This window comes from Geotrypetes seraphini, chromosome 1, assembly GCF_902459505.1.
Source record: "Geotrypetes seraphini chromosome 1, aGeoSer1.1, whole genome shotgun sequence".
Classification (NCBI taxonomy): domain Eukaryota; kingdom Metazoa; phylum Chordata; class Amphibia; order Gymnophiona; family Dermophiidae; genus Geotrypetes; species Geotrypetes seraphini.
In genome coordinates this window covers 300,619,442-300,756,268 of record NC_047084.1, presented here as the reverse complement: position 1 = coordinate 300,756,268, position 136,827 = coordinate 300,619,442, and the positions used below count along the sequence as shown (strand labels likewise).

Below are 136,827 nucleotides of genomic sequence, written 5' to 3'. Positions count from 1 at the left end.
AGGACAGGATACCATAACAGCTGTATACTGTATTGTCTTGAAGAAAGATTTGGCCTCTTAAAGCTAATTGAAAAATGGATTAGTCCAATAAAATGGTATTTTCATATTTCTCATTATTTTATTTCTATTTGTTAATTTGTAAAGTGGTGACTGTTATGTAGAAGTTTTTTTTCAAATTTACATCTACTGTCTTCATATTTTGCACAGTATTAGGGGACATGTGTCACTGTTTCTGAGGTGATGCATTGTATGCAGAGTCTGGTTTCTTGGTTCAGTTTAACTTTTGACTACATATTTCTATTTTTAGTTTGTGATTATTCCATATTGGGCGAGGGTGTATCTGTGTTCTGTGTGTATGAAAAGGACATGGCTTTCTGTTAGCATCGACTACAGGATCAATTGACTGTGTAGGATCTGGTTTGTTTAGTTTTACAATGCGTGTGTTGGTCCTCGCTGCCTTTTCCTAGATGCACCCTTATTGTGTGACTCATGGATTATTACTAAAAATATATTTTTTTATATAGAGGAGGGGGTTGTTAAAAAAAATGATTAGCACTGGCTGTCATATATACTAGGTACACCACTGGATTTAATGACTCTATTCTAACTTTACTGTTGACGTAGGTGTTTTCCCCCCCAACACACAGACACATTACATTACATTACATTAGTGATTTCTATTCCGCTTGTGCCTTGCGGTTCTAAGCGGATTACATTAGAAGATGGCTGGACATTTCCAGGCGATGACAATACAATTATTTGTATAACTTTACAAACTTTGCAAACCTAACTTTACTTAACTTTTCGTACATAACTTTACATAACTTTACGTACATAACTTTACGTGGAGTTACTTTGTGTTACTTTACATTATCCTTACCGTGCTTGCATAACTTGCATTAAGTTTACATAATTTATCTTACATAATTTATCTTACATAACTTTACAAGACTTTACGTAGAGTTATTTTATGTTATTTTACCTTATTATTCCAGTACATTGCATAACTTACATTACATGATATTACAAAGCATAACCTTATGTTATATTACAACGCATAATCTTATGTTACTTTACATAATATTACAACGCATAATCTTATGTTACCAAAAAATCATCTGTTCCTAGGTTGCTATATCTGATTTTTTCGGTATTTGGGGAGACTGTGTTTCTAGATATGAATTGGCTTTACGCCCGATGCAGCTAGATTAGATGTTGCCTATGGGGACGAAGTTGCAGTTGGTTGTGAGTTGCAGTAGGTTATGAAGGGAGAGAAGATGATGGTAGATTATAATATTGGGATGTGTTTTTTGAATAGTATGGTTTTTATATCTTTTCGAAACGCTTTGTAGTCCGTAGTTGTGGTCAGCAGCTTGGATATGGTGGGGTCAATTTTCGCGGCCTGTGTAGCAAGTAGGTTGTCATATAGCTTTTTGCGTTTTGTGCCTTTGAGTGAGGGGTAGGTGAATGGAGTCTGGGTTCTCCTTACTCTAGTTGAGAGGTTTCGGGTTAGGCGGCTGTTTAGGTAGAGAGGTGCTGTTCCGTTTAGTGCTTTGAATAATAAACAGTATAGTTTGAATTGAGTTCTTGCTTGTATCGGTAGCCAGTGTGAGTCGAGATAGGCATTAGTGATGTGATCGTATTTTCCTAGCGAGTAGATAAGTCTGAGTGCTGTGTTCTGTACTGTCTGTAATTGTTTGGTCATGTAAGCGGGGCAGGGTAGATAAAGGCTGTTGCAGTAGTCTACAAGTCCTAGTACAAGTGATTGGACTAAGATCCTGTATTGAATTTTGTCAAAGAATTTTCTTATTTTTCGCAGGTTGCGCATGGTGTAGAAGGCTTTTTGGATGGTTTTGTTAGTATGAGTCTGCATTGTGCATCTCCTGTCTATTGTTACTCCCAGGATTTTGAGTGCTGGCTGTATTGGGTATGTGATTGCATTTGTCGTCAGATCAGTTAAGGTAGGTTCTTTGTCTTTTTCTAGCAGCAGGAATTTGGTTTTATCTGTGTTCAGTTTCAGTTTGTGGTTGGTCATCCATGTTTCTACCGTTTCCAGAGTTATTTTCAGTCGTCCTGATGAGTTGGGGTCTTGGGTATTGAAGGGGAGAAGGATTGTTATGTCGTCTGCGTAGCTGAATGAGACTATATTTAGGGAGTCTAGAGTGGTGCCCAGTGAGGATACGTAGAGGTTGAAAAGTATGGGTGATAATGGAGATCCTTGTGGTACTCCACAGGGGTTTGACCAAGGGTCAGATATGTGGTCTTTTGTCTTTACTTTATAAGTTCTAGTTTTTAGAAAGCCTTGGAACCAGTTGAGTACCAAACCTGTGATCCCTATGGCGTCTAGTGTCTGGAGTAGTATGTTGTGATCCACTAGGTCGAAAGCTGCTGAAAGATCTAGTTGGATAAGTAGTATCCTGTTCCCTTTGCTGAGGTGTTGGTGGGCTATATCCATTAGAGATACAAGTAGTGTCTCTGTGCTGTGTTTTTTTCTGAAACCTGATTGTGATGGGTGTAGTATGTTGTGGTCTTCTAAGTAGTTGGTGAGGTATTGTGCTACAAGACCTTCTTGTAGTTTGATATATAATGGGATTGAAGCGATGGGTCTGTGGTTGGCTGGATTATTGTTTGGAGCTTTGGGATCTTTCGGTATGGGGGTGATAATAATCTCGCCTAGTTCTGGTGGGAAGTGACCATCTGTGAGCGTGGATTGTAGCCAGTTCATGAGGTTAGCTTTGAACTTGATGGATGCGGTTGTTAGCAGGTACGATGGGCAGCTGTTTAGGTCACAAGAAGTTTTACTATATTTGTTGTATAGTCGAGTCATGTCGTTCCATTGTATTTTGGGGAAGTTAGTCCACGTTCTGTCAGCTACTAAGGCTTCATCTATTGTTGGTGTTGTTATAATCTCATCGAGGAGGGTTAATGAATTGTTGAATGTGGATCTGATATTGGTGATTTTGTGCTTGAAGTAGTCTGCTAATTGGTGAGCTGAAGGAGATTGGTTTCCTTGAGTAGCTAGGAAAGGTTTGGTGTCTGTGAGTTTTCTTACAATGTTGAAGAGTATTTTTGAGTCTGGGTTTTCAGTGCCTATTAGTTTGGAATAGTATGCTTTCCTTTTTTCCTTTAGTTTGATGTTATATTGTTTGATTTGGATTCTCCATGCTACTTTTGTTTGGTCTTGTTTCTGTTTTTTCCATATTCTTTCGAGGTGTCTGCATTGTCTTTTTAAATGGAGAAGTTCAGCGTCGAACCATTTGTCTGAAGGTCTACAGATTTTGTTTTTTGTTTTTATTGGTGCTAGCTCGTTCAAAGTAGCTTCGCTAATGGTACGCCAGTGAGTTACAAATTCTTTGGGGTTGATTTGGTCGAATGCTGGATCTACCTTCTCCCAAAATGTAGTAGGATTGATTTTCTGTCGTGTGTTGATGTGGATTTTTTGGGGTGCGGGTTTGTGGTTGTTTTGAGCCCAGTTTATGGTGAAAGTGTATTTGTAGTGGTCTGACCAGAGGGAGGGGTGCCATATACCGTTGGATGTGTGTATGTTTTGAGTGTCAAGATTATGGGTCGTGAATGCTGCAATGTCCAGTTGGTGGCCTTTTTCGTGTGTGTGTGTAAAGAATTAAATTAAAGTTGTATTATCATCAAGTAGCTTTCAAATGACATTATAATCAAATAAAAATAAAATATTTTTAATACATTGCTAATTATTACCTGCATCTTTACCTATACTGTTTTGCCTTAGCTCTTACTTTGCACTATAGCAAAATAAAAAAGAAGCAGATAAAGATCAATCATACAGTTGTCCTTCAAGGCTCAGTAACACCTCTCCATAAATTATGTGGAAGAGATCTGGAAGTGGGGATAGCATCTATTTCATATCCTCAGTGAAACCTCAGGAAGGAACCTAGTGATCAAAACATTATTAGAGGTGTTGTACAGCCATTTCTTGTATGACTGGATGAGCTATATTTATCTTTTTTTTTTAGTTGTTTAAATTCATGCAGAAATAAATGGTTAGATTGAACCTAATGACTTCATTAACGCATTTTCCTTTATTAAACATCTATACTATTTGAAAGAGGGTGAATATCTAATTATTCACTTCTAGAATTGGATACTTCTTAAATTTAGTAAAAATATTCTGGCACAAGTGTCAAACCTTAAAAAAGGAAGTCATATCGAGCACTGGAAAATAATAATAATTAACTAATAAAAATAGTATACATTTAATTTTCCCCACTATCAAATTTCCCCGCCCTGCCCCGCCCCACCCGGCTACTTTTTCATGCCACCCGGCTGGAAAAAATTTCTGGGGAGAACACTGCAATTCTACCACATGTGCACTGATAAATGTAAATTCTCTTTCTAGTTATTAATGACAATAATAAGAGTTATGAAAATAAAGAAGTCAAAAAGGGCTTGGTCTTCATCTGAACGATGTGTAGTATGAGCCAAAAACTAGTAGATTAGGGGGCTAATTTTCAACATAGATAGACATCCAAAAGACAATATAAACTAGCACTTGGATGACTTACTAGTCAAAACATCCAAGTAGGCATTCTCAAAAAATACTTTTTAGATGTCTTTCTGGTCACTTTCTCTCCAGTAGAGAATGACATGGTGACTGTTTCCCACGGCTGTAACCCGCAGGAAGGGGGAAAGAAATTGACTGGTTGCTGTGGGTACAGGGACAAGGCAATTCACCACCCCACAGAGCAGAGAATGGCCTTGTCCCCACAGTAAATGATCTGCTGTGAGTTGCCGCCCCACCTCTCCCAATCAGCAATCACTGGTGAATCAGCTCCCCGCCCCCCCCCCATGATGGGTTCAGCAGCCCTCGCACTCTCCCTCTCTGGCTCCCCGATCAACGGTGGCAAAAATTTTTTTAAAACCCACAAACCTGCAACTCTCCTGGGTTGGCCCCTTTGCGCCTCCCAAGGAAAGCCTACCAGCCAGTTGGAAACGTCCTGAACACAGTGCTGGTCCGGGAACCTTCTTGCTGTCAAGTCCCTCCTTCCAATGTAATTTCCAGCTAAAGACCAGAATCAATGTGAAAAAATTAGGACACCCCATTAAATATTCAATCTTTCTTAAGAAATGTTCAGATATCGATGTCAAATCTTTTTTTTTTTTTTATCTCTGGAAAAGAAAGTGATGTAATTGCAGGTAAACTAAAAAAAAAGTTCCTTGATTTACTCATGAAACAAAAGATATCCACAAAAATGTGTATTCCGAGGAATAAATTAGGATACTCCCACATATCCTCCCACTTAAAGTGGCTCAAATCACACAGGTGTATCACATCAGATGTACATGATTAGAGCATAGTTACTCAGCATTTTGAAGGAGGTTTGCCCTACTTAAACCTCAGACATTTAGTTTGGTGTGCTCATGGCTGCTGTGGTGAGAGTGAACACCATGGTGAGATTAAAAGAGCTGTTAAAGGCCTTCAGAAAAAAAGATTGTAGCAGCTTATAAGTCTGGTAAGGGATTTAAAAAGATCTCAAAAGAATTTGACATTAGCCATTCCATGGGCCGGAAACTAGTGTACAAGTGGTGGACTTTCCAAACAACTGCCAAAATGCCCAAGTCTGGCTGTCAAAGCAAATTACCCTCCCCAGAGCAGACTGCAAGATGATAAAAGAAGTTTCCAAAAACCCTAAAATGTCATCACGGGGGGGGGGCACGTGATGCCGGGAGAGTGAACGGACGTGCCTCTGAGTAGCTCCGGGTCGCGCGCATATATCTCGCTATATTTCGTAGCTTTACCCTGGCCGGCGGTCCCGTTTTAAAAGCAGCTTCGGTGCCCCTCGAGCGGCCGCGTCTTTTATCATCTTTCCAACCTCGGGACGTGTTGATGGCCGCTAAACCCGAAAGAACTGCGAGAGACAGACAGAGGGGAACGGACGCCAAAATGGCGGACAGTCACGAGGCGCCTATTTTTACTCTGGAGGCAGCGGCAGTTCAGGAGCTGACCCGATCCCTCACGCTGGTCATGGAGGATAAGTTGGCCACCATCCATGCCTTCATGGAGGGCATAAAGGAAAGCCTTGACTCTCAGACTGGGCGGCTGCAGAGGGCTGAGGACCGCATTGCTCAGCAGGAGGACACTGTGGCTAATCATGAGGAACGGCTGCGCACGCTGGAATCTATGAACAAGACCTTATTGGAACGCCTCGAAGATCAGGAGAACAGAGGCCGACGTAATAATCTCCGGTTTGTGGGGGTCCCTAACTCTGTCCGCGACGTGGACCTGCGACGCTGACTGGAGGAATGGCTTCCTACGGCTGTTGGCCTGCCTGACAAACCGGCGCCGCTCTTTATTGAGCGCGCCCATAGACTGGGATCCCGGCGAGATGACGAAGCCAGACCCCGTCCAGTCATTGCAAGGTTCCACAATTATGCTATGAAGGAGAGGGTGCTGGCTGCCTACAGACGTGACAAAAATCTGAACCTGCAATTTGAGGGGCACAAGATTCTTTTCTTCCAAGACTTCTCCCCTCAGGTCTCGTCTAGACGCCGGGCCATGGCGCCTAACTGTAGCGAGCTCTTCAAGTGCAACATCCGCTTTGCCCTCTTGTACCCAGCTAGGGTCCGAGTATCTTACAACAACACTACTACTTTTTATGATACTCCGGAGGCGTTGGAAGGCTTCATCAAATCTCTTCCTGCTGCCGCACGAGGGGACCGGGGGGGTCTCTTAACCTGTAGGGGATCTCTTTCTACACCGGTCTTCGACCTAGCCCCCCATATGCCTTGTTATCCTGTTACCCTTTGGGCACGTAGACTGGCGGGGGGCTGTGGCTGTTGATGCTGCTGTTGATGCTGTTATAATAATAATAATAATAATAACTTTATTCTTCTATACCGCCATAGTCAAATGACTTCTAGGCGGTTCACATCGAAGAAGTGCTGTTATGAAGATCCTTCACTCTGCTGTGTTGCGCCGGGGGCGGCCCTCTCGGGCGTCCTGTCCTGTGCGAGGTGGCTATACGCTGGAGCTGCCTGTTCCTGGCATATGGTGGTCTTGTGGTGGAGATTGGGCAGCAGTGCTCTGTCGGGGACTGCTCCTGTGCAATACTCGGCCCTTTTACTCCTGCTCAGGCGAGGCTGCCTGGTACACTGGACTCCCTGTTCTCCTGTTTTGGATGTACTGCTGTGCACAAGCTTTGGCTGACCTTATCCAGTAGTATCTGTGAGCCATGTTTGCCTTATAGACCTTATCAGCTACAGTTACTTCTCCTTGAACTGCATGTTCTCTGCTTCTGCAGGGTTCCTTTCTTTTGGGGGCTTGAGTGTTGCTAACTCGCTCCCTTCTGATTTTCATTTTCATTTTATTATTGTTTACACATGGGTCTGAGCCGCTTTCTCTGTGTAGGGGTCTTGGCCGTGTTGGAGTAGCCCAATTCACGCAGTGCTGCGGCCCGGGGCTACCTGTTGGTTTTGTTTTAAGAGTTGGGGTCTAGCGAGGATTTTCCTTGCTGTGCTGTCTATTGGGTGGGCTGGGAGGGGGGGCGAATGCGTGTTCGGGTGCCTGTGAACTGTGTGGTTGCTTGTATGGGTTTGTATGTTTGCTTTCTCTGGTGGATAGCCGTATGGAGCTTGCTTGAGGGTGTGTATGGGTGTATGGTTCGGGTGAGCATGAGGGGTATGCCTGAGGGGTGTCTGGATGCTTGTATGAGTCCTTCAATGATGAGTCACTGCTCTGGTTTGTGCAAGTTACTTAAATATTTCATGAGTGGATGGAGGCATAGGCTGGGACGGCCTCTACCGCTCCTCTTTTGGTTATTATATGTATGCTTCATATATATCTGTCGGTTAAATGGTACAATTGCATGTTAAATCCTTAAATGTAGATGGGATACATTCACCCATTAAGCGTACTAAAATCTTAGCATATCTTAAGCGTGATCACACTGACATAGCATTCCTACAGGAGACCCATCTGAGCTCTGTGGAACATGGGAAACTGCGTAGGGGATGGGTGGGACAGGTACACTTGCATCATTTACCTCTCGGAAATGCGGGGTAGCAATTCTCATACATAAGAATTTACCCTTCCACCTGCATAACCAAATTGATGACCCTAATGGGAGATTTCTTATCCTCGTGGGCGAACTATGGGGCAAACCTTTACTTTTGTGCAATATCTATGCACCTAATACATATTCTCAGGCCTTCTTTGCGTCAGTGGTGGGTCACTTGGCACCTCTCATGCCTCAACCGGTCATAATGGGAGGCGACTTTAACTTTGTTGCACATCCCCAATGGGATCGTAGGCCGGCTAAGACGGTGCCAAAGGGACACTTCGCTAGAGGGGTACACTTTCTTATTAAGGAGCTGGATTTGCTGGACTCTTGGCGCACGCTGCACCCCTCTGAACTTGATTTTTCTTTCTATTCTCACCCCCATCTGTCTCATTCGCGCATTGACTACTTTCTCATCTCAGCCTCTCTCTTCCCGCATCTATCGGCGGCGAGTCTCTCCCCACCTTTAGTGTCTGACCATGCTCTATTAAGCCTTGATTTACAATTCGGATCACAGACCGAGAGTCGTATTTGGCGGATGTCCCCATTCCTTTACAAAGACGCGGAATTTCGGGAATTTTTTCAAAAGAGGTGGGAGGAGTTTCATAGCACTAATTCAGTAACAGATGTAGGCCCCGTTGTATATTGGGAGGCGGCTAAAGCGGTTATGCGAGGCCATATATTGGCTTACAACGCGTCACAGAATAAGAAGCGGGACGGGGAACTCTTGGCCTTATCGCAGGACCTTGCCAGCTTTCGCTCTCTACATATCTCGCGTCTAGACGACACTTCCAAACAGGCCATGCACGACGTTAAGAAAAAACTTAACCTACTTTTAGATCAAAGGGCCACTCGCAATATATACTGTTACAAATACAAACTCTACCGATGGGGGGATAAAACGGGGAGACTATTGGCGAATTTGGTGCGCCCGCACAACACCCGTCACACCATTACTTCTATCAAAGATAATCATGGCGTCACGCATGTTACTCACTCGTCTATCACACAACAGTTTGTGCAATTCTATACAGACCTGTACGCCGAGCAACCCTATGATGAGACTGCCAGTGAGTGGTTTTTTCAGGGCCTCTGTCTACCCACCTTGACGGAATCTCAAAGTCTTGCTTTAAATAGCCCTATTCTGGGAGAAGAACTGCAGGCTGCCATCAAAAAGCTCAAGTTGGCTAAAACACCAGGCCCTGATGGCTTCGGCCCAGAATTTTATAAACTATTAGATCCTCCGGCACTGGCCTCCTTACAACAATACTTTATGGGACTCCGCAGCGTCACTCCTCCAGGGAACTCGCATAATAAAGCGCATGTCATTATCCTCCCTAAACCCGGGCATCCCCTTGACGCTTTAGGATCTTACCGCCCCATTTCTCTTCTCAATCAAGATGTAAAACTTTTGGCTAGCATCTTGGCGACGCGCCTCAATAAATTCTTACCCTTACTCATCCACGAAGATCAAGTCGGCTTTGTACCGGGCAGGCACGCCTCCATGAATCTCCTCCGAGTCCTAGCGGTGTTACAACACCCTCGCGCAGTTTCTGACTAGCCTGGATGTGGAAAAGGCGTTCGATATGGTCTCGTGGCCTCATTTATTTTGTACGCTGACTCGTTTTGGGATCCAGGGGGACTTTCTCGCTTGGTTGTTGGCTCTATACCATTGCCCCACGTCCCGACTCTTGGTGAACGGTAACCTCTTTGGGTCGAGGCACACGTCAAGGATGCCCCCTCTCGCCCCTCCTTTTTCTACTTTCGCTTGAACCTTTGGCAGCTCGCATCCGCCAGGATGTGGGGTTGGAGGGTATTCGGGTGGGCTCCAACGAATTTCATATAAGCATGTTTGCCGATGACATGCTCTTGTATGTAAACCACGCAGATCAGACAATGCCTGCCCTGATGTCACTCATTCGCGCGTACGGCGCCTTCTCTGGTCTGAAAATCAATTTTGAAAAAACGGAGGCCCTCTTGCTGGGGGGTTCACAAACGGACTCCTGGTGTAAGGATCTCGGGGTGAGTATTGCCCCGGGAAAGTTGAAATACCTCGGTATCATGCTTTTCACAGACCCGCATAAACTGTATGAGGCTAATATTTCAGCTACTATTGGACGGATCAAAACACTATGTCTTAAATGGCACTCGCTGCCACTATCGCTTCTGGGACGTGTGGCCATGGTAAAAATGGTGATGTTCCTGAAACTGCTCTACCCACTGCAAACCATACCTGTCTGGATCTCTCATGCGGACGAGCGCGCCTACCAGTCCATCATTAGCTCTTTCGTGTGGAGGGGGAGAAGGCCACGCATCAACGCGATTAAATTATCTCAAAGTCGGAAACGAGGGGGCTTGGGCCTGCCCTCCCTGCGCATCTATAACGTCGCTGCGCTCCTTAGATGGATTCATGAGCAACTGGTATCCTCTAGGCCAGGGGTGCCCAACGCGTCGATCGCGATCGACCAGTAGCTCAGGAAGGCAACTCGAGTCGATCGCACTCGTGTTGCCGTCCTGATCTACGGGCCGATCAGCCTTCCTCTCCAGTGTTCTCCCTAGGGCCTTTTAGCTGGGCGGTCCGCCCAGCTGTCATCTGCCGCTGCTGAACATTAAAAAAAACCCCAAAAAAACCGGCTTGGAGATTTCAGCCCCTAGCGAACTTATGCTCCGGGCTCTAACGTGTGCGTGCAGGCTTCTCTTCTCTTCCCTCCGAAACCGGAAGTTATGCCCGGGAAGGGGGAGGGGGGAGAAGGGAAGCCTGCACGCACATGTTGAGAGCCCTGAAGCAAGCGTTCGCTACGGGCTAAGGCGGGAGACATGTTAGTGAAGCATTTCCTCTTCTTGCTGCCGGGTCCTGCCTACTTTCTGTTTCCGCGAAGGCAGGACCCGGCAGCATTTCCCCCAACAGTTCCTCGCGATGCTGGTCGGCCGAAGCAGGGAGAGGTTGGGGCGGCGGCGGCTTTTGGGCGTGTTATTGGCGTCGGCTTTCGGGCCTGTTATTGGTGGCGGTTTGGGTCCTGGTCCCCGATGGCAGTTTGGGTCCCCGATGGCAGTGGCAGTGTCTTGGGGGAGGGCAGGGAGAAAGAAAGAAAGAAAAAGGGCAGGCAGGGAGACAGAAGGAAAGAAGAGAAACAGAAAAAAAGGAAAGGGAGGCAGAGAGAAAGAAAGGGCAGGGGAGAGGAAGGAAAAGTTGGGGGAGGGAATGAGGTGTGGAGGAGAGGAAGCATACAGGCTGAAAGAAGGGAAGAAAGACTGGATGCACAGTCAGAAGAAGAAAGTGCAACCAGAGACTCATGAAATCACCAGACAAGGTAGGAAAAATGATTTTATTTTAAATTTAGTGATCGAAATGTGTCTCAATTTATATCTGCTGTCTATATTTTACACTAAGGTCCCCTTTTACTAAACCGCAATAGAGTTTTTTAGCGCAGGGAGCCTATGAGCGTCGAGAGCAGCGCTGGGCATTCAGCGCAGCTCCCTGCGCTCTAAAAACTGCTATCGTGGTTTAGTAAAAAGGGAGGGGGGTATATTTGTCTATTTTTGTATGGTTGTTACTGAGGTGATAGTGCATAGAGTCATCTGCTTTGACCTCTTTGAAAAACCCTGGAATAGGAATGATAATTAACATTTTCTATGCGTACAGTGTGCGTTGTGTTTTTTTTAAATTTTATTGTTGGTAGATCATTTTGACTTGGTCATTTTAAAAGTAGCTCGCAAGCCCAAAAAGTGTGGGCACCCCTGCTCTAGGCGTTATTCACCTAAATCTTTAGTTGAGGACTGCTGCTTGCCCTGGTCCTTTTCCTCCTTTATCCATGGAGCGGGATGGGGGGCGCGCAGCCCTGCGCCGCTATTTCTCCTTTCCTCATTCCTTTCAGAAGGGCGTGGCATTGGTGGCGAAGCCTACAACATAAAACACCTACTGTATCACCGTTTCTCTCTCTCCTATGGAATCCTAACTTCGCTTCCGGAGTGGGGGGCTTGGCGGGACTGAGGGATCGTACTGCCCGCACCACGACTGTGGGTGATGTTCTGGCTCTGGGAGGGGGGAATTCCCTTCCTTTGCCCAAATGCGGTCGGAGTGGCACCTGCCTCCTGCACATATGTACACTTATTTGCAAATTCATCACTATTATCATTCATTAGTACAAGCTCACGGGGATAGTTGGAGATGTGGCCCTCTGGATTTGGTCTTTCTCACCACCCCCACTGAATCCAATAAGATTTCCACATGGTATAAGGCGGGAAGAGATCACTCAGGAGAGGGATGCCTCAGAGTCTTGGGGGGGGAATGGTCCACAGAGCTTGGCATGCAGGTCTCCGAGGATGACTTAGGGCTCTTATTTCAAACACTTTCTTGCATGTGAAGGCTGCAGGTCTACAAGAAACTCAATATAAAATACTGCATCGATCTTATATCACTAGAGCTAGAGGCTATCACATGGGACTATGGCGTGATGACACATGCTCTAAATGTAAAACCCACAAGAGTGACTTTATCCACTCTTTCTTTACTTGCTCCGCAATGCACTTCTGGGCTTCGGTGCAGCTCTTTCTGGCGGGGGTCCTGAACTGTACCGTGCCTTGGAACCCTCCCGCCTTGCTATTGGGCGATGTCACGGACTTCAATCAGCATGGTCTGGACTTCTCTGCTCAAAAGTACCTCCTCCACGCGCTCCTTGTGGGTAAGCAACTCATCCTAAAATATTGGGCTATTGAGGATACACCGACCTATGGTATGTGGCTGGAGCGCATGAAACTTCAGGCGAGGTTTGAGTTGGACACCTATGAGTCCCGACCCCAGCCTCATTGGAAACTTTATTGCTCGTTTTGGAAGAAATCCTTGGCCTAAGTTGCATAGCCACTGTGTGGACTGGACTCCTCCTGTGTCTGTGTATAGCTATGTCTATTCGGTACCCCATTTCCTACTAATGTACCCTTCTCTTTATTATAACGCTGTGACTTGCTCGCTAGTATACTTGCACATATAAATGGGACTTGAGTGACTCTTGCACATTGGAATAAAACAGCGTAGGCATGTGACAGTCGGAGTGTTCGTGGTGTGTGTGAAGGTTTGAATGTTCTGCATCCTGTTGTGCGGATGTGCTGGAACGTTTGGGGGACCTTATGGTTGCAGTTCTCTCTCATTTTAAAAATAAGGGCGAGGGATGCAGGACGGCATGCTGCTATATCTTGCCGCTAGATATGTTGAGCCTTTTTACTATACATAATCCTCTGCTCCTGCTTGTTTAGAATGTTGTTCACATTGATATGTTGTGGTTATGTAGATTGGACTTCATTGTTCATTACTATACTCTCATTGCCCCTGTACTGTTTTTGATACTGTTTATGATATTGCTTTGTATTGTAGAGGGCAGTGGTTGTCCTTGTGTTTCTTGTCTTAATAAACATGATATTTAAAAAAAAAAAAATGTCATCACGGGACTTACAGCAGGCTCTTGCTACTGTTGATGTGAAAGTGCATACCTCTACAATCAGAGAGACTGCACAAATTTAACTTGCATGGGAGGTGTGCAAGGAGGAAACCTTTGCTGTCTTAGAGAAATATCAAGGCCAGACTGGTTTGCCAGAGAGAATGTAGACAAACACCAGGACTTCTGGAATAGTGTTTTATAGACAGATGAATCTAAAATTGAATTATTTGTACACCAGAAAAGAGGACATGTTTGGCATACACCAAATACAGCATTCAAGGAAAAGAACCTCATACCAACTGTGAAGCATGGAGGTGGAAGTATCATGGTTTGGAGATGCTTTGCTACAGCAGGACCTGGCCAGCTCACCATCATAGAATCCACCATGAATTATACAGTGTATCAGAGGGTGCTTGAGGAACAAGTGAGACCATCTGTAAGAAAATTTAAGCTGAAACGGAACTGGACCCTGCAACATTACAATGACCCAAAACATACCAGTAAATCCACCAAGGACTGGCTGAAAACTAAGAAATGGAGAGTCCTGGAGTGGCCGAGTCAAAGCCCTGATCTTAATCCCATTGAGATGCTGTGGGGTGATTTGAAACGGGCTGTACATACAAGAAACCCCTCAAACATCTCACAGCTGAAATAATTCAGCATTGAGGAGTGGGCCAAACTTTCCTCAGACCGATGTCAGAGACTGGTAGATGGCTACAAGTGTCTCACTGCAGTTATTTCAGTTTAAGGAGGTAACACTAGCTATTAGAGTGTAGTGTCCTAATTTATTCCTCAGAATACACATTTTTGTGGATATCTTTTGTTTCATGAATAAATCAAGGAAAAATTTTGTTGTTTACCTGCAATTACATTATTTTCTTTTCCAGAGATAAATTTTAAAAAATCAATATGTGAACATTTCTTAAGAAAGAACTGAATATTTAATGGAGTATCCTATTTTTTTCACATGACTGTAGATATCATATTAAGAATTGCAATACCAACCATGATGTCACCTGTTGGACAACACTTTGGCGAGAATACTAAAAGGGAATTTTAAAACCATCCAAGAACATAAAACCTTTGGAATCAAAATGATATGGTATTTTGACACCTACAAGACAGGATTTAACAGAGATCTGGGCTTGCTTTCCCCACTATAAAGACATTTAAAACTGCTCTGTCACCTTTCTGTCTCCTGTTCACCCACCCACCCCCCTCCCACTTTCTATCCCCAAATGCTTTAGTTTTCCTTATATATACTGATATCTGTCAACATTTGCTTTTTTTCCGAGACGGTTGAAGTAATGATTTCACTTTTGACAGCAGAAGCTTCTTCTGTTGGTATAGAAAGAATATTATCTTCCTTTGGACTAATTTATTCCAAATTGAGAAATAATTTGGGATCCAATGAAGCAGAAAAGCTTGTTTTTCTTTTCCAGATTATGAACAAACAAGAAGCTGAAGATGAGTGAGCTATAGCAGACATTATTTTAATTTTTTAATGAGTGAACCTGGCTGATATTCTAACACTGGCTTTTACTAAGCTGCAGTAGAAGTATCTACTACAGGCCAGTGAGGCAAATGCTCCAGTGCCCATAGAATTCTTTTAAGCATTGGAGCATTTACCCTGCCAGCCCACAGTAGAAACCTCTACTGTGACTTTGTAAAAGGCGTCCAAAGTTTGTTTGCTTTTTTAAGATATTTTGTTTAACCACATCAGTTAACATGAACATTTAAGCAAATATAAGAATACATATGCTATAATGTTATTAAGATAATGCTATATTGTTATTAAGATAATGACTATTTTTCCAATGAATAGTTGTCCTATTAAACTGGAGATAGTTCACCTCACAATTTCATAATTATCTATATATTTCTAGTATAACCAAATCGTAATATTTTTATATAACTGTAAAGCTAATTTAAAAATTTATTTTTTAAAAAATGAAACCTTCATCTAGTTGTAAATATTAAGATTATAGCAGCAAGAATGAGTCTTTCTGAAGAAAACCATGATTTAAATCAAATCTTTCTGACTCATGATTTAAATTGATTTAATTTAAATCAAATCCACCCTACATTCCTTCTTTTATTATTTATGTTAAAGCTCAGTATTCATTATTTGCATTTGGCCAAATATTTTTAATTATTTGGATAAATAGTACATGCTAGTCAGTACTGCTCTGGTCTTGTTATCTGATTACATCAAGTTCATTTATAGATTATTTAACCACTAGTGAAAAGACTTAGGTCCTCTTTTACTAACCTGGAGCGCTATAAGCTCCAATGCTGCTCATAGAATTCCTATGAGCGTCAGAGCATATAGCACTCCAGGCCACGGTAGGAATCTCTACAGTGGCTTAGTAAAAGGGGGAGTTCTTATAATGTACTTCACCAAATCATAAAGACATCATCTACAAAGCATTTCCATAAGATGGATGTTCAGAAAATAATTTGTCCTCAAAGACTACAACAGTGGTCTCCAACATGCGGCCTCTGAAATCCATTTCTGCGGCTACATTACTGCAGGTTTTCCAGTGGAAGATGCACCGAGTCTGTACTGTAGCAGCAATGCTGGATGGCTTCATCTGGCTTCACTTCCAGTTTGCTCCACTGGATGTGAAAGCAGCCTGCAAGGCACATTTGGCATCAACCCATCCCCTCCTCCCAAGCCTCTGGATGCTGTGCTGACTCCAGCCTACTAGCACTGATAAGAAAGAGAGTGAACAGCACAGATATGAGGGGGAGGGGGGTCCAAAGGTAGCAATCCAGAGTTGCATCTCTCTAAGTTTCAAAGCCTGGCAGGTCAGGCAGATTGGTATGTGACATGCAGAAATTAATTTAGAAAACTTTAGAATAAAAATGCTTGTTACAGCTTTAATTAATTTTTGAACTTATTTCTAAAGGACAATTGGCTGGATTTCTGTCATATTTTCTTTTTTTTTGGGGGGGGGGGATTAAAGTTATGCACTCTGGTCAAAATAAAGTAAGTGAAAAAAAAAATCCTGCTATGCTGACCCCAGTGTATCAGGGTGAGAGACTGAACAGTGCAGGTGGGCTGTGGGAGAGCAAAGGAGTCACATTTATGGGTTTCACAACTATTAATAAGCCAAAATAAAATATTAAAAATTACATATACATCTAAAATTGTTTGGTGGCCACTGAAGCTGTCTCATGTCCACTTTGCAGCCCTTTACAGGAAAAGGTTTGGAGACCCCTGGTCTAAAACATATAGATTAGCTACCCAGGGTGTTAAAGTGTCACCCATGGCAGTGCCCTTGATTTGTGGATAAAATGTGTTCTGGTATGCAAAAGTTTTCAATCACAACCAAAGGTGCTATTTCAACAACAAATTCAGTTGAAACTCATATAGAACTGTCTTTTAATAAGTGTGTCTCTAATGATTTCTATTGCTTCTTTCTGTGGTACCTTTGTATAAAATGACTCAACATCTAGGAGGATTTCCCTTTCACATACAATGTTGTTCAGAGTGTTAATATCTGCTGAATCTCAAGTGTATAATAGTATCACCTTTTAATTTTTTATTTTTAACAAAATAATTAAAGACAATGTACAATAAAATTGCATAGTAGAAAAGAACTCCATTGGTACACAGGAAAGCAAATCATTCATATAAGAAAACAATCATACATCCTGGCAGTGAACAGCAGTGTCTCATTAATGCTCTAGCAAAACACACCTTCAATCAACTAAAAGCCTCTTTACCTGGGTTCGTTTTGAGGCTAGATTTAGTCTTTCAGAGATGATTCGGCTTGAATTGTGAGCAGCAAATTCTTCCAAAAGAACGGGGCCATAAAGTAAATTGCAATTCTTTATGTAGACTCTCAGTAGACCTGAGATGGACTAGGTAGAATAAATCTATGGTCACGGATAAAGCAGCGTAAACAGAAGGGAGTGTATGTAACTGTTACTTTACCCTCCTCCCCCTCTTTTTTGAAGCCATGGTAGAGGTTTCCACCTTGGCCCAGAGCTCTAAATGCTCCGACGCTCACAGAATTTCTATGAGCATCGGAGCAACGGAGCATTTAGCACTCTGGGCCACAGTAGAAACCTCTACTCCTCTACTGCGGCTTAGTAAAAGAGGGCCTTAGACAGATAGGTAATCCAGTACGGAATGCCTTGAATGTCTCTGTAAATATTTTAAACTGAATTCTATAGCTCGCTGGTAGCCAGTCTAATTTTTTAACTTTATTTTTAGAATTTTAAACTACGATATGCAGGAATAAATCTTTACAGAAGTTGTCACAATAACACAATATTAGCTGACAAAAGAAGTAGAATTATAGAAACATGAATATGCCAACAACAGTCAAGTCCTCAATAAGGAGATTCTAACAGCTCAAACAATCTGAGAAGAAAAAACTTCCTAGTAAAGAGAACTTACTAGATAATTCTAAAATAGGTTAAATCTAAGAACACCCTAAACATTCTTACCATCCTAGGTGTCCTAGACATTGATGCCACTCCATTAGGCCAGATTTTTCCTCATCTAATTTGGCGGTGCCTATGTTGGACACCTAACTCAACCAGGCCTATTCTCCATCCCTACCACCTTCTTTTTCAGATAGGCATCATTAAGGCATTTTTAAGTGTGGGAGGGCACCTCCACTTAGCCATTGCTAGGCATCCTAAGAGTTTGACACCAAACTCTTAAATTGTTTAATCTTTTTTTGATTGGCTGAAAACATGTGCAATTGGTTACTATGCTGATTAGGCCAATTATTTTTTTTTTTATTAGGCACGGATTCTGAACTTAATCATCACTGGGTGACTGCAATTTGAGCCCCTAGCAGCATCTAATATGGGCATCCTTTGTAGAATATGACCCAAAATATCTTGTCCTTCTTCCATAGTAGTCATCTTAAATTGAGGTAAATAATATACAAGAGTAATTGGAGGTACCAACTGAAGAGAAACTCCTAGTTTCCTGGGGAAATTAATCAGGCACAAATTCCTACATCTAACTGTACTTGCTAAATTCTCACATTTTATAAGTAAATTCAAGTTGTCCTTCACAACTGAATTACTCAGAGTATTAATTTTAGTTGAACTCTCTTCCAGTTTCTAAACATGAGTCTCCATTACAGCTGTGTGGGATTCACGATTTTCAACTTTAGCTTTCAAATTCAGGATCTGGGACCCACTTTGCGTTGTCTCGATAGATTTTGGCCCAGAACCAGTGTAATTTTTTAAAGAGTGGAATGACATGGTCACCTTTTTTGGCATGGCATAGAACTCAGGCTACACAGAATGAGAGAACACACTTCAACCTAGCAATTATATACAACTAGTATGTATTTTATTATTTTTCTTTCCTGCTGAGGGTGTAACATATATTTATAACAATATAGGAAAACAGCCTCAAAGACTCAACGAGCATAAAGAGCAGGACAACTGCCCAAATGAACTATGCTTCTGTGGAGCACATAAAACTATCATTGGCTGGTGTTGCCAGAAAAAAAGAGAACAACTAAAAACCCAATTTCTTGTAACCTGGCAGCACTATTTAAGCAGTTTATCAAAAGAAGTCACCCCCCGGCCAGGAAAGCAAAATTATATGAAAGAAAGGGATCTCTAAATTAGAAAATGAAGAGATATTTTTTAAAAAAACCCAAAAAGAAAAGACTTGTCTTTATAGAAAAACTAAGTAAAAGAATATAATTTATCTTAAATATATGGAGTCTTTCTGTTCCTGCTTCACAGAGCCTCTTCGTGCAGAGCACTAAAACAAAATGTTCCACAATGAAATATTTCTTCCTGCTTCAGAAAGTCTGTTTGTGACAAGCACTGAAGCAAGATGTGCCACACTAAAATTCTTCCATATTACATTTTTGTCCCAGCTGGATTTACTTTCAATTATAGTCTCCAATTATACAGTTTCCCATTTTACAAAGCCGCACAGCAACAGCCTCAAAGCCCTTTAAATCTCTATGGGTTTCGGGGCCGTTACCGCAGCAGCCAGCGCTAAACGGCTTCATAAAAGAGGCCCTAAATAAAGATAGAAAATAGAGAAAAGAGGAGACTAGGAGTCTTTTGTTCCTGACCCTCAGTGCCCAGCACTTAGGCAAACAATTTGTGTCACATTGAAATCTTTCCACACTGTAGCATTTCACTCTTGGCTCTCAGCTAAATTTAATCTCAACCTGCTTCAAAAAATCCTTCTGTTTGCTATAACAATAATCAGATGGTCTCTCATAAAGCCATTTTGTTAATACAAATCATACAGTCTTGACAGGAAATCCCACTGCTTCAGGAGATCCAAAATAGAGAGCTAGTTCTTGACAAAGATGTCAGTTTTTAAAGCAGAAGCAACCAATTCAAAAGAACCAATCAGAAATGTTTAAAAAAATGTTAAGGAGGTACAGCACTCTTTCTACCACTGAAAGTAAAGGAATTAAAGAAGTTATAAATTTTTAAAGCAATATTCCTCAAAAGGGCATTTCTTAATAAAATGCTTGCCATTCATTAGTTACATTTAAACCTGCTAATTCCATTGTATTAGCCCTAAATAAGTATTCACTGCTATTCTATCCTTCTCAGTTGTAATTTAATATTGCCACCTCTCACAAACAAGCAGATCTTCAAATGTATGGTGAAACTCCATACAGTGTTTAACCATTGGTGCTTCCTCTTTCTGAGTTACAATACATGAGCTATGCTCAATCATTCTAGTTTTAAACTGGTGAGAGGTTATAACCAATATATGTCAACCTACAGGGATATTGTCACACCCTCAGCAGGAAAGGAAAAGAAATACACACTAGTCGTTTTATATAATTGATAGAACTCAGGCTGCCATATTCAGTAAAGTTTGAAGATGATTTAGTTTTGGAAAACATACATAAACATTATAGTAGTCTAGCCATGATCCTATAAATATGTGATATAAAGTATGGAGTGAATTGATTTTGAAAGATCTGCATAGTGAATTGAAATCTAGGAAGCCTCAAACAGATCTAATTTTACAGAGGGCAAAACACCCAGCCCTCAACACCGAAGAAATTTGTGGAGAGAAGCTTAGCTTTGAGTCTATCTTAACTCCCAAATATCTGGACTGGCTCACTGGTGGGGCCAGATTACCACACAAAATGGGTGTAAATGAGGGGATGAGGCGCAACCTGTAATCCAACAAGCTGTAGTTTTTTGTGTATTCAGGATTAGCCAATGCTCCTGTAAACAATTTTAAATGTCTTTAAGAAACTCATACAAGATGTCAGTAAAAATCACATTGAAAAATACTAATTCAAAAAGTTACTCACAGCCTTGCAGCAAGTCTTCCAGAAGCTCTCTAGCAAATCAACCAAATGTAAGTACTACAAGGTTTATATGCATAGTGGGTAGTCAAAGGTCACCATCAGCTTAAAAGTCTTAAAACTTCAAATTACAAAAATATATCTAGCTCTAAAACATATAAAAGAGCCTAAAAACATCTTATAACATTTTAATGTTAGTTAATGTTATAAGGTGTTTAAAATGTGTATGTTTTTTTAGAATTCAAGTATTTTTACCTCTCTAAGTATGTATTTTTTTTAAATGAATACTAGCTTGTATCATTGCTACTAATTACTTTATTACGTTGACACTTTTAGAAAACACTGCCAATCTCTCAGTTGTAATACAAGATTATCCTTATGTGTATGTTTTAGAATTATTTGGGATACATATGAGTTTGATATGATTTTAATATAATTTGCATGTTATCTTTTACTCTTTGCATGTTGTCTATGAATGGTTTTCATTTAAATACTTATTGGTTTTATACTTTTGTCCTACAGTTTTGCTTCTGACGCAGCCTCCTGGTGAAATGTGGCCACATCAGGCATGTGTTTTTGTCTGAATTAAAATCCTTGCTTTAATTTTCATATTTGTTGATCTGCTGTTTGTTTTGTGATTACATCACAGATCTTGTCTCTATTGTATTCCCTGAACATTTAATCCAGCTTAAATTCAGGAATAGCAATAACCAATAGGAATAGTTTATGCTATAAAGACACCAGGTATATACTACCAGAACCCCACCTGTGTTTCACAACTAACAATTATCAGTATAAAATGAACTGGCAACCTTTTTTGACAAAAGACACTACAGTAAGCTCTAGTATTACAAACACATGAAATGAAGAGAAATACGGAGTATTTTAATATGAGAAACAGGGCCACAAGAAGAGCCTGCAAGCCAGAAGCAATGGTGAAAACAACGAGGGCTCACTGCATGCACATTTTATAAGGTTAGGCAGTAATCAACACAATTTTGGGTGATCAATAAAATTACTAGACATCTCAATTTATTTTGATAGTTAAAAATGGATGAAAAAACAAAAAAATTCCTCAAACATTTCAGTTTTAATGAGACTATCGTATGAAAGATAAACATCACTTATCAGTCTTGAAAGATTATATCAAAACTCTTTGAGTTTGGTATTGCTGCAGCAGTGGCATAAGGCTGCTTACTAAGAATGACATGGGGACAATTTTTTCCCTGTCCCCGCAGCAACTCAATTTCCACATCCCTGTCGCTGTCCCTGACCCATTCCCGTAAGCTCTGCTTTAACCACACAAGTCTCAAACACTTAGGATTTTAAAGTGTTTGAGGCGTGTGCAGCTGAGAACGGAGCTTGCAGGAATGGTGCAGGGACAGGAAAAGAACTCGTGGGGATGGGAAGGGAAAATGAGCTCCCGCGGGGACAGGGAAAAATTTGTCTCCGTGTCATTCTCTATTGCTTACTACAATCTTGACTGTAAATGAGCACTGAAAAAAATATTTCACTGTGTCAACCCAAGTATAGGAATTTCTCAGCATGGAACCCTAGGCCTTTCCTTCATATCTGCTAAGTCTCTAAACCTTCAGTGATCTAATCTAGTTCTAAAGAAAATCTCTAGCTGTGTTCCTTCATAGTCTTGACAAACCAGGCTTTAAAAGCCTGGGTGCAGGAATGTTATACCTGGCAATGTTAGGCACTTCTAAATTCCTATATATATATATATATATATATATTGCACATAAGTTTTTCTATGCTGTCCTGGCCCGTTCTAGAAAGAAACTGACATTTCAAGTTTCTGATGTTCTGTTCATGCAGGAAAAGCTAGGCACTTTCCATTGCCGGCCACTATGTAGACGCAGTGACAACCACTCCTGCTGGTTTATTGTCAGATAGCATTCAGGGTTGCTGCTGCTTTGAATTTTGCTCAGCAGGTCTGCAGTGGCAGAGGTCTGAGCTTCTAGGGAAGCTTCATTCCGAGATGCCTGAACCTCCAAGCTCTCCAAGCTGTTCAAGCTGCTACTGTTGAACTCTCGAGACTGGCTGCCTGTAGCATAAAGGACAAGAAGACCAGTAAGTTTAACATTAACAATTCCTGGAGGGAAATATCCTATTATAATCAAAATCCAACCCAAAAAATAAATGTATTACTCTTCACTGGGATACAAATATTCACAAAATATCAATAAATACAGATCCTAGTGTTTCAGAGATGTGTTCTTTTTCATGATTTTTTTTAAAGCTTTGCATGAAAAATACTTGCCACCAGGAGATATGCAACATGAAATGGTCTCCACATTTCAAGTATCCACTGTAATCCATGTTTTGAAGCTCCCATAGTCCTTGATAATTTTTTTACAGGTGCAAATATTTATAGCTCAGTAAGAATATTTATTTTTTGAGCAAGGGTTTTGTTTATATTTAATATTATAATATTAATATTATATTTTTCATCACCTATGATTTTTTTGTCTGAATTGAAGCAAAGTCCATAAACCACTGTAAGCCAGGTGGTGTTATGAAAGACTGGATCTATTGTTTAGAATCCTGTGATCTGGACTGAACAATGTCAGAAAAGTAGGGATAGCCCAAGGTATCTGACACTCTAGGCCAGGGATGCCCACACTTTCTTAACTTGCGAGCTACTTTTAAAATGACCAAGTCAAAATGATCTACCAACAATAAAATTTAAAAAACACAAAGCACACTGTACGCAGAGAAAATGTTAATAATCAATTATATTCAGGTTTTTTTAAAGAGGTCAAGGCAGATGACTTTAAAATATGCAATGTCACCTCAGTAACAACTATACAAAAATAGACAAATATACCCCCTTCTCTTTTACTAAACTGCAAGTGTTTTTTTTTAGCACAGGGAGCTGCGCTGAATGCCCCGCGCTGCTTCCGACACTCATAGATTCCCTGCGCTAAAAACTGCTATCGCGGTTTGGTAAAAGGGGACCATAGTGCAAAATATAGACAGCAGATATAAATTCGGACACATTTTGATAACTAAGGGCTCCTTTTATTAAGCCGTGCTAGCGGGGTTAACGCGTGCGACTTTTCATCACGCGCTAACCCCCGCACTGGCCTAAAAACTACCGCCTGCTCAAGAGGAAGCGGTAGTGGCTAGCGCGGCCAGCAGTTTAGCACATGTTAAACCGCTAGCGTGCCTTTGTAAAAGGAGCCCTAAATTTAAAATAAAATCATTTTTCCTATCTTTGCTGTCTGGTGATTTCATGAGTCTCTGGTTGTACTTCTTTCTTCTGACTGTAAATCCAATATTTATTTATTTATTTCTGCCTCCTGCATGCTTCCTCTCCTCCAGACCTCATTCCATTCCCAACCAACCTCCAGACCTCACTCCATTCCCCACCAACATCTCTCTCTGTTCCTCCATAAGTCCAACTTTTTCTTCCTCTCTCCCTGCCCCCTCTCCTTTCTTTCTTTCTCTCTCTGCCCCCTTTTTTCTGTATCTCCCCCTGCCCCCCCTTAATTTATTTCTCTCTCCCTGCCCCCTCCCCTTTCTTTTTTTAAATTTTATTTTAACAAGTTGTATTGAATTTTCACAATGGCAAATACACCAGATAGCCAAATCCCCACCCCAAAACATAAACAATCATACTGGTATTCTACAATATAAGGCAGGGTGTCAAAGTCCCTCCTCGAGGGCCGGAATCCAGTCGGGTTTTCTGGATTTCCCCAATGAATATGCATTGAAAGCAGTGCATGCAAATAGATCTCATGCAGATTCATTGGGGAAATCCTGAAAACCCGACTGGATTCTGGCCCTCGAGGACCGACTTTGACACCTGTGATATAAGGCAATACTATCCAACCCAAAATTTCTCCCTCCCTCTCTTTCTTTTCTCTCTCCCTACCTCCCAGAATGGGCTCTGTGATCGACTCACGTTGCCTTTGCAATCTACTGGTCGATCACGATTGATCTTTTGGACACCCCTGCTCTAGGCAAACTTTCTGTATGATGGGATCTGTTTATACCTACTCAGTGCTATGCTTTTTATATGTATATACAAGAGGTGCTTGGGATTTAAAATATGGCTTTTTTTTTGTTCAAATCAATAGTAATTCAGATCAACTAACAATCTTAAGTAAGGTCAGACTAAAGAAACATGTAGAAACTTACAGTCTCTGTGCCTCAGTAAAATATTATGTTTACTGCTTCCACACAGTCAATATTACATATTTACTCTAGCCTACCCCTTTGTTTAGTGAATGGGCTTGAAATTTGCTAGTTGCTATCAGGCTAGTACTGCTTCAAAAAGAGTGATTTAAAACATAATTTTACTGTAGCAGCACTTCTGATGTTAGCTCAATTTGAACAGAAATTTCTCACCTCTGCCCAGGAAGAGATTGTCATTCCCCCCTTCCTGGCACAGTATTTGTCTCCATGGCACATCTTTCCAGTCCCTCTGCAGAGCTGGAAGCCACCAATTCTCTCTCACATTCTGACTTTCACTCATACTCGGCTCTCTCACATTCTCATTCTCCCAATATCCAGGAAATCCATTGTTATATAGAATTTGTTTCCATAATCATTAATGGTGAATCCGGTCATTGGCTGTTGACAGGCTAACATGGAAGTAATAGAGCTTGGCAAGTCATAATTGGTTCAGCTTAATGAGGATTAAGTAATGGGAATTGGTCCTATGATGCAAAGGCCTAGTCATCATAAGCATACACAGCCCATTCTCTGATAGGCCCATTAAAGGGGAGTCCAACAGACTGTGACAGTTGAGACCTTGCAGTCAGTCCTGTCACTCAGAGGAAAAGAGCAGCAGTACTTCAGACAGTAAAAAAAGGCAGGCACACAATACAAATCAGGGGTCTCAAAGTCCCTCCTTGAGGGCCGCAATCCAGTCGGGTTTTCAGGATTTCCCCAATGAATATGCATTGAAAGCACTGCGTGCACATAGATCTCATGCATATTCATTGGGGAAATCCTGAAAACCCGACTGGATTGCGGCCCTCAAGGAGGGACTTTGAGATCCCTGATACAAATCAATCGAATGCAATCAGAGCTGCCTATCTCCAGCCTGTACTTAGATCCCTTCTGTGGAAAATCAGGACAATCTCAAGGGTGGCCACAAGGTGAGCCAGAGGAGCTGAAGCCTGCTTCTATCTCAGCCAGGTTAGGGTGTGGCCCTGAAAAACTTAAGCCCAGCTTGTAGAAGCCAAGCAGAGCAGTGCAGGAGCAGTTTGACCTAAGGGTCGCCGCGTGAGCGGACTGTTGGGCACGATGGACCACTGGTCTGACCCAGCAGCGGCAATTCTTATAATCTTAAAGCTCTGCAGACCAACAGCGGTCAGAAGAAGACCTTATGGAATGGCAGGGTCCTGAGGAATCACAGACCCCAGAGCCATGTGAAGGAATTGAAAGCATGGAAATTACTGAGCCGGAGCCAGAGCTCAGTAACTTCCTACTAAGGAAATGGAAGTGAACTTGACCGTGGTTGGCAAGTATTTTTGTTTTTCTCTTTTTGAATTGAGAAAGACTGAGACATATGGCTTGAAATTTGAAAAGCTGTTATAGTGTAAAAGTTTGTGGTGCTGACAAGATTTTCTCCAAGCTGCTAGAAAGGGACTGCTTGGACAGTTGGGATTTCATTTACCTTGCTTGGTGCATTTTGTGGAAAGGAAAGTTTTGTCTCTTTCCTTGATGTGGGCCTAAAGCATTGTTTTTTGTTGTTGTTATCAGACCCTTAAAGCATATGGCATTGCTGGGGATTGTAAAGTTGGGGTGTGTGCTGTGACATCTGGGTGGGAATTTTTTTGTGCTATCAAAAAGCAGACACAGCAACTTTTGCCCCGCAATCAGCTCTATGGAGCAAGAAGCTGCCAGTGCTTGTGTGAGGCAGGAAAAGGAACTGTAATTAATGTGACAAATCCTTATATAAAAGTGAACTCTTTTGTTTGTTGCAAGGGCCCAGTGAAGGGAACTTTGCAAGGACTACTGAAGTCTGGGCACCTTACTGGGTTGTGGCCTGTTGCCAGCCCAAAGGACTGCTGTGGTGTTTTGTTTTGGGGTTTTTTTTTTCTTTTTGAGAAATGTTTTTTTTCTCTTTGATACTTTGGGCCTGCTTGAAGTAAGGCAGCCCAGAAGGAGTTGGTCTCTTTTGTGACTTGTCTGAACTGTTAGAAGCAAGTGTTTCCTTTTTTTTTTTTTTGCTTGATAATGATGCCTGTTTGAACTATATGAAATTACCTGAGGGTTTTGAGCTATCTACCTTTTGGAAAAAGCTAATATAATAAACCTAAGCTTATCCTCTTGAAGCATGGACTGTTTGAGAAGTTTTTATTTCTTCTGCTGAAGGGTCATTCTCCCTTTAGAGTGGCACGTTAGTCTTGTTGAAGCCACCCACCACGGCACTACGGCTACCCTAGCGAAGGCCGGGTGGATGACAAGACCTGCCCTCTGACCACCTTCATGGGTGGGCATAATTGTCCCAGATCATTATGACTTAAATAGCCTTCCACCATGGTTCTTCTATCCCATGATCTCACCCAGAATAAACAATCCAGCTCCATGCTGCAATGTTTTTCAGTATACCAGCTTGGATCAATAATGTTAACAGCTTAATTCTCTTAAAGAAAATACAGTTCAGGCCTGATCTGGACAGCTATGTAGCAAAGCCTAAATTTAATCTAATTTCCCGATAGCACACAGTCCCCAAAACCACCCCAAGACTAACCTTAACATCTGATATGTGCCACCCCAGGGCAGCTCAAAGCCCTCCCCTCATTTCTCATGTCTATTATTTCTCTTACCCCTTCCCTTGTGATAATCAGCACCTCTCCTTCTCTACACCCCCCCACCCCATGGTATCCAGTATCTCTTTCCTTTCCACAAAGCTGTTGAACACCTCTCTCTTTCCCTAGCTCCTCCCCAAATGGTATCCAGCATCTCACTTCTTTCCTGTCCTCACCTCTCGTAGTACCCTGCATCTTTCTTTTCCAGAAGTTCATAGGGGGCCAATAATGTTATAGAACTGAACCCGAGTAGCATGGGGACTAAGAAATATATTAAAAGAGAAGTGACCTAAGGACTGAACCTTGAGATACTCCATAATTTAAAATATAAGACAAAAAGGAGAATCTATAGATGACATCACAACTAGTCCTTTTTCAAAAAATGAAATAAATCATTCTAGTACTTGTTCTCCAATCCAAAATTTAGCCAGTCACATAGCTATTAGCTGATGATCAATCAAGCCAAGTGCAAAGAAAGATCCAAAGTTAGAAGCAAGATAATTTTCTTGATCTAGGATGTTACATATATCTTTCAGCATAAAAATCAAAACAGTTTGTGCTAAGACTCTTATGAATTCCTGACCACTTGGAATGAATAAATAAAAGGTTTGTCAAGTGTTAGAGAATATGAGAGGAAGTGACATCACTGGGCCGAATGGCTGCTTAAGCCTGTGGCTCCTCACTGGCCCAAAGTAATCCATACACATAGCAAGCTTAAACTGATTTGAATGCTTTTTTGGTGGATTATTCTTCCTTACCTTTGCATTCCATCGCAGTTATGAGTAAAAAAAAAAAAAAAAGCTTTCTGACCTTCAGGATTCAGCATATTAGGGAAGCAGTCAACTACAATGTAAGGCAGAGAATATGGTGTCTATCAAGGTTGTGAATTGATTCTATTGCTTTGGTGCCGGTAGCCGAGACTGCACATTTGGGTCTGAGCTCCAAGCGGATACTGCAGTCTTAGGCTCCCGCATCGTCATTTGAACAGCAAATGAAGGATCAGGCAGCTAAACTTTCCTCTCAGGAGAAGAAACTTGAATATTCACAGCAGCAGGGGGAACTCCTTGACAGAATTGAGGATTTGTAAATAAGAAGTCAACAACAGAATGTATAATTTAGAGGTTTGCCAGATAGTCCTGAATATTTGGACTGCATGTCGGTAATGCAGAAACTCTCTTTTCATATATTCTCTCTTAATCAAGTCAATATCCCCACCACAAGATGTAAAGACTGACCGGATCTACCATGCATTGGGTCTAGCACACACAAATCTCCCGAAAGATATAGTCAGGGGCAGGATTGCATCAGAGGGAACGTGCTTCCGAGGACTGTGGCAGCCTACAAGGATTGCGTAGAGCACCAGCGATCCTCTCTGCAGGCTGCAGGTAAGAGTGGGAGGCCCGGGGGAAGCTGGAGGACCTGCAAAGAAGGGGGGGGCAGGCCTTCGGGGAAGGGGGCCCTGGTCTAGAAGTACATGGAGGGAGGTAAGGTAGAAGAGGTGCTGCTGGACCTGGCAGAAAGGGAGGGAAAGGAAAGGTGCTACACACTGGAGGAGAGGATGAGATGGCGCATGGGAAGAGAGCATGTTGGGTTGGGGGGTGAGAAGGAGGGTTGGCACTCAAGGGAAGAGGCAAGGACAAAGAGAGAAAGCATGCAGGAGGCAGAAAGTATTGGACTCATGGAGAAGGCAAGATGGATGGGGAGGCAGAAAGGAGTTAAGGAGAAATGTTACACTGGGAAAGGAGGGAAAGATGCTGGATGAAAGGGTAGTTGAGAAAAGGAGAGATGATGGATCTGGGGATGGTGGGGTTCATCAGCTGCGTGGATGTAGATGAAAAAAAGGGAAGATGCCAGACTTCCAAGGGAGGGAAGGGAAACGGAAGGGGAGGACAGAGATGGAAGATGGATGGTTAGCACGGAGAAAGGAGACCCTGGCAAGTGACTTAGCAGAAGACAACCAGAGCCTGGGACCAATAAGATTTGAATAATGACCAGACAACAAAAGGTAGAAAAAATAATTTTATTTTCTGTTTTGTGATTACAATATGTCAGATTTGAAATGTGTATCCTGCCAGAGTTGGTGTTAGACTGCAAACGTGAGCTAGGATTTAACAGAGAGAGGTAAAGTCTTTTTTGTTTGTTTATTTTGTTTACACCACAGAGCCAGTGTGGGTAGGAGAGGGCAAAGGGGATGAAGAGGCTATAAAAGGGGTGAAGAGGCAATAAAATAAACCCATAAAAATGTAAATGTAATTGTCCAACTGGACCCTACACAGTTCATGTTTTGGCATACACGCCTTCCTCAGGGGTCCAATGGATCTCAAATGCAATTTTTCGTGTCACTTTTGCTTGTCTGCAATGATTTCTGACTACGTTTAAAGACAATTATTTTTATTTTTATTATTAGTTTTATTTTATTTTTCTTTCCAGCTTATGATTTATCTTAATCTTATCTATTGTTTTACCTTTTGTCTTTGTTTTGTTCTATTTCTATCATTTAAATTTCTCCAGAATTCTACTGTTCAACGGCTCCCCCTTCTGCTTCTATTCCTTTCTCTCCTCTCTTCTACCTTCCAAAGTATTTAGATCAATGCTGTCTTGTTAAAATGTTTATTTTATTTTTATTTTTCCTCTAACTCTACTTTTCACTTCTCTATTACCCTCCAGGTACTTTAGTTAGATTGTGAGCCTTCGGGACAGTAAGGGAATTTTTCAAGTACCTTTCTTATTTCTAATCTTAATGTATATTTTCTGTAAACCGCTTAGAACCTAACGGAAGTAGCGGTATATAAGAAATAAATTACATTACATTACATTACAATTAGACTGTTTTCAGTCCATTTCTTTATCTGTGCATTTGAGATCCATTGTACTCTTGAGGACTATTACATTTGCATTTTTATGGTTTTAATGTGTAAGAATGTATAATAAATCAATCTCAGAACATCAGTATCCACAGCTTTTTGTTTTCATCGTTAGATTGATTTTACTGTGATCATAGGGTCTTCTTCTCTTTTGTTATAAAATAAACACACCAGGATGTTTGAAAAAAACACCCACTTGGGCAGGAAAATCGAATCGAAATATCGATTCAATAGGCTGTATCGAATCAAATTTTTTTTTCCTGAATCGGGCAGCACTAGTTTCCACCACTAGATAACATTGCAGCAGTTAAATATCATCAGCAGAATAGAAGGGCACTGAAGGCTTTTACTCGTAGGTTCAGTTTTGTTTATGCATGGAGATTTTCTCATTCCCGTAAGTTACGGCGGACTCCGTCTCTGGCAGTATTCAAGGCCCAGTTAAAAGCCCACCTCTTCTAGAGTGCTTTCGACTCCTAACTCCTCTAACCTTGGATTCTGCATCCACAACCCAATAGGTCATTTCTGTCTGTCCAAGTTAGATTGTAAGTTCTCCAAAGCAGGGACTGTCTACTAAATGTCAAAATGTACAGTGCTGCATATGCCTTTTAGCATTATATAAGTAATAAATAGTATTCAAGTTTATTCATGTTTTTTGATTAAACGCTTATCCAAAGGTACTAAGCGTTGTACAAAGATTTAAAAAAAAAAATAAAATAAAATAACAAGGACATTAACATTTTAAGAGATTAAACATACATAATTCTTTATGAGACATACTTGGGTAACTACTTTATTAGCCATGAGAGACAATAGGAAAAAGGGGAAAAACTACAATTTTTAAGAAAAGGTACATAGATGGTAAACACATAAGAGGTGGGAATGAAGAATTGCTGGCATAGATATATATCAAGTTTGGAAACTGTTAAAATTATCAATACTAGAAATTGTTAAGATTAATTTGTATTGTATTTTCAGTTAAAAGTAGTGCATTTTCAGTTAAAGGCATCTTTAAAAAGAAAGCACTTTAAACTGCTTTTGAACTTCTGCGGGTTTAGTTCGGTTCTTAAATATAGTGGAAGAGAATTCCAAGTCGTAGGAGCTGTTACGGAAAAAATAAGAGTACGACGAGTTCCAATTATTTTCAGGGAAGGGACATTAAGGGTGAACTATGCAGTAGATCTAAGGGCTCTAGGGGGATCATACGGAATCAAAAGTTTGAATAGTAGTAGTATATTCTCCTGTTTATAAGTCCTATTCAAGAATTGATTTTATTTTTATAGATAGGCAAATTGTGGCTGCTTTAACTGATGTGGAGATAGAGGTTAGATCCTGGCCAGACCATGTACCAGTAATTGTAAACCTTTCCCTGGGAGAAGTGATAAATCCCTTAGATTTTGGAAATTAAATGAGGGCCTGTTTTTGGGAAACTCTTTGGCCAGGATTCTAAAAAAAAAAAAACCAACCAAAAAACCTGCGTTAAAAAGTGATGGTCTGCTGCCATTCTGCTAGTGAATTTAAAAATGTGAGTCATTCTCCCAAAAACGCTCATGTAAATGAGTTTGGCGGAGAGTAGCAAAGACTCGTTAAATTGGTGCAGAAAAAAAACATGAAAAGATAAAAAACAAACAAACCCAAAATACAACAACAGCAGGAGAGATGCCCACTTTCTCCCGCCACAAACAACCCCCCTCCCTGCAGCAGCGGCAACCTCCCCCCTTGCTGCGGGGGAGATGACCACTCTCCCCCTGCTTCCGACGCCCCCCCCCCTTACCTCCATGTAGATGTCTGACTGGAGGGATGCGGATTCTCTCCACCCTGCTGGCCCACTGCTTTAAAATGGGCCTTCCCCTCCCTGGTGCATCCTGGGATGTACCGGGGAGGGGCCTGAGGCACTGATTGGCTGAAGTTGGTTAAGGCCCCTTCATTAGGAGGGGCCTTATACAACCTGGGCCAATCAGAGCCTCAGGTCCCTCCCTGGTTCTGATTGGTCCAAGCTGTTTAAATAAAATGCAGGAACAAAAGGAATAAAAACATTTGTTTGGTAAGGCATTTATTCTTCTTGTTCGGTTTTGGGGTTTTTTTAGCCCTCGAAGATCAGGAAAGATCCAGCAGAAAAGATCAACAGCAAAGGAGTGCTAAGAAGGCTGAAAAGCCGTCGATGCTGTTGGCAGGGACAAAGGCTGCAAAAATGCCTATAGACCCCGAAAATTAAAATAAAGAAATTTACTTGAAATTGTAAAGGATGCAAAAGAAAAACAAGTAACAAGAAATAAATAATGAAATTAATGAAAAATATGAAACAGAAAATGAAAAACTGACTACCTCACGAGCTGGCATAGGGCAGGAAGGCACTCGTGCATGCACAGTGCGGGTAGTCATAGTTTATTTAAATTTTTGATTAAACGTTTATCCAAAGGTACAAAGCATTGTACATACTGATTAAAAATAGCTGGGAGACAAACATTTTAAATAATCAAATATAAGTCTACTAAACAAACATACTTATGACAAAGAAACATTAGGAAGAAAAGGGGAGAACTACAATTTATTAGAAAGAGTACATAAAAGGGAAATACAATAGGAAAGGGGGACAAGTTAAGTAAATACATGTGTAAAAAAATCAGTTATAGGCATCTTTAAAAAGTAAGCATTTTAGGCTGCTTTTAAATTTCTGCAAGTTTTGTTCAGCTCTGAGGTATAAAGAGAAAGAGTTCCAAATTAAAGGGGCAGTGACTGAGAAAATGAGAGTATGATAAATACCAATTATCTTTAGGGATGGGACGTTAAGGGAATGCTGTGAGGCTGATCTTAAAATTCTGGGAGGTTCATAAGGGATCAGTAGTCTGTCTATGAACACCGGGGTATTAGTTTGTATAGTTTTAAAAGTCAAGCGGGCAACCAGTGAGCTTTTTGTAACAAAGGGGTGACGTGATCAAATTTTTTAGAACTCGAAATAATTTTAACAGCTGTGTTTTTTTATAAGTTGAAGACGTTTTATATCTTTTAGACACAGCCTTTTATATAATGTGTTACAATAATCAATCTTAGAAATTACAAAAGAATGAATTAAAACATTAAGAGATTTTGCTTCAAGAAGAGGGACCAAAGATCTAATCAATCTAAGTTTGTAAAAACAGTTTTTAACCAGTGCACTGATTTGAGGACGAAATGAAAGTTTATTATAAACAAGAATACCTAATATTTTGGTTGTTGGAGTTGATTTAAGAGGGACATTGTTGATGGAAACCGGAGCAATCAACAGTACTTGTTTTAAAAATACTTAGAGAAAGCATATTCACATTTAGCTAATCATGAATTTTAGCTAATTTGAGATCTATGATAGAGATATCATTTTGGTTAGTAGGGTCAATGGTAAGAAGGAGTTGAAGATCATTGGCATAAGCTTAGACAGCGAATCCAATCGATTGACAGAGGGTTAAGAGGGGAGCCAAGTAAATATTATAAAATAAAGGGGACAGTATGGAACCTTGTGGAATGCCAAAGTTAGAATTAAAAGACTTGGCAATTGAGTTATTGAAATGAACGATGGAAACCCTATCAGAGAAGTAGGATTTGAACCATTCGAGGACTTGATCAGATATACCAATGGATGCAAGTCATTGAAGAAGGAGATGGTGATCTATAGTGTCGAATGCGGCAGCAAGATCTAAGGAGACAAGAAGGACAGACTTGTGCTGATCAAGGTAGTATTGGATGGTTGTAGTAATTCCTAAAAGCGAGTGTTCTGTGGAGTGATTTTTTTGAAAACCTGCGTGGTTAGGATGCAGAGTCCGTGTTTTGTCTATAAAATCCGACAGCTGATGAAAAACAATCTTTTTGGTTAATTTAGCTAGGAATGGGAGATTAGCAATTGGACGATAGTTAGCGCAGTCCTTTAAATTATTGGGTCTTTTGATGACAGGATAAAGAATCGAATGTTTCCAATCTCCTGGGAGACTGGCAGTAGAAAGACTTTTATGAATAATTTGGAGCACATAGAGACCAAAAATAGCGAAGTAAAGTTTTAAAATGAAAGGGGGAAGAGGCTCTGTTTTAGAACCCTTTATGTTAATGGAATGAAGCATACGTTCAATATCTATTAGAGATGGTAAGGAGAAATTGGAACAAAAAGCAGTTAGAGAGCTATTCATGACAGTTTCCTTGACACTGGTGATGGCACAGGTGGCACCCGAGGAGTTAGGTTTGTTTTGGGGTTTTTTTGCAATTTTTTAGATCTTATTAAGTTGATTTTCATCTGAAAAAAATCAGCTAAACTTTGGGCTGATGGAGATTCATCCATGAGAGTGACCGGTTTATGTTTGAAATAAGTTAATTGTTTGAGAATTTTGAAGAGGGCAGATGAATTTTTTGCTTTAGAGATTTTTTTTAACATAGAATTGTTTCTTTACTGCATTAAGCGATTGACGATAAGCCTTAAAGCTTCTAAAGCTTAAAGTGACAGTATACTTTTACACTGTCCATACCAGTCTCCGTGGATGCCATCACCCCCATGTGAGAATATGTTGGCTGCTTGTCCTGGGATAAATGCTGTTACTTGGGCAGCGGTTGCAGCTATAAATTCTCCAAATCGTCCATTTTCAGAAGGAAGTTACTCAAAGAATTTGGAAATCCATATCAAAAAAGGAGTCACTCCAGAGATTTAGAACATACCTTCAACTTAGTTAAAATGGACTTTAGTGGAAAATGGAGCTTTTTTGGCCAGTGACTGTAGCATTTCCTATATTGCTAGTTGTGGACTATTGAAGTCCTAAGTAAGGAACACTGCCTGAGGTCTTTTTATTCCACTGTTTTATTTTTGTCTTTGAATTATTTTATGTTGCAGGTGTTTCAAGGCAATTTCCTTACTATATATTTTGGTGTGTTTAAATTTACTGATGAGAATGATCCATAGATAAGACAATTCTGGTTTACTGATGGGATTTTGAAGTCAAAATTTCTTAGTAAGTATATATGGTAGCTTCCATCAGAAGTGCCACATTACAAAAGATTCATATCCAATTCCAAACTGCACTCTTCCTCAGTCAATCAGATGCTAGAGAGACTACAGAAGCAAAGTCCAGAACAGCAAGGCTGAGAACATCAAAGTAACAGCTACATAGTAGAGAGCAGAACAAAAACCAGGAAGAAAAAAATAAATCCCCATGAGCAACAATAAAGGCTGCTGACAGGAACAATCTTACCTCTTGCTTTCTCTTTCAGTTTTATTCCTAATCTCTTTTATCTGCCTAAACTAGGGAAACATTTTCATATATTTCTAAAATCTAGATTAGAACAATGGTTCTCCGTGGGTGATCCCTGGTCAATTAAGTTTTCAGGATGTTCACAATGACTAATCATGAGTGAGATTTGCATATACTAGTTCCACTGCCTAAAAATTTCCCTCATACATATTCACTGTGGATATCCTGAAGACTTGACAGGCTGGGGATCCCCCCAGGACATATTTCAGAACCACACTGTTAGGAAACATAAGTCAGTTTTCAAAAATTTATACCTTGCCTTAATCATATCTACTGTTCAACTCGTTACACTGATGCAAGCATATTATATTCTACACTGTCATTTAATGCTAACAAAAGACATTGAAATACTGAAACCTAAGAACATGAAAACAAACGAAGATCACAAAGTTCATCAGGTCTGCCCATATTTCATCTTATGAAGGAAGAGGAGCTAGTGAAGTGTAAAAAGATGTTTATCTTCTAGTCGGGACACAAGGCATTTTTTGGATATTATGCAGCATCCTCAGATTAGACAGCTAGTCATTCACAGAACATCCTGAGGCAGAGGTTGGGACCACATTCTATATACAGAGAAACAGGACTGAGACACTCACAACATATGCGGAAAGGCTTCCAAACTGGGGAAGACATATACTTCTTATTAGGTGGCTGCTGAAGAAGACAGATGATGGCATTGTCCACTTGATGGAAGATTCTCAGTGATAGCACTGCTTGTCGGGTATCCACAGACAGACCTGAATCCTGTGACTGGATCATATCACGGACCATGTCAAAGTCATTCTTGAGTTGTAAGGCTCCCTGGAGGCTGTATAAAAAACAAACAGTAAATTATAGTTAAAGATAGGAACCAAACAGGATAACAGATCCACAATCACATATACCAATTGCAAATTCTACCTATACCTGTAGAAGGGCCCTGGATGATTTTGAAGATTCATGGCCAGAATCACCTTTCATCAATTCATATACTAGCAAAATAAGAGATGTGCATTTATCCTGCAGGTTTGTAAGAATGACACTACTTCATTTAAAAAGCAGCTAAAAACTCTTCTTTTAGCTCACGCCTTTTGTGACTGACAATGTGACAGAAGTGCAACATGATGAACAGTTGAATAACTTTGCTAAAACACTGTATATTAATAGCTGCAGTGAAAATAGCAGTGAGTAGTTGTTTGATATATGGCTTGTCACTTGTATTTTATATTTGTTTCAAAGCGTTGTACTTTGCCTGATTGAATTTTCTGTAAGTGATGACATTTTAAATTGCAAATGTTGGCTTGTAATTACTTAGCTAAATACAAATCAGTAACTAAAATCATGTTGCTTTTTATAACAGATACATTTTATGTTTAAATGATTTTTATTATTCCAGCAGTAAGAAGCAAATACAAACAGTAGTACCAGTAAGGGAATTTTTTAAGTACCTTCTTACTTCTCATTTATAATCTTAATGTATATTTTCTTCAAACCGCTTAGAACCTAACGGATGTAGCGGTATATAAGAAATAAATTACATTACATTACATTCAGGAAATAACATTTTCAACAATATAATCAGTTCCCCTCCCAGCCCCCCAGCCCCTCCCCTCCCCAAGAATCCATGGCCAGTCCAACAGCTGAGAGTGGGAATAAAATCTTAAAGATTCAAAAGTCTACTGCGAGCATGCGGTGTGAGGTCCTGCCAGAAGTGCTCCCATACCTGACAAAATTTGCGACCCGGGCCAAGAGTCAAGTCTCCCACCATGCATCTCTCCAGTGTTGCGTGCACTATCATTAGGGATCTCCATTGTGCATATGACGGGGGATCACGGGAGAGCCAGTTGGTGAGGATGGCTTTTTTTCCCATCAAAAGGGCTCTGGAGATAAATGCTGACATTTCCCTGGGTTTGGGCGAGGCTATATTATAAAATCCAAATAATGCCCTTGGTTGCGGAAGCCATCGCCTTCCCCAAAGCGATGTGGTATATAGGCCAAGATGTCTCCAAAACTGTTGGATTGCGAGGCAGGCCCAAAACATGTGACTCAAAGATGCGTGAGCCTGATTGCATTTCAGGCAAGAATGCGACGCAGTAATCCCCATCCGGGCTGCACGTTCCGGTGGAATGTAAAGTCTAAGAACAATTTTCAATTGCATTTCCCAGTGAGTAATATTGGGTGACACCTTATGAATGTTCTTCAGGACCCGTTGTAACTATTGAGCAGTCAACTGGCAATGCAAGTCCTCAGCCCACGCTGTCGCTAATATATCCAGATTCGTACTTGGTTGGCAATCCCGGATCCCCACAATATGAAATCGTAGAGGAATCCTCTGTTGGGCTGAAAGGCTGAAGAGTTCCGAAAGCGCCTCCCTGCAGACTTCAGTAAGGGCAGCCACTGGGAGGGACTGAACATAGTGACAGATCTGGTAATAGGCGAAGAGATCATTAGCCTGTAGGTCAAAAGTTCGTTGCAGCTCAGCAAATGTGACCAGGCTCCCCTCCTCCGAAAATAGGTGAAAAAGATATTGTAGACCTTGTGCTTGCCACCTAATAAAGGTGGCATTTTGCATGCCCGGCTGGAAAGCTCCATTGCCCTGTATAGGCAAATATAAAGACACCCTAGAAGACAATTTGGCTGTTTTACAGACCCATCTCCATGTCCTTCTGACCGGCGTAAAAATGGGGTAGTGAGACACCAAAGGACGCATCCTCGGATCCGCCACATGTAGAAAATAGCTCACATGGAACGGAGCCAGCAAAGATAACTCCAGTGGTGTAGCAGAAAAATCAGATGTTCCTCTAAACCAATCATTAATATGTCTCATCTGACAAGCCATAGCATACCAACGTACATTTATAACAGATACATTTTTATTTAATTTGATTCAATTTGATTATTTGTTTGGATTTAGCTCAAGAAGCGGATTCTTGATTTTGCACCGATATCAGTAGCCGCCTTAAAAGCGGCCACAATTCACGCATCGGTGCCGGTTTTGGAATTGTGCCGATGCAAAAGATAGGCACAGGAAATGTAGGCCAGGGTTTTCCAGGCCTACATTTTCAGCACTTATTAGTTTCATGTGAATCGTGCATATGTAGGAGCTTTGGGCCATCTAACACCACTTCTAACATTAGCCATACCTACTTTGGTGTTTGGCATCCTAAAAAGCCTAAGTAGTGAACAGAGTTTTTAGCCTAACCCTGCCCTTAGATGCTTGTGAATAATGATAATTGTACAAATATTTCCAATCAAATATTGTTTATTAAAAATTAACAGAAATCTTGTTTCAAAAGGCATTTGTACAATGGAGACACATACAATCAGACATGTAAACTTGCACCTATTCTGAAAACATGGTCTCAGAGAACCTATCCTGGTTCGTTCATTTATGTACTTTCGCAATGACCCATATTACATCACTCTCATCTACCAATCATGAGCCAGCAGAGGCTGTCCTTATGGTTGAACAAAGAAATTCCTTTTAGCTTTTATGGATACCAGGCTTAAAGAAAAGTTTTACAAATTATATATTTGTTCACAGCAATTTCTGAATTAGTATAAAACATTATAATATACCCAAAGAAAACTCCCTCCTATCAGTAATCTTTAAAAGTTTAAATCAAAACAGTTCTCTGACTCTTCAGAACTCAAATGCTGTCGGTCTGGGATTTTTCTGTTTAAGCCCCCCTTAATGAGAATTCCTAATGTGGGCGCACTTGGCCTGACTTAACAGTTTTCCAGGCCTCTTTCCCACTTATTACTCCCCAAAATCTCAAAAAGGTCCATCCAACACAGACTCAAAGAAGCCTTTTAATGAACAGCTCTCTCCTCAAGCAAATATATGCAAATTTTATATGTAGTTCACCTGCCTCAGAAAAAAATCATTTCCTAGATTTTCCAAAGTAGATCTGTCTAGTTGACAAAGAATGTACAATATTCTTGCAGCTTAGGCCTTAGAGAATGCACAAAATAATTACTTAGCAAACTGTTCAATTGTTGATTTTAGTTGGCACTAATTAGGACTTATGCACAGATCTGCCTATTTGCTATTCAATAATGCTAAATGCACAAATTGTCTTGCGTGTAACCCAAAAAGGGAGGTGGCCAAGGAAGGGCATAGGCATGTCAAGTGTGTTCCAAAAATTTAGTCATTTACACATCCAATTGTCATTGGTTGCGTGTCACCATTTACACCAGGTTTTTGGCAAATGTAAGTCCCCGTGCCCAAAGTTAGGCCCAGATTGCTCTTTACAGAATAGCGCTTAGCATGGATTCTTCCCAGTGCTTAACTTTGGGCACTATTTACTGAATCTGACCTCATATGTCACTGACTCACCTAAATTTTATTTTGTGATGCAATATATGATCCATCCAGGTTTCCAAGAACATTGTCACAACTTGTGCCAGAACTGTGATCTGTACCTCTTTTGCAAGTGGTGAAATCCCTTTCAGCAATGGACCAATAACTGAACGAGCAGCATCCACAGCATACTCACTCGGGTTACTCACATCTTCAGCTAATGAGAGCAACAGGAGGGGGGAAATGAAATAAAGAAGTTCAATCTAGCACAACTAAGAAACACCACAAACAACATAGGACATTTCTGAACTTTCTAGTTTTATGGTCTTGTTATTTAAATCTATATTATTTGAATGCTGCATAAAGACAATTAATTTAGTAACTTGTCCAAATATGATATTTTTCAATTGGCTGCAATGTAAATGGAGCAGATAAGAGCATTTTTCTAAGTGTCTAAGTTATGAACTAAAGATGCATTTGGTAAAATGTATACATTCTTCAAGTAGGCACACTACTGTGACAGGAGCATTATCTGAACTGTATAGATACAAAATATATGGACCAATTGTCTAACTAGTCACAAGGAAGAGAAGGAATATAAGATGGAAGTCATGCCTATGCCTCAAATGTATAAATGCTCAAAAAGTGTTTCTCAGTGGAAAGGAAGTTTAAGAGCAAAATACTGTATCTAATATGAAGCTGAAAGAGGGAAAATAGGGGTAACATCAAAGTCATAACTTGCCTGCCATTCAAGGCTAATGTCCACTCATCCTATGATTTGCCATCCCTGCCATAAGTAAAGTTGCTTACCTGTAAGAGGTGTTTTCTGAAGAAACTTCACTGGTCATGTTTATATTCTAAAATGTAATAGAAATGCACATAGACCTTTACTGCCACTGTGCAAAAGGAGTTCCAGCAATCTGAACATAACCAAGCTGATGTCTGTTAACTCTGAATTACTTCTGTGATGGCTCTAATATTATGTGCCTTATTGGCTGAGACACATCACATCACATTTGGCATGGCTTTTAGTCTGGATTTGGGGTAAAAGGTGGTAAACCCAGTGACTGCAGCACTCAGACTCTGCTTTGCATGGATTTGTCTTGGCCTGAGATGTATTCTTCAACAGTCAATTATTCAATTAGGAAAATAAATGAACCACCAGCTTGCAAAGAAAAGCCACAACAGCTAGACATTTCATAAGAATATGCAAAACTAATGCTATACCTAAAGATAGTAATAGGAAAATACCTCCAGTATAATGCACTCTGTTTTAACTATGGTTGTTAAAAATTCAATAACATTATTAAAAAAAGGAAACTCTTTGTGAGCTGTATGTCTCTCTACATATGTTCAAAAGAGAAACTGCAGAGCCCAGAGAAATCATCTTGAAGGTATTCCTTTTCAAGAATATGTTTGAAGTAGAGGTCTGCATAGGAATGGGGATCGCGGGAAACCCGCAGGTCCCGTAGGAATCCCCCCTAACCCACGGGATTCCCACGGGAACCCCCCTCTGGCCCACAGGACTCCCACGGGGGGACCACTCTAGCCAACAGGACTCCCACGGGGATGGAAGGCTTTGGAAGCAGGGTTCATCCATATAATATAATGGACACGTCAGCCTTAGTAAAAGAGGGGATTTATAAGTTAATTACCTGAACAGAAAACAAAAAAAAGGGTTCCACCAAAGAGATTCCACAAGGAAAACAGCAGCGCAAACGCAAAAGAAACTGTGGAATTGATGATCCTGTCAGAAGTAATTGCTGCTTTTTATGGGGACGGGCGGGGATGGAGGTAATTCCTTGCGGGGATGGGTGGGGACGGAGAGGATCCTGACGGGGACGGAGAGGATCCTGGCGGGGACGGGCGGGGATGGGTGGGATTTCTGTCCCCGCGCAACTCTCTAGTTTGAAGCCCTTGATATAATAGAGAATGCTATCCTTGCAAGGTTTTTTGGACCAGAAAGGAAGTATCTGGAGAAAAACCTCACCCTCTCCTATGGTATATAGAGAAAATAGATTTCTGACTTGATTAGGTAGTGGTGCTGACTTGGCAGATGATTTGGAGAGATTTCAAGTAGATGCAATATAGAGCCATCCCTTAATACCCAGATAACCCAGCTGTTTCAAGCTACAAGCCAACCTTTTACAAATAACTTCAGCTTCTCTTATAAGGCAGTTCTCTAAAACTGACACTGTAATACAGTTCATTTGCACTGAATTCAGTCAAAAACCCATTCCTGATTTTGACTAGGTGATTTAGACATCTGGATGTTTATAAGGCTTCAAATCCTGCTTCCTAGGACAGGTGGTATCTAGTAAGAATTTCTTTTGAGGAAAATTCTGCTTCCAAGTAGACCTCTATAAAGCCTCTGGTATGTGGAAGATGGCTCTGAAATGGCACTAGTTAAGATATGAAGTGTTGTAATAAACTTTCATAAGATCCACTGCATCACAGACTATTACTCACATTGCATGACAAATCAGCAATCTTCTCTTGTACATCTTCTCTGAAACCGACATCCATGTTTGTACATACTTGTATTTTGTAAACAGCCATGAATGACTGAAATCAAACAGGCAGTACATAAAAATGGACGAACAAATAAATGACTAAGTGAATAAATGCTTATAACAGAGGCTCTCAGTGCCATCTCAAAACCGACAAAGATCCCAGAGACCAAGACGGTAATTCTCAAAAGGTCACCTAACGTTAGGTACCAGGATGCTGTGTGCTATACACAAATTCTATTATCAGCAATTACATGGGTAATTGTCATTATAGCATACCTGCATAAGTCCACATATACATGCTTAACTTTAGGCACAAGCACCTACACTAGTTCAATGGCTAGGGTAAATGACATCCCCATGTTATTTTTTAAGGGAAGAATTTGAGTATGAATGGGCACAGCCACTGACCCTCAAGGCTTGTATTGAAGAACGCTGGTGTAGATTGAGGTTGAGATAGAAACTAAAGAATGACACGGGATGATTTACCACAGTTAACTGCTGGGACGGGAACATATTCTGACACTGTTTCATTCTCTAAATGAAGCGGCAAGTGCTTAGGGAACTCCTCACCAGTCTCCATCAGGTTGAGCCTACCATTGTGTTTCTTTTGGAGAAGAAACCTGTTCAATTCATGGGCACCCTCTGTGTTGGCATGCAAATGGATTTTATCATATCATCATCATAGATTTAGTAGGATGCTATGCTAGAATTGAGCAAAGAGCTTTGGTGATTTTTTTTCCCAAATCCAAAAAAAGTTCAGAATGTAAAAATCTTGCACTGGAAAAACTAAGATACAAATTCTTGCTTTCCTTGTCCTTTCTGAGCAGATTCTACAAAAACTCTGGCTTACTGAATTCTTCAGCAATCTGGACATGACACTTGCCCCTGAATTCTACAAATGGTGTCCAAAGATGGATGCACATAATTAACTAATTAGCACTAAATTTGCAAATTGATGATAAATACTAATAATTGGCTTTATCAAGCACTAATTGGTGCAATTTGTTGTTGCTTGCATAACAGACTTAAACACCTATTCTATAAACACTGTGTAAATGCAAGGGGAGGCTTTAATGTGAGGGGGACATGGGCATGTGAAGGGCATTCTAACTGTTCTAGCATTTACTTTAGAAAATTTACATCTGATTGGGATCGGATATAAATATTCATGTTTAAAATATACTTTAAATCACAATTCTGTCCACGTTTTGTCCAAACCTAGGGTTAGATGTCCAGGTTTCCCCGGACATGTCCTCTTTTTGAGGACTCTTGGAAACCTGGGCAGTTTTTTTATTTTACTAATTTTGTCCAGGGAACCTAGACAACTAGTAACCCTACAGCAGCTAGCACACCTATCCGGAGTCTACTCCCCCACCCCAGTGAAATTCAGTGCTTGCTCACTGTTCTGTGCTGCTCTAACTCTTCAGGCCACCAGCAGCACGAGTGAAGTAAACATACTGCCTTCGGTAACCCAGAAGCTTTTTCTCTGCTACTGCTTCCTGTCCCCGAAAAAGGCAGGAAGCAGTAGCAGAGAGAAAGCTTCCAAGTCGCAGAAGGCAGTGTGTTTACTTCACTCATGCTGTCAGTGACCCAAAGAGTTACAGCAGTGCCACTAGAAATGAGAACAGTGAGCAAGCACCAGATCTCCGGGGGTGGGGTAGATAGCATGGGGTGAGTAAGAGAGATGCTGGACCGCGGGGATGTAGGGGAAAGGGAAGGAAATATGCCAGATCTCCAGGGAAAGAAAGGGAAGGGGCAGATAGAGATGCCAGACCACAGGATGGGGAAGATGGGTGGTAGAAGAGAAGAAGAGAGAGATATCAGACCAGGGAAGGAAGGAGGGAGGGATTCCAGGCTAAGGCAGGGGGAGGGGAAGTGGAAGGGAAAGACAGAGAGATGCCAGACCACAAAGGAGGAAGGAGGGAAAGGAAGGAGGGGAGAGAGTTGCCAGACTGGGGGCAGAATGGGGTGGGGCCATTTGTCCTTTTTTAAAGAGAAAATCTAGTAATAGATGAGACTAAGATCTAAATGATTCTAAATGATTTGGAGGTGTAAGGATGTGGCAATTTTAACTTGAGACATAGTTTGTTGTGGAATAGTTGCTTGTACTCTGGTGTGGGGATATTGGGGATTTGGGGTGGGTGGGATCTAGGTGGATTTCATATTGCATTTGTTATGTGCTCTTCTCAGGTTTCTAAAAACAATAAAGATATTTCAAAATAAAGAGAAAATCTGGTAACCCTACCCAAAACCCGTGTGTGCTATAAAATAAGTGAGATTTAACATGTGTATTCTATCACATATGCATGAAAATGGCTCCTTCAACAGGTCTTTGAGGTTTGAGCCAAAGGTTACAGACTGAAATTCAAGAGACCAGTGGGACCATTGGATGACCATGGAATAAAGGGAGCGCTAAAGGAGGACAAAGAAATCGCTGATAAACTGAACACATTTTTTGCATCTGTATTTACCAAAGAAGATTTACACAGCATACCAGAACCCATCAGGCTATATGCTGGAAACGAAGACGGAAAGCTGACAGGATTGACGGTCAGTCTAGAGGAGGTGTGTAGATAGATTGATAGGCTTAAGAGCGACAAATGGCATCCATCCAAGGGTTATCAAGGAACTGAAAGGGACCATAGCTGAACTGCTTCAACTAATAGCCAATCTGTCGATCAAATCGGGAAAGATTCCGGAAGACTGGAAGATGGCGAATGTTATGCCAATCTTCAAGAAAGGTTCGAGGGGAGATCCAGGAAACTACAGACCGGTGAGTCTGACCTCAGTACCGGGAAAGATGGTAGAGTCGCTGATAAAGGACGGCATCATTGATCACCTTGACGGACATGGGCTGATGAGGACCGGTCAGCACGGCTTTAGCAAAGGCAGATCGTGTTTGACAAACTTGCTGCACTTCTTTGAGGGAGTAAACAAGCAGGTAGACAAGGGCGACCCGGTCGACATTGTATATCTGGATTTTCAAAAAGCGTTTGACAAGGTTCCGCATGAATGACTACTTCAGAAAATTGCAAGCCATGGAATCGAAGGTGAAATGGATTAAAAACTGGCTGGAGCATAGGAAACAGAGAGTGGGGGTAAATGGACAATACTCGGACTGGAAGAGCGTCACCAGTGGGGTGCCGCAGGGCTTGGTGCTTGGACCTGTGCTCTTCAACATCTTTATAAACGATCTGGACATTGGTACGACGAGTGAGGTGATTAAGTTTGCGGACGATACGAAGTTATTCAGAGTAGTGAAGACACAGGGAGATTGCGAAGACTTGCAACGTGACATAATCAGGCTCAAGGAATGGGCATCGACATGGCAGATGAGGTTCAACATGGATAAGTGTAAAGTGATGCATGTCGGTAACAAAAATCTCATGCATGAATACAGGATGTACTTGGAGAGACCTCCCAGGAAAGAGACTTGGGAGTTATGATCGACTTGGGAGTTGCGATGAAGCCATCCACGCAATGTGCGGTGGCGGCGAAAGGGCGAACAGAATGCTAGGAATGATAAAGAAGGGGATCACGAACAGATCGGAGAAGGTTATCATGCCGCTGTACTGGGCCATGGTGCGCCCTCACCTGGAGTATTGCGTCCAGCACTGGTCGCCGTACATGAAGAAGGACACAGTACTACTCGAAAGGGTCCAGAGAAGAGCGACTAAGATGGTTAAAGGGCTGGAGGAATTACCATACAGTGAAAGATTAGAGAAACTGGGCCTCTTCTCCCTCAAACAGAGGAGATTGAGAGGGGACATAATCGAAACATTCAAGGTACTGAAGGGAATAGACTCAGTTGATAAGGACAGGTTGTTCACCCTCTCCAAAGTAGGGAGAACGAGAGGTCACTCTCTAAAGTTAAAAGAGGATAGATTCCTTATGAACATAAGGAAGTTCTTCTTCACCCTGAGAGTGGTAGAGAACTGGAACGCTCTTCCAGAGTCTGTCATAGGGGAAATCACCCTCCAGGGATTCAAGACAAAGTTAGACAAGTTCCTGCTGAACCGGAATGTACTTAGGTAGGGCTGGTCTCAGTTAGGGCGCTGGTCTTTGATCAGAAGGCCACTGCGTGAGCGGACTGCTGGGCATGATGGACCACTGGTCTGACCTAGCAACAGCAATTCTTATGTTCTTAATGCAACACTATCTTTGGAAAACTAAGTTCAGCCCCAGGCATGGCCACTTTGAGCAGTACAAAGCTCCATATACTGATGCTCTAGTGCTTCCAAGATTTGTCTCAGTTTCTGAGTGGGTCTTATGAATGAGAAGCTAAAGAGATCAAGGTCCCTTCAGTATGGATTCAGCTTTAGTGTTTGGTACAGCTTCCTAGTCAATGCATCAAGATTTCAATGCCAACTTCATGAAGGTGGACTTTTTGTTTTCCTAAAAATACGCCTTTAACATCTCCCAGGTCCAAACTGCTCAAGATGACATCTGTGTATAGGCAATGTAACCCAAGGTATATAGAGATTATGTCCTTAACTTGATAACATCTTCTCCAGTAGATAGGTGAGACATTCTAGACATTGGTTTATCTCCCAATGGCCATGTGCCATATGCAGAAGGAATCCACTCTGGATTTTTTCCATGATTCTCTTCTACCTCACTAGGAGCTCTAGCACCATCTGTAGTTAGTACCCAAGCACCAAGAGCTCCAACACAGAACGTGAAGTAGGGTCACCAATGGGAACATTCACAAGAATCAACTGTTCTTCTCAAAAAGAAAAATTTGAATAACAAACAGCCAATAGCCAACCACAGCATCAAAGGAACTCAGGAAGTACCCCTGCATGTGTTGTGAACATACTTACTGAATTCTTCACAGCCCAAAAAGGGTTGTCTGGCATCCAAGAAACAAACTTGGATAATCATTAACAAAATAAGACAGTAGGCAGGAAGGTCAGGGTGCAGGAAGGACAGTAGGCACAGGAAGGACAGTAGGCACAGGAAGGACAGGGCAGGAGTTTAGAATGTCTCACCTATCTACTGTAAAAGATATTAACAAGTTATGGACATAATCACTTTTTCCAGTACAATAGGTGAGACATTCTAGACATGTGAGATGTACAAAAGCAGGCCCAAAAATCTAGGGCGGGCTTACTGTGCCGACCCTCAAGACTGAGGACCCAAAAGCAGTGTCCTGTCTTGACGCCACATCCACTCTGTAAAATTTGACAAACGTGTGCAGAGTGGACCAAGTAGCTTCCCTACAAATCTCTTCAGGGAGATTACCCCTAGCCTTGGCCCACAAGGAGGCCATACTTGAGGCAGAATGCGCCTTAACAGAAACAGGAGACTATTGACTGCAAAGAGTGGAAGCTGACAAAATGTCCTTACTAATCCACCTGAAAAAGGTCGCCTTGGAAGCGGAGGTGCTCTGCTTGGAAGAATGAGTCAACACAAAAATATGTTCAGAGATGCGAAACTCATTTCTGACCTCTAGTTAGTGCAGAAGAACTCTGCGGACATCCAATTGCTGAAAAAGGCTGTTCTGTTTCTCAGAACCAGGAAGCTGAAAACAGGCAAATGCACTTCTTAAATAACATGGAATGCTGACACCACCTCTGGCAGGAACAAAGGAACTATCTCCGAGATCCGCAGGAAAGGCTCTCCACAAGACAGAGCCTGGAGTTCCGAGATACGTCTCACTGAAGTAAGGGCGACCAGAAAAACTGTCTGTAGCTTGAGGTCCAAGAGAGAAGCGTCTTTTAAAGGCTCAAACAGAACCTTGAGGAGGCCAGAGAAAACCAAGTGAAAGTCCCATAAAGGGAACGACGGTTTAATTGGTGGTTCAATGTGAAGAGCACCTTTCAGAAATCTGGCCACGTCATGGTGTGACGCAAGTGAAAGACTACGGTCTTGGACTCTGAAACAAAAGAGCCCAACTAGTTGGATCTGAAGAGAGCCCACGGTAAAGCCCTTATCAAGGCCCACTAGGAGAAATGCAAACACTACTGAAAGAGGACAATACAGCTGCACACTTTCCTGGTCTCACCAATGTTGGAGAATCTTTCACACTTTAGCATAGGCAGATACAGAAGTTGACTTCTTAGAATTTAGAAGAGTAGACATGACTCCAGAAGAGTAACCTTTGCACTCTAAAATTTCATGCTTAATAGCCATGCCATAAGAGCAAAGTGATCCTCCATACAGATTGGACCCTGAGAGAAAAGGTCTGGAATAGCCCACAACTGAAGGCTTCAACCTAAACGGAGATGCATCAGATCTGCGTACCACAGTCTGCGAGGCCTAATTGGAGCCACCAGAATGACCTTTTCCTGAAGCGTTGCAATCCAGTGAAGGACCTGACCTATCATGGGCCAGGGAGGAAACACATAAAGTAGAACTCCCTATGGCTACAGCTGTACCAGCATGTCTAAGCCCTTACTTCTGGGCTCAGATCTTTGACTGAAAAATCAGATGGCTTCTGAGTGCTTTATCACTGCTATTAGATCAGAGTGAAACCGACCCCAGTGCCACACAATGGCTTTAAATACTGCTGAGGACAGCGCCCACTCGCCTGGATCCAAAGACTGTCTGCTGAGGAAGTCAGTTTGAACATTGGTGACTCCCGCCATATGCGTTGCCGAAAGGTCCTGGAAATGACGCACTGCCCAGATGAAGAGCAGGCGGGCTTCCTTAGTCAAAGAAGCACTCTTGCATCCTTTCTGGTAAGTGATAAATGACACTGCTGTTGCATTGTCACAGAAGACTGTGACAAATCTAGCTCTCTTCCTAGCTTTGACACAGGATTAGGGAAGAGGATCAGTAAACCCCGATGCAGGAGAGCTGACCAGGTTGGCCCTGAGGATTATGAAAGCGCTAACTTCCCTTGGTCTAACCCTGATGAGTCAGACAGTAACTGCCAAGGAGCTATTAGGGCTCAAAGAAACCCAGGAGTTAAGAAACTACAGCTCCCAGAAGGCCAGACTCAGAACAGGAAGTGGTCACAGAGGCAAGCTCAGCTGCAGAGAGATTTTTCTCCCTTCCCCCTCTTCAGAGCAGGGAGGGGCCGAGGAGGCTTCAGGGTGAGCTCTAGAGAAAGCTCACCTCTACTCAACTGAAGCCTGGGGAACTGAGCCACGATTGGGACATTGTGGACATATCAGATGTGTTGGAGACTGAAGCTGAGAGACAGCTACAAAACTGTGAACCAATGGACATTGGAGTATCAAGTCTGCCTAGCGAGGGTTTGGAGGCAATGGACACCAACTGAGCAAAGGTTGGAAGTGTTTGACTATTTTTTTGTGCTTAATAGTTTTGAGTCTAAAGTTGCTTGTATGCTGAACTCGTGGGCTTATCAAAGCTAGTCTCGGGAGCATTGCAATACCTGAACTGTGACATTAGACTGTATAACATTGCAAACTAGGGAGCCTTTGTGTTTTCCCTCTCAGCCCAGCTGGAGGCTAATTAGGGGAAGATAAGATTCTGACAGAATGGCAAACACAGTGGAAGAGTTTGTTATCTGCAGGCACTCCTAGCAGAGCTACGTTAGCAGGTTTTTTTTCTGATTTTTGGTAAAACTTTATTTTTCCTTACTGCAGGAGTGTAGTTTGTTTCTCTCTTCTGCTCTTTCATGGTGAGGGAATTTTTGCTGTAACTTTCCTAAACACAGAAGGTTGGTGAAGAGGACTCCAGCCGAAATTGTTTGTTTTGATTTAGTATTTTGGAATTAGAGCCAGGCTGGTGTGTGTAAAGCCATGAAGGCCAGGTTGGCCTGAAGCTCTATGTTTGAAGGATTCTACAACTTGTATTGAAAATACTGCAATTTGCTATCAATTCCTGGACAAAGTAACCAGAAGTATAAAAATAAAATACATCTTTATTTTTCCTGACATTCTTGGAGGTGTGTGACTTTCTTGTTCCCTTATCTGATTCCTCTGAAAACATTGACCCTATTGTTTTTACCTTAGGCGGTTGCCTAAGAAGGCCTGAAGGATTCCCTGGTTAAAGGGTACATGCTGAGAGCAGTCATGGTCACTTGGAACACAGCTCGCTGCAGTGATCAGGAGCTCGTGGGAGGAGACAGACCACTGGGCCTTCCAGAGACATTCGCAATTTCACCAGAGCCAAGTGAATGGCATGCCGCTCCAAGCGGTTGATTGACCACAGCCTTAGAGAGGGCACCCTATGCCTCTGAATGGGATGACAGTTGCCATGGTATCTGTCATCACAAACACCCAAGACCCAATCCGTAGCTGCATGCCCCTGGAGAGGGAATGTGGAAGGAGACACCAATTCACGAGGGCTTAGGCCCCCAGAGTCCAACGAAGAGCTGCTTGCAATGTTGCCAGCTGCGGAACCCAATGTGAGAGCAACATGTGCTGTAAAGGACACATAAGCACTCTTGTCCAACCCACATGTCTAGAATGTCTCATCTACTGCACTGGAATATGGACTTACTCTAAATATTTGTAACAAATATCAAAATGTTTACTGATGTATTATCTTTTATTTATTCCTGGGGTAGTACTTAAAACCACTGGTCTGTTTCTCTAACATAGTAAGGAAAAAACATAGCAATTATCTGAAGTGACTAATACCAGCCCTAAAATTATGAGCAGAATAGCATATAATGAAACAATAAATATGAAAAAGCTTATGGAATTGTTAAAATCCTTACCAGGAGGCTAAGGGACAGCAATAAAATTTTACATAGAATCACACAACAAATCTGCTGAAGAAGCTCACAATGATCAACTCAGATAAAATGCAGGCCCGCAGCATTTCAAGAACTCTTGGGCACACACAGAAACCGCCTTTAGGCCTTTCTAAAAAGCTCTGGGATCACTGTGTACTTGGCACCGAGTGCAGTCAGAAAACCCCTTTAAACTAACAAGCAACCAGGTACTAACACTTACCTGATGAAAAATGAGTCTGCCAATGTTTCCCCAAAGGCATATTTTGCTGGAAGACATCTGTGGACATCTTTCTAAAATTAAGCATAAACATCTGCAGTATTTTTTCTGAGAAGTGCTAGAGGGAAGAGAGACAGAAAATAAGATGTCGGTAAAGGATCAGGACACCATAGGGTTTTCTAGACTAAGACCAATTTTTCTCATTTCAACTTACATTTAAGTCTAAAATACTACAACCCAAAAACCCTTGACCATCTTACAGTCCCACCACAAATGCAGGTTAAGTTCCTTCCCTCCCAACCACCCACAACCCCATCTTTCATCTTAGCTAGACATACTGGAGTACCATCTCGTGAGAGTCTTATATCAATTTTCCACCAAAATAGTGACCATTCCTAATGAGTTAGTATGATACCACATACTCTCCCAGTCCAACAAAGATAATCATATCCCCAAATCTGTCTTCTATGCCACTATATACTTCAAAGACTCCCCCAACTTTGCATTCAAACATTAATAAAGTACCAAAATTGTCTTTTTTTGTAATAGTGGTCCTAATTCTCTCTCAAAGCCCGTTTTCCCTCTAAGAAGTTCCCCCAGCATACCAGAATTTTGAATGTAATGTTTGACCTACAAATAGAATAGATTCCAAATGAACTAATCTGTACTGACCCTGCAAATCACCAGAAGTCTGAACCTCCCCAAGTCTAGAAACAGTCCCACACATACCATCCCTTTAGCCTCCCAAGACATAAATACTCTTTCCCCCAGCCCAGGCCAAACTCCATGTTAAACTTCGGTGAGGTAAACCAAGAATACTTCCTCCCCTCCAATAAAACACTCCTAACTGTCTTCCAGACCCTCAGAGTGATCTGAACTGACTTTAGACCATCCTCAATTCTGCCCCCCACCCCCAGAACCCAAAGCAGGTGCATGAGTGGGACCCGATTCACCTTTACTTGTTCAATCGCTACCCATTGTTTACACTCCTGAGCCTGCCATTCCAACACTGCTCTTAATTTGGCTGCCTGATATCATCTTTGCAAATGGATGACTACAAGCCCTCCCTCCTTGCTAAGACAGAGTACCAGAAGCCCCACCCCAATACCTTCCTCTATATAGTTTCTAGCACTCTCTTCCATACCCAGATCAGAAAGGTTTTAAATAAAAATAGAAGTTGCAGCAATATCATCATTTTAACTACTTTGATGCGTCCCAACCAAGGAACATATAAACCCACTCATCCAGATCTCTCTGAATCTTATTAAAACCAGGTACATAATTAAGGTCATACAGGCTCACTCCAGATTGCCCAAAGTAAACTCCCCAAAAATGAATTGAGGTTCTTATCTAGTTAAATGGGAAGGAAAGCTGTAAAGCTTCCACTTTCTCCAACAATAAACTAGTGTTCTCCCCAGAAATTTTTTCCAGCTGGGTGGCATGAAAAAGTAGCCGGGTGGGGTAGGATGGGGAAATTTGGTGGTGGGGAAAATTAAATGTATACTATCTTTATTAGTTAATTATTATTATTTTCCAATGCTCAATATGACTTCCTTTTTTAAGGTTTGACACTTATGCCAGAATATTTTTACTAAATTTAAGAAGAATCCAATTCTAGAAGTGAATAATTAGATATGTGCTCTCTTTCAAATGGTATAGAGGTTTTAAAAAGGGAAATGTGTTAATGAAGTCATTAGGTTCAATCGAGCCATTTATTTCTGCATGAATTTAAACAACTAAAAAAAAGATAAATATAGCTCATTCAGTCATAAAAGAAATGGCTCTACAGCACCTATAATAATGTTTTGATCACTAGGTTCCTTCCTGAGGTCTCACTTCCAGACCTCTTCCACATAATTTATGGTGAGGTGTTACTGAGCCTTGAAGGAGACCTGTGTGATTGCACTACAGCAAAATAAAAAAGTAGCAGATAAAGATAGCAAAACAGTTTAGGTAAAGATGCAGGTAATAATTAGCAATGTACTAAAAATATTTTATTTTTATTTGCTTATAATGTCATTTGAAAGCTGCTTGATGTTAATACAACTTTAATTTAATTCTTTATTGGGGGGGGACAACACCTACTTCAACAGTAAAGTTAGAATAGGGTCATTAAATCCAGTGGCGTACCTAGTATATATGTGATGTCCTATAATATACTATAAGAACAGCATAGGCTATAGACTCATTCAAAAATTAAGGAAAAAACCTCCACCAAAAAGGTTTTTAAAGAAGTGGTTGAGAGGTCACCTCATTGGCAAAAAACTTTCAATATGTGTTAAAGCCTTATGCTGAGCTCTGCTAATGAAAAATAAATGACAGAAGAAAAACTTCAACTTATCTTCGCTGATCGGTACACCAACGGTGGCCAGCGTTTCACAAATATGCTGCCTCAGGGTGTATCCCGACCGATCAGACTTCTTTCGAAAGGGACGCCAAATCGTCTCACACATCTGTGGTTTAAAGTATTTAGGTATTTGGATTAAAAATACACTTGAAGACACAGTAAAAGAGAATGAAAAATTTTTATTTAAGAAAGTATCAGAAATGTGTGAGCAATGGAATCCTTTACATCTTTCTTGGTGGGGAAGAGTTCAAACTATTAAAATGATGATATTGCCTGTGGTTTGTTGCCAAATGAGTATGACACCAGGTTTTTTTTCAGGGGTCCTTTTATAAAAAGTTAAATGGTATTCTTAGAAAATTTGTTTGGCTGGGTAAAAGGCTTAGAATTGCTTTAGTATCTTTACAAAAATCAATTATGGAGGGTGGGGTAAATTTTCCAAATTTTTATAGGTATCATCAAGCCTATATTCTGCGCCAGGATATGTATTGGGTCCTCCCAGAGCTCATGGAAAATGTCCCAGATTGGTTGTATTTGGAATGGAAACTCATGTTTCCTTTACATTTATGTCATGTTCTCAGTATTAAGATGCCTGGAAAATATAAAGATAATAGAATATTAATGGATACATGGAAAACATTGTGTTATGTTAGTAATTTAACACCTAATCCAATACATAAATCAACAAATCAATTCTATGGGTGAACTCCAAGATTCAAATTGGCGGATTTAAAATCGTTTGGAAGCAATAGATTATTGCAGGTATACGAACTTTAAATGATGTTATTTCAAATGGTAAACTGCTTGATTTTTCACAGTTACAACATAAATTTGGTCTTAATAATTCACAAAGTTTTAAATGGTTGCAACTGAAGCAGGCTATTCAGGAGGGGTTCCCTGAATGGAAAAATCTTAATAATCAGTATAGTTTGGAATTCTTGTGCTTTCAGGCGGATTTCTTGGGTCACCAAGCCGCACAGTGGTATAAATTGATATCTGGATATATGAATAAAAAACCAAGGACTGGTCTTAGAGACATTTGGAGCATTGAGATTAAGCATCAAATTTCTGCGTCTCAATAGCCACAAATTTGGTCTTGGAGGATGAAGTGTACAGTGTCAGCATCTATGAGACAAACTTGGTTCTTTTTGTTACATAGAGCATTTTGGACCCCAGTTCAATTACAAAAGTTAGACAGCTCTAAGTCTAATAGGTGCTGGCATTGTAAACTTGAAGCAGGGACTCTAGATCACTTATTATTCTATTGTCCCTTTATTATGGCCTTCTGGAAATTAATTTGGTCCCAAATTAATTGTTTGTTAGAAAATCATGTAGCATTAACATATGATACAATTCTCTTTGGTATGTCAATGAGAACAAGGAGCCAGATTTCATCAAGTAATAATAAACTTTTATTGATAATGACAGGAGTCGCCATTCAACATATAACAAGTAATTGGAAAAATTATAGTAGATTAAATTATACCTTTTGGTGGAATTCATTATGTCACATTTATAAAATGGAAAGCATAATTGCTATACAAAAAGGTAATTATAATAAATTTATAAAGATCTGGGGGGCCATTGACAGCCTACTGTAATGAATAGATGCCGTTTTCTATTGGAAGTATATATGCAAATGGGGGGAGAGGGGGAGGTGGGTTGTCTAAATTAAACGGAAGGTTTTAACATATAAATAAGAGTATTTATATATTTTTGATTAAATATGAATGGAATGGGTGGGGGGAAGGGAATAAACTTATGTATCTGAATATATTTAGAAAATTCAAGTGATGTATTTAATCTTAAATGTTTTATTAATTGTACACTTGATGTAAGTTTTAAAAAATGAATAAAGAATTACAATTTAAAAGTTCTAAAGAAACCCTACCTTTATGTTTGAAGCAGTCACATGGATTTGCAGGCACATCTGTGTTTCCTGGGGGGATGTCACATGAAATGTATCATCCGAAAATATGGTTTTCACCAAAACCATTAATTTCTCTGTTTCTGCACAAAGAAGCTAAAATTGAGGAAATAACATTCTTTAATTTCACACATTCTTGGGCATTCTTGGGTGATTCTTAAATATTTATCATGAATTCAGACTCCTAAATTCAGTCCTAAATTGTTTATAGAGCTGTTCTTCTACCCTACTCAGAAGACTATCCATTATGTTCTTAAGCAGGGGCATCCAACCTCAGCCCTCACCAGGTCGAGTTTTCAGGATCTCCAAAATGAATATGCATGAGATATATTTGCATACAATGGAAGCAGTGCATGCAAATAGATCTCAAGCAAATTCATTGGGGAAATCCTGAAAACCTGACTGGACTGTGGTCCTCGAAGACCGACATTGGACAGCCGTGTTCTTTAGCATACAGTAAGACCTTCAAACCAATAACATCTGATTTCAGGGCTAAACCATACCCAAGCTTCTTACCATATTCCAGGGCAGTACCACCTCAATGAGAATCTGATGATTAGGAATTTTAGCCCAGGAAACTAGACATAAAACCTTACTTAATTTCTCATATTTTGCATGGTACTCTTTGTTTTATGAGTGTTTCCTAAGTGAGCATATGCTGAACAAAGATCTGAATTTGTGCTACAATAAAACCAACTACAAATGAAAAGGTATAACCTGGATATTATATAGTAGTCACACAAATTTCTCATATTTTGATTGGTACTCTTTGTTTTATGAGTGAGTTTCCTAAGCGAACATCAGTTAATGATATACTTAACAAAGATCTGAATATGTGCTACAATAAAACCAAATACAAATGAAAAGGTATAACCTGGATATCATATAGTAGTCACACAAACAGATGATTCAGAGCTTAAGTTTTACACAATGACATATGCCACTGGAAAGCTACTGCAACTGAAAGATCTTTCGGTAATAAAATAAAGATGGTAATAAAAAGAGATTAGGTTCTTACCTTGCTAATTATCTTTTCTAGTAGATAAGTGTGTCATTCTGGACGGATGGGTATTCTCCCTATGTTTGCAAGATGTGCAGAATGAATCCACTCCAGCTTTTTAACACCTCCTCCTTCACTAAAGGGCTCTGCTATCCCCTTCAGTTTATACCAAAGCAAACGATAGCCTTATATAGAGAGACACGCAAAGGAGGTTTACAGGGAAACTCCTTAAACTACAACTCTGTTTGGCTGGCCAGCGAGCTGCCAATGCCTGCTTCCTTAGGCCCCACACGCTTTGAACGGGTGCATCATGTGGGCTCCCGATCTGGAGCAGACCAACGACCTAGAGTGTTGATCTGTAAATTGCATAACTATCGGCATAAAGTGGAATTGCTTTGAGCTTACCGCTCTAAGAGAGACTCGCTGACTTACGAATCTACTCCAATGTGGCTAAACGGAGGGTGTTCCACCCTCTCTGTGCTAAGCTTATAGAACAGAAGCGCCGCTTTATGTTTCTTTACCCAGCAGTGTTAAAAATCCAGCAAAATGGAAAGTGGCATGTTTTTGATTCTGTGACTCTTGCAGGAGAGTTTATTAATCATCTGGAGCCCTCTTCATCATCTTCTACTTGAACGTTTTTGCCTTTTTTGTTATACAAAGTTACTGTCTATAATGGTGGTTCATTGTTTGCTCAGTACTTACAGCTAAAGTGTTTGTCTCATTATTTGTTTACTAGCTTCACTTAAGGGACGGGGCTCTGACGGTTTCATTATCGTGCTCTCTTTTCCTATTGCCTGGTTGGCTTTGGGAAAACATAGTATTTGGTGGGATGGGTGGGGATGAGGGACATTGGGGATTGTTGGGGGGGAGTAGGTTGGATTTGAGAGTGAGGGGTGGGAAGGGGGTTGGGGGTTTGCTTCTTGTATATTCCAGTGTGTCTCTGTACATTTGATTTTTGGATTATTTACGATCTATATGGTGGGGATTTCCATTTAGTCTCTCGGGCGAGGTCTGGGCGCCCGGGGAGATTTTACTGTGGGCATGCTTGTACATGTGTTTTTTTCTTTTCACAGTGAGCGGTAAGACCTTTCGGATAGTGTCCTGGAATGTGGGTGGCATCACTTTCCCTGTAAAAAGAACTAAGCTGTTTCAACGCCTTAAACATCATAGAGCAGATTTGGCATGTCTGCAGGAAACCCGACTTACGGAGGCTGAACATGCCAAACTACAGAGAGGGTGGGTCAGGTGATATCAGCTTCTTCGCCTAATAAGAAAGCAGGAGTGGCCCTATTAATACGGAAGGGATTCATGGAAAGGGTGGAGCGCTTATACAGGGATGATGCTGGGAGAATCCTCTTGTGCAAAATTACAATGTCCGGTCAATCATATAATATTCTGGTAGTATATGCACCGAATCAATATGACCACACTTTCTTTTCTTCTTCGGTCCGTCTCGGTCTTAGGGACCCGGCAATTCCACTGATTCTATTGGGGGATTTAAATCAAATGCTGGATCAAGATTTAGATAGAACGGGACCGGGCCCCTCACAACTACCTAGTATAACTAGGGGTATCCCCTATCTGTTTGATACCTTAGATCTGATTGATAAGTGGCACCTCCTGCACCCCACGGACAGAGATTTTACTCATCAATCAAGGGTTCATCACACATTCTCTAGAATAGACTATATATTGCTTTCCACAGCTTCCTTCCCCCAGGTTCATTCTTCAGAGGTGGGCCCCCTCTCCGTGTCGGATCATTGTCCCATTTGGGTTGATATTTTGCACAGAGATGGTTTTCCTTCCCAAGGGATTTGGAAATTTCCCTCCTATTTAATTAATAATTCGGACTTTACTAAGTTATCTCACTTCGAAGTGGGAGGATTATGTTACCTTTAACTCTCAACATATGGACACCCCGTTATTATTTTGGGAGGCGGCTAAGTCAGTCCTTCGGGGAGATATTATCTCCTATGTAGTGGCCCAGAGAAAGAGACTTTGTGATTTTGTGACTGGAAAGAGACTACAGAACCTTGAAGCGGGCACACATCGTACACCCCTCTTCTCAATCGAGGGAGGACATGACGGCGGCACAAGTTGCCTTGAACACTTTTCTGCACGAGTTTACACAGCACTATTTTTATTATTCTAAATTTCATTATTATAAATTTGGAAATAAACCTGGTAGACTGTTGGCAACCTTGACGACCCCGGAGACCTAATCGCTTTATCCCTCGCCTCCTCCTTAAGTCAGGAGTGACGGTGACAACTACACCAGATATTGCCGATAGCTTTCGCAATTATTATATTGCTTTTTATTCCGTGAATTTGAAGGGACCTGCGGCTAGTGATTATCTGGCGGACACAGGGGTACCCAGGCTGTCCTCTCCAGACCAAATGTATCTGGATCGGCCTATACAGGGGAAGGAACTTCAAGAAGCGGTTACCCAACTTAAAAATTGCATTTCCCCAGGTCCGGATGGTGTCTCCCCCGAGTTTTAGAAACTATTATTTCCTTCTCTTTGTGTTCCTTTAGCGGCTTATTACACGGCAGCCCTGGAGGGGGGTGGGTTCCCCCCGAGTGCGAACCATGCCCATATCACATTAATACCTAAAATGGGAAAGCTGGAGGGAGATATTGAATCTTACCGCCCAATTTCTCTTATTAATGTGGACATTAAGATCCTGGACAAAATTTTGGCCAATCGTTTGGCGTTATTATTGTCCAAATTGATTGTCCCGGAACTAGCTGGCTTCATACAACATCGTCACTCTGTTCTTAATTTTCGTAGATTATTAACAGCAATTCAACGAGTGACGGATACTGATCACAAGGGGATTTTGGTTGGCCTGGATGCAGCTAAGGCTTTCGACCAAGTAAATTGGCTATATCTTTTTCAGGTGCTTACTTATATGGGCATTGATGGTTGTTTTTATGGGATGGTCTGTTTGCTGTATAAAGATCCCACAGCTTGCGTCTTGGTAAATGGCACCCAAACATCTACATTCCCTATAGCTAGAGGCACTAGACAGGGTAGTCCGTTATCCCCTCTTCTTTTCCTCCTTTATTTAGACCCCTTCTTATGTACACTTCTGCTTGATGATGCGATACAGGGTCTACCCGAGGGTGCATCACAGTTGCACGTTTTGGCCTTTGCGGAAGATCTCTTATTGACTTTGGGAGATCCGCAGAGATCCCTTACTCGAGCATTAGACTTACTGGATGAATTTAGTATGTACTCGGGCCTGGAATTAAATAAACAAAAATCGATAGTGTTGCCCTTATCTCCGGAAATCCTGAATGTCTGGAGGGGAGACTTTCCTCTTACTTGGGCCCCGGGATATTTGGGTATCCTTATTTCTCCTGATCTCTCCCAGTTGTACTCTTTAAATATAGACCCCCAAATTGCAAAATTGGAGGGTGTATCTGCTTTCCTTGATGGCGAAGATTGCATTATATAACATGGTGTTGGTGCCTCAGTGGCTGTATGAATTTCAAATGCTACCTGTATTGTTATCTGCTAAGCATGATAAGGAAATTGGGAAAAATTTACAACTTTATCTGTGGAATGGGAAAAAAGCTAGGATGTCCTTATCTCATATGGCCCGGCCAAAAGACAGAGGTGGCTTGGGTCTGCGCAGTCTTAGACTGTTATCTCAGGCTTGCCAGATGAGACACCTCAATAACTGGTTTCGGGGCACTCGACACTTTTCAGCAACTAGTCAGGAACTCTCTCTTTGTGCTCCCTTTCATTTCAGTTACTTACTATACTAAACACTTACCTCAGAAGACATCATCAGCACGGAACCTTTTCTTATTGCCGTTGAGACGATTGTGGAGGATTCTTTGTCAGCACCTTCGCATTTCTTACCACATAACACCATATTTGCCTTTGCAGGGAAGTGGAGACTTCCTCCCCGGACTTTCTCCTGAACCCTCCTCCATATGGTCTCAAGACACTAATCGCTATGTCTTTCAACTGGTCCATTCTAATGGAACCTTGATATCCTTGGAAGTCCTTCAGAGGGAACATAACTGGACTTCTCAAAACTGGTACTCTTACTCTCAGCTATCCTCTTATGTCCGCTCTCTGCCATAGGACTCTTACAGATCGGCGCATGGAGTTGATTTCTAAGGCTTTAAGTTTGTCCGCACAGGTACCGATTCCTCTAAGATTTCATCATCTTCAGGAGTGTCTGGGTGAACTTTCTTATGACTCTTATGCTGCCAAATGGTCGATGGATTTATCCTGCGAGGTCTCCATATCCGTAATTAAAAGAGGGCTTTATAGAGTGACACGTTTGACATCACAAGTGACACTGATTGAAATGAATTATAAGTTTTTGTTACGACTTTATAGATCTCCCTCTTACATGTATAGGGCAAAAATGTGTGCCTCGGACTGATGTCTTAAATGTCATCATTCACCTGCTACGCTTGGACACTAGTTTTGGTCCTGTGTGAGGGTGCAGCGGTTTTGGCAACATGTACATCAGCACATCATGGCAATGTGGCACTATCTTTATACATTTAACCCGGTCATGCTGTTTACTTTGGAGTCCCTTCATAGATCTTCTCCGAAGGGATTCCGGAGCTTTTTGGATCGTGCGATACTGCTGGGGAAAAAAGTGATACTTCACTGTTGGATCTCTTCGGACTCTCCTACACTTGCACACTGGCGTGTTCTGATGTTACAACAAAAAAAACTCGGATATGGTGAATATCACTAATAATCACAAAAAACACTTTCACCAAAAGGAAAAATGAAGGTATAGTAAATCTGAGGCTTTTTCCTCCGTTTAAGATTGGTTTTTGCTTGTGTCTTTATTTACTATACCTTCATTTTTCCTTTTGGTGAAAGTGTTTTTTGTAGTGTTCTGATGTTACAACATGCCTCCATGGAATGCCTGCGCTTTTCATCGTTGGACACGGTACTGGAGCGAGCGTATTGTACTCGCTGGGAGCCATTCTGGAATACTTTGACACCTAGAGCCCGTAGTCATTTACTGAACATCTGATCTCCACTGGTATAAGACACACTGGACTGGAATGTTTATATTGTATTTTGTGAATTTCTGTTGTTGGGGGTGGGGGGATGGGGTGACGGGGACGGGAGTGGAAATAGGCTGACTTATTCTACTCATTCACTTTATTCCATTGTACACTACGTTGTCGTGTTGTATTATGCTTGAAAATTTAATAAAATATAATTTTAATAAAATATAAATTTAATAAAATATTATTTTAAAGAAACCCAAAAACTACAACTCTGTTCTGCTCTAAAAATATAACAAACACTTTAAACATTGCAATTTAATAATCAAAACATCAAAATAATCAAACCAATTAGAAACATTTATTGTGCTCAAACATTCCCCCAATGTGTTACAGCAATAAATTATTCTTCATATCCTTAAGTTCTGACTGGCATCCAAAATTTCTGATTGAGACAGTAGACAGGCGCAGGAAATAACCAACAGGGTGGAGCTCCAGATTGACATACGAGGGACGACAGGGTGGAGCTCCAGAATGACATACGAGGGGTGTTCAATAATTTATCTACCTGAGTATGAAACAAAGTACAAGCATGTTGTGACATGTCACAAGGATACTCATGCACAGTTATGGCTCAGTGTGAGCTTAACGAGATAGGATGTCAGAAGAGTCCTTGTGTAAATCAAGTAAGAAAACTGCTAGATTTGGAGCACTGTTCAGTTATAACATTTCTCACAAAAGAAGGGAAAAGCCAAAGGAGATCCATGAACTCATTACTGCAATTTATGGTGAGTCTGCCCTATCATCCTACAAAGTAACATTTTGGAGCAAGCAGTTTAAGATGACCCTCACACTTGACAGCCTGTGGAAGCAACTTCCACAGAAATGTGCAAGGAAGTTGAGGATTTAATTTTGTCAGACAGATGAATTTAGGTTTCCCAAAGAGCTGAAGAAATGGACATTTCAGCATGTACATTTTGGAAAATAATTCATTAAAAGTTGGGCATGTCCAAGGTTAAGTGTTCCAAGGATGCTTACGCCATGTCAGAAAGCCACAAGGCTCTAGTTCTGTCAGGAGAACTTGGAGATGCTCCAAGAAGACCAAGTGAATTTTTTCATCATTTAGTGACTAGAGATGAGACTTGGGTCTATCACAAAGATCCCTAGTACAAAATGGAGTCATGTACAGTTTGGAAAATAATTAATTAAAAAGTTGGGTATGTCCAAGGTTATGTGTTCCAAGAATGCTCATGACATGTCAGAAAGCCACGAGGGTCTAGTTCTGTCAGAACTTGGAGATGGCTCCATGAATACCAAGTGAATTTTTTCAAGGTTTAGTGACTGGAGATGAGACTTGGGTCTATCACAAAGATTCTGAAAACAAAATGGAGTCAATGCAGTGGAAGCACAAGACATCCCTCACCCCAAAAAAGTTCAAGGCAGAAAAATCTGCAGGCAATCATGGCAACTATCTTCTGGGATGATTAAGGACTTTTGCTTCTGGAGTTCATGTCACACAAGACAACCATAACCGAGAGAGTTACACCAACACAATGATCGCTTTGCAGGAGTCAATCAAGGAGAAAAGACGACAAAAACTCACAGCAGATGTGCTGCTTCTTCATGACAATATGCCAGTGCACGTGTCATGACAATCATAGGTTGCCATCTGAGAATGTGGGCTTCAGCACCTGAACCATCCACCCTACAGTACTGTCCTGGCTTCTTCAGATTATTTCCTGTTCCAAGTTTTGAAGAAATCTCTCCGTGGACAGCAGTTTTCAAGTGATGAAGACATCAAGGAAGCTGTGATGTCCTGGTTTAAAGGTCAAACAGAAGAATTATTTTTAAAGGGGTTAAAGTCATTGTAAGAAAAGTGAATGAAGGGTATAGAGATATCAGGAGACTATATTGAAAAATAAAACGAAATTTTTTTGAAAACTCTTTTCTTTCCTACTGAGGTAGACAAATTATTGAATACCCCTTGTACCTCTCTACTAGAAAAGATATTAGCAAGGTAAGAACTTAATCTCTTTTTCTAGTGCAATAGGTGTGTCATTCTGAACAGATAGGACATACAAAAGGAGTCCCAGAAATCTAGGGTGGGACATCTGCGCCAGTTCATACCACTGAGGACAGAGGCTGAGTCCTCCCTTGCCACCACATTCACTCTGTAAAACTTGGAAAATGCATGTAAAGTGGACCAGGGTGCTGTCCTACAAATCTCCTATAGCTGAGACCTTGTATGCCTTCTCTGGGTGCCCAGCCAGGGAGCCCACAAACCAATCTGATAAGAGCGAAGTGAATTCAAGCTTGTAACTACTCCAAATGATCTCTTGTACCCAGTGGCACCCAGGCCTCCGCATACTCTAAGAGCCATCCCCCTATCCTCAGTCCTGGCATTATCGTGCTTTCTTGGAGGCTGAAGTGGGATGAGAACTGGAGGCTTGGTTCCATCTAGGTTCTGAAACTCTGTCTTGATCCTTGATAGAATCTTTGAGATGAGGCTCCATCTGAGTACTATCAAAAGCATTTGGAGCCATGAAAATTACACTGCATGGAGCATCTCAACGTTCAAGGTCTGCTGTCAGGTAGAGACTTCAGCTGATGATCTGCTACACTGGCCATAAGATCATCCATCCCCTTTCCAAACAACATTTGTCCCTTGAAAGGAAGTCTGCTAAGCGTAGCCTTGGAGGTGGAATCTCCCACCCATTGCCTGATCCAGAGCATACATCAAGACTAGGGCTAAACTAGAACGAGCCAAGACTTTGCTCATGACTCCGATGATGTCGTAGGAAGCACTGGCCACATAATCCACCCCTGTTAATAGGAGCTGGGTCAAAGGCTCACTTTCCACTAGAATAAGCCCATGCAGGGGGGGCGTGGCTTGGAAGCGCATGACAGCGGTCGGGTAAACGGTGAGCTCCGTCTCAATAGATCTTTTAATAGATTTTATAGGTTACAAAATATTGATTTTTCTGTCTGATACAGAAAGGTTGTGTTAACCTATGGCATCTGGCAAGAGTAGTAAGGCTGATTCAGCTTTTGTTGCTACGCTTACTGCCAAACATGCAAAGCCCGAGCCTCAGACCCCTTCGAAGAATCAAGCAGTGAAAGAAAATGTAGATAATATTGAAATCTTCCGGGAGCTCAAAGCAATTAGAGAAATTGTTTTGGAGAACTCTAAAGACATCAAAGAGGTCAAGGAAGTAGTTATTCTCAACATGAAATTGGAATTAGTTGAGAATAAGATTGTAAATCTAAATGATAGAATGCTGATAGTTGAAACGGATTTGTTTAAACTGAAGCCGGTACAGAAGAAGATTGAAGTACTTATGCAAATGCTGGAGGATTGTAGTAATAGGGAGAGGAGGAGCAATTTAAGATTAATAGGGCTTACGGAAGGGGCAGAAAAAAATAATATCACTTCCTTTTTGGAGAACCTCCTCCCTAAAATCCTCCCTCTCAACATGAAATATCCTATAGAAATCGAAAGAGCTCATAGGATACCATCCAGGAGGAGTGATACTCAAAGGGGACCTCGTCCAAATAATATTCAAGCTCTTAAGACATCAGCAAGTATTGGATATTGTTCGACTGGCTAAAGAGGAAAAAATTTCTGGACATGAGACCTCAACTAAGAAGTATGGGAGCAAAATATGGACTGATTTATCCGGCGTTGATGAGAGTGACTTACAAAAACAAAACAATGAATTTCAAGGAACCAGAAGAGTTGCAGGAATTTTTGCAGAAGCAAGAGGAATCTATGATTTCATGAAGTCATTCACTTTAATATTTCTTTTATCAGGAGTTATGTTTTAAAATTGAATTTCTTAAAAATATGCATATCTCTGTATTATCTAATGGGTATTGGTTATTTATTATAGTTTACTGGCTTAGGGAAAAAAAAAACGGTTTCATATTTGGAATGTTGTCCTTTTATGGGGTTATGGAATTATTTCCATGACGATACTGTTTGAAGCTAATGTAGTTGTGATGAGTATTATCATATTGGTGTTACTTTTATAATACTTTCTTACAGGTCTTTTTTGATATATATATTTTTTGTTTAATTTGATTTGTCTAAAATATTTCTTTATTTTATTCATTCAGGATTATAGGAATGACAAAAGATTTTCTATATGAGATACTTTGCTATAATAATACTTGTTGAGATTCTCAATATAATTCTTTGTCTTTGATTTTTTTTTTTTTTTACAGAATTTTATTTTAAGAGGTTTGGGTTGGTTATTAGGGATATTGGGAAAGGGATTATTTTGCTTATATATTCTTATGTAACTTATGGTTATAGATCATTTGTTTTTGATGGGTTCTATGGGGGGAATTCTCTTTACCTGATTATCTATGTGTGTTTTCAAGTTTACACATTTAGTGTTCTTTTGGGGGGAAGGGTGGGGGAAAGGGGGGATATGGAGGGTTAATATGGGTTTGTGTTCAAGCTCAAGTGTTTCAGTTTAAGAAAGTGGTGTCTGCTTATATGATTCAACATTTTTTCAATTTTTTGATTTCCAATAATATTATTATTTTTATTTATCATGATGGCTTTTAAAGTCTTTTCACTTAATGTAAATGGTCTAAATCACCAGATCAAAAGGAAAAAAATATTAGTCTATATGATATTTTATTTAAATTCTTTATTCATTTTAAAACTTTCATCAAGTGTACAAATATTCATAACAAACACAATTAGTTTGAGCACTTGAACATCTTATCATTATAACTTATAATTAAAAATGTAACCCTCATCCCACCCTCCCTCAAATCCCTCTATTCATTATAGGATCATATATTTGAAACCCTCCCCCCAACCAATACTAAATGGTGTATAATTAATAGAAAAATGGCATCTAATCATGACAAAAAGATGTTAATGGCTCCCATATTTTAATAAAATTTTTATAATTTCCATTCTGTACCGCTATTGATCTTTCCATTCTATATATGTCACTGTTGTACTAATCACCTTTGTTTTACTTCAAACACAAATTACAACACAAGTTGATGTGGTTAAGTGAACACTCAGACCCGCAGCTGAGGTCCGGTGAAACAAGTTCACAGAGCAGCTGTTAAGGAGACCATCATTGTTGTTCACAGTCTCCTCCACCAAACAAAGACTAGATAACAACACATAAACTTGAAGAAAATAAAATAATAAATTTAACAGCAACTTAACTTTGAATGGTGTGGATGATACACATAGCTGCTCCGGGCTCCTCCATTTATTCACAATACCGACCCCCCCAACCTAGGTTTCACCCGCTGGCTTCTTCAGGAGGAGTACTACAATTACAAGATGACTCAAATCAGCACTGCACCACACAGCTTGCTAACTTAATAAGCAATACATTTTGAAATACTCAATATACTTATATAAGTGCTTATATTGAGTATTTCAAAATGTATTGCTTATTAAGTTAGCAAGCTGTGTGGTGCAGTGCTGATTTGAGTCATCTTGTAATTGTAGTACCCCTCCTGAAGAAGCCAGCGGGTGAAACCTAGGTTGGGGGGTCGGTATTGTGAATAAATGGAGGACCCCGGAGCAGCTATGTGTATCATCCACACCATTCAAAGTTAAGTTGCTGTTAAATTTATTATTTTATTTTCTTCAAGTTTATGTGTTGTTATCTAGTCTTTGTTTGGTGGAGGAGACTGTGAACAACAATGATGGTCTCCTTAACAGCTGCTCCGTGAACTTGTTTCACCGGACCTCAGCTGCGGGTCTGAGTGTTCACTTAACCACATCAACTTGTGTTGTAATTTGTGTTTGAAGTAAAACAAAGGTGATTAGTACAACAGTGATTTATAAGTATCACCTTGGATAAATATATTCCCTTGCTGTTTTTTCATTCTATATATGTGACATACTGAGTTCCACCAAAAATTAAAATTAAGCCTACTGTGATCTTTCCAGTTATTAGTAATATGTTGGATGGCAACTCCAGTCAAAATCATTAAAAGTTTGTTGTTACACGCTGATATCTGACTCTTTTTTCTCATAGACATTCCAAATATCACAGTATCATAAGATAACGCTACATGGTTTTCCAGTAAACAATTTTTTTTTTTTAAATTTTATTATTATTTATTTATTATTTTCAACTTAAATTTCAAGTATTACACTTGTACAGAAAGCAAGAATAGGATAGATATCAAATACAAAGCAATATAAATCTTAAATTAAACAAATATACTATTTATGCTCAAGTCCACAATTAGGATCCAAGAATTATTGAAAATTGGCGAAATTACTAAAAAGAAAATTGTAAAAGAAGCTGAGAAATATAGCACTGAGATGAGGTCACAATATCCTAAATATAGGGCTCAAAGATTGTTAACATTCAGGCGAGACATAGCCACAAAGTTTATCAATTGTGATGGTTCAAAAAACACATATTTAAGAGTACGGTGATATACAATACATTTACACGGATGTCTCAAATAAAAGGTTGCTCCCAAAGATAAAACCCCAGGTTTCAAAAGAAGAAATTCACGGCGACGCCTTTGCGTCCCCCGTGCCAAATCTGGGAACATTTGTATTTTATAACCAAGAAAACTTTTTTGTCTATTTTTAAAGAAAAGTTTTAACAACCAAGTTTTATCAATTGACAAAGCTAAAGTAATAATCATGGTGGCTGGTGATGCTAATTCCTTCTCAGATGTTTCTAAAATCTGTGATATATTTGGAAGTTCTTGATCTGAAGGTTTTTCTTTTAGTTGTTGATTTTGTTCTTTATCAGGCAAATAATAAACCCGTGAAAATGGTGGTAATGAATCTTCGGGTATCTCTAAGTTCTCTACTAGATATCTCTTGAGCATTTCTCTAGGTGTTACTAACTCAAGTCTTGGAAAGTTAATTAACCTTAAGTTATTACTGCGTGAATTGTTCTCAAGCATTTCAGTCTTCTTCCTTAGGTTAATATTATCTTTAACTAATGCCTCTTGAACTTGTTTCAGTGATACAATTTCTTTTTCCATTTTTAGAACAGATAAATTAGAAGTATTTGTTTCTTTTCTTAAATCCTTCAATTCTTTATCATGTTCCTTAATTTTCCCTTCAATTTGTTGAAGTGTAGGAGTAATTTTTTTAACAAAACCAGCCAATAAGTCCCAGATAGAGTCTAAAGTCACTTCTGCAGGTTTAATCAATTCAATTGAGGTTTGTGGAAATGTAGAGTGCTCACCGTTCTGAAGGCCTTCGGGGGGTGTCTTCAGCCCTTCCCCCTCATGTTGAGATGATATTCCCCCAGGTACCTCCATAGGGGCCCTGGAAAAGTGGGCCCCAGTCTCCAAACTCTCCAGTAAATCTTCCCTTGCCTCTGGAGAGGAAAAAACCAGTGAATCCGGGGTTTCCCCGCCCCTGGGAGAGCTGGTCGTCTGGGGTTGCGGGGGCGGTGCCCTAACGTCGGGGCTCAGTGTGGTATCGGGCCCAGGAACATCCACGTTGGTTTCGCCTCCCTGTGTTGTCAGCGGGCCGCCATCCGACGTCACTGCGACCTCCTGCATGCGCCGCAGTAAATCCTGAATGTTCCCGAGACCCGGGGCTCCAGGACGCCGCGAGGCAGAAGCGGCACTCCGGCCCCGTCTCTTCGGCATCGTGGTAAGTAATTACCGTTAAGGAAATTGAAAGAAGCACAATCCTGGGACACGCAGCTCAGCGCGTCCTGTCTCAGATCACCATCTTGGATCCGCTCCTCTAAACAATTTATTTGATCCCTGATTGAGTTCCAAAAAGCTAAGATATGGGGACAATAGAATAAAAGATGATCCAAAGTCCCTACCTCCAATTTACAATGCCAGCACCTATTGGACAAAGAACTATTTAATTTTTGTAATCTAACTGGGGTCCAAAAAGCTCTATGTAATAAAAAAAACCAAGTTTGTCTCATAGATGCTGACATTGTATATCTCATTCTCCAAGACCAAATTTGTGGCCATTGAGATGCTGAAATCTGATGCTTAATCTCAATGCTCCAAATATCCCTCAGACCATTTTTAGGTTTTTTTTAACCAAATCACTAATAGATTTATACCACTGTGCAGCCTGGTTACCCAGAAAGTCCGCCTGAAAACATAATGTAATGTAATTTATTTCTTATATACCGCTACATAAGAATTCCAAACTGGACTGAGTATTAAGATTTTTCCATTCAGGGAACCCCGCCTGAATGGCCTGCTTCAATTGCAATCAGCGAAAACATTGTGATTTATGAAGCCCAAATTTATGTTGCAATTGTGTAAAATCCAGCAGTTTACCATTAGAGAAGACATCATTTAAATTTCTAATTCCTGCAATTATCCAATGTTTCCAGACAATCTTGGAACCGCCAATTTGAATCTTGGAGTTTAGCCATATGGATTGATTAGTTGATTTATTTACAGGAATAGCTGTTAAGTTCCTAACAAACCTTAAGGTTTTCCATGTGTCCATTAAAATTCTATTTTCTTTGTATAATCTGGACATCTTGATACTGAGAACATGAGAACGATGTAAAGGAAACATGAGTCGCCATTCCAAAAGGAATATATTCAATGAGCTCCGGGAGGACCCAATACATACCTTGACGTAAAATATAGGTGTGTTTATCTATGTGTGTTTTCAAGTTTACACATTTAGTGTTCTTTTGGGGGGAAGGGTGTGGGAAAGGGGGGGGGATATGGAGGGTTAATATGGGTTTGTGTTCAAGCTCAAGTGTTTCAGTTTAAGAAAGTGGTGTCTGCTTATATGATTCAACATTTTTTCAATTTTTTGATTTCCAATAATATTATTATTTTTATTTATCATGATGGCTTTTAAAGTCTTTTCACTTAATGTAAATGGTCTAAATCACCAGATCAAAAGGAAAAAAATATTAGTCTATATGAAAAAGCAGAATGCTGATGTATATTATATTCAAGAGACCCACCTGAATATGGTGGAATCAAAGAAATTGGAAGGGGGTTGGGTGAAGAAGTGTTTTTTTGCCCCTGCAGTAGGGAAAAAAGCTGGGGTTGCGATTATTAGTAAAAAATGTAATGCCAGTTTTAAATTAGTAAACTCAGATCCTTTAGACAGATGGCTGCATGTTGATATGAGTATGGGAAATCATACCCTGACTTTATTAAATATCTATGCCCCTAATTCAAATCAACAGGAATTTTTTTAAATCTTTGCAGAGGTTGATACTCCCACTGGCTGCTTCTAAATTAGTGGTGGCGGAGGATTTCAATGCTGTTATGGATCCTTTAATAGATAAAAAAAACCATGTAAAAATATAAAATCTTTAGCGTTAGATAATTTAGTTCATTCATGTGATTTGAAAGATATTTGGCGTATTCTTCATTTTAATGATCGGGAATTTTCCTTTTGTTCACCGGTTCATAAGTCTTTTTCAAGAATTGATTATATATTTGTCTCCACTCAAATAGTTCAACAAGTGATAACGGCTGTCATAGATCCAATTATTATATCAGATCATGCAGGTGTATGGATTGAGTTACAACTAGGTCAACAAGAGCATACTAGACCTGTTTGGAGATTTGATAATACACTGCTTGTGGATGCAAAATTTCTTGAAGATTTTAAAATACAAATTAGTGAATTTTTTCATCTTCATTTAACTGAAGATGTTTCCAATGAAAATGTATGGGATGCTTTTAAGGCTACCATGAGAGGTTTTATAATTTCCTATTCTGCTTATATTAGAAAACAATTTAAAATTATTAGAATCTAAATTGATTATTAAATGGGAATATGATACTTTGCAGGCTCTTTTGAAGGCAAAAGGAAAATATAATGAGTTATCTTCAAAATTAATTAGGAAAGATTTGTTCTCCAAACAAGCTATGTATTATGGAAATTCAAATAAGGCGGGAAGATTATTGGCCAATTACCTTAAAGCAAAGAAAAAAAAGAATAATATTGGTGCAATTAAAGATAATAAAGGAATTATGCATAATCAAATTGGAGATATTTTAAGTCAATTTTTACAATATTATAAAGACCTATATTCTTCTGAGCCTTATGATGACAGGGAAAAAGATGGAATTGAATTTTTAAATTTAATTACTGGACCGAAGGTTCCTGATCATATAAAAAGGAGTTTAGATGAGCCCATATCTCTAAAAGAATTAGAAACAGCATTGAAGTCTCTTAGAGTTGGATCCGCTCCAGGTAGGGATGGTTTCACAGTTGAATTTTATAAATAATTTCAAATTCTACTTTTACCTCATTTGTTAAATTTACATCAGTCACAACTTACCAAAGGTTGTATTAAAGGTACTATGGCTGAATCATTAACTATTGTGTTGCCAAAGCCAAATAGAGATTCTACTTTGGTTTCAAATTACAGGCCTATCTCTTTAATAAATGTGGATGGAAAATTATTGGCTAATATATTGGCTTTACGATTGGCCAAAGCTCTCCCTCATATTATTGATATGCATCAAACAGGATTTGTTGTTAAAAGACATTCCTCTAATAATTCTAGATTAGCGTTACATATGTTAAATTTAACCAAAGATATTAAAGATCTGGCTTTTTCTGTATCTTTGGATACAGAGAAAGCTTTTGAGAGGGTTGAATGGAAATTTATGTATCAGGCTTTGGAATGGTTTGGTATAGAATCTGGATTCATACAAATGATTAAAACATTGTATAGCTCCCCTTTTGCAAGATTGAATATTAATAATAATTTATCTGAGCGGTTTAATTTGCAGAGGGGAGTTGGACAAGGTTGTCCTTTATCTCCTTTGTTGTTTGATGTTGTATTGGAACCCTTATTATTAGCTATTCATCAAGCAAAGGGGATAGTGGGTATTCCTTATTCAGATTGGGAATATAAAGTTTCAGCATATGCAGATGATATTCTGCTTTATTTGAGGAATCCAGAAACTACCATTCCATATCTATTGGAACTGATTGACTCTTTTGGAAAATTTTCAGGATATAAAATCAATTGGAGTAAGTCAGAACTTCTTCATTTAAATGTGCATTGTTCTAAAGGATTATTTGATTCTTTTTCCATTTGTATGGAAGGAGGAAGGCTTAAAATATTTAGGTATCATGATAAAAAATACTATTGATGACACAGTAAAAGAGAATGAAAAACTTTTATTAAAAAGAGTTACAGAGTTATGTGAACAATGGAATCCTTTACATCTTTCTTGGTGGGGGAGAATTCAAACAATTAAAATGATGATATTGCCTGTAATTTGCTATCAAATGAGTATGATACCAGTTTTTTTTCATGGGTCCTTCTACAAAAAGCTTAATGGTATCCTTACAAAGTTTCTTTGGTTTGGTAAACATCCCAGAATTGCTTTAGTATCTCTTCAAAAGCCAATTGTGGAGGGTGGGGTAAATTTTCCAAATTTTTATATGTATCATCAAGTCTATATTATGCGTCAGGGTATGTATTGGATCCTCCCAGAATTTATTGATAATGCTCCTGATTGGTTATATTTAGAATGGTGTCTTTTGTTTCCTTTACATTTAGCTCATATTCCTAGTATTAAAATACCTAGAAGATATAAAGATAACAGAATTTTAAATGACACATGGAAAACATTGAGATATATTAGTAATTTAACACCTATTCCAATTAATAAATCAACAAATCAATCTTTATGGATAAACTGCAAGGTTCAAATTGGCGGAAATAAATTCTATGGAAAGACTGGATTATGGCAGGCATACGAACTCTGAATGATGTTATTTCAGATGGTAAACTGCTTGATTTTTCACAGCTACAACATAGATTTGGTCTCAATAAATTACAAAGTTTTAAATGGTTGCAGCTGAAGCAGTCTATTCAGGTGGGGTTCCCTGAATGGAAAAATCTTAATAATCAATTTAGTCTTTTCAGGCAGACTTCCTGGGTCATCAAGCCGCATTGTGGTATAAATTAATATCTGGATATATAAATAAAAAGCCTAAAAATGGTCTAAGAGAAATTTGGAGCATTGAGATTAAGCAGCAAATTTCTGCATCTCAATGGCCACAAATTTGGTCTTGGAGAATGAGATGTACAGTGTCAGCATCTATGAGGCAAACTTGGTTCTTTTTATTGCATAGAGCGTATTGGACCCCAGTTCTTTTACAAAAGTTAGATTGCTCTAAATCTAATAGATGCTGGCACTGTAATCTTGAAGTAGGGACATTGGATCATTTAATTTTTTAATGTCCTTATATTATGTTATTTTGGAACTCAATTTGGACTCAAGTTAACTGTCTTCTAGAAAACCAAGTTGCGTTTTCTTATGACACCGTTCTGTTTGGTATATCTATGAGGGAAAAAAGTCAAATTTCATCGTATAATAACAAAATGTTGTTAATCATGACAGGGGTCGCCATTCAGCATATTACCAATAATTGGAAAACTATTCTAATCTTAATTATACATTTTGGTGGAACTCGTTATGCCATATTTATAAGATGGAAAGAGCAATTGCTACACAGAAAGGGACTTATAATAATTTTATAAAGATCTGGGGGCCATTGGAAAAATATTATAATGAGTAGACATCACTTTCTTTGGGAGATTATATTTACACAATGGGGGGTGGGGGGTAATAGTAATTTGTACTATATTTTTTCAATTATTAATAGTATATTTTATGTTGAGCTTTTGTTTAAATTATTTTAAGAAGGGAGGGAGGGAGGGAGGGGATATATATTTTTGTTCTAGATGACATGGTAAAGATTTTCAAGTGTTGTATTGAAATTATAATGGATGTATTTCTGTACACTTGTTGTATGATTTAAAATGAATAAAGAATATTTTTTTTTTTAAAAAAAAAGGACAGCTGGACCTGCTAGGAAAGGCTCGGTGTGTAAAAAGGGAAATAAAATACAACGAATTTCGGGAAAAAAAAAAAAAAAAGAATAAGCCCATGCAACCTGGTATGACAAATGTGGGACACCAAAGAGGCTGTTGCAGTCACTTTGATTCCCAAGGTCAGCACCCCAAACAGTCTTTAAAGGATCACATCCACTCTGCGATCCTGCATATCCTTTAATACCACAACTTCCTCACTTGGTAGGGATGTGCTTTTGGTTACCTGCACTACTAAGAATGTACCTTAGGCTGAGCAAACATGAGCAGACACTCCTATGCCATCAGATACAGCCGAGCCATTGTCTTGGCTATCTTTAATGATCCTTCAGGAGCATCCCAATGCTCCATCCTAAAACACTTATATGAGCACGGCAGGGAAAATAAGAAGACTGGGCTCTCATCCCGCTCCAGACAGAGCATGGAGCGGACAGGGCCTGCTTGTACTCCAGCTGTAATGCCGACAATGGAGTAAAAAATGAGCTTTAAAAGAGCTGATCGAGTGCCACCACTAGCTCCTGATTGTGACCCTCCCAGCAGGGAGGACTTGCTCTACAACAGCAAAGGCAGATAGACAGACTCCTCATTCTCCGAATCTCTGTCCGAAAGGTCCATCGGATCCTGGCCAGCCTCCGATACTGAGCCAGGTGCAACCTTGGAAGCTCAAGCCCCCTCACACATCTCTTGGTGCACTGACAGACCTCCCCTGAGGATCCCTGCCATACAAATCAGCTCACCAAATCTTTTAGGCTTCACAGCTTCCACACTTCTAGGCTTAAGTAAGCCGCTATTCCGGGGCTCTGGAAGATTTTTTTTCTCCTGGCAGATAGGATATCAAATGTTTCCTCAGCCCTAGAGACACAAAGTGAGGCTAAGCCCAAAGAAAAGGGAGATATATATTTTTGTTCTGTACAGCATTAGACAAATTTGATAAAATTTGAAATATCTAAAAGAAGACATAGTTAAAATTAATTAAAGGGTTATGAGACAATCTGTTGAAATTGAATAGATCAATGAACAGAATGGTATGATTTAGTACCTACGATCTTCTGCCACAGAAAGATCTTGTTTTGCCAACAGGAGAAAAATTGGTATTTGAAAATAGTTCTAGAGTCCTTGGTGTAATCTTAGACTTGAAATTATCCTTTGAATTCCAAATTAATGCAACAGTTAAAAAATTATTTTTTCAACTGAGACAATTAAGACAATTTCACATCCCCAAAGTTTCCAAAGAATTGTCTGAGCTGTTTTATTATCATACCTAGTCTATTATAATTCATTATATTGTGACCAGCCAGGTATTCTCCCTGCCAAGGTCCCAGTTAGGGCAGGGGAAAAAGTAAAAATGAAAACCAGGAAGGGAAATTCCAAGGTCCCTCCGGTTCCTGAGTCTGACAATATCTCCTTTGACCACCAGAGGGAGCCTGAATTGACTGAGGAGGAGTTAGGTGATCTATACCCAAGTCGCCACCGGGGGAGCCCAAGAGGCCCCTGGAACACTGCTGACTCAGACAGAGTAGGGCGTGCCCCTAAGGTATTTAAACCAGCAGTTGAGAGCAGACAGGCAGGCCAGCTAGGGAGAAGGTTTAAACCTTTTTTCCCTAGGGAGTCCCCTGGGCCAAGCAGGAGCAACAAACCCATTCCCATGGAGCTGTTAGAAGCTGGACAAGCTGAGGAGCTGCCTGTTTCAGAGGAGGAACAACCCATGGATTGCCAAGAAAGTTTTGCAGAGTGTTCTCCTGACTTTCCTGAGGCCATGCAGGTGGACTGGGCCTCAAGCTGCAAACAGTGAGTTTTTGGTTTCCAAGTAACTGTTTGCTGACTTTGTTTTTTTTAAAATGTTTTTGCAAAGCTAAGAGTGTCATTTTTGGGGAGAGGTTTTGCTAACACCCAGGGAGGGAATTTTGAAAGCAATTAGTTGTGCTTTTGTATTGCAAAACCTGTGACACTCTCCTTTACCCGGCAGTGATAGTTTAGGCTGCCGGAAGCTTTAACTTTGAGCACTGTGGCTTGGAGAACAAGTGCCCTGAACTTTATTTTTTGTTTGTGGAACTACCTGCTTGGGAGCAGGCAGTGCTAGCCCTGAGGAGAGCTGAAACCTCAGGTGCAACTGGGACTAAAATTAGCATTGAGAGCAAGTTTGGACTTTATTTTGTGCTGTTTATTTTCTTGCTTCTTTTGGCATTTTTGTTTTGCTGCTGTTTTGGAATTCTGACATATTTGGCATCTGTAATGATGAACTACTTACCTTCAGGAAGGAATGAGTAAAATTGAATTATCTGCCTATGAACTTTATGTGTGGTGTTTTGATTTTTGGTTCCTGTCTAAGAACAGTTCAGTCCTGCAGGGTGGCTCCATTTCGGGTCACACGCTGGTGTTCTATTTTGGTGTAATCACTTGGAGTGCTGTAGAGCCCTGGTCTGAGCTACAGTGTGGCTACAATATGGAGGAATTACCATGAAGTTATCTAAGAAGCTGTAGCTTTTACAAAATACTACAGCAAGATTAATTTTCCAGTTGAGAAGATCTGATAGAGCTTCATCATTATTGAAAAAGATTCATTGACTTCCTGTAAATTTGAGAGTACAATTTAAGCTAGCTTAATTTTTAAACCAATTAATGGTGATAATTGCTTTTGTTTAGTCCATATGTTAAATTTCCCATTAATATTTATTATAGCTTAGAAAAAGAGAAGCCTGAAATTAAATTATTCATCAGTAAAGCTGGTTTGCTCTAAATCAGTGTTCTTCAACCGCTGGTCCGCGGACCGGTGTCGGTCCGCAAAAATTCCTTGCCGGTCCATGAAGGATTTGGGTCTTCACAAACTGCACACTAGGCAGGAAGAGAGGCTGCGGTGCCAGTGTCAGCTGACTTGCAACTTCCTGTTGCCGTCACATATGCCGGGACTGCTGCCTCCTGACTTCGCCAGGTCTCCTGCCTCCTGCCGCGTATGTCTCCGCACCTCCAGACCAGCAGCGGCATCTCTGTGTGCTTTTAACTTCAGCACACAGCTGCCCCTAAGCAGTAGTTTAGTCGCGGTTTCATGAGGCAGCCTCAGGGTCTTTGCTAGGCCGGCTCGCTTCAATGATGCAATGTAGGCCGGCCTAACAAAGGTCCCGAAGCTGCCTCATGAAACCACGGCTAAACTACTGCTTAAGGGCAGCTATGTGCCGAAGTTAAAAGCATACAGAGCTACCGCTAGGCTAAAGAGAAGAAACATTTGCTGGAGAGGGAAGGAGAAGAGGGAAGAGATAAGGGGTACTCCTGGACAGGCGAGGAGGAAAAGGGAAGCAAAAAGAGTTAATGTTGGATAAGGGGAGGAGGAGAGGGAGAAGGGGTACTTGCTGGACGGGGAGGAAGAAACAGCTGGCAGGGAGATTAGAGGAGGGGAACGAGTTAAGATGGAATGGAGAGATCAGATGAGGGAAAGGGGAGAGACAAAAGAATGAGAAAGTACAGAGAGATTGATGTTGGGAAGGGGGTCAGATAAGAAATAAGGAGAGAGGGACAAATATGCTAGATCTGGTGTAGGAGAGATAAAAATGAGAGCAGAATGAATCATGTAAAAAGGAGAGAGGGGGCACAGGCTGGATGGAAAGGGGCATAGAATATATCAGATTTGAAATATGTATCCTGCTAGAGCTCTCTCTCTCTGGGGGCTCTCTCTGACCAGGGGGCAGTTGCCCTAGTTGCACTCCCCTAACACTATTCCTGTCATGTGTGACTGCGGTATTCTGTTAGCATGATATTTCTGTGTACCATTCTGTCATAATTTGGCTTATTCAGTTTTCTTGATAGTAGAGGGGATAAATGTGAAGGGGAGGGGGAGACAGGGGTTTTGTTGATCCTTGCTCTGTATTATTTGTATTTATAAAATGACAATTATACTGAATATTGTTTCTTTTTATACTTTAATAAAAATACGTTCAATATAAAATCATAACTATTTGAGGCTTGTACGTATAGGATCAGATGGTTTGCGGAACGAGCTCGCGGGGACAGGGTGGAGATGGTTTTTTTAAAAAATTTCAGTCTTAGTAGTTTGCCAGTCCACGAAATAATTCTTTTATTTCCGCCGGTCCATAGGTATAAAAAGGTTGAAGAACACTGCTCTAAATCATGTTTAGAAACCTTTTACCTCTATAAAGAAGTTAAAACCAGGGCTGTGGAGTTGGAGTTGAGGAGTAAGAGAGAATTTTGGGTAGCTGGAATTGGAGTCGTGGCTACCAGAAACTGAGGATTTATCTACTGACTCCACAGCCCTGGTTAAAACATGGAATTATCTTCCATTAAGAATTAGAGAAACTCATAGTATGTTTCAGTAGGCTTTGAAAACCTATTTGTTTGATAAGAATGAGAGTTGATGTTTTATTGTAATTCTCCTATACTGTAGGCTCTTTGCTACTATCTGCTTAGATTTTGAATAAAGGTTACCAAATATAAGACCTATATAGCATAACGTATAACAATAAACTTAGAACTGCAGCCTTACCCTGAGATCTGCTTGAGTTACCAACAAGAACTGCTTGAGAGACCAAGAAGAGAGGTACTGATAGGCTTTAGTCATCACCCAGGAACACGTAGTATCTACAGTGGCAAGACATCGACTTAATACATCAAGCCTGAGGGACATGAATGCTGGTTCATTCTCTGCATGAAGAAAAGTCCATTAAAAATAACAGAACCCAAATTAGAGTAGAATAATAATGCATCTATGGAGACAAATTCCATTCAAACACAGGTTTCCTTAGCATCCCTCCAGACCAGTCACGTCCACTATGAATATCACATTGAATTGCCTTCAAAGACAAACAGAAGGCATAGCATAATGAAAAAAGTCAATTTATATCCAGTTGTCAGAAGTCATTCTCAACTTGATAGCACTTGATCACTACCATCAAGTCAGGCTCCTAAAATTGTGCCCTATTTTCAGCCAAACTTAGGAACCCATGTTTTCAGCTGAAAATGTCTTAATTCAGGAGTTCAAAAGGGCTCAATATTCAAAAGGATTTAAGCGAGCAGGAGAGGCCTTTGCTTCTTAAACCCAACCAGCAGGTCAGGAGGGGATATTCAGTGGCATTTAACTAGTTGTGCTGCTGAATATTCCCTCCAGTTTTGAGGCGGTTCATGGGCAGGATCAGGGTGGATCTAGAAGGTATGCAGGCTTAAGCAATATTCAATGCCAGTATATCTAACTGGGCAGATAGAAGGGCAAATAGGAATGAACACAAAGCAATCCTATCTTTACCTGATTAGGTACACACACAAGCTGCTTATTCATTGCTGATGCCCAGACATGGCCCAGCTTTGAATATCTGAGTCTACTTCAACCCATAGCTCATAAATTTAGGAATTTCATTTATTTGCCTAGATTTATGAGAATCATGCTAGAAATCAGTGCTAAGTTTATATCTTCTTTCCCTTGTCCTAATCTGCCCGTTACCACACATATATTACGCTCTTAAATTTAAGAGTTTAGTGAAATTTTGAGTATAGATTTGGGCACTCAGCCCCAGTCAATTTTCAAAGAGGTGAATTTAAAAGCATAAATCCTTTGAATATCTGGGCCCATTATTACTGTAAAGCCCTTCTCTACAATATTCAGATTAGGAACACAATAAACCCTAAGGCTTCCAAAGTACTGGGCTACCACCTAGTTTGTTCAATAAACTTCAGTAACATTTTCATAAGTAACAGTGCAGGCAAGATTCAACATTGTCACAGTCAGGTCAATCATTGTGAGAACACCAACGATCCTAGGCCTTTGTCATACATGTTCACCTATAATGGCCTTCTTTTCCTTTGGAATAAGCCCTCTAGTATTCAGAGGTTGCCAGGATGTAAAGTATGAGCCTAAGGTGTTCTCCATAGAGGCAGAGTAGCCTTTAGTCGCCAGATGGTAGAAAGCAGGCAATGGGTAAGGAACACTGAAGTCAAGGCAGTTTACAGATAAACTACCAACACAACAGGCAAATGAATGGTCAAGAAACAGACTAAGGTCAGGTGAGGCAAAGCAGGGTCATATGGGAATGTCAGAATTAGGGAGCAAGTTAGGAAGGATGTATTCCTAATGTCTAATCAAGTCAGAGTGCATTCTCAGTGGGCTAGTCAAGTTAATCGTCAAACTGTGACTAGAGCAGTATAAGGGTAGGAAGAGGTCACAACCCACCCCTTATACTGTACAAGGGGAGCATCTGTGGGGGGAGGGGTAAGCACACAACAAATATACACAGTATTTCCTGACTTTTTAACCACTGGTGAAAAATTTAAAAACTGCACTCTGTTTTTCTCAGACATGCTTTTCAAAAGCCATCCCATTTTAACAAGTTAGTATTATATCAAAAATTTTAACCTAAGATCAGCATTGTGAAGCTGCACCCCCTCATTTGCAATGAAGTAGAAGCCATGCTAAGGTCTGTATCTGTTTTTCTCAGGTTTTAAGCTTTTGCAAATGAAGTTATGTATGCAATCTCTATATTTTTTTCATGTGCTTTCCCTGTTTTCAGTAATGAGCTGATTGGAGCACTGTTTAGTCAGAAAAAAGGGTAGCTTTTTAGCAAGAAACCTAAAGCTGGGGTTTTTTTCATATGCTTTGCTTCAGTTAATGGATCTTTTCCTCTAATTAGCAAATAGCATTGCTGTTTGTCCACAAAAATAGAAGGTTTTGCATGCAATATATCTGTTTTGATGTGCCCTATTTATGTGATGCCTTATCAAATGTATTTTGAGCTTAATAAAGCAAAAATAAAAACCCAGACAGCTATTTAGCAGATTGCATTAAGGACGTCCAAACTGTGCCTTAGTTCCATCCATAGAACTCAGCTCTATCTGAAGCCCAAACTATGCTGAAAAGTATATCTGGTTTTCATTCGCCTACAATGTGCGCATGACAAGGATGCCCTAGGTCGCTCAGCGTTATGTAAATGAATCAAAGGATGCCCATACTGAAACCACACCCCTTCCATGCCCATTTCACACTCACACCTATTCCCTTAGGCGTGAGTTTTCCCAATGGGCATCCATGAAATTGTGGACGCATCTACAAAGTGACATACACATCCTTTGGACGTCCATGTGCCAATTATTGCTTGTTAAGACCCTTAAATGGCTCATTAATCACTTAGTTTGGATGCGTAAGTCCTGTTCAGCGTTAGGTGGGACTTAGGCGCCCTTTAGGCACCCTTTATAGAATCAGGGCCTAGGCGCCCACATTTATGTATGATGATGTCAGAGAGAAGGCTTCTGGTTCAGGTGCAGGAAGCACGAGGAGCTGCTGCACACGGCTCCGTACACACTACGGCTATTAGGAGGAGGGAGCCGGCCACAAGATGACACCGGGGGGCATTGGACCGCAGGCCACAATAAATGGTCAGGTTGGAGCAGGCCAGAAGTTAGACACCTGCCGGAGGGAAGCACAGCATCAAGTTTCAAGTTTATTATAAATTTGATTAATCGCTTATTCAAAATTCTAAGCGATGTCCAAACAATAAAATTACAAATTTTGGGGGGGAAACAAAACAAACTAATAGAACTAACCTGACACAACATATTAAACAAAAGGAAAAGATGGGGAGAGAAATACAAGTTGTTGATAGTAAATAAGACACGTATGGGAAAAAAACAATAGGAGGGGAGAGAGCAGTGTGCTTCAAAAAAGTTGGGAAATAGGATTCAATTGAGGCTCCTAATCAAGCTTTCTAGCTATCAAATGCATCTTTTAAAAGAAAGCTTTTTAATTTGCGCTTGAATCTGTCTAGATTGAGTTCTTCCCTTAAATAAATAGGGAGGGAATTCCATGTTTGGGGGGCTGTGACAGAAAAGATGAATTGCTGCCGTGTGTTAATGTTTTTGAGTGAGGGAACAATTAATAGATGTTGGTCGTTTGACCTCAGTAATCTTGTTGAGGTATAGGGAATCAATTTATGAATGAAGGCGGGAGTTTTATAAAGAAGAGATTTGAGAGTTAGCAGACTTAATTTATATGTTATGCGGTAAGCAACTGGGAGCCAATGCGCTTTCTTAAGCATGGAGGGAGGGAGACAACAAAGGTAAGGGGAATGGTTTTATTTTCAAGTTAGTGTTTGAATTGTGTCAGTTTTGAGCATTTTAATCTGCTGTCTATCTTTTGCACTGCTGTCTTTCTTTTTCTCTGGAGGTTGTACTGCATGTAGAATCTTGAATCTTAGGGTGTTTTTTTAAATATATTAGTACTTTTAGTTTTTGGTCCCGTATTTGCATAGGGGTTATCTGTGTTCTGGTAGGAATGAATGTTGAGAAGCATACAGTGTGCTTTGTGTAGTTTAATTTTGTGGTTAACCATTACCATAATGTGTTAATAAGATTATATTGTGTATGTATATATGAAAACTGAAAGGAAAAAATGGTGTTATAATTAGTATTATTATGGGGCGGGGTCTGGGGCGGATATTGTGCAGAGTCTGAACCGCGACTTAGCCTGTGTTTTGGATTTTGGCCCCTTAATGTGATTGAGTTTGACACCCCTGCTCTAAAGAGAAAGAAAATCTCTGATCTTACATTGGGCACTAACAACCAATTACAGTTAATTGGCTCCAATTAGGATTTGTGCACACGTCTTGCAAAATATTATACTATTATACGGTATAAAGATGAACTCGCAAATTTTTAGAACACTAATGAAAATGGAGCATGACCATAGTAACATAGTAGATGACAGCAGATAAAGACCCGAATGGTCCATCCAGTCTGCCCAACCTGATTCAATTTAAATTTTTTAATTTTTTTCTTAGCTATTTCTGGGCAAGAATCCAAAGCTCTACCCAGTACTGTGCTTGGGTTCCAACTGCCGAAATCTCTGTTAAAACCTACTCCAGCCCATGGGAAGGTCAACGGCATTTACTAAAGAAGAATGCATTACAGTTAGAATCTCAGCTAACCAACACTTTCAACCAACCAGCAATAAAATTATTGGCAATAAAAACTTGTCTCCTGTGCTTCTAAATCAATGTCCAAAGTGATGCTCCTGACCCAATAACCTCCCCTTCCTCCCCCTAGCTCCCAAAGCATTGCGGCAGCCACCAATCTCCCTCCCACTCTCGAAGCATCATGGCAGCCACCAATCTCCTTCCCTTCCTCTGTTGCCAAAGCAGCAGAGTCGGTCCTGACAACCCCCTCCCTCCCTCCGTTCCCAAAGCAGCAGAGCTGGTTCTGACAACCCCCCTCCCTCCCTCTTCCCTCACTCACCCAACGATGCAGCAGAAGCTGGCAAGAAGAGAAAACGTGGTAAACATTTAGCTTCTGGCCAGCCCCGGCAGGGCCTTTCCTCTGCCACGTCGGAGGTGATGCAACAGAAAAAATGCTCTGTCGGGGATGGCCAGAAGCTGCCTGTTTACCGGTGCTTCCTCTGCTTGCTGGCTGCCGCTACATTATCAGGTGAGGGAGGGAGGAGGAAGGAAGGGGGGTTGTCAGGACCGGTTCTGTTGCTTCGGGAACAGAGGGAAGGAGTGGGGGTAGAAGGGAGAAGAGAAGGGGGAAGAGAAAGTGACCAAGAAAGAAGGGAGAATATGCTGGACCTACAAGTGAGGGTAGGGGAATGATAGAGTGAAGTGGGAAGAGAGACACAACTCTTTTTATATTAACTCTCAAATAACCAGAAACTACAGTTATCCAGCATCCCCATGGATGCCATATAACTGAGATTCTATTCTATTATAGAATCTGAGGTATCCATGACTAACTTATACACCAGGAATTATACCAGGTTTCATCTTTGGTGTAAATCTTTGGGCACAGAAGATGCCACTAAGCACTATTTTATAAACGGCATGCATCTTGGAGCACCGTTTATAGAATAGCATTCCATATGGATTTTTTCGGCACCCAAAGTTGGGCCAAAATTTGAATCGTCATTATCTTACATAGCACACCTTTACTAGGGGGGTGCATACAGGGGAGAAGTATAGGTGTGGCATAGGCAGGGTTCTCAAATACACATGTAAATTATAGAATGCAATCCTAAGGACCCTGCCACATCTTTGCTGTATTTAGTTGCTCACAAAATAGGTTTCCACTGAGTGGCTTGGAGCGCCTAAATGGAAGTGCCCAGTTATAGAATCACCCCTTTATGCTTATATTTACTTTTATGTTGGACAATACTTTGTTCTCTGAAAAAAAAAATCTACTTTAGAAATGGAAGGAAATAAAAAAATGAGATGTTCTGAATAGGAAAGGCAACTGCCTTAGAGGAAGAGTGATACAGCAATTGTTTTAAATTAAGAGAAAGAAGGAACACCTTGGCAGAAAAACACTGGTCCAGTGTCAAGGCAAATCATAGAGGTTGATTTAGCCACCTATCAGTGCTTGCTTATATTTATTAGCAAGAATCAGAAGGATTTCAAACATAAGGGTAATCTGGCCATTTAGCAGAGTCTGCAGACCTGATCAGTATTCCTCTTTTCTAGCTGTTGAAACCCCACCTGATCTTTCACTTCTTTCAATGAACAGGGCCAAGGCAACTGTTAGAGGTACTTACTGACACTGAGGATCCATGGCAAATTAAGACACTGCAATAAAACTTCCAGAGACTGAAAAACACCCGATAAAAATCCTGCTGTTTTGCTCTGTACAACTCCATCAGCTTTGCCTGACTCAGGAACACATTTGTCATTTACACCAAATCCTAATGCACTGCAGAACTCTAGAGAGAGAAAAAAAAATCATACATAAAGAGAGAGACTGATGCCCCATCTAAAAAAACCAAACATTATAGAGGGTATAATAATAATAATTTTTTTATTTATTTATCATTTCCATACAACCAATATACATAAATGGTACAAGAAATACTGAATATAACTTAGTCGATATTGATTAAACAAAAAATGTGCAAAGCAATTTGTATCTTATCTAGTCCTCTATTGAGAGAGGGAAGCAAGACACAAACGGAAATACCCCCTGGGTAAAAGGGAATATAAGTACAATAAAAATAATAGAGGGTATAATTAGGCATGGTGCACCTTAACTGTCATGAACACCTGAGATATCACTGTCCTCCTGTCTCTGTGGATTAGATTAAGAAGAATGTGGGCTCAAACCCACTGACATTGAGATTAGCCTAAGAAATGCCACCTGGAACAGTCTTACCATACATAAACAGGACACCAGTCTGAGAATTTATACGTAGGGCAGCATTACAGAGCTAAATATCTATATGTATTGAAGAAAATGGCTCAGATTTAAGATATGTTCATTTCTAAAGAGAAATTGGGTTCTTCCCTGTTAATTTTCTTTCTTTTAGTCTCTCCAGACTGGCACAGCTCACTGATGGGTAATAGCTCACCATGACCAGCAGGTGGAGAATGAGACATAAACCTTTGGCTATAGTACAAGTGGGCTGTGCAGTCCCTAATAAGAACATAAGAATAGCTTACTAGGTCAGACCAATGGTCCATCAAGCCCAGTAGCCCGTTCTCATGGTGGCCAATCCAGGTTACTAGTACCTGGCCAAACCCTAAGGAGTAGCAATATTCCATGCTACCGATCCAGGGCAAGTAAAGGCTTCCCCCATGTCTTAATGACAGACAGGAATTTGTCCAAACCTTTCTTAAAACCAGCTACACTATCTGCTTTTACCACAACCTCTGGCAACGTGTTGCAGATCTTAACTATTCTCTGAGTGAAAAATATTTCCTCCTATTGGTTTTAAAATTATTTCCCTACAGTTTCGAGTGTCCCCTAGTCTTTGTAATTTTTGACAGTGAAAAATCAATCCACTTGTACCTGTTCTACTCCTCAGGATTTTGTAGACTTCAATCATATCTCCCCTCAGCCATCTCTTTTCCATGCTGAAGAGACCTAATCAATCTAGTTTTTCCTCATACAAGAGGAATTACATCCTTTATCAACTTGGTCACTCTTCTTTAAACCTTTTCTAGTGCCGCAATATCTTTCTTGAGATAAGGAGACCAGAATTGAATGCAATACTCATGTATCCATGAAGCAATACAGAGGCATTATAATATCTTTAGTCTTGTTAACCATCCCTTTTTTTAATAATTCCTAGCATCTTGTTTGCTTTTTTAGCCGCTGCCACATATTGAGCGGAAGGTTTCATCGTATTGTCTACAATGACATCCCCTTAGCATTCGGTAACTGTGATTTGGGTTATTCTTCCCAATATGCATCACTTTGTATTTGTCCACATTAAATTTCATCTGCCTCGCTGTGAGGAGGCAGTTTCACTAATAACCGACATGATAGAAGTCGTGCATTTGAGAGCTTTAAATATATGAATCAAACTTCGCCCATACACTCTGAGTATTTCTATAATCTTTTTTTCGGTTCCCTGAGGCAGGAACGAAACGTGTCTGTGTCACGTCGGAACCCGCAAGTTGAAGAAAAGTTTACATTATCTATTTAATGTTTGTTATTTTACTAAAATAGTAGCTTGGCATACTTAAGACAATGGTGCATTATACAAAAATTTTTACAGCTGGTGCTTTGAATTATGCGATGAGGTGGTAGTGTTGGATTTTCCCTGTTATCACCTCCATTTCTCTGAGCAAATCGATTCACTATCAGTTGTATACACTTATAAGTATTTGATTATCTAATATTGAGTATTATTTTCTCATTCTTGCCAGTATTGGTGGCACGGCTTACAGCTAGGGTACCTCTACAGAAAAAAATTCCGGGGAGGTGGAGGAAATGGAGGGAGGAACTCGAACCGTGAAACCCACCAAGGTCAGACAGCCCTCCGAAAGGGTCCCCCCCCCCCCAAGCTCAGTCTGGTACCAGAGATGGGGACCAGAAGGACACTAAACAAATTCCAACAGCCCTACACTATACCAGGGAAGACTGCAACAGCTTATCACCACCTGCTAGAAATTGAGAGCAGACTGAGTGTATTAGAGACTGCACAACCCACTTGTACTACAGCCAAAGTATATGTCTCAGTCTCCACCTGCTGGTCATGGTGAGCTATTACCCATCAGTGAGCTGTGCCGGTCTGGAGAGACACTGAAGAATTGTAAAGTTTTAAGTAAAACTGGACCTACTGTACATCACATTAGGTGAATCTCTTCATAAAGGAGGTTAATAAATCCCAATAAACAAATAAAACAAGAAGATTGAAATGTGAAAATCTACAAGATAATAACTTTATTTACATACTAGCAGATGGCCTAAGGCACAAAACCAATGTACCAAAAGTCTTCAATTATAAAAACAGTGTTACTGACTTAATAAGTATAACAAAAAATGTAAAGGATGACATATGGTCTTTATCTGCTGTCATCTAATATGTATATGTAAAAATGTATAAACAAAATCAGAATATACATAAAAAATTTACTAAACGATTCAGATGTTTTATGTATATTATTCTAAACTAAACTAAACTAAATCTTAGGTTTATATACCGAACCATCTCCATAGTCGTGGAGCTCGGCACGGTTTACATGAATTGTAATGAGAAAGGAACTCCAAGGAAAGGGCTAGATGAAGATCGGAGGAAAGAAGAATGTTAGAGGGCTAGGATGTCAGATGAGGAGGGAGTGTTAGATTTTTGAGAAAAGCCAGGTTTTCAGATGTTTACGGAAGGGTTGGAGAGCATTCAGGTTCCGAAGAGGGGAGGTAAGGTTGTTCCAGAGCTCGGTGAATCTGAAGGGGAGGAAGTCCCCAGTTTTCCTGGGTGGGAAATGCCTTTTAATGAGGGAAAGGATAATTTCGATTTTTGGGTAGGTCTGGTGGTATTAAGATTTGAGGAGTTCCAAGAAAGTGGAATTAATGGAGGAAGGATGCCATGGAGGATCTTGAAAGTTAGGCAGATGCATTTGAAGTGGACTCTGGAAATTATCGGAAGCCAGTGAAGCTTGAAAAGGAGCGGTGAGACATGATCGAATTTACTTTTTGCAAAGATAAGCTTGGCCGCGGCATTTTGAATCCGTTGGAGTCTAATAAGTATATTTAGTAATATATTGAGTACATTATACTAAAAAATTTAAAGTTGATTGTAACTCAAACCAAATAAATAGAAATTACTACAGTACATGACTTTAAGATACAAACTTCAAGAAACCTGTGACTTAACTGGACAATTCTATACTGTTTGTTAAAGCCATTAATATCCCATACATTATAGCCATAATCTATTTACAATCCAAAACTATCACCAATTTATTAAGAGATGGAATAAGTCATAAAGGGAATTTTTAAACTGCCCATCTGGGAGAGAGGCGGGAGCCAGAAGGCCTTGAGCATGCACAGATGCTCAAGGCCCAGTCGGAGGAGAGGCACGATCTTCGGGCACCGGCACCTTCTGTGGGTTGGTGCTGCGTGCCGGTGCCACATTGGGAGGTAAGCTTTCAGTTTGGGCGGGTGAGGGATGCCACTTCGCGCGCAGGGGAGGGGGGGCAGCGTTTGCAGGCGGGGGGGATTCAATGCTCAGTTTGCGAGTCACGATTTGCGAAAATGTTTTGCTCATCTTGCAAAACACTCGCAAACTGGTGCACTCGTAAACCGAGTTGATACAAGATCCTCGGTTTGTGTTAAATAATCAGAAAAGTACAATCTAGTAATGATAAGAGGATAATGGAAAGTAGTTAGATGGAAAAAAAATGGAAAGTCAGAGAGAGGGAAAAGAATGCATGGACAGATGTTTCTGCTCTTGCTAGGAGCCAGTTTTCCTTCTTACCTCGATCCCAGGATACAACAGCTGCCTGCGCAAGCAGACGAACGCACAGGTTCTTTATCTCTGCCTCACACTCCTCCGGAACATATGCTGGAAACAAATAACCAAATAACTTATTTTTAGAACCATTTATTATCTGTGAACTATTTTTTTTTCTCTTTTGGATGCTTTTACTTTTGGCAGCTTTGTATTTGTAATTCTGTGTTTTTTCCTTAATTACATATCATCTACTTGCTTTAGTTTCTCCTTTAGTCACTTTAGCACTTAAACACACAATTTACTTTTCAATGTCTTTCTCATCTTCCTTTTTTTCAGCAGCTCATTTATTGATACAATAATCCAGTAATTTCTTCTAAACAGTTTCAAGACTACTCTGTATGCACTATTTAAAAGTCTCATCCACCAGTTTTCATTTACTCAAGCACCATTTTTTATATCTTTATTTTTTATCATTATTGTTTTCCATTTTTAAGATTTCTATATTCATTAATTAGCCCATTATTTCAAGAGGTGTTCAATAATTTATCTACCTCAGTAGAAAGAAGAGTTTTCAAAAAAGTTTTGTTTAATTTTTCAATATCATCCCCTGATAGCTTCATATACTTCATCCATTTTTCCTGCAATGACTTAAATCCCTTTGAAAAGAATTTGTCAGTTTGACCTTCAAACCAGGACATCAAAGCTGCCTTGACGTCTTTATCACTTGAAAACCACTGTCACAGAGAGATTTCTTCAAAACTTGCAGAAGGAAATAATCTGAGGGAGCCAGGTTAGGACTCAGGACTGTAGGGTGGATGGTTCAGCTGCTCAAATCCACATTCTTGGATGGCAGCATGTGATTGTCATGACAAGTATACTGGCGCATTGTCGTGAAGTAGCAGAATACCTGCTGTGAGTTTTCCTCATCCTCATCCTTTCTCCTTGATTGACTCCTGCAAAGCGATCACTGTGTTGATGTAACTCTCCCCAGTTATTGTTGTCTTGTGTGGCATAAACTCCAGAAGAAAAAGTTATTCATCCTCCTAGAAGACAGTTACCATGACTTTACCTGCAAATTTTTGTCTTCAACTTTTTTGGGGTGGGGGATGACCTGTGCTTCCACTGCATTGACTCCATTTTGGACTCAGGAACCTCTGTGATAGACCCAAGTCTCTTCTCCAGTCACCAAACGATAAAAAAATTACTTGTCTTCACGGAGTATCTCTAAGTACTCCTGACAGCACTGCAGCCTCATGGCCTTCTGACATGGCATCAGCATTCTTGGAACCCATCTTGTACTAACTAACCTTGGTCATGCCCAATTTTTCATGAATTATTTTCCAAACTGTACCTGCCGAGATTCCCATTTCTTCAGCTATTAGGGAAACTTTAATTCATTTGTGTGACAAAAATTAAATAATCAACTTTCTTGCACATTTCTGTGGAAGCAACTTCCACAGAAATGTGCAAGTGTAAGGATCATCTTCAATGGTCTCTCTACCCCACTTAAACTGCTTGCTCCAAAATATTATTTTGTAGGATGATTGGGCAGACTCACCATAAACTGCAGTCATACGTTCATGTATCTCCTTTGGCTTTTTCTATTCTTTTGTGAGAAATTTTATAACTGAACGGTGTTCCAAATCTAGCAGTTTCTTACTTGATTTGCACAAGGACTCTCCTGACATCCTGACTCTTGGAATGTTAAACTCACACTGAGACGCAACTTTGCATGAGTAATCTTGAGACATGTCACAACATGCATGGACTTCTTTCAACACACTTGCTACTTTCTTTCATACTCAGGTAGATAAATTATTTGTATTATATCTTTTTTAAAATTTAATACATATTTTTAGATGTTTTGTTTTTTAAAGTTACTGTTTTTATTTATTTCAGTTTAACTTGTTGCAACACTATGGATGTGTTTATTAACATAGTAACATAGCAGATGACGGCAGATAAAGACCCGGATGGTCCATCCAGTCTGCCCAACCTGATTCAATTTAAATTTTTTTTTTATTTTTTCTTCTTAGCTATTTCTGGGCAAGAATCCAAAGCTTTACCCGGTACTGTGCTTGGGTTCCAACTGCCGAAATCTCTGTTAAGACTTACTCCAGCCCATCTACACCCTCCCAGCCATTGAAGCCCTCCCCTGCCCATCCTCCACCAAACGGCCATACACAGACACAGATCGTGCAAGTCTGCCCAGTAACTGGCCTAGTTCAATATTTAATATTATTTTCTGATTCTAAATCTTCTGTGTTCATCCCACGCTTCTTTGAACTCAGTCACAGTTTTACTCTCCACCAGCTCTCTCGGGAGCGCATTCTAGGCATCCACTACCCTCTCCGTAAAGTAGAATTTCCTAACATTGCCCCTGAATCTACCACCCCTCAACCTCAAATTATGTCCTCTGGTTTTACCATTTTCCTTTCTCTGGAAAAGATTTTGTTCTACGTTAATACCCTTCAAGTATTTGAACGTCTGAATCATATCTCCCCTGTCTCTCCTTTCCTCTAGGGTATACATATTCAGGGCTTCCAGTCTCTCCTTATACGTCTTCTGGTGCAAGCCTCCTATCATTTTCATCGCCCTCCTCTGGACCACCTCAAGTCTTCTTACGTCTTTCGACAGATACGGTCTCCAAAACTGAACACAATACTCCAAGTGGGGCCTCACCAATGACTTGTACAGGGGCATCAACACCTTCTTCCTTCTATTGACTACGCCTCTCTTTATACAGCCCAGCATCCTTCTGGCAGCAGCCACTGCCTTGTCACACTTTTTTCGCCTTTAGATCTTCGGACACTATAACCCCAAGGTCCCTCTCCCCGTCCGTGCATATCAGCTTCTCTCCTCCCAGCATATACGGTTCCTTCCTATTATTAATCCCCAAATGCATTACTCTGCATTTCTTTGCATTGAATTTTAGTTGCCAGGCATTAGACCATTCCTCTAACTTTTGCAGATCCTTTTTCATATTTTCCACTCCCTCTTCGGTGTCTACTCTGTTACAAATCTTGGTATCACTTTTCCTTCTAACCCTTCAGCGATGTCACTCACAAACATATTGAACAGGATTGGCCCCAGCACCGAACCCTGAGGGACTCCACTAGTCACCTTTCCTTCCTTTGAGCGACTTCCATTAACCACCACCCTCTGGCGTCTGTCCGACAGCCAGTTTCTGACCCAGTTCACTACTTTGGGTCCTAACTTCAGCCCTTCAAGTTTGTTCAACAGCCTCCTATGAGGAACTGTATCAAAGGCTTTGCTGAAATCCAAGTAAATTACATCTAGCATATGTCCCCGTCCAGCTCTCTGGTCACCCAATCAAAAAATTCAATCAGGTTCGTTTGGCACGATTTACCTTTTGTAAAGCCATGTTGCCTCGGATCCTGTAACCCATTAGATTCAAGGAAGTACACTATCCTTTCTTTCAGCATCACTTCCATTATTTTTCCAACAACTGAAGTGAGGCTCACCGGCCTGTAGTTTCCTGCTTCATCCCTGTGACCACTTTTATGAATAGGGACCACATCCGCTCTCCTCCAATCCCCAGGAATCACTCCCGTCTCCAGAGATTTGTTGAACAAGTCTTTAATAGGACTCGCCAGAACCTCTCTGAGCTCCCTTAGTATCCTGGGATGGATCCCGTCTGGTCCCATCGCTTTGTCCACCTTCAGTTTTTCAAGTTGCTCATAAACACCCTCCTCAGTGAACGGCGCAGAATCTACTCCATTTTCTCGTGTAACTTTGCCAGACAATCTCGGTCCTTCTCCAGGATTTTCTTCTGTGAACACAGAACAGAAGTATTTGTTTAGCACATTTGCTTTCTCCTCATCACTCTCCACATATTTGTTCCCAGCATCTTTTAGCCTAGCAATTCCATTTTTTATCTTCCTCCTTTCACTAATATATCTGAAAAAATTTTTATCTCCCTTTTTTACATTTTTAGCCATTTGTTCTTCCGCCTGTGCCTTCGCCAAACGTATCTCTCTCTTGGCTTCTTTCAGTTTCACCCTGTAGTTCTTTCTGCTCTCCTTGGGTTTTTTTATAGTTCATGAACGCCAACTCTTTCGCCTTTATTTTCTCAGCCACTAGGTTGGAGAACCATATCGGCTTCCTTTTTCTCTTGTTTTTATTGATTTTCTTCACATAAAGGTCCGTAGCCATTTTTATCGCTCCTTTCAGTTTAGACCACTGTCTTTCCACTTCTCTTATGTCCTCCCATCCTAACAGCTCTTTCTTCAGGTACTTTCCCATTGCATCAAAGTCCGTACGTTTGAAATCTAGGACTTTAAGTATCGTGCAGCCGCTCTCCACTTTAGCCGTTATATCAAACCAAACCGTTTGATGATCGCTACGTCCCAGGTGAGCACCCACTCGAACATTAGAGATACTCTCTCCATTTGTAAGGACCAGATCCAATATCGCTTTTTCCCTTGTGGGTTCCGTCACCATTTGTCTGAGCAGAGCCTCTTGAAAGGCATCCACAATCTCCCTACTTCTTTCCGATTCCACAGACAGAACATTCCAGTCCGCATCCGGCAGGTTGAAATCTTCCAACAGCAGAACCTCCTCTTTCCTTCCAAACTTTTGGATATCCACAATCAGATCCTTATCAATTTGCTGCGATTGAGTCGGAGGTCTGTAGACTACACCCACGTAGATAGAAGTTCCATCTTCTCTTTTCAGAGCAATCCATATCGCTTCTTCCTCTCCCCAGGTCCCTTGCATTTCGGTCGCTTGGATATTGATCTTTACATAGAGAGCTACTCCTCCACCTTTATGACCATCTCTGTCCTTCCTAAAAAGATTATATCCCGGTATGTTTGCATCCCATCCATGTGATTCACTGAACCATGTCTCTGTGATAGCAACAATATCTAGATCTGCCTCTAACATCAGGGCAAAAATTTACAGCATGTATGTTTTTTCTCTTTAGGCAATAAATGTACCCCTGAGGCAGGCTTTTTGAGCAGAAACATGGACCGTGTCAGGTCTATTTACATCGATAAAGTATATTTGGAAGAATTCCTTCAGCATTGAGGCATTGATGTGCGCTGTTTCATCCCCACTTCGTTAGATCTTCTTTAAAACAAATAACCAACAATCCTTAATTTCAGATTGTGCTTTCATTACTTCACAGTTATACTCAAAAATTCCATTACTACTGTTTTATAGAACCTTTGCTCTTCAGTTCCAGAATTCCCTCTCTGTGTGGCAAGGAGAGGACGGTTTTCAACACCTGTCTGTACAATTCTTTGAGCTGGAAAAATCCTAGACATCAGTGCATAATTTTTAGGATTCAAGCAGGAGTAAGGAACTATAGTGCTGCAAGCAGTTGAGTTTTTAGGATAAATTTGGATTCTGAATCATGGGCATGTAACTCTCTACCATTCATTATGGAAGTCTCGAAAACCAGCCCTGCTTGTAGAACTTGAGGAACAGACTTCATCTTTGAACCAGAAAGGCATACCTCAGTGTACCACCTTTCCATAGCTCTTCATAGGGGTCCCCATCTTTCAAGGCTTACCTTTTTTCCCCCCCTATCATTATCCTCTTCTTTTTCTACACTACCCCTTTCTCTCCACTTGACATATTTTCTTCTCACTTCTTTTCTCCTCTCATCTACCCTCCTCACTCACATCTTACCTCTGTCCACCCTATAATTTTTTTAAAATGGTATAGCCAGCAACATGGGGACCATTTGCTCCTGTGCTTCTTCCCTACCCTGATATAGGCACCTATTTAGAAAAACAGTGGAGGAGGGCAAGGGAGAAAGGAGCTGCAGGAACTAAAGCAGAGTCTTCCATGCTGTCAACTTCATTCCTGATAGGGAAAGAAGGGATGATGTTGCAGCACAAGGCTTGTCTTTGGCAGAATGCCACTGGCTGCAGCCACTTCTCCTGCTGGAGCAAACATGCCAGTATAGTACAAACCTATTCCTCTATGGAATCTAGGTGTCAGCACTGAAATAGCTGGCATCTAGGTGATCAGGCACCTGGGAAGTTTTCAACTCTGATATTTCTGGACACACCTTATTCCTTGTCCCAGTGAATCACTATTTAAAACCGAGATTCTAGACATGAAAACAAGATGAAGATCTAAGTTTATGCAGTTCCACAGAAAATTGTCTTTCAAGTTTACGCAGCTCTAGGCTTTCCAATTGATTTTGGGGTTGATTTTTTTTGCTCTGGCTAAGTTTATGGCTCATAAAAGGTACCAGACTACCAATAGTAGAAATCAAAGTCCTCAGCTCATTTGGATCCAAAGTAACTCCAACTTAAAAATTAGTCAAGATCACTGCTACAAATTTATGGTGGAAAGTGTGAGCCTACCAAAATCCTACAGTACTGCCATATAGATGACATAGTACATAAGAACATAAGAACATAAGCAGTGCCTCCGCCGGGTCAGACCATAGGTCCATCCTGCCCAGCAGTCCGCTCCCGCGGCGGCCCAAACAGGTCACGACCTCTCTGAATCACCAGAAGGGGCCCCCTTGCCACCTTGGTTTCCCATTAAGTCCTATCTTCCCATCGAAGTCCTAACCCTCCGGTCTTGCACATGCACGACCTGGTTGGGTTTCTATACTTATTACCTGGTTAGCTTTCTATACCTGTGTTACATCCCAGCACCTCTCTCAGTATCCCACGATCCCTTTATCCCTCAGGAATCCGTCCAATCCCTGTTTGAATCCCTGTACCGTACTCTGCCTGATCACTTCCTCCGGTAGCGCATTCCAGGTGTCCACGACCCTTTGGGTGAAAAAAAACTTCCTTGCATTTGTTTTGAACCTATCTCCCTTCAGTTTCTCCGAATGCCCCCTCGTACCTGTTGTCCCCTTCAGCCTGAAGAATCTGTCCCTATCCACCCTCTCTATGCCCCTCATGATCCTGAAGGTCTCTATCATATCTCCCCTGAGCCTCCTTTTTTCCAGAGAGAAGAGCCCCAGCCTATCCAACCTCTCGGCGTATGGGCAGTGTTCCAGCCCTCTTACCAGTTTCGTTGCTCTCCTTTGGACTCTCTCAAGTACCGCCATGTCCTTCTTGAGGTACGGCGACCAATATTGAACGCAGTATTCCAGATGTGGACGCACCATCGCTCGATACAATGGCATGATGACTTCCCGCGTCCTGGTTGTTATGCCCCTCTTTATGATGCCCAGCATCCTGTTGGCTTTTTTCGAGGCTGCTGCGCACTGTGCAGATGGCTTCAGTGATGCATCCACCAGCACACCCAAGTCTCTCTCTAGACTGCTGTCTCCCAGCAATGCCCCCCCCCAATTTTTAGTTGAACAACGGGTTCTTTTTCCCTATATGCATGACCTTGCATTTTTCCACGTTAAAGCGCATTTGCCATTTGTTTGCCCAGTCTTCCAGCTTGTCCAGGTCCCTTTGCAGGTCCTCACACTCCTCCCTGGATCTAACTCTGCCGCACAGTTTGGTATAGTCTGCAAATTTTATAACCTCGCACTTTGCCTCCTTTTCCAGGTCATTGATAAATATGTTGAAGAGTAACGGCCCCAGCACCGATCCCTGTGGCACACCGCTCGTGACCCCCGCCAGTCAGAATATTGTCCCTTTACTCCGACCCTCTGCAGTCTACCCGACAACCAGTGCTTGATCCATCTGTGCACATCCCCTCCAAGCAGCTTTTCATATGGCACCTTGTTGAAAGCCTTTTGAAAATCGAGGTAAATGATGTCTATGGGTTCCCCATTGTCCACCCGACTGCTTATTCCCTCAAAGAAGTACAAAAGGTTCGTTAAGCATGACCTTCCCTTACAGAATCCGTGCTGGCTTGTTCTCAGTAGGCCATTTCTCTCGATGTGCTCGCAAATACCATCCTTGACCATAGCTTCCACCATCTTCCCTATAATTGAAGTCAGGCTCACCGGCCTGTAGTTCCCGGGGTCACCCCTCGATCCCTTCTTGAAGATAGGTGTGACATTCGCCAGTTTCCAGTCCTCTGGTACCTCTACAGTTTTCAAGGATAGGTTGCAAACATGCTGGATTGTGCCCGCTATTTCTTGTCTTAGTTCCTTCAGAACCCTTGGGTGGATCCCGTCTGGGCCCGGCGATTTGCCGCATTTTAACCTGTCTATCTGTTTGAGGACATCCTCCTTACTTACCTCTATGTGTTCCAATTTTTCAGCCTGTTCCCCACTTATGAGCTCCTCTGAATCTGGTATGTTAGATGTGTCTTCTCTCGTGAAAACCAACGAGAAGAACGTGTTCAACCTCTCAGCTACCTCTTTATCCTCCTTAATCACTCCCTTCCTATCCCCATCGTCCAACGGCCCCACCTCCTCTCTCGCTGGTCGCTTCCCCTTTACGTAACTGAAGAATGCCTTGAAGTTCTTCGCCTCCCTGGCCAGCCCCTCTTCGTAGTTCCCTTTTGCTTTTCTAACCTCCCGGTGGCATTCTTTTTTGGCATTTCCTGTGCGCCTGGTTTTGTAGGTTTTGGGAGAGTTTTGGAGGGCTCACCATACATTATAAGGGAATTTTGGTGAGAAGTATATCTGGTACTATTTATATGAAGTTCACAGCAGTGCCCTCTAAGATGCCCACTGCTTTGCTGGCATGTCTGTATGGCCAGTCCACTAAAAATGTTGGTCCCTTCTATATGTAAATGGCTTGTTTTAGATGTGTTTCATCTGGACGTCCTATTTTTTGAAAATGGCCAAAAAAGATAGATGTCTTATTAGGCTAAGGAGTCTAGCAGATCATTTTTGAACAAAAAAAGATAGACATCTTGTGGTTTTGAAAATGGACATTTTCTCTGCTGGGATTTTGGAGTCTTTCCCAAAACATCCAACTCAGACTTAGAGGTCCTATCAAAAGTGCCCCTCCACATGTATAAAAAGTTCATAAATAGTATTTATTTATTTAGTAAAGAGAAATTTGGTTCTTACCCTGCTAGTTTTCTTTCTTTTAGTCCCTCCAGATCGGCACAGAAACCGATGAGTAATAGCTCACCACAACCAGCAGGTGGAGACTGAGACACAAATTTCTGGCTATAGTACAAGTGGGCTGTGACGTCCCAAGTACAATCAGTCTGCTCTCAATCTCCAGCAGGTGGAGGTGGTAAGTCTGTGCAGTCATTACCTAGGTTAGTATAGGGCTGTTGGATTTTGTTTGATTTGGCCTTCTTGTCCCTGTTGTGGTGCCGGATTGAGCTTATGGGACCCTGATCGAGTCTCTCCCTCCCATTTCCCCCACCTCCCCAAATTTTTATCTTTTGTGGTGCCTCAGTTGTAAGCCTTGCCACCAAATACCTGTAAGGCATATAGAGAGTCAGTGGGGTCTGTTCCATTGTAAATTAAAGTTATATTGAAAGAAAAAAAAAGTCCTGAGGCAGTGCCAGTCTGAAGGGAAGCCTCTAATGAAGTTTAATTGATTTTTTTTTTTTTATTGCTAACCAGATGCCAAGTTCTGACTTAGAATTTTAGATGCTCTGGTAACAGGGAATTTTACAGCTCTCCTATAAAGAAGGCAAAAGGATCACTACTTTCTTCAGATAGTCATGAACACTTACCTTTTCCTAGTATCTCTTCCAGCATCTGTACAACTGCCCAGCTCGCACCCTCTCTGTAGTAAGACAGACTGCCTAATGCAGAAGATGCAATCTGTGGACAGTAAAACTGATCAAATAGACAGGCCCCAAAGGCCTTCCACTGCTCAGCCCTCAACTCTGAACGCAGCATCTGAGTGGCATCAGAGTCACCAGGCTGGTGTGTGGACACCCATCCCAAGTATGGGACACTATCTGGTCTTTTTTGTGCCTGGGAGGCATTTAAATCTCTGCTGGTTTCACCTGCACTTGGATGGCCTTCTGAGGCTCTCTGTGATGTGATCAGATGCTGCACTACTGTATGAGGCCTATCAGGCTTTGGTTTGTTGAGAGCTTTATGCCAATGAGAATAAGGTAATGAAACTAAAACATTCACAATAGTATTAAATAATTGTTCATCCTCCAAACAGATGGCTTGTAGTTGATCATTGGGTGATGGGGAAGTCAGCATTTGCCGAGGTTCTCCTAGTTTGGGCCTAGACAATCTGTTTCTTTTCCCAGTGGCCCTGGATCTAGAAAATAAATTACTCTGCATCAAATGTACTTTGACTTTATCCCATGGCACTCCATCTAGGCAACTCTGCCTCACACTTAAAATAAGAGGATCTTGCTGAAGAAGGAACTGATAAAACCCTTCTGCAGTGAGTTGGCCTCTCATGCCAGGAATGATTTTCAACAGTTGCGAGATAGGATAGGCTCTGGCACAGTTATCCACACTTCTCAGTGCTTCCTCTTGCCCTAAGGCAGCCCAACTTGATATTCTACAAGTTGGTTCAGATTTCATTTGAACCCTGAGCTCTGCAGCTCTATCTGACATGACCTGATTATATATTTCTATCCCTTGAAAGATGTCAGATACTAAATGTGTAGAAACATCAGTCACATCAGCATGAACCAAGTACCAGAGCAGTTTATCTATGTATCGTTCTATGAGATAAATAGCTTGGTCTGAAAGCAAGGCAAATGTTCTTTTCATGTGAAGCACAGCATGTGGCTTCCGGATAAAGAGAGGCCTCAGCCACCGATCCCGCCGGATTGTCCTCTGTAAGATCCTCCAGTGACGTGTGTGAATTTGTAGTTCCTCACATAATATTTTCAGCTGCCAAGGGACACAAGTAGTTCTGCTTTTGCTGCCTATACTGTGCTGCTGCATAGCCAGAATATGAACATCAGAGGCAAGCAGGCCAGTCAATTTCTGGATGAAAGCCGAGGCACTGTTTAAACGGCTGGTATATTCTCGGGCCAGCATTAGATGATGTCTTTGCCATATCAAAGCATGCAGTCTGGCACAGCATTGCCCTATGGTTGCAAATGCAGAATGATGGCAAATCTCACCATGTGGGGAGTCCACTGACATTGGTTTCACATGAGCCTGAAGTGTTTCTGTTATCAGATTCCTTTGAACACACAGACAGCTGCTAAATGCCAGAAGGCTTTGCTCCACCTGCTCAAATGTTGTGCCAGAAGACAAGTGCTGATGTGCCTCAGGTATTAAAAAAGCCATCTCATTGTCCTTCTTGCTGCCATGGCAGATCCCATCCGAGTGTGAATACATGCAGCCTTTGAAACTTGGATTCAAATGATTTCTTAGCAGCGATTTCCTGACATTCACCGGAAATGCAGACTCTGCAACACAAGTGTTAAAACATTACCTGACACACACTTCACTGTAGTCAACCATGTGCATAAAACTCAGTGTGCTAGACTAGCTCCCTGGACCCAAGCAACCATGTCCCTATAAACCAGTGTTCTTCAATGTTATCAAATATATTTCCATGTGCTGAGAGCCTGTGCTGACCCCAAGAAATTTCTAGGGCAGCCCCTTTCATCATTGTTTTTTTTTGGTTTGTTTGAGGGTTTTTGCCTCTCTACCAAACTCATGACGGAAAGGAGGAACGGGTATCTGTTCACTGCTGGCACGTGAACAAAGCTTTTCACCACTCCGTGGAGCTGTAAAAGGCTTTGTTCCCGCAGGGAACCCCACCCACCACAGCTCCCCGATATCCCACCATCTCTCTCCCCAACACGAGTCCCACAAGTTTGGTGGCTCCAGGCCCTCCCCCACTTGTGGGTCCAGCAGCTCCAGCCCAACCACCCCTCGCTTGAAGGAGCAGGGGGAAGAACTGCATGCTTGAAGGATAAAGCATTTCTTAATAGAAGAAAAGAATGCATTTGGAAATGCCCACCTCCTTGAGGACACCCTCAATGAAAATTTTGAAAGTGGGCTGATGTGAATGGATGTCATTGACATACAGTGGTCCAGGTGGAGGTCTTGGGCTAGACCAGGGATGCCCAAATGGTCGATCGTGATCGACCAGTAGATCGCAAAGGCAATGCGAGTCGATCGCGTTGCCTTTGCGATCTTTTTCTCTCTGCTGCTTCCCCAAGCCAGGCCTGGCACGTACAAGCGCCGGACTCACAAGACTTCACCTCTGACGTTAATTCTGACGTCAGAAAGGAAGTTCTGGGCCAGCCAATCGTTGCCTGGCTGGCCTAGAACTTCCTCCCTGACAGAATTGACGTCAGAGGTGAAGTCTTATGGGCCCGGCACTTGTACGTGCCAGGCCTGGCTCGGGGAAGCAACAGGGAGAAATCGGCGTGGTGGCTTGGGGGTGGGGGTAGGGAAAGAATCAGGGAAGTGAAGAAATCGGCATGATGGCTTGGAGGGGCAGTGGGAGAGAGAAAGAAAGGCAGAAAAAAAGAGGGAGGCCAGGGGTAGAGAGAAAGAAAGGCAGAAAGAAAGAGGGGGGCAGTGTGCTTTGTGTTTTTTAAAATTTTATTTTTGGTAGATCATTTTGACTTGGTCTAACTGCGGTAGTAGGAATCTTTCTATTTACTTTAAATTATTGCTGTTGTTTCATTTACCCCTTCAAGGCGTTTCTTAGAGAGGAACCCTGTTAACTGAGAAGTATCAAAGAATATATATGTATTAGACCTATATTTGACAATACATTTACAGGGATATCGCAATAGAAAAACACCTCCCATCATTGTTACTCCTAGTTTAAGGAGCAAGAATTATCGTCTTTGTTTTTGGGTATCTTTAATGATGTCTGGGAACATCTGTATCTTTAGTCCCAAAAATTTTTTATGTCTATTTTTGAAAAACATCTTCAATAGCCAATCTCTATCAGGTAAAAGAGCCACTGTTAATTTAAGCGTAGCAGATTTTACTATGTCCTTCAATGATGTTTCCAGGATTGCAGTAACATCCATTTGTAAATCCTGTTTTTGAAGAGGAAAATCTTCTTGTTCTTTCATTGATAGGTAGAATGCTTGTACAAAAGGAGGAAGCATATCTTCCGAAATATTCAATATTTCCATGAGATATTTTTTCAACATTTCTTTCGCGGAAATCATTGAGGTTTTTGGAAAATTTAATACTAGAGCGGGAATTATTTTCCTTCTCATATTGGTATTATCCCTAATAAGGGTAGTCTGTACTTGCTTCATTTCTAATAACTCTTTCTCAATATTTTCTACCTTATTTTTCATTGTAAGAGTATCTTGTTTAAAGTTTTTAAATTCTTTTTTTTGTTCCAACACTCTTTTTTCCAATTCTTTTATTTGTGGAGATAATGACTGTCCCAAACTTACAACTAAGTCCCATAAAGAATCCAGGGTTACATTGTTGGGTTTTGAAAAAGAGAAAGTACCTGAATGTATTGGCTGGATTCCCTCAGTCCCAGGATTTCTCTCTCTTCCACCTTGTCCTTCTGTTTGCTGCAATGCTGTTCCTGCCGCAGGCTTATGTCTTCTGGAGCCTGGCTCAAGAAGCCTCCCGGGAGAACGAGTCTACCTCCTCGGATAGACTGTCTTCCTTAGGTGAGCTGGCTCCCTGCTGCTGTGGAGGCGGGGTCCTTGCATCGGGGCTCAGAGTCGCGTCTAGCCCAGGGAGGTTCACCGCGGCTTCACTCACTGCCGGGACCTCCAGCGGGCGATTCCCTGGCGTTATTCTCTCCTGCTGCAGGCGCCTCAATATGTCGTCTATAGTTACCAGAGGAGAGGTCTCCAGGCGCCATGAGGCTCCACCAGCACTTTTATCTCTCCTCTTCAGCATTTTTGTGGATGTATGGTAAGGCTAGGAAAGGTTTATCGAGAGCGTCTCCCCACAGTCAAACTGTCGTGGCCATCTTGGATCTCCTGTCAATCTTTTTATTTCTTTGGTGTTGTACTATATGGAAGGTATGGCATTCTGGGATTTTGGTTTAATTTATGTTAGTTATTATATATTTGCCATTTGTGTTTTGTGTGTGTGTGACCGAAGTATTCTGTTAGGATGAATTTTCTATGTAGCATTCAGTTTTCCCAATAGTGGAGGGAATATTGTGAGGGGAGATGGGGTTTGTTGATCCTTTTTCTGTATTTGTGATTTATAAAATGACAGTTGTACAGTATATTGTTCTTTTTTATACTTTAATAAAATGATTTCAATATAAAATAGCTATTCAAGACTTTTGTGGATGAGATCAGACAGAGTCTCTGGGGACAGGGCGAGGATGGGGACAGAGTCCGCAGGGACGAGAACAGAGTCCATGGGGACAAGGCAAGGACAAATTTTTCCCCGTGTCATTCTCTACCCTGAAGCAGGCCAAAACACAGATTCTGTGTTGAGTCAGATTTCAACTGTTGTGGAGCTGTTCAGTTTTTATGTCTTCAAATAAAGTTCTTTGATTGGAACATTAAGTAAAGGGTAAAGGGGATTGGACTTGTGTGGTTTACACAATCAAAGCAGTTTACATATTTCAAACAGGTACTTATTTAGTACTTGGGGCAATGAAATGTTAAGTGATTGCCCAGAGTCACAAGGAATTGCAGTGGGAACTGAACTCACAACCTCAGGGTGCTGAGGCAGCTTCTCTAACTAGTGCTGCCTGATTCAGGGAAAAAATTTTGATTTGATTTGGCCAATTGAATTGATTTTTTTATTCAATTCGATTTTCCCACCCAATTGGGCATTTTTTTTCAAACGTCCTGGCGGGTTTATTTTGTAGTCTTTCCACCCACCCCCGTCCACCCCGATTTGCCCTCTCCAACCCCATGCCAGTGCTGTGGTATAAACAAAAATTACTTTTCCTCTCTCTGTTAGGTCCTAACTCACGCTCGCTATCTAACACCAGCTCTAACAGGATACACATTTCAAATCTGACATATTGAAATCATAAAATAGAAAATAAAATTAGTTTTCTACCTTCCACTGCCACATCCAACATTTGTTTCTTTCCCACTATCTACCATCTCGCTCTCTCCCCCTGCCTTGTGCCCTGGGTCAAACCTCTCTATTTCCCTCCATGCAGCATCTCCCCTTTCCTCCCGTCCATTATCATGTCCAACATTTCTCCCTCTCTCTTCTCCATTCATGCCTCCTGCCCCTCCACCATATGCAGGACTTCTCCCTCTCACCCCTTTATTTCATCTCTCCCTTCCTCTCCTTCACCCCAATTCTTCATCTCTCCTCTCTCTCCCATGTGCATGAGCTTTCCTCCTATTCCATCCTTCCCTCCCATTCCCCTGTGCAGTAGCACCCCACCGATCCTCTCACCGTGAGAACTGACATACCTCCGAGGCCTCCTAAAGCAGCAGTGCTCTGAACAGGCTGCTTTGTGTCATCAGTGATGCCTCAGAGGGAAGGCCCCAGTGGGGCAAGCCACATAGCAGCCAGTTCAGAGCACCACCGTCGCTGCTGCTTTATGAGGCCTCAGAGGTATGTCAGGTCTCACCAGGGTGGTGTGGGTGGAGGGTGTTGGTCACTGAATTGGTGAATCCAATTTTCTCAGACAACAATGAATCAATTTGAATCAATTCACCAAAGTGAATCGGTGAACCAATTTGAATTGGCGAATCGGGCAGCACTAGCGCTAATTACTAAGCCACTCCTCCACTCTTTACCTGTGGAAAGTCTGAGGTTCATTCCTACTTTAAAATACTTCTGGTTCTCAACATAGGGTACCATTTTCCTATTTTGTTTTGTTTTTTTAATTCTTTATTCATTTTTACAACATAGAAGTGCTTCAGAAAATGTCATTTGAACTTGGATACATCACTTGATTTTCTATCGTAATCAACTTAAATTAATGAAATTTAACCCCCTCCCTCCCATCCCTATCATAACATATACAATCACATATACTATAAAATATATTATTTTCTATTTAATCTCAACATTTAATAAAAGACCTGTTTTTGTGGTTGGAGATGATTTCAGCATAGAATTTCATTAAGCTTTTGATCTGCTTCTAACAGTATGGATGTTAAAGTTATATAATCACTTCCTATCTGCAAGAACCACTATGGGGAATTTTAAGGAAATTAAAAAGTCATGGGATAGGAAGGTATAGGTGTAATGTCCTATTATGGATTAAGAACTGGTTGAAAGACAGAAAACGGAGAGTACGTTTAAATGGTCAATAGTCTCAGTGGAGAAGGGTAAATAGTGGGGTTCACCAGGGGTCTGTGCTGGAACCACTGCTTTTTAACATATTTATCAATGATGTAGAGATGGGAATAACTAGCAAGATAATTAAATTTGCTGATGACACAAAGTTGGTCAAAGTTGTTAAATTGCAAGAGGATTGAAAAAATTGCAAGAGGACCTTGTGAGACTGGCCATCAAAATGGCAGATGTTTAATGTGAGCAAGTATAAAATGATGCATGTGGGAAAGAGGAATCCAAACTATAGCTATGTGATGCAGGGTTCCATGTTAGGAGTTACTGCCCAGGAAAAGGATCTAGGTGTCATCATTTTCAGCTTGGAGCCAGCACGGTAGCAGCACTGGCATTCTTCTGACAGTTCCTTTCTATGAAGCAGTTTTTATAGCTGTATTTAAGGACACTTGAAGAAGGCAAAAATTGCAGAAACACGGCCCATGTTGGGTCTAGTCATCTGACTACAGCAAGGACTTCAATTTTTAGCAGAGTGTTTGGCTTTTATATATTTCTGATTATTGTATTGGCTTTTACTTATTTGTGATTATTATATTTGCATTTTATATGAATATAACACATCATTTTTAACTCTTGGAAATCCAGGAATTGGTTCCACATAGTTTGCTTGTGGTCATCATTGAGGATACACTGAAAACCTCAGCTCAATGTGTAGTGCAGTGGTGGCAGCTAAGAAATCAAATAGAATGTTAGGAATTATCATGAAAGGATTGGAAAACAAAGATGAAAATGTCATAATGCCCTTGTATCACTCTATGATACAGCTGCACCTCGAATATTGTGTACAATTCTGGTCACCATATCTTTAAAAAAAAAAGGTAATGAAATTAGAAAAAATACAGAGAAGGGTAACGAAAATGATAATAGGGATTGGACAACTTCCCTATAAATAAAGGCTAAAGCGGCTAGGGCTTTTTAGCTTGGAGAAGAGATGATATGACAGAGGTCTATAAAATAATGAGTGGAGTGGAAAGGGTAGATGTGAATCACTTGTTTACTCTTTCTAAAACTACTAGGACTGTTTTCAATCAGGCCAGTAAAAATATTTTTCACATAACGTGTAATTAAACGTTGGCATTCATTACCGGAGAATATGGTGAAATCAGTTAGCTTAGCAGAGTTTGAAAAAGGCTTGACTAATTTTCTAAAAGAGAGGTCCACAGGCCATAATTGAGATGGCTTGGGGAATCCATTGCTTATTCCTAGGATAAACAGCATAAAATCTTTTACTACTGGAGATCTAGCTAAATACCTGGGACCTTGGGTTGGCCACTGTTGGAAACAAAATGCTGGGCTTGATGGCCCTTTGGTCAGTCCCAGTATGACAATTCTTATGTTCTTATGAGAAATGCTACTTTGAGGGACATGCAATTTAAAATTCTTCATCATAGTTCCATTAATACAAAAAAATTTAAGATGAACCTAGTATCCATGTCAATGTGTGTAAAATATCAGAACACACAGAGGAGGATTATATAATCCCGGATACTGGAGAAATCTTGTTGATGGAAGGTAACAAGGGAGAAACTCCATTTACTCAATTGGGTTTACTTACAGCTAGGAAATATATTTGCACAGGTAAACTGAGGCCAAGCCACCCAAGAGCCATTGAAGCCATTGAAGAGTGGTATATCATACAAAAAGTACTGCACATGAAATGCTAAGATCTAAGATATGCATAAAGATAAGCACAAGATGGACATTTACAACAGAATCGTCCAACTTTGGCTCTCATCGGGTTGGGTTTGCAGGATTTCCCAAATGAATATGAATGAGATCTATTTGCATACAATGGAAGCAGTGCATGCAAATAGATCTCATGCAAATTCACTGGGGAAAACCTGACTGGATTACTGCCCTTGAGGACTGATGTTGGACAACCCTAATTTACAGGCTTGGAAAATCTTGTAAGAATCATTGAGACCATAACAAACTCACAGCATGCTGACAGAGGGCTCCAAAAAGAGGGGGGGGGGGGTAATATGGGATAGTAGGAACCAGATGAGAAGAGGGGGAGAGAGTAGTGGTTTTAGGAAAGTATGCCAGATGTGAAGTCTTACTATTACATGGGATATATGTACCAGAAGATGCCTTCTGTGCCTTAGAAATGTATGGAAAATTATAGTGCCCAATAGAACTGTAGAAATGATTATTAGTTGCAGCAGTATGTTTTTCTAAGTTTAATTACTCAGTACAAATTTACTTGCATCTCCTCTGTGAAAATTTTCCATTTTCATTTCAAGACATATGTCTTAATTTGTACCATTACCCTGATACCACAGCATCTTTCTCCTTGTATGCACAGAACATAACCTCCAAAATGTACGCCACACTTTATTCATTACCTGAAGCAGGAGCCTCTTCACTTTCCTCCTGCTCCATGTCAGCAGGTGCCACCTTATGTGCTACTAATAACTTAGGAGGAGTGACAAACTTTCCTGATGGAGACATCCAGGACATAATCACAAAGACTGTGTTCAAACGGAGGTCATCTGCTAAAAATATTGAAAGGCAAAGAGCTTGATTAGTGAAGACTGTTCCCCTGTGTAACTCCCTCTTATTCCAGCACATCCCCAATCCAGTCAAAAATATTAATTTCACCTTCTTCCAACATACAGAACCAAAGAAAACAACAGGGTACAATAATTCCAGTGAAGAGAGTCACCCCAAACAAATTCAGAATCCACTGTGGCTAAAACAGAAAGACAAACAGGACAAAGCAGCACCCTATCTTTCACCCTATCCCCATGAGCCATCATGTTTTCCTCTCTCTTCTCCCGATCCATCTCTACCTTTGTCACCCCCAACCACCTTGACCCGGTATCCATCCCTCTCTGTCACCCCCGTGGATCTAGTATTTCTACCTCTCTCTACCCTACTCCATGTGATCCAGTATCTTTTCCTCTCTCTTCCCTCCACCCCCGGGTCAGGCATTCCCCCGAAATACAGAATTTCTCCCTCTCTCTTTCATACTCTACGATCCAGTATCTCAGCACCTCCGCAGTCTACTTTCAAACCTGTTTTCAGCCAGAAGTCGCCAGCAAAATCAACGATTCACACTTGCCGCCCGTCGTTACAACCGGAACCTTCCCCTTGTCGCGTCCTGCACCCCTCTGACGCAACTTCCTATTTCCGGCGGAGCGCGGCGATGCCCTGCAGAGCAGCCGCGATCGTGTGAGCAGGTCTCAGAGATGCTCTGGTGAGGCCAGGGTTCAAATGAAGAAATGCCTGCAGCCTGTGTTTGAGGTGATCCTCCAGAAAAGCTGAATAATAAAGAGCAGTTGGAGAAGACTGGAGTCCTATAAATGGAGGAAATTTTCAGAGCTGCCAAGTTGCCCAGATGCAGGCTGGAGATTTTAGGATATTCCTGGATTTCTGACGACCCCCATCCTGGTGCATTATGGAACTTGCAACACTGATTTCAGTGGGCAGGATCAGATTGAATGTGTGGATCTTTTTTATCTGGAATTTTAGGTTTTGATTGTTAAAACTGATCTGCCAAATTTTGATGAACATAAATGCTACAAACCCCACATTGGTTTAAGAACATAAGATTTGCCGCTGCTGGGTCAGACCAGTGGTCCATCATGTCCAGCGGTCCGCTCACTCGGCGGCCCTTAGGTCAAACACCAGTGCCCTGAGTCTAGCCTTACCTGCCTACGTTCTGGTTCAGCAGGAACTTGTCTAACTTTGGGATGATATACTGTAAGTCAAAATCAGCATTGGCCTTAATGTATCTTGGCTGGAACTGGGTAACTTGGAAGCTCTGAAATTTCAGATGATGAAGAAAATAAAGTTTCTTAACCACAGGGAAAAGGATGAGCTGAGGAGGCAAACTAACAATTTAATTCTCTGTTTCTCAATTGGTTGGTTCATTTTTGGTAGTACAAGGGTAAATCAAAAAGTAAAGGCAAATACATTTAACAGCTTTGACAGAAGTAACTGTGAGCAATTGAACATATCACTTTTCCACATAATCCCCATGCAAGATGACACATTTGTTGTATCATTCAACTAGCTTCTGCATTTCAGAAAATATGTTTTTTGACTGCTCCTGAAGCCAGATGAGCTTCCTGTACTTTATCATGCTTTGTCTTTTGCCCTCTGGGTCGTAGTCATATACCCATGTATCGTTGTCGGTTACATTTCTTTCAGAATACTCAGATCTTCTTCATATTATCTCAGGAACTGAGTCGCAACCTCCACATGCTGTTGCTTGTGCAAATCAGTAAGCTGTTTGGGAATCCATTGTGCACAGACTTTCCTGTATTCCAAGTCATGCATTATGGCAAATGCAGATTTATAGCTGATATCCAAATTTGCAGTTAATTTAGACACCGTTATCCATTGGTCTTCTCTAATCAAGGCAACTGCCCTGTCAATGTGCTCTTGTGTGTGTGATGTTGATGGACAACCAGAACAACCTTTGTCGGTTACACCTGTTCTTCACGATTTAAACCTTTTTACCCACTCATAATCCTTTCATTGATTCATGATGTTATAATCATACTGAGTCAATATCCGATGGTGAATTTCTACAGGTTTCACTCTCTCTGCCCGAAGAAAGCACACTATTGCATGTTGTTTTTTGATGGTGCAATCTTGCAATGGAGCGTTCATGTTTCTGACCTCATGGCTGCCACACGACTAAAGGCGAAATGCTACACTGTGCAAGGACGAACCATCCAACAGGAAATGTATGAGTACATATGTTGAATTTCACTAGCTGTGTTCCAGTTATTGCATAATTTAACAATTGCCTTTAATTTTTGATTTGCCCTTGAATATCAAATCCATTACCCTAGAAGAGGCCTAGTGGGTAGAACAGCTGCCTCAGCACCCTGAAGGTGTGAGTTCAAGTCCCACTGCAGCTTCTTGTGATTCTGGGCAAATCACTTAACACTTCATTGCCCCAGGTCATTTATTATGTTACTATGTACATTCATTTGTATTGCTAATCTCTGTGAACCACATAGAACTTGCGGTATACAAGTGAGTTTTTTATGTTTTATGTTATGTAAACTACTTTGATTGTGTAACCAAACAGAAAAAGTGGTATATCAAGTCCCATCCCCATTACTTCAAGATTTTCAGTAAATGTTAATGGTTCAGAACAAAACCTGGACTGGTGTATGAGTTTGTAGATGTGAATGATCGGGGGGGGGGAGGGGGAGCAATGGCCTTCCAGCCCTAGTTGATTCTGTCTCAGAACCTTGATGTTGAGGGGAGATATGATTGAAGTTAGGCAGATTGATTTTTCACTCCATCAAAAATTACAAAGACTAGGGGACACTCAATGAAATTAAAGGGAAATATTTTTAAAACCAATAAAAGGAAATATTTTTTCACTCAGAGAATAGTTAAGCTCTGGAATGCATTGCCAGAGGTTGTGGTAAGAGCGGATAGCGTAGCTGGTTTTAAGAAAGGTTTGCAGAATTTCCTGGAGGAAAAGTCCATAGTCTGTTATTGAGAAAGACATAGGGGAAGCCACTGCTTGCCCTGGATCAGTAGCATGGAATGTTGCTACTCCTTGGGTTTGGCCAGGCACTAGGGACCTAGATTGGTCACCGTGAGAACTGGCTACTGGGCTTAATGGCCCATTGGTCTGACTCAGTAAGGCTGTTCTTATGCCCCTGCTGCTGCCAGAGGAATGGTGAACTGAGAATAAAGTACGGTATTTTTCGCTCCATAAGACGCACCTGACCATAAGACACACCCTAGATTTAGAGGAGGAAAACAAGAAAAAAAACCATTCTTAAACAAATTCTCCCTGCCAGGCTCTGGACCCAAACCCACACTCCTTGCCAAGCTCTGCACCCTGTTCCCCCCTCCCTGCCAGGCTCTGGACCTTGTGTCCATCCCCCTCCCATACCTTTTTTTTACTTTTTTTAATCCCAGCAGATGTGTCAAGATTGAGGACTGCGAGGCATTCATAGTGCCCAGGAGGCCTCCTTTGCAGTTACCTTGCAGAAGCAGGAGTCTCTGGACGTTTTTTGTTGTCCATACACTGGCTTCAGACAAACGGGTAAGGGAGGTATCTTGTTAGCCCCCAGAGCCATTTGTTCCCTTTTTAAGATTGGTCTCAGTTGCTGACATTCTTTCAGTCAGCTGCGGCATCGAAGGGCTGCCCTCTCCTGGCGGTACCTAGCTTGGAGGGCCCTTTGGTTCAAATAGCTGCGGCTTCCCTCCCCCGGCAGTACCTAGAATGGGCCCTGAGGGGGAGGAGGTATAAAGGACTTGTGCGGTCTTGGCGCGCTTGTAGCACTTATAACGCAGCGTGAAGCAAAGCCGGAATCAAGCCGCCATCCATGGAGTCTTCGCGGTGTCGGCCGCTCCTGCCTGGGCCGCGCTGCTTTCTGAATGGCTGCCATCATTTTTCGCGGGACTCGCGAGAACTAGGCAGCCATTCCGAAAGCAGCGTGGCCCAGGCAGGAGCGCAGAGAGCTCACTCCTGGTGGCTGAAACACCACTGGACCACCAGGCTATTAGCTGCATTTTAAAAGGTATTGCGGGTGATCCACCAACAAGACCACATAACGGGCGGGGGGTTTCCGTTTTAAAAAGCGGTTTATAAAGGTACGGGAGAGGGATGTGAATCCATGGATCCATTTTAAAAAGCTACGACGGGGGAAAGTTTTAAAAGGTACCGGGGGGGGGGAGGTCAAAATTTGTATCTTCATTCCATAAGATGCACCAACATTTCCACCCACTTTTGGGTGGAAAAAAAGTGCGTCTTATGGAGCGAAAAATATGGTATTTATAGATTGGGAGCAGAAAGGGACTGAATTGGTAGAACAGATGATAAAGAACAATGGGGAAATGCTTTCTTTCTAAACAATGCAGCATCAATTTAGAATATGCAGTATAGATTTTTATGCCTATTTACAGGCCTGTAGTTTCCTTAAGATTGCATATAAGAATGCCTTGATGAATGGTCAGAGGTTTGAATTATGGATTTGTTTAATCTAAAGAGGTTAAAGGTATAGTAATGAGTTCAGGTATTCACGTATCTTTGAGGAAGTTAGATCTGGTGAATAATTTTGAACGTTTGAGTGAGAAGTGGAATAGGAAGTTAGAACTCTAAGGGCAGGATACACAATGCTCCAACAGCATTTTAGTAGCCTTCCTCTGGAAAGACTCCAACCTCCAGAATTGTACACAATATTCTAAGTGAGACCTTATTTAGAATATTGTATACAATTCTGGAGGCCACACCTTCAAAAAGATGTAAAAAGGATGGAGTCTGTCCAGAGAAAGCCTATTAAAATGGTGCGTGGTCTTCATCATAAGGAGTATTGGGACAGACTTAAAGGTCTCAATCTATATACTTTGGAGGAAAGATGGGAGAGGTGAGATATGATAGAGACGTTTAAATACCTACATAATGTAAATGTGCAAGAGTCAAGTCTCTTTCATTTGAAAGGAAGCTCTGGAATGAGAGGGCTTAGGATGAAGTTAAGAGGTGATAGGCTCAGGAGTAATCTAAGGAAATACTTTTTTACAAAAAGGGTGGTAGATGCGTGGAACAGTCTCCCAGAAGAGATGGTGGAGACAGAGACTGTGTCTGAATTCAAGAGGGCCTGGGATAGGCATGTGGGATCTCTCGGAGAGAGAAAGAGATAATGGTTACTGCAGTTGGGCAGACTAGATGAGCCATTTGGCCTTTATCTACTATCATGTTTCAATTGAAAGAGACTCCTCTTATGCATGTAGACTGGGGTAAATTAATGCACTAGGTCAGGGGTTGGCAACCTTTTTACAGCAAAGGCCAATTTATCAAAATGTTTGACCCAAGTTTTACAAAGAGCCGCAAGGTGTAGCTTCTCTCCCCTCCAACCCTTTGCAGGTCTCTGCACCTCTCATCCCTCCTTTTGTCCCCCAACCCATAGCCAAGGTTCTCTCCCCTTTTCAGGCCCCAACCCTTTAACCTCACTACCAACCCCATGATTCCCCCCGGTCTACCCAGGTACCTGGTGTTCCAGTTGGAGTCTTTGTGGCAGGAACGTAGTCCTCTCATTCCTGCCTCCTCACAGCTGTTTTTTTAAATGGCTGCCACGACCTCTTGCAGCAGCTCGCGGTACTACAGGAAATGCCGCCAGCAGCTGTGAGAGGTCGCAGCAGCTATTTTAGGAGACAGGAGTGAGAGGGCCACGCTCCTGACACAAAGACCCCTGCTGGACCATCAGGGGGAGGGGTCATAGAGTTGGGAGGGAGATTAAAGGGTCTGGGCCTGGAGAGCTGCAGCTGCATGTGACTCGCGAGCTACAGGTTGATGACTCCTGCACTAGGTGAAGTGAAGGTTAGTGCATGAATCTCCCCATCAGGTAGTAGCAGTTCCTAAATAAGGGCTGCATGTACATTTCATAGTGGACTAAGTGAAGAGGTTAAGTGTTGGTTTGCAATCTGCAGTAGGATGCCTCTATGTTATTAAAAGTGGATGAAATATGAACCCTAAGGCGGTTAATGGTTTGGCCAGTGAGTTCTCATCATTTTCTGGAAACTTACAGTTCATAACATCTCTCCGATCTGTGAATGGACGTTGCATGATAATTTATGTGTGACATCATCAGAGATTATAAAAGATCCTCTTAGGCGGGAGATTATCTTTTGGCACTCTCTACCATTAGATCTGAATTCCCAGCTAAAAGGAATCTCACCAATTGGAGATTAAATAACAACTTATCTTGGAAGAAAAAATAAGAGATGTAAATAGTTTGTTTAAGATTTGCCCCTCTCTAGTTCCCGAGAGAAGGAAAATAAACTTGAAGTTTTGGTTCAAATCACCAGTGTGGTCTGGATTATTAAGAAGAGTGCTTGCTCCGGCCTTGTCAGTAGGAGTTCTGGTTCCAGTTCACAGCCCTACACATATAAATATCTTGTGGCAAACCCTAACCCAGCAGCCAGGTAAACAAGGGGCCTGTTACATGCATATTTTTATCACATGGGTATTTAAATGTCTCTATCATATCTCCCCTCTCTTTGTCTTTCCTCCAAACTATACACAGAGAAATACACAAGCCAAGTAGTCTTGCACACACATCCACACAAGGCTAAGAAATAATTCTATGAGGTTCTCCACCATGTAGCTCCTCCCCTAGTGCTGCCACACCCCTGCCCCTTATGGGCTGTCTTTGGGTCTTAAAGCTTTAGTTTTAGTAGTTTTAAAAATTATAAAGATTTTAGGTATGCCAACTGTTGTAATACTGAAATTTTTCCTACTACTTATGAAACTCAACCACTTCTGGCACAAATTAGCTCCATCTGGGTTTACTTATCTGGGAACTAAAATCACAAAATATTTCAAAACTTGTATAAACTTAACTACTAGTATGAGCCAGTTATTGTACAGATGATAGAGGCTTTAAAGGTGTGGATAGATTTATCCATAAACTGGTTAAGTGGGATCCACTTATTAAAAATTAATGTCCTGCCTCACCTACTTGATCTCTTTCAGTATATAAAGTGCTTAATCCTGCATTCTAAGAGATAAAAGGCCTCTGAAAAGTTCCCTAGGCAACAAAAATGTCCAGAATAAAGCTTACTGAGAAGTAGAGGAGATGGCATGTCCCAATCTCAGATCATATTATTAGGTTTGTCTGCTTAATAGATTGGGTGGATACATCATCTAGGGCTTCCTGAAAGACAATCAGCTTCTTTGCTTGAGAGGCAGGGCACCTGTCACCTTACTGCATACATCCTTTCTAATCTGTAAATACACAGATAATGTAGGCAAGATCTGGTTAGGGCACATTCCCTTTCAATCTGAAGTTGTGCAAGTAGTTAGGGTATTAATCAAAATCATTTATTTCCTACTTGTCTGACCAGAAACAATCCAGAGATTTTGATGTGTAACTTTTTGATTACCACAGTACATTGGGGAGACTAATATAAAATATCTATTGACAAAATTCAGTCATCTGAGGCACCTACCACCTTGAATATTTAGTAGCCAATCTGGAATAGAGAGTGAACTTTTTTTCTATAAGCAACTTCCTAATTGTATGTGAAAAGAAAAGGCTGGAATATGGCAGCTAAGAAATGCAAGGTCATGCATTTGGGCTGCAAAAAAACGAAGGAACAGTACAGTAGAGGGTGAAGAACTTCTGTGCACAACTGCACAACAGAAGAACAGGATTTGGGTGTGATTGTATGTGATGATCTTAAGGTGGCCAAACAGGTTGAAAAGAACAGCGAAAGCTAGAAGGATGCTAGGGTGCATAGGAAGAGGTATGGCCAGTAGGAAAAAGGAGGTATTGATGCCCCTGTATAAGACTCTGGTGAGACCTCATTTAGAATATTGTGTACAATTCTGGAGGCCGCCCCTTCAAAAAGATATAAAAAGGATGGAGTCGGTCCAGAAGAAGGCTGCTAAAATGGTACATGGTCTTCATCATAAGGTGTATAGGGACAGATTTAAAGATCTCAATATGTGTACTTTAGAGCAGGGGTCTCAAAGTCCCTCCTTGAGGGCCACAATCCAGTCGGGTTTTCAGGATTTCTCCAATTAATATGCATGAGATCTATTAGCATACAAAGCAGTGCATGCAAATAGATCTCATGCATATTCATTGGGGAAATCCTGAAAACCTGACTGGATTGCGGCCCTCAAGGAGGGACTTTGAGACCCCTGCTTTAGGGGAAAGGCAGGAGAGGGGAGATATGATAGAAATGTTTAAATACCTATGTGGCATAAATGCGCATGAGTTGAGTCTCTTTCAATTGAAAGGAAGCTCTGGAATATGAGGGCAAAGGATGAAGTTAAGAGGTGACAGACTCCGGAGTAATCAAAGGAAATACTTTTTTACAGAAAGGGTGGTAGATGTGTGGAACAGTCTCCTGGAAGAAGTGGTAGAGACAGAGACTGTATCTGAATTCAAGAAAGCATGGGATAAGCATGTGGGATCTCTGAGAGAGAAAGAGATAATGGTTACTGCAGATAGGCAGATTATATGGACCATTTTGCCTTTATCTGCCATCATGTTTCTATGTAACCTTATCTAATAGAGTACAAATGGTAGTGAAAATAAAGGTTATTTCATTATGGACAGAGGGCCTGATTCAATAAACGGCACCTAGTGCCTTGTATTGTTAGGGCTTGATTACTGTAATATTGTGTTTTGGGGGCTTCCCGCTTCCAGTTTGCGTGCCTTACAAATGGCACAGAATTCTGTAATTCAATTGGTCTGTGAGATTACCAAATTTGAGCACGTTTCTCCATATTTTATTTCGATGTATTGGCTATCCATGGAATATAGCGTGAAATACAAATTGTTATTGATGGTTTATCAGAGTCTCACACAACAGTCTTAAAAGTACTTGCAGGATTATTTAAGACCTTACGCATCATCAAGACCATTGTGCTCTGCAGCTGTTTCAGGACTGGTTGTCCCTTCTCAAAAACAATTGACATTTGGAAACAGTAAGGAGGAGCACATTTTCTTGTGCAGGCACTACAAAAAGGAATAAACTCCCAGTACCTCGTCAGCATCAGGACTTGTGTCAGTTTAAAAACTTTTGAAGCATCATCTTTTTTTGTCAGATGAAATCATCATTCTAATGTTTGTTGTGTCTGCCTTGGATAAAAGTGGAATATAAATAATAAACTATAATTATAACTATAACTAACATGTAGGCGCTGCTCCACATGGTTGTCAACAAGAAAACTGAAATCGCTTCAACTGCTACTCCCGTCTCCCAAAGGGGTTAAATACAAACGTATTTGACTCGCTCTTCACATATCTTGGCACCAAGACCTGGAACAACCTCCCAACTGACATCAGGATAGAAACATTCTACAACAGATTAAAAAAAAATTAAAAGCTCTCTTCTTTGAAAGCATACACACCATAGACAACTAACTCAAAATTTCTAATATCACGAAATCCCACCCTCTCTACTCAAGTGCTATACTAGTACAATCAAAAAACCTCCATTCTCTCATCTCTAATATCCTATTCATAATTCTGTCCTCAAATTACTGTAATGTAGTATATTCATTCTGTAATTTGAAATATTGTAAATTACCTTGAACCTGTTTAGGCATAGCGCAATTCGGAAATATCAGAATAGATTAAATTAGGTTAGATTTATAGAACCACATCTAGCAGTGCCTAAGCAGACAAGAGTCACTAGGTGTCCTAATGATAAGTGCCGGTATATTAGGCAAGGTTTATCTGGCCTAATTTACTAGTGCCTACCTCAGAAACCTAGCAATGCCAATGTCTACCATGCCTGTTTACCAACCCTAACCACACTTATTTTTTAGGTAGGTGATAATAATAATAATAATAGTTTATTTACCGCAGGACTGTGAAGTTCTATGTGGTTTATACAAGATTAAAAGAAGGTACAAATTGATTGAACTTAAAAGAAGTGAAAGAAAGTGGTTAATAGGTCAAGAGAACCGTTATTGAGGAGAAAGAGATGTACTGGTCAACTGTCTAGATATTTCAGGAACAGATATGTTTTTAGGCGCTTCCTGAATTCCTCATAAGTAGTGGGTGAGAGCAATTGTTCTAGATCTTTACCCCATAATGCTGCCTGATGTGAGAGATGGTGTTGATGGTGTTTTTTCAGTTTACATCCTCTAACTGGAGGGGAAATGAAGGTCGAATGTGAGCTTCTCTTGTGTCTGTTGGCTGAGAGGGAGAAAAGGTCAGTTATGTATTTAGGGGCTAGTCCGTATAGTACTTTAAAGCAGAGGCAGGCGAACTTAAACTTTACGCGTGCTTCCATAGGCAGCCAGTGCAACTGCCGGTAGTAAGGTGTCACGTGATCAAATTTCTTTAGCCCGAAGATTAGTCTGACCGCTGTGTTTTTCATTAATTGTAAACGTCGCATATTGTTTTGGGAAATTGCTAAATAGGCGATGTTACAGTAATCAAGTTGACTTAGTACGAGGGATTGTACCAGGATTCTGAATGCTGACGTATCAAAATATGATTTAATGGATCTGTTTCCAGAGAGTGAAAAATCCCTTTCTGATTAAGGAGTCCACCTAGTCTTTCATGGTTAGGCATTGATCCATAATGGTGTTTTGGTGTCAAGCGGATGTGGTGAAGCAACAAAAAATTTCATTTTTTCTGAGTTAAGTTTGAGCTTGAAGTCAGTCATCCATTGCTCCATCAGATTTATAGCTTCTGATGCCTTGGGAGTAGTTTCCGAGATAGAGTTAGTAAATGGGATGATGATCGTAAAGTCATCTGTGTAACTGAATAATTTTATCCCCAGCTGGGTTAATTGCGTGCCCAGAGAGGACATGTAGACATTGAAAAGCAAGGGGGGTAGTGGTGACCCTTGCGGCACACCGGATGGATTGCTCTAGGTATCGGAGAGATCATAATTGAAACGTACTTGATAGGTATGGGACATAAGGAAACCACGAGGGTACCTTGACTTAGGTGTTGCTAGGCGCCACATGGATATCCACTTGCAAACCTAATTAGCAATTAAAATAATTTTTTAATGGGTTTTTAATGGCATGGTCAGTTATCACACCATTTAACATTAAAAAAATAGGTTATGCACAAATTTTAGTTATGTATCGCTGGGCATCCATAATTAGGGTGTCTACTGGCACCTAATGTAGGCACCATTTATAGACTCAGGCCCAGAATACCTAAATACTTCTTATTCCAAGTGGTAAATATCCATTGTGATATATGATTCAACCACTCTTAATAGCTATAAATTTCATAACTTTACTGAAGCTTCGGACCTCAGAAACACCACTCATCGCTCAAATGTTTATCATAGCGATAAGCTTGACGCGTTGTCTTCTCACTGGCCCACTTTTGTATCCTAATTGGATTTCAATATTTAAAGTACAGTTTTTAAAGTGCAATAGTTTCAAAGTGCTTAAAAAGTGCCTTAAAGTGCTACTAGTCAAATGCTTTTACATATGTACTAAAGGTTTATGACTTATCTCAGTTTCTATGATCGGGGAAACTCGGATCCAACATGTTTCACATATTCAACGCTTTATCAAGGATCGTTTCCCACAATCACTCCGTCATCACCTAACCATTCATAAAACTGAGATAAGTCATAAACCTTTAGTTACATATGGAAAAGCTATTAAGAGTGGTTGAATCATATATCACAACGGATATTTACCACTTGTAATAAGAGCTATTTATGAGCTATATGCGATTCCAAGTTAGAGTACTATTGTAGAAATAACCATCTTAGTGGGACCCAGAGAGAGTACCTGCATATAATATGTAAATTATTTTTGGTTGTACCATAGAAAGGCAGTACTGTATATCAAATACTACTGTATTTCTAATAGTATCAGGTTTGCTAACATGGATGAAGAAGGTTGCTACAGTACTTCTGATTGCAGAATCATATGGACAAAGATTGGGTGTGTATATGGAAAAGTCCCTTTAAGTTTTCCATATGTTGCAATAAATTGATTATTGTGTAGAACATATGGTTATCCCCTGTTCTTTTCTAAATTTAGACTTCATTCTGGAACCGGATGTTAGAGAAATTGCAGATTATACATGTGTATACTTGCCTACTTATTCAGTGTTTTTGAAGAGAAGTTTTACAGAATCTCTTAACCGGATCACTGCCTGAACAAGAAGAATCTGGAAAAGGCTAAGTAAAAGTCTAACAGTAAACAGGATGAATCTCGATTTGACATAATCCCAAAATTTAAAATTGGGGGTAACACGATTTCATGTTCATTGTGCTAAGAGATTTGTAGGGCTAATTAGATAATTCCTTCTCTTCCCATAGCAGCTCAAAATGCCCAGAGGGTGATTAGTTGATAAGTTAATTTGCTAATAATTACTCTGTTAGAGTTTGTGACTTATCTTGTCTGTTTGGAATATGATTTTTCCCTAAAGTGGTCTCAAAATAAAGAAAAGGTTCTCACAAAGTGTTTGCTGGCAATATGAGAGACCTTGGAAATATATTACAAGTTATTGGTAATATAAAAATATATTATATATGATTGTGGCAAAGCAATTACAAACTTAAGTTTCAAGTTTCAAGTTTATTCGAAATTTGATGAATCGCTTATACATAAAATACTAAGCGATGTACAATAAAATCCAAATTTGAATGTACGATAAAATATAAAATAATAATAACAAATAAAATATTGAGCGAATTACTATAAAATCCAAATTTGAACATATGTTAAGATACAAGGTAATAATAATAATAATAAATCCAAAAAAAAGGGGGTTTGACCTACAGACCAACAGACTCAACTGAATGGAAGGAAGGAGGGATTCAGGTTACATTATTAATCATTTTAAAAAGAGAGAAACACAAAAGGAGAAAACATTAGGAGGGGTAATTTTTTTTTTTTTTTTTTATATAAGACTGCTGCACTGCAATTATTCCATATAGGAGGTAAACGCATCTTTAAACAGAAGGGTTTTTAAATTAGTTTTGAAACGGCTAATATCTTTTTCATCTCTAATATATTGGGGGAGAGAATTCCAGGTCTGAGGGGCAACTACTGAAAATATATCGTGTCGTCTTGTGCCGATCACTTTCAAAGAAGGGACTACCAAAAGACCTTGGCTTGATGAGCGAAGGGAGCGAGAAGAGTTGTATGGAATGAGTACCCTATTTATAAATTGTGGTTCGTTTGTGGATAAAGTTTTAAATACCAAAAGTAAAATTTTGAAGATAATGCGATGATTGATGGGAAGCCAATGTGAGGCAATCAGAAAGGGGGATACATGGTCATATTTTTTACCGCTGTGAATTAGTTTAAAGGCAAGATTTTGAATAATTTGCAGCCGTTTCTTTTCTTTTTGGGTAATGTTTAGTAGTAATGAATTACAATAGTCTAGTTTAGAGATGATGAGTGAGTGTATAAGTATATTAAGGGATTTTGGTTCCAAAAACTTAGAAATGGAACGGATTTGACGTATGCGATAAAAGCAGGATTTGACTATGCTACCTATGTGCTCATGAAAAGAAAGATTTTCATCAATAATGACTCCTAATAATTTTAATGATGAAACAATGTTAATAGGAGTGTTATTGATATTGAAAGTAGAGCACAACTGTATTCCTTGTTTGTGTGAAAAGAGCATAGCTTTTGTTTTATTAATGTTTAATGATAATCTATTGGAATTCAGCCAATTTTTGATTGTTTCTAATTTCTGATTAATCTGTTGAATGTCTTCTAATTTTTCTGGATTTATAGGATGAGACAATTGAACATCGTCCGCATATGCGTAAATTGTGAAACCTATGGATTGACATAGGCTCAGAAGGGGCGATAGAAAAATATTAAACAGCAATGGGGATAGTATGGAACCCTGAGGGATGCCATAATTTAGAGAGAAAGATTTGGAAGTAGTATTGTTAAAGTGTACAGTATATTTACGATCTGACAAAAAGGAAGTAAACCATTGTAAAACTTGGTCGCAGACACCAATGGATTTTAGCCTATTTAGAAGTAAGATGTGATCGATGGTGTCGAATGCAGCTGATAAGTCTAAGGAGAAGAAGATAACTGAATTGTGATGGTCCAGATGATAGATTATGTTTGTGGTTAGCCCAATCAGTGAATATTCTGTATTGTGATTTTTCCGAAATCCTGTCTGATTGGGATGCAACACATTTGTTGCTTCGATAAAGTCAGATAATTGGTCAAAAACTACTCGTTCTGTTAGTTTTGCCAAGAAAGGGATATTTGTGATGGGACGATAATTTGAGGCTTCCTCTGGACTTATCTTATGGTCTTTTAGTATAGGAAAAATTGCTGCAGATTTCCAGGGGGAAGGAACAAGGCCTGTGCTAATGCTGTTTAGTACAAAGTGATGTATGAATGGGCCAAAACAGGAAAAAAAAATTTTTAGAATTAGTGGAGGGATAATTTCTAAACTAGAACCCTTTAAGTTGACTTTGAGGAAAAGGCGTTCAATATCCTCTAAGGATGGGAGATTAAAGGCAGAGTATTTTGCAAGTGGGAAAAAACTGTTGTCTGGAGTATCAGTTGGACTGTCCGATATAGGTTGATCAAAGGATTTACGTATAATATTGATTTTTTCACAGAAGTGGTTAGCGAGATCTTGGGCTGTTAAATTATTTTTATTAGCATCTGTTAGTGCATTAGGTGATAAGGATTTCAGAATTGAGTACAAAATAGAGGGGTTTCTTGCTTTCGAAATTTTTTTAGAATAATATTGTTTTTTTGTGGAATTGATTTTAGTCTTGTAAAAGCATGCGAGTTCTTTATAAGATTTTCGGTTTTCGTCAGATTTATTTTTCCGCCATCTTCTTTCCAGGCACCTCAGTTGCCGTTTAATCAATAAGAGTTCATGAGAGAACCAAGAATTGCGTATTTTTTGAATAGGAATGAATTTGTTGATTGTTGGGGCTTCCTTGTCCAGTAAAGATTGTATTGATGTGTTCCAGATTGATAAATGCTCGTCAAGGGTGCCTACCAGAAAGTTTAGAGTTTCTGAGTTTATGATTGATTGGATGTTTTTTTCCTCGAGTTTAGAGTAATCGCGATAGCTGATTTTTCTGGGATGCAATATCGACTTTATTTTATTTCTTAAATGCAACTTAAAGGAAATAAAATGGTGATCTGACCATGGGACTGAAACATTGAGGAGGTTATCCAGGGTAAAAAACTGTGATTTAGGAGTTAGGATCATGTTTAAAATATGACCTGCTGAGTGGGTTGAATAATGGATCATGGGCAATAACTTCAAGGTGTTAGTGTAAGATAAAATTTCTTTAGTATAAGTGTTTGATGGTTCATCAAAATGAAAGTTGAAATCACCTAAGATAAGCGGGTAATTTGATGATGAACAAAAATCAAAGATCAAATTTTGTAAGAGAGTAGAGTTACTATGATTTATGGGAGGTGGAATGTAGAGTAGTAAAATATCTATTTTTGGATTGGTCTTAAGCTGAATTTGGAGAAATTCTATGGCGACATTTCCTGAAGAATGATCTACAGAATGGATTAAATTGTTGTAATAGATGATGGCTAGGCCGCCCCCTTTGCGTTTGAAACGATGATTATAGGTGTAAGAATAATTGGGAGGGCAGCAGAAGGAAAGATAGGCTTCTTCGCCATCCATTAGCCAAGATTCTGTTAGACATAAGATGTTTAAATTTTGTGAAATAATTAGTTCTTTGATGAGATGGTATTTTCCTTTAATGGACCTTACATTTACAAGTCCAATATTTAAATGCGTCTGGTATGAGGTATTGATGTCACTTAAAGGATTATTGATATGCGAGGGAGGAGGGAAAACTTGTTTCAATGTTGATTGGCGAGGGAATTGTGAATTTAAATTTGAGCGACGCGTACCCCAGTGTACAGGTATTTTTACCAAATCGGTAGACGGTATGGAATTGCTAGCCTGGATTTTTAATGATTGCAGAGTATCAACCGAGTTATTATGAAATTGCAAGGACATTATTGAGGATAAATATAGACAACCCAGTATCAATGGGAGGCTCAAAAGAATATACTTACAAGTATGTTGTGTGATGGATATTTCAGCCTGTACTGAGTCAGAAGTAAAAATAGTGGAAGAAGTAGAGGTAGTGACACCCTCAGGTTGCGCACGAAGGAGCACGCATAAGGAGCAGCCAAAGGCGCACGCCTTTGCGGCGTGCGCTGCAAATGGCCAACTTTTAAGTAGCATAGGCAGACCTGAAAAGTGGGAGGAGTCCAGCGGGCCGCCGCTTTGCGGCGGCGATTCAGCAAGAGGCAGGGAAGTCTACAGATACAGAAAGTTTAAACAAGGTAAAATGAATAAAATGACATAAAAACAATTAAAACTTAAAACTTCTAATGGTGAAAGTAGGTGCGCTGGTGCAGTGCAGGAGATACAGCAAAACTTATCAGTACTTGTCAGTATAGTGAGGTAGCAATAGCCCTGCAACTTATCTATAATAATAATACTTTAGTTAGCGCATATGCACTATGATTGAAATTCCGTGCCACATTAAAACGCATGCGCATTGGTGGCATGACTGGTTGTGTGTTTGATTTTTTGGGGGGGGTTCTAGAGAGGGGGGCGGGGGGGGGCCCAGTCCCTGGGAAGGTGGAGGGCATAAGAGTACAGCTTTCCAACATCTGATTCGGACCTCTTGTTTTTGCATAGGGATGGGGAAGGGGTATGGGTTATATGGCTTTGGTAGGGTGGGGGGGGGGGTGAAATAGAAAATTGTTCCTATTGTTGAACTGTTTTGGCTGCTGTTCATGCTGGAGTGTTGTCTGTTGTTTATACTGTTCAACAATAAAAAAAATGATTTACACTAAACGCATGCACAGTACAATAGAACCACAGAGCAGGGAAGCGTCTCAGCGCACGATATGCTGTCAGTATTCCAGAGCAAATGGGAACTGATTTCACCAGGATCCAAGCCACACTTCAGAGGCAAAAGGGGTCAAATAAGAGAAGGGAACTAGGGGCTGAAAAAAGGGGTAGGTGGGAGAAGGGGGCTGGAGCTGGGGTCAGTATTGTAAAAAGGGAACATGTTAGAGAAAGGAGCTGGGAGCTGACAATGTGGATGTGTAAGAGAAGGGGGGTGGGGGCAGAAAAGGGGATATGTGTGAGAAGGAGGCTGCAAAAGGGACATGTGAAAAAAGAGGGCTGGAGGCTGAAAGGGAAAAGATGGGAGAAGGGGGTGGGGGTTAAAAAGGGGTTTGGAGCTGGGGCTGAAAAAAAATGGGACATGTGAGGGAAGGAGGCTTTAAAGGAGGGTTCTTGAGAAAAGAGACCTGATGTAGGAGGCTGTTAAAAGAAGACAGGTTGGAGAAGAGGGCTAGAGCATGGGTCTGCAAAGGTGAATTGTGAGGGAAAGGGTCTGGGTCTGGATTTGGGGGCTGAAAAGGAAGACAGGTGTGATAAGGAGACTGGGGCAAGGACTGAGGGCTGGAAGAGCAGGTATGAGAAGGGGGTTAGGGTTGGGGGCTATAAAAAGGGAATGTGTGAGAAAAGGGAGCTGTGGATGAAAAAAGGGGAGGTGGGAGAAGGGGGCTACAAAAAAGGACTTGTGAGAGAAAAGGACTGGGATTGAAGCTGGGGGCTGAAAAGGGGACATGTGAGAGAAAGGGGCTGAAAATAGGAGCTGGAAGAATAAGTGAAGGTTGATGGGGGGAAAAGGGGAATGGGAGGGAGTTCTGTGGAGGTGACGGTCAGAGAAAAGGGGCAAATTTTTAAGTTGGTGAAAAAAAGGTGGAAATAGGGAAGGTAAAATGGGAAATGGGAGCCTGAATATGGGGTAAGACATAAGAAAAATAGCCATACTGGATCAGACTAATCTATTCTAGCACCCATTAATGTAAGGGCTTAAACACTAGTTCTTCATAAAGAACTAATAGAAACCACATGCCATAGATCCTAACTCATAGTAACATAGTAGATGACAGCAGATAAAGACCCGAATGGTCCATCCAGTCTGCCCAAACTGATTCAATTTAAATTTTTTCTTCTTAGCTATTTCTGGGCAAGAATCCAAAGTTCTACCCGGTACTGTGCTTGGGTTCCAACTGCTGAAATCTCCGTCAAAACCTACTCCAGCCCATCTACATCCTCCCCGCCATTGAAGCCCTCTCCAACCCATCCTCCCTTCAACGGCCATATACAGACTGTGCAAGTCTGCCCAGTACTAGCCTTAGTTCAATATTTAATATTATTTTCTGATTCTAGATCCTCTTTGAACTCCATCACCGTTTTCTTCTCCACCATCTCTCTCGGGAGCGCATTCGAGGCATCCACCACCCTCTCCATAAAGTAGAATTTCCTAACAGTGCTCTTGAATCTACCACCCCTCAACCTCAAATTATGTCCTCTGGTTTACCATTTTCCTTTCTCTGGAAAAGATTTTGTTCTACATTAATACCCTTCAAGTATTTGAACGTCTGAATCATATCCCCCCTGTCCCTCCTTTTCTCTAGGGTATACATATTCAGGGCTTCTAGTCTCTCCTCATACGTCTTCTGGTGCAAGCCTCCTATCATTTTCGTTGCCCTCCTCTGGACCGCTTCAAGTCTTCTTATGTCCTTTGCCAGATATGGTCTCCAAAACTGAACACAATACTCCAAGTGGGGCCTCACCAATGACCTGTACAGGGGGCATCAACACCTTCTTCCTTCTACTGGCTACGCCTCTCTTTATACAGCCCAGCATCTTTCTAGCAGCAGCCACCGCCTTTGAAACTTAACAATGCTTTCTATCTTATCCACTAGGCCATCAGAAATATGACACTGTCTCTCATCCTCTGGATGCACTCGAGAAAAGTCCATTGCTCCCCCATTGTGGTAGGCCTCATATCTCTCTCTCTCAAAACTGATATTTTACAGCTGGCTCCTGGACAAGATCATGTAGATTGAATACATAGTGGAGCGAAGCATCCTGTCTGTTTTTGTAGTAGAAGGCTTTCTCAGCAATGAAGCTGGAATGGACAAAGCACTTCACTGGATCTAGTCTTAGCTGCAATTAAGGTGCTATATAGTATGGCTCTTTACCTATCTATCTATCCCAAAGATCCCTGTACAAATAGGATTTCTGACAAGTAATAAACCAGGCTTTATATTAAAAATATATAATATTTATTTATATTGCAAGTGGCAAAAAATAATGATCAGAAAGTGCAAATTAAGTATGAGACTCTAGTGTTTAGACACGCTAGGATGCATAGGAAATACATACAATAACCCACTACTGTATTGATTACATGGGAAGTAAACACGTTTCCCCTTTAGGCCATGAACCGGCCTCCTAACTAACCCAGATTATATAGAGAGAAGGTGATACAACCTGTAAGCGCAGAGGCAGTCTCTTTCAGGCAATGTGTGGTTTCTGAAACAATGCCTGGCACTTCAGTGCAGAGATGCTCTCTGAGTCAGTTGGAGCTCTGACATGATGCAGGAATACAGAAACGTTGCCCAACATGGTCTGTGTGGGAGAGTTGTCTCTTGGGCAGCAGGAATTCCGCAGGTGTACTGGGAGGAGTACTAGACACTGGAACAGCAGTCTGGGTCTCACAATTCTCTTCAGGCCTCTGTCACATACTGAAAGGAGGCAGCTCACGCATAGCATAGAACATAAGAATTGCCGCTGCTGGGTCAGATTAGTGGTCCATCTTGCCCAGCAGTCCGCTCACGCGGCAGCCTTTAGGTCAATAACCAATGCTCTAAATGAGTCAAGCCTCACCTGCGTATGTTCCAGTTTAGCAGGAACTTGTCCAACTTTGTCTTGAATCCCTGGAGGGTGTTTTCCCCTATAACAGACTCCAGAAGAGCGTTCCAGTTGTCTACCACTTTCTGGGTGAAGAAGAACTTCCTTACGTTTGTACGGAATCTATCTATCACCTTTCAGCTTGGAGAGGGTGAACAATCTGTCTTTATCTACTAAGTCAGTATCTTGAATGCTTCGATCATGTCCCCTCTCAATCTCCTCTTTTCAAGGGAGAAGAGGCCAAGTTTCTCCAGTCTCTTACTGTATGGCAACTCCTCCAGTCCTTTAACCATTTTAGTCGCTCTTCTCTGGACCCTTTCGAGTAGTACCGTGTCCTTCTTCATGTATGGCGACCAGTGCTGGACGCAGCACTCCAGGTGAGGGTGCACCATGGCCCGGTACAGCGGCATGTTAACCTTCTCCGATCTGTTCATGATCCCCTTCTTTATCATTCCTAGCATTCTGTTTGCCTTTTTCGCTGCCACAACACATTGCGCGGACAGCTTCATTGACTTGTCAATCAGAACTCCCAAGTCTTTTTCCTGGGAGGTCTCTCCAAGTACCGCCCCGGACATCCTGTATTCGTGCATGAGATTTTTATTACTGACATGCAATAAAACAAAAAGAAAAGTTCCAACCTAAACTGCAGTCAAAAACAACCGAGAGCAAACAAGACAAAACTGCAGATCTGTACAAGACGTAGGCAAAATTTATTTGTGACAGAAAGATATATATGCAAACCCTTTTACCAATCAGGGGACCCGACACGGTCCGTGTTTCGGACAAACCTTCGTCAGGGGTCCATGGTAAAAATAGAGGGAAAAACAAAAAGTCACAAAAAAAATTTTTTTAAAGTGGCAGCAAAATATGAGCGACTACGGGATACGTCATATTCTGCGCAAGAAAAGGGAATTCTGTGCAACTGTGCAATTTTGATGAAATTCTGCATTGCGCAATTGTGCAGAATTTCACCAGGAGTAATATGTTAGCTTTGGGATATTGTGACCAGCCAGGCATTCTCCCTGCCAAGGTCCCAGTTAGGGCAGGGGAAAAAGTAAAAATGAAATCCCGGGGTGGAATCAGGAAGGTACAGGTAGTTCCTGAGACCGACAATATCTCCTTTGACCACCAGATGGAGCCTGAATTGCCTGAGGAAGAATTAGGTGATCTATACCCTAGTCACCACCGGGGGAGCCCAAGAGGCCCCTGGAACACTGCTGACTCACCTAGAGTAGGGCGTTGCCCCAGAGTATTTAAACCAGCAGTAGAGAACAGACAGGCAGGCCAGCTAGGGAGAAGGTTTAAACCTTTTTTCCCTAGGGAGTCCCCTGGGCCAAGCAGGAGCAACAGACCAATTCCCATGGAACTGTTAGAAGCTGGACAAGCTGAGGAGCTGCCGGTTCCAGAGGAGGAACAGCCCATGGATTGTGAAGAAAGTTTTGCAGAGTGTGCTCCTGGCTTTCCTGAGGCCATGCAGGTGGACTGGGCCTCAACCTGCAAACAGTGAGTTTTGATTTTTCACTTGACTGTTTGGGACTATTTTTGTTTTTTGTAAGCTAGGAGTGTGAATTGTTGGGAGAGGTTTTGCTAACACCCTGGGAGGGAATTTTGAAAGCCTGTCTTGAGGCCTTTCTTTGCAAAACCTGTTACACTCTCCTTTCCTGGCAGTGGACTGAATCTGCCAGAGGCTTGAATGGAACTTTGGGCACTGGGGTTTGAGGAACAAGTGTCATGAACTTTATTTTTGTTTATTGAAACTACCTGCTTGAGAGCAGACAGTACTAGCTCTGAGGAGAGCTATATCCTCAGGTGCAGCGGGGACTAAATTATACTGAGAACAAGTTTGGACTTTATTTTGTTGCTGTTTATTTTCTTGCTTCTTTTGGCATTTTTGGCTTTGCCGCTGTTTGGAGTTCTGACAATTCTCCAACTGTATTGATGAACTACTTACCTTTATGAAGGAAGGAATAAAATTGAATTATTTTCCTATGAACTACAATTGTTGTAGCTTTGATTTATGGATCCTGTCTAAAGTCCAGTCCTGCAGGGTGACTCCATTTCGGGTCACACGCTGGTGTGCTATTTTGTTGTAACCACTTGGAGTGCTGTAGAGCCCTGGTCTGGGCTACAGTGGTGGCTACAATATGTACATCACATATATTTGTGTTGTGTTCAGTGGCTTACCAGACAACTGATGGGGGTAAGAGGTGGGGGTGGGCAGTGGGGGCCCCAAACATTCATAGTTTCATTCATATTTAATGCATGTTATATCTCAGTTTAGAATATGAAATCTAATGCTCTTCCTAACCAGCCTGAGGCACATCTGGTATCAATTAGAACCACGATGCTAGAAGCGGGAAACCTGAACAAAGGCTGAACACAAAATGGAGTAAAACCAAACTGAGCCTAAAGTGGGTGGTGAGCATGGGTATTGGACGCCAGCGCACTCATAGAGCTGCAGTAGCCAATTAAGCTGCTAGCTTCCACTCAAGGTGTGAAAAAGAATAAAAATATGGAAAATGAACGGATAACGCATGGTTACCAAAGTAATTTTATTGCTTTTATTTTTCCATCATGAAACTCAAAAGATTAGGTGCGTTAGCGGGAGGTCATTATAGTTGCCAAAATGCTGGCCTTCTGATAATGAGCGCAACTCGATACTTCGAAGCTCCCCATTATATACCTTTAGTTCAGTGTGACATCATTGGCCGTGTGGGCCAATCAAAACTAACAGAGGTGGTCTTTAAAGTTAGACAAAGAAAATTCCTCTACATGTTTAAAAGTTTCAGAAATCATATTTGTTTTGTTCACATTCATTTCTGAATATACATTAACATTTTATTACATATCCAATATTCTTTTTTGTCCTTCCCAAAAAGGTATATTAAGAGAATCTGCATTTAAGTGCTGATATATTCTCAGCCTTCCCTGTCAGCCTTAGAGAAAAAGGAGAAGGAGAAGGAGGGGCTGTTTCCCCCTCTCCCTATGCTAGAGACTGCTATGGGTCTCTAACTCTAATTATTTCCAGATGTTGTGCTCAGGCTTCCTTTAAATTTCTTTAGGTTGCAAATATATATAATATGTTTTTTCAAAACCAATTCTTTTGTTCAATACACATCCATACACATATCACCCATTCAGGGGCCCCAAACATTCATAGTTTCATTCATATTTAATGCATGTTATATCTCAGTTTAGAATATGAAATCTAATGCTCATCCTAACCAGCCTGAGGCACATCTGGTATCAATTAGAACCACGATGCTAGAAGCGGGAAACCTGAACAAAGGCTGAACACAAAATGGAGTAAAACCAAACAGAAGATACAGAAAGACAGAGAACAAAATGGAGTCCATGTATATCCTGATTTCCTCCATGATCTAGCTTAATAGCAAAGTACATAAAAATAATATTATTATGCTTTTCCTTAATATTAATCTGTAGTGAGTTTTTCTGGCCCTGGCTACATCCATATTCAGATTTTTATTCACCAATTTGTCATATGCTTCTATTGGGTGTGGCCTTAACTAACACATATGCTTGTATCTAACTAGAGTTACCCAGAATCATACGAAAAACAGGCTCTTTTATAGAAAAATTCCATAAAATACTGCACTATCATGTCCTGATGTCCATTCCATTACCGTCCCATAGACATCACCCCCTACTGGCCACGAGCCACTACTTCTCAGTGGGCACTAAACTTTTTTTCTCGCCATGCACCATGCCTCCTGCCCAAATGCAAAATATAAATACCTAAGCTGGTGGACTTCCCAAAGCCTTTCCAGCTATGCCTGGAATAAATTACCTAAGTTTGTCTATCAAGCTCCTTCCCTTGTTTAAAAGCAGACTGAAAACCCTCCTTTTTTATATAGCCTTCAATCCTTAACTCTACTCCTCTGCCCTCCAACCCAGCCTGCTTATTATCCATTCCCCTCAACTGTATCCATGGCATCTTGTTTGTCTGTCTTGGCTGTTTAGATTGTAAGCTTTTTCAAGCAGGGACCGTTTCTTCTTCTTTGTGACTCTGTGCAGCACTGAATGCATCTGGTAGCGCTATAGAAATAATTAATAGTATAAAAAAATAAGAGATCCGAAGACCTGTCCTTGCCCTGGCAACTCTCTGCTCTAGCTCCACTCCTCCACACCCACCCCTTTTGATGGCATCACAATTGTATAATTCTGCCCTAAACATGTTCCTTTTGATGGCACCACAGGAAGTGATTGCATACTCCTCCTGAAACCCCACCCTTTTTGATGATGTCACCAAAAGGCATAACTGCCCAAGTCACACCCCCTTTCCAAAATGGCAGTGCCCACAGGATCACCCTATGATGTCACAAATCCAAGATGGCAATGACCATAGTAACCTATGTTAATAAATAGGATGTAGGACAGATGCCCACATAACTACTAATTAGTGCCAATTATGTACTTAACTCCTATAATTGTGAAAGCCTTATTGACTAATTAGTTTGCTTCCATGTGCATTTGAGATCCAAACTCAAATTTGGATGACCAATATAGAATTTAAAGGATAATGGGCAAGGGATTCCTGGGACGGCCTAGGCCTGTGATGGCAATTGTTAAATAGTTGTATTCATGATTTTCACGTAGTTGACCATCTCTGGGAAAAGATAGCTAAAATCACTAGAAACAAAACAAGTGGAGGGTCCTTTTTGGGCCTAAGTCGCATGTTGCCCAAAGTCAGCAGTGTCTAAAGTCCATGCTCAAAAAATACATTAAAAATATTTTGTTTTTTTCGAGAGTCATCTAACTGTACATCCAGCTGTTTGATCACCCAGACTGCTAAGTCATCTATCTTTATACCCCATTCTCGTCCAAAAATTAATCCAAGCCAAAAATGCCTAGAAAAGGACCTTTTGGACATGGGAGGGGCCAGCAAAGTAATGAACTGGACACCTAGACATGGCAACAGAGTAGTAGGGCACCTTACAGGGCACTGCTGCGAACTTCACAAAAAGGGTGCCACATAAACATCTCACCATAACTCCCTTATAGGTCATGGTGAGTCCCCCCAAAACCTACTAGACCCACCTGTCTACCATCCCAATAGTCCTCACAGTGTAGGTGGCACCTATATGGCAGTACAATAGGGTTTGGGAGGTGCACATGTTCCACCATAAATGCAGTGGTTACAGTGGCTTATAGGCCTGGATCCTCCTCTCTATGGTTCACTAGCCCAGTGATTCCCAACCCTGTCCTGGAGGAACACCAGGCCAATCGGGTTTTCAGGCTAGCCCTAATGAATATGCATGAGAGAGATTTGCATATGATGGAAGTGATAGGCATGCAAATTTGCTTCATGCATATTCATTAGGGCTAGCCTGAAAACCCAATTGGCCTGGTGTTCCTCCAGGACAGGGTTGGGAACCACTGCACTAGCCCACCCCCACACACTACTTAAGCCACTTCTGTGCTGCTCTACTAGGCTTTGCTATGCCAAGTGCTGATGTTCTGGAGGCAGGTATGTTCCAATTTTTATGGTGTTGTGGGGGGTGGGGGTCAGTGATCACTGGGGTAGTGTGTGGGGGTCTGTACTTTGTGTCTGCAGTGCTTATCTGGTCACTTTGGATACCTTTTTGGTACTTAGACCTGGTTTTACATGGCCTAAGTCACAACGTACAAGTTCTGTCCAAGCAGCCTCATTAAACTTTTGGTTATACTTGCAGTATGACTAAGTTTAGATCAGCCCATGTCCCACCCAAATCCCCCCCTCATCACTCCTCCTAAAACGCCCCTTTTAGCTCTAGTCGTATAGCAGCACTGAAAAGGCCTAAATCGTTTTTAGAACATCTAAAACCCGGTTTTATTATCGGCACTTGGACGACTTGTCTTACTGATTGTCCAAGTGCTAATTTAGGCCGGTTTTTAGACGTATTTCTGTTTCAATTAAGAGCCCCTTAGGTTTTAATTAATTATGTTAAAGTAAAAAATTTGTAATGCAACAGTCCAAACCCCATTCTTAAATGTGAAAAAAATAAGACAGTTGCAGAAGTTCAAACATGTTTACAGTTTAGTAACTTTTGCAGACTGATTATGAACCCTTGGCATGAAAAATCAGCCATTCTCAACATTTTTAATCTGCTACTTTAATCACTTTTTTTTTCACAGAGCTGGTCACATGTTTTTTAAAACACTTTGGAGCATTTCTTTTTTTGTTGGCATGATTATTAAATATAAAATGTTCTCTCTCATCTCTTTCACACTAGCAAGGTGTATAAAAGGAATTTATTGCAGGTAAATATTACAGGTGAGACACAAAGGTCATTAGGTAACACAAGATAATTTAGACTTGTCAGAACCTGTAAATCATTGTTAAGCAAGATCATAAATATTTGTCGTTGTTTGAAGCTCCTCTTGAATGCAAGTTGTGTAAATACTGGGACGTGCTTAGACAGTAGTCTTCTGAGTGTGTCAAAAAGCACACAGAGATCCAAGCTTAGCCTGGTACCATTCATCTTCACCATATCTTTGGTCAAGGTGACTCCCCTTGCAATGTGTGGCAAGCATCCCAGGATCCCTACAGTTAGTGGTGTAGTAAGAGGGGAACAGGAGGAGGGGAGCAGACCACCCCAGGCACCGGCACCTCTTTTCTTCTCCATCCCCCTGCCCCTTCCCACCCCTCCCCCGACGCACAGGTGCCTTCACTTCCCACTCCTGTACCTCTAGCTCTTCGCCGGCAGGAGCAGCAGCTCCAAACTGTTGCTCGTGCTGGCCTCGGATCTCCCTCTGATATCACTTCCTGATCATGGGACCAGAAAGTGACATCAGAGGAAGAGCCAGCAGCAAGTTGGAGATGGTGCTCGCGCCGGAGAAGTTAAAGAGGTATGGGGGAAGGGAAGGGATGCGTATGTGGTGAGGGTGGAGCAGGAGCAGGGGGTGGAGAAGAGGGCGGGGCACCACCCATCCTCGCTACATCACTGCCTACAGTACAGTATTCCAGTAGTTACATAAAAACAAAGTAAAAAGAAGGCAGATAAAGACCATATAGCCTATCTATTCTGCCTAATCATACTATCTACTATCCCAGAGGTCTCCAAAGTCCCTATTTGAGGGCCGAATCCAGTCAGGTTTTCCCCAATGAATATGCATTGAAAGCAGAGCATGCACATAGATCTCATGCATATTCATTGGGGAAATTCTGAAAACCTGACTGGATTCGGCCCTCAAGGAGGGACTTTGGAGACCCCTGTACTATCCCCTCCTCTCCCTTAGAGATCCAATGTACTTGTCTTAACCTTTCTTGAATTCACATACACTTTTTGTCTCCACTACCTCCACCAAGAGGCCATTCCAAATATTCACCAACCTTTCCATGAAAAAGTATTTTCTGATGTTACTTCTGAATCTATCCAATTTCACCTTCAAGTTTCAAGTTTATTAAAAATTTGATATACCATCTTATCATGCATTTATGCCAGGTAGGTATTTAAAAGTCTCTATCACATCTCCCCTCTCCCAACTTTTCTCTAAAGTATACATATTGAGATCTAAGTCTGTCCCCATACACCTTATGACGAAGACCACCAACCATTTTAGTAGCCTTCCTCTGAACCAACTCCATCCTTTTTATATCTTTTTGAAGGGGTGGCCTCCAGAATTGTATACAATATTCTAAATGAGGTCTCACCAGAGTCTTATACAGGGGCATCAAGACCTCCTTTTTCCTATTGGCCATTCCTTTCCCTATGCACCCAAGCATCCTTCTACCTCTTGCCATTTTAACCTGTTTGGCCACCTTAACATCATCACACACTATCACATCCAAGTCCCACTCCTTTTTCATGCACAAAAGTTCTTCATCCCCTAAACTGTAGCGTTCCTTCAGCTTTTGCAGCCCAGATGCATGACCGTGCATTTCTTAGCAGTAAATCTTAGCTGCCAAATTTCAAACCATTCCTCAAGCTTTACCGCCTTATCCTCCTCCTGCCCCGCACAGCAGCCATCACCACCGCCCCCTTCTCGCTGCTGCCGCTCAATGGTATTACTATTTATTATTTTTAATTAGTAGCACAGGGTGAGAGAGGGGAGACATCAATGTCACAAGTGTGCCTTTTTTTTGTTTCCAAGGAAAAAAACAAAAACCCAGCACAGTGGCATACCTAGCACAACTGACACCCAGGGCCCATTTTTTGACAACCCCACCACCACCACCATCTGTATGAAAAACATGATTTTTAGTAACAATTCACACGTCGCACAAGAAAAAGGCAGCATCTTACATACTGCAGTGAGCAGTACAACATCAATACACTCATTGTAAAACTAAACAAGCCAGACTAGTACAGATCAATCCTGCACAGTCAATCCTAACAGAAACCATGTCTTTCAAACACACAGAACACAGAAAACACCTTCGCCTAGTATGGACTATGTAATCACAAACTAACCCCTCCCCCTTATACAAAACTGTAGTGTAGCTTTTAGCCACAGTGGTAACAGCTCAGATGCTCATAAAATTCTGAGCATTGGAGCTGTTACCACCACGGCCGGTGCTAAAAAAACACTCTATGGTTTTGTAAAAGGGGGGATAAAATAGAAATACATAGACAAAGGTTAAAGTGAACCACCAAGAAGCTGGACTCTACATACAATGCAACACCAAAGCATTGGTTTCTGCTTTCCTCATCTTCTTGTCACTCTCTTCCTTTCATCCACTGTCTGCCCCTTCTATATGGTATCTTCTCTCCTTCTATGCCACTTCCAGAAACTGTATGCCTCCCCCGTCCATCTCTCCCTTCACCCCCATTGGTCTGGCATCCATTTTCTTCCCTTTCCTCCTCCAATGATCTGGCATCTCTCTCCTCTCCTTCCTTTCCCTCTCCCACACCCCCATGGTCTGGCATTTCACTCTCTCCTCTCCCTTCTCCCCACTTCTATCAGCATCTGCCCCTTTCTTTCCCTCCAACCCAATTCCATCCAGTATCCTTCCCCTCTTATGTCTCTCTCCCCTTTCCCTGCACACCAATTCCATCAGCATCTGTCCCTTTTCTCTCCCTCCACCACCCTTCCATAGCACCCTGCCCCACCACCCTTCCATGCTCCTTTCTCTCTCCCTCTAAACCAATGCTCTGCAAGGTTCCGCGATGATTGCAGCTGCCGGCTCTGCTCTGGAAGAAGTAAGTGATGTCAGAGGGGGTGGACCAGCAGATGCAGGGAGTTGCGGCAAGGTCTCGCAATGACTGTGTCTGCCGGTCCATCCCCCTCCGACATTACTTCTTTCGAGCAGATCTGACAGACGCAGTCATCACGGGACCTTCCTGCACCTCACCGCAGCTGTCGGTCCACCCCCCTCTAACATCACTTGTTCCAGAGCAGAGCCGGCCATGTTGCTGTTGATGCCTGGTGGGGGGGGGGGAGCATTGCCATCGATGCCGGGGGAACATCACTATTTGAAAAAAAAAAAAATTGGAAAGGTGAGTCGTCTGTTTGCCCTCCTTCAGCAGGCCCCCCTGATAATTTTAGGCCCTAGGCACGTGCCTACTGGGCCTACCCTTTAATCCAGCTCTGTGTTTGGAAAACCATATACTT

The 136,827-nt window shown here is 41.1% G+C and overlaps 1 protein-coding gene across 5 annotated transcripts; it reads right to left on the bottom strand.

Annotated features, from left to right (window-relative positions):
* Nucleotides 1–16,995: 16,995 nt before the first annotated feature.
* CCDC142 (coiled-coil domain containing 142) lies at nt 16,996–108,488 on the bottom strand. 5 transcript variants are annotated; one of them, XM_033954886.1, is made up of 11 exons: nt 108,103–108,488; nt 107,431–107,580; nt 98,605–100,266; nt 89,083–89,169; nt 84,922–85,086; nt 78,904–79,061; nt 55,544–55,675; nt 51,312–51,426; nt 39,962–40,142; nt 36,240–36,451; nt 16,996–22,795 (listed from the first exon to the last, which is right to left on the bottom strand). In XM_033954886.1, the coding sequence occupies exons 2-11, from the start codon at nt 107,543–107,545 to the stop codon at nt 22,539–22,541; spliced, it is 3,084 nt and encodes a 1,027-aa protein (XP_033810777.1). In that variant the 5' UTR covers nt 107,546–107,580; nt 108,103–108,488; the 3' UTR covers nt 16,996–22,538. The 5 variants fall into 5 exon arrangements, with proteins under 5 accessions (XP_033810777.1, XP_033810787.1, XP_033810796.1 ...); XM_033954896.1 differs by having other exon boundaries at nt 107,431–107,577; XM_033954905.1 differs by lacking the exon at nt 108,103–108,488 and adding an exon at nt 108,059–108,079.
* Nucleotides 108,489–136,827: the final 28,339 nt, after the last annotated feature.

Coding starts and splice junctions, on each gene's coding strand:
- CCDC142 (XM_033954867.1), bottom strand. Junction 79,062..84,921: donor GCCATGGATCCTCAGTGTCA/GTAAGTACCTCT, acceptor TTCTTCATGCAG/AGAATGAACCAGCATTCATG. Junction 55,676..78,903: donor TAACTCAAGCAGATCTCAGG/GTAAGGCTGCAG, acceptor CCTCAATTTTAG/CTTCTTTGTGCAGAAACAGA.